The sequence below is a fragment of the Phyllostomus discolor genome, chromosome 5 (genome assembly GCF_004126475.2).
Source record: "Phyllostomus discolor isolate MPI-MPIP mPhyDis1 chromosome 5, mPhyDis1.pri.v3, whole genome shotgun sequence".
Taxonomy (NCBI): Eukaryota; Metazoa; Chordata; class Mammalia; order Chiroptera; family Phyllostomidae; genus Phyllostomus; species Phyllostomus discolor.
In genome coordinates, this window is record NC_040907.2 from 29,290,287 (window position 1) to 29,431,061 (window position 140,775).

Below are 140,775 nucleotides of genomic sequence, written 5' to 3' on the forward strand. Positions count from 1 at the left end.
TCTAAGGAGCTCTCCTTTGAAACTCTGAGCTTAGAGGCTCTGATTCCCAGGAGGACAAATCCAATGACTTCCTAATGAGCTCCCCATGCCTTTGAATCCCCTAAGATCTGAACATTAAGCCTGGACTTCAACACCTAGTACTAAAGACTGCACTCCCTGAGCATCCAGCCCAAACATCAACCACTCCCCAAACGCCCTTCTTGCTCTGGTCAGACCAATCTTCTGCTTGTCCATGTCCTCCCATGCTCCTCCACATTTCCTCTGGATTAGTGTCAGACTGCATGGGTGGGTCCCTGCTTTCACACAGGTACCAGCTATGTGACTTTGTGCAAGTTTCAGAAAGCTGTCTGGGCTTCTAGGCCTTTTGATAGTAAAATAAAACCTGCTTAATAGGGTCTTAGTGAAGATAAAATGAAGTTAATAAATATAAGGCTTTTAGGACTGTGCCTGGCTTACAGAAAGTGATCTGTGAAGTTATTAACCTCCCAATTTTGCAACTTCTATGCACTCCACTTGAAGATCATCTTCCCTCATATCTCCATGTACCCCCTAAATTTCAGGTTCACCTTCCTCAAGAAAGGAGCCATGAATACTTTGACCCCTTCTGTCCTCCTGCTACGCTCACTCTCCATCACTCTTCTCGGGATTCCTGGGTGACCTGTGAGGGATCCAAGCAGCTCATCCCTCTGCAGGTTCCAGCTGCAGTCTCCAGCCTAATGCAACTGAATGCCTTCTGTCCCTGAACATACACCAGCTCCCCCGGGCACCTCCACTTTCTGTCTTCCGGTGCACATTTCACATCTCTTCCCTGGGCCAAGTCTTCAAGAAAATTTAGAGCCAAGAGGAAAATTTTTCCTACAAATAAGTACTTACAAACCAGTGTCTTTAGGACATTCAGAGAGGTTTGCACCAGATGCAAGGGCTTGGAAAGGGTAGGTTGTAGCTAAGTTTGCCAAAAAGATTGACATTACATTAGGTCTCTAGCATTCAATCAAATATTCTGTGTGGAAAGGAATGAGAATCTTAGACTCAGGCAAACAACGTCTGGGTAATGTCAAGGTACACAGAATGTTTGGGGAGCAGAAAACACTTGGGTGCATTGATCTGAGAGTGTGCATGTGAGGTGGAATTAGGAGAGAAGCTGAGCGGGAAGCAGTGCTAGGTTAAAAACAAGAGGCTTAAACCAAGATAAGAATCTAGTACTGTACCCTGGGCAATGTGGAGTTCTTAGATCATTTACTGTAGGGAAATAAAATGCTTTGAATATTGCTTTGGTGGCTGGGATGTGGGAGGAACTGGGTAAGAGATCCTAATAATAATGATACCAGGAAAAACATAACCCCAAAGTGGGGGGATGTGGAGAAGAGGGAATACTACTGGAATCTAATGAATGGAAGCCAGACATGATGTAAAGCATCCAACAATATACAGTACTTTTCCCAATAATGAGTTCTCCAGCCCACAATGTAAAAAATACTGGGGATGATAAAGCCAGCACTGTAGGAACATGAGTTCAGATATAGCCACCTACCTACATACTGGGAAATGGGTCTGCTTTGGTTTTCTATGGCATTCTAGCATAGAAAGGGACCAGCCTGTGGGGTCGGAGTCCCGGGTTTGTATTCATTTCATCATCTGTTATTTGGAACAGGCTCACTCTACCTGAGAGGCAGCACTTGTATTTGTGAATGAATGAATAAATATTGGCTTAAAGGGGGTCCTCTTATCATCCTTACCAGAGTGGCTACTATCTGAAGATCAAAAGAACCAGATGTGGCTCCTGCTCTCCAGGGATTCATACACACCACGCAGCATGCTTAGTCACTATAGCTTAAATATAGCATTTAATGGCCATAAAATTCAAAGTGCTTAAGAAAGAACTAAAGAACTCAAAAATGATATTCAAGAATTCATTAAATACATGATGTGACGACATCAAGAAATCAGACATGAGCTGGTACAACTCTCAAAAAGAAGTGGAAGAGAAAAATAAAATGACCCAAAACTGAGACCATATTGCATATAGCCAAACATCAGCCAGATGTTGCTAAAACCACATCTAGGAGCAAGGAAGTTGGAATAAGAAAATTAAGTAATTAAAATGAAAATTAAGAATTTGAAAAGATTATAGAGAAATGGTAAATACATAACAAATAAAAACCAACATATGCAGTGTTTTAAAGACTACATTAAGTGTATGTAACAAAAATTTAAAATAAATATGTAATGCAAAAAATTTTTAAAGAAAAATAAGCTTTGAATCTACAAATTGAAAGTTGACAAATATGATATACTAGTAAAAACTGATGTAAAAGATCAATAAAGAAGCATCTACTGGTAAGCATATTATGCTTCAATGACAAATAAAATCTCCTTTAAGGTAAAAATATTAGACTGACTTGAGGCTTTTTCATAACATCACTTCATGGCAGAAGACAGGGGACAGTGGAATAATCCTTACCCAAAGCTCTCAAATGGGAATAAAATAGTGTAACCCAAGAATATTATATCTTGCCAAAATTTTTTCTCATACATAGGAAACAAAATTTTTTTTACATGTAAGCATTCAGGATCCTTTGTTGAAAAAAGTAACTGAAGCATGAACTCTGGCCAATTAGGAGAAAAATGGAGAAACTATGAATATAAGCACAGAATTGATTAAAACAAGGTTATTTAATCTGTAGTATTAACATTAAGGTATTGTAGAGATTCCCTGGAAGACCCCACTCGCATGGCTATCTTTATTTGACCTGACTTGCACTTTGCCCTGTACAAAAAGCCTTTTCTCCAGGGATATATATTAAAAACAATTAAAAGCAACTGATAAACTTTATAACTTCCTGAGGTAATGGAGAATAATTAAGACAAGCAATAATATAGTGCAAAAGCTTGAAAGAAAAAGCTGTACAATGATATATCTATTGAGACTTTGAAAAACTCTGGCATTTGTGTAGGGCTGTGTGCACGCATGCTCCGGAAAGACCTGAAAAGGTCCTAAGCACCCACCTTAGACTGACCTTGAGGTCCTGAACAACCTGGAAGTAAGAGCTAAGGCAGAGCAGTCAACTGCCTGCAGAGCTGAAGGCATGCCCCACATCTACACAGAGTCCCGCAGCAAAGACTGGGACATTTTTTTGGTTCTGAGAGTTTAAGGACCTCTGTTTAATCACCGTCTGGACACCAAGTTAACTGAGTGAGGATGCCAATAGCCAATGGCATATTACAGGAATACAGATTTTGCAGAATTAACTCAAAAAAGTAACAAAACAAACAGTAACAAACTCGTGGGAGCAACGAGGATCTAATTTTAAGAGCTGCCACATTACATTATGTCCAGTTTTCAACAAAGAAAAATGTGCCATATAAACAAAGTACAGCCCGGACATGGTGGAAATTATATCGACAGAAACTGTCCCATGAGGAGGCCTAGATCTTGAGCTTATTAAATAAGGATTTTAAATCAACTATTTTAAATATGGTCAAAGAACTAAGAGAAACTCTGTCAAAATAGTAAAGTATAAAAACAACATCACCAAATAGAAAAATGTCAATAAAGAGACAAATTGTAAAAAGAACCAAAAAAAAATTCCGAAGTTAAAAAGTACAAAAATGAAAATAAAAGCATTCACTAGAGGAGTTCAATAGCATATCTCAGCAGACAAAAGAAAAAAACCGGCCAACTCAAAGATAGGTGAATCAAGATTATATAATCTGAGGAACAGAAAGAAAAAAAAATGAAGAAAATGAACAAAGCCTCAGAAACCTATGGAACAGCACAAGTTTACCAACATTTACTTAATGAGAATCCTAGAAATATCAGAAAGAGGCAGAAATATTTGAAAAAATAATGGTCCAAAACTTCCCAAGTTTGATGTAAAGCATTATTCCATACATCTTAGAAGTTTAATGAACCCCCAGATGGATAAACTTAGAGATCTACATCTAAACTCATCATAATCAAACTGTCAAAAACCGAAGGCATAATCTTTAAAGTAGGAAGAGAGAAGTGATTCATCACATACAAAGGACACTCAGTAACAGCTGTCATCAAAACCGCAGAGGCCAGAAGCAGGGGGATGATAAATTCAAGATGCTAAGAGAAAAAGACTTTCAACCAAGACTTCTATGTCAAGTAGAACTACCCTTTGAAAGTGACGAAGAAAGTAAACTGTGTGAAGTAATAAAGAACACTGGTAGAGAGCATTACATAGCTAAATATAAAATCCAGTGTACGTATTTTTGTTAACAATTTTTCTCCTAACTGATTTAGAGACATAAAATAATAATTACAAACGTGTGTTGATGGACACACAGTGGAGATGAAATTAAAATGCACAAGAAGAGCACAGATGTGTAGGGTGGGAATGAAAGGTATAAAGGAGCAAAGTTTTCATTTACTATCAGAATCATGCTTCAGTAGATTAGATTATTATAAGTTAGGACATTAATTGTAATCCTCAGGGGAACTACTTAGAAAATAACTCAAAAACTATCATAAAATATGACAAGGTAATTATGTTGGTAAACTAGAAAATATCTGTTTAACACAAAAGAAGGCAGTAATGAAGGAATACAACAATAAATCCATAATCTATATAGAAAACAAATAGCAAAATGGCAGACATAGGTTCTACATTAAAATATTGCAAACCCTATGTCTGACAGGGGATTAATATCCAAAATTTATAAGGAATGCATACATCACAGCAGCAAAAGCAAACAAATAACCCAATCAGAAAGTGGGTAAAGGGTCTGAACAGACATTTTTTCAAAGAACACATACAGACGGCCAGCAGCTCGTTTCCCCAGCATCACTAATGACCAGGGAAATGAAAATCAAAACCATAACGAAATATCACCTCCCACCGTTTAGGATGGCTGTAATCAAAGAGACAAGAGATGACCAGCATTGACAGGCAAAAGAGGACACCTAGTACAGTTGGTGGGAATGTAAATTGACATCTTCATTAAGGAAAACAGTATGGAGGTTTCCCAAATATTTAAAAAACAGAAACACCATATGATTGAACAATTTCACTTCTGAGTATGTATCCAAAGGAAATGAAAACAGGATATTGAAAAGATACCTGTATTCTCATGTTCAATGCAGCATTATTCACAATAGCCGAAATATGGGAACACCCAAATGCCCAATGACACCTGAATGGGTAAAGAGCATGTGGTGTATATACAATGGGATATTACCCATCCGTGAGAAATACACGGGAATCCTGCCATTTGCATCAACATGGATATACCTTGAGGGCATTAAGTGAAATAAGACACATACTTATGTGTGGGATCTAAAAAACAAAAAGGAAAATTTTCAAAATTATAGAAGCAGAGAATAGAAAACTGGTTGCCAGTGTTGGGGAGCAGGGGAAGTAAGGAGAGGCTGGTCAGAGGCTACAAATTTTTAGCTAATAGATGCATAAGATCTGAGGAGCTTGTAAAACATGATAACTAGAGTTGATAAGACAATATTGTAGAATTGAAGTTTGCTAAGACATTAGAACTTAAATGTTGTTATAAAAGAGGGAAGAAAAAAAGATAAAATATGTGAGTTGATGGATGTGTTCATTAACTGGTTGGGGGAATCCTTCCACAATGTACACATGTACATTGTGTACATCGCCACGATGTCAAATCGCCACGATATACACTTTAAAGATCTTATAATTTTATATGTCAAGTATACCTCAATAAAGCGGAAAAAATTTGAAAGTACAATATATATACCTTTTGACCTAATAATAAAAAAAGTAATTTATAGTTATTATGTTAGATATTATTATATTCTTCCACCTTAGGGAAAAAAGAACAAAATTATATCTCTGTATGTTCATATGTATGCAAAGCTAAAGCATATTTGTAAAATAACTGCAAGCAGACTTAACCTCTGGTGTGGGGACTGGTCCTGAAGAGAAGATCCAAGGGGACTTTTATGTACACGTACTGTTTGAAGTTTATAATGGGTGTGTTAATGTTTACTTGATATTAGAAGAAAAGTTAGAGAAATTACAAATAGTAGCAGTGAAAGCACTGTAGGGGTTCTGATGTAACCAGGCCATCACCGTCACCTGTAAGACTGCTAATAGCTCCCATCTTTAGTCACCGACTTGCAGGTCAAGGCTAGATCAAGGCAGAAAAACACTTCTCAGGCAGTGTATGCCGCCTGGATTCAGGCCCTGCCTTGAAACTGTGTACGTGGCTTTCCGAGAGCAATCACAGGCCCCAGACTTTGAGGTACCTTGAGAATTCCCCAGAAGCTGTGCGTCAGCTTGACACTTCCCAGGAGGATAGAAGTACTATCAATTATGCAGAGAACTACACTTTCTTATCCCAATTAAACTAGATATAATATCTTGATCACTTTTCCTCCCCACTCCCCCCCGCTGTGAGTTTCCAAGTTTACTCCCCAGTTACTGGGAGCCACTCCTGGGTCCCCCTGCTCCAGAAGTCCTCCTTCCTGGCTGCGGCCCAATTAAGCCACAGTTGAGTTGCTCTGAAGTGAGAAGTCCTGGGAGGCTTGTTAATTTCAGAGCTTAAGAATATGGAAGGAGCATCATTAAGAACTTCAGCTTATTATTCAGCTGGGCCCATATCTGCAGCTAAGCAGGAAGACCAGAAGTGACTCAGTGTCCCTCAGAGGCACCTGAAAAAACTCGTTTTAACTTTTTATCTAATTTTATCCCAAGTGTGTACACTTAGCTACTAAGCACACACCCAAAGCACCTTTACTTTCACCACCACCATCACCCTGTCATTTCATCATAACCTCGTCACCACAGTGGTGTTCTCATCTGCTGGGGTCCAGCCTTGGTGGGGTCTCAGGGTCCCTGAAGGATGCACGGCTAAGGCAAAGTGACTGAGTTGAGACACCCAGTGAGGTGCTGGAGGACAGCCAGGCTTTTAGGGCCCGACTGACTCCCTGAGAAAAATCAATCTTTATTTTTATAGGGGAGGTTATACAACATTCAATGCATAGTGTGATTATTAAAACAGAAACGGTTACCACAGAAATAATTTCTAAAAACACAGAAGGTTTTACAGATCAATCATGTTAAACAAAGAAATAACCAAAAAGCACAGGAGGTCCCACAAATCAACCATATTAAACAAAGGTTATTTTGACCAGGAGGGTCATTAATCAGATAGCCAATGAAGCTATACGGGCACAAACTTTCAGGTGCCAATAGTAACTAGGTATTTATTAAGATTCTAGGAATTGGTTTAAATTAAAAGGGTGCAAGGGGTGATCCCTAAGAAACATTATCCATTGAGATTAAATTTATCTCAGTTAGGTAGCTGTTTTGTTTTGTTTTTTTAATCAATGTGCGGTTGCTGGGGGCCATGGCCTGTAACCCAGGTATGTGGCCTGACTGGGAATTGAACCTGTGACACTTGGTTCACAGCCCATGCTCAATCCACTGAGCTATGCCAGCCAGGGCTATAACTGTTTTTTTGCCTAGGTTTTTGATTATACACCTTGGAGGGGCCATGTTTGTATTCATTTCCACGTATTGAGATTATTTTCAACTAGAACTCCTTGCTTCTATACACTCCTGTCCAGGGTATGGGAGGGGTAGTGGCTCTAATAAATCTTAAGCTTTCAAGTGGTGACTCCCTAAGAAACATTCCTAGCAACAGCTTCCTTCGGCGTTCTGGCAGTTGGTCTGCCTATAGTTTAATTTTTGTCCTTAACTTCCCAGGTGGGGGAAGCAGGCAACATTAGGGTTGTTAGGGATCTATTCTGTGGTCAGCAAGTCATTTTGCGCAGAATCAGAGGCCATCATGCAGATTTTTTGTTATAACACAACAGGTATCCAAAAAATCCCACAACTATTGCTAGCAGGGACAGGCATACAGGAAGAGACAGACAGGAGATCCGGCCACAGCCGCCTCTGCTGTGCAGATGCATCTCATCCGACCTGACTGTGTCAAAGGTCAGCTGTTGGTAGGCTGATGAGTGGCCGACACTCATTATCACTGTCCATCATCACCACCCCCAAAATATTCTTCTTATTTTTTTTTAAGATTTTATTTACTTATTTTTAGGCAGAGGGGGAGGGAGGGAGAAAGAGAGGGAGAGAAACATCAATGTGTGGTTGCCTCTCATGGGTCCCCCACTAGAGACCTGGCCTGAAACCCAGGCATGTGCCCTAACTGGGAATCAAACCGGGAACCCTCTGGTTCACAGGCCAGTGCTCAATCCACCGAGCCACACCAACCACGGCTTCACCCCCAAAATCTCATTCTTCCCCTATTTTATTATCATTCGAAATATTCCCACCTCCTAAGTCATCATCTCAACAGCATTATCATCATATTATCATCATCCCCATCACCACTGCAAAGTTATTCCGCATTTCACCATGAAGTTAATATCCGCTATAGAGTTCTTGTAGATATTTCTTATCAGGCTAAGAAGTCCTTTCAGTTCCTACAAGACAGAGTTTTCTTGAGAAATGGATGTTGGAGTTGTCAATGCTTTTTTCTGAATCTATTGAGATAATCATATGGTTTTTAGTTGGTTAATACAATGAATTATGTGATTGGTTTTCTAATATCAACCCGACCTGGCCTCCCCACAGTAAATCCCACTGGGTCATGATGTATTACACTTTTATTATATTGTTGGCTTTGGTTGGTAAAATTTTGTTTCGAGTTCTTGCATCTACGTCCATAAGGAACATTGACCTGTACTTTTACTTTCTTGTAATGTCTTTGTCTGGTTTTGATATCAGGGTAGTGATGGCCTCACAGATCATGTGGGGAAATATTCTCTTCTCTTCATTATCTTCTCTTCATTGTTCTGGCAGCCTGCCAGACCCCTTGCCTTCCCAGACTCCCTTGCTCCATGTCGTCTCCCAGGCAATCAGCCTGGGGCAGGCCTTGGAAGCTGGAGACACAGGAATGGGCAGGGTGAGGAAGAGGTTCCTTTCCCTTCTCCAGCAGGGGTTACCATAGGCCCAAATCTAGAACCTAATGGAGAAGGGGGGAGCAGAAAAGGCAGGCCTGAATATTTTCTGAGGGAACATGGACTTCAGCACGCCTGAGAGATCAGATTGCCACCATCTTAAGATCTGGCAGGATAAGATGAATGAAACCAACCAGTTCCTCTGAGCACTGTGATCCACTTCTTTTGTTAGGGACAGATAGGGCTTGGAACTCCAAGTTCCTCAGGTTTCTCTGTGACACAACCAGGTTGCTGACGACCGCCAAATTCTTTCAGCAGCTTTGGGGCAGGACCTGCAGTGAGAATGACTGGTGGAAAGATTAAGCTTTGTGTACTATGCCTCTCCCCCACCCACTCCACCCACTTTCCCAGCATTTGTTCCCCCTGGGGCCAAAGCAGTCAAGAGTCTTAACATCAAGGCCTTAAGGCTATGGGTGGGAAACCTGGCCCAGCAGGGCTGTGGGGGCGCACAACAGTGAGCCCCAGGGCCATTTCTCAGGGAAATTCTGCACGGCTTACACAGCATCAGCCACTGAGGTTGCTGAAGTGTGAGCTGTTGTGGCAATTTCTCAAGTTCATGTCACGCTCTTTACCTGCAATTTGTAATTGCAAGGCTCAGAGAAAAAAGTTTTAGTTCTCAATAATTCCAAGTCAAAGGATGGGAGAAAAGTGAAACATTAGTTCCAAGAGTTATAGCCAAATATTTAAGAAAACCAGAAAAATTCAGGATCCAGTCTAGTTTATAGGTGAAAATAAAACTTTAAAGACAATTGAGTGAACTATAATCTAATATCCATAACTGTATATCATTTCTATTGAAAAACAATTTCTCCTCCTAATTTTATCAATGATAGCCAAATTAACACTAATTTATTTATTGCATAAATGTAGTTTCAATAAATTTGGCCTGATTATTTTCATAAACAAATCAAGAATAACAATTGATTATACAGACTCTCTTAAATTTGCTTTTCTGGAATCTTATGAGGAATCTCCAGACTGAACTTTAATTAGTGTCTCAAGGCCAGGAAGCCAAGCCACACAGTTGCCAGCAGGAATTGCCTGCAATACCTGTAGGTTTGGGTGAATTCCTCAGGTTCTTGAGGTCCCCAAAATGTCTTGAGGTTGTTCTTTTGCCACCTCTCAGGAGAGTAACCTTTGTTCCTTACCTCAAAAGACTACTGTGACCCCTATTAGCAAGGTACCGGGCTGTTTCTCCAAGGGGCTTTTATTGGCTTCCAAAGTCAATCTTAATTCCTTAAAGCTTTCTGGTGACATCCAAATCTATGCATATGTCTCTCTCAAACTGGGATTTCAGTCAAAGCCTTGGCTAATAAAACCAGTTTTCTATTATGTCCTGTTACAAGAAGAACATATTCATATTGAATTGATGCAAATAAAACTATTACCCTGAAATTAATAACACTTGACAGGTTATTTCTGTGTCTTTGACTGCCTTCCCCCTTGCAATCTCAAATGCGATCATTAAAACATAGGAAGCGATCAAGAAAATATTTATGGCATGTAAGTCAGCAGACAATTCATCATTCATTCATTCAAGTAAGAAACAAGAAGATGCCCCTTCCCATCCACGCTGGCCTTTCCCAGTCTCTTTTTGGGGGAAGGGGAATACCCAAAGCTTTCATTGCCAGCGCAGCTCTGGCTGTGAGGTCACCCTGGCACGTGCACCTGTGCAGCAGTTAGTGACACTGTCGGGCCACTGGAGGCTTTCTTCCCCAAATCCTTCTTTGCAGCTCCTGACAGCAGGAGTGACAAGCCTCTAACCAGCTCAAGGCTTGGGTTAAAGCTGCTTGTATCCTGAATAGAGGGATCCCTGTGCAAAAGGACTTTGGGCAGAATGGCAGCAGCTTTTTGGGCGGCGAGCTGGGAGACCAGGGGCCCTCATGCCAGGTGTGCGGTCAGGCAAGGCAGCCACACTGACTTTTTTCCTAGAGAATTTTGCTAGATCTTTGTTACTCAAGTTTTACCTGCTTTATAATTGATACCCCTTGAGGACCACTTATCTAATACTTTTACTATAATGCAGTACCAGTCCTATTTTTACCAAATGTCAAAAATCTTTGGATACTTAACTAAAAGTAAAACTTATGTACAAAAGGATTGCTTGCAAATATGCATGTAAAAAGTTCCATTAATAACCAACTAACTTTTATAATTCGTACACCTTTGTTGGCCACTACAGTTAGCTTTCGCACTTTGCTGCTTGTCTGCTCAGTCTGGATTAAAATTAGACTTTGAATATAAAATTGGAATAGTTCTGTTTTTTCTAAAGAAAAAAAAGTACAGAAAATAATAGGGGACCAAAGAGGCTTATGATTCAAAGAAAGCAGGAATGTTAAAGGGAGAGAATTCCTACACCAGACAAAGTAGAAACAGAGGGTGCGGTCACCCCTGTATCATCTGATGATACAGGGGTATCAGGCAGTAAGCAATAAAGTCTAAAACGTCAGGAGTGGCAGCCATCCCATCGGCTTAGGCCCTGTGTTTTCTTGGTAGCACTTTAGGGTCAACAAATCTAGGAACAGCAAAGACTAACCAGAAAGTACAGTGTAAAATTCTGCTCTGAAGCACCCCTACAAGATCCTGTCCAGAAATAGGAGAGGGTCAGGCTGGCTCTCAGTGATCTGTGCCACTGTCTGCTTCCTCCTCCATGCCCCCGACACTCTGACCTTCTCACCCACGGCCTTACTATGTACACTTCCCTCCCCAGCTTCAGTGTCCTCGTCAGTCATAATACAGACCTAATATTTTTTCTCTGGTGCCTCATATTCATGGAGTGATATAAATGCCGTAAATGGCCTTTTTAAACATGCAGTTAAGTTGAATAGATGGGGCATTGATTTCTCTCCACTTAGCCCATTTTTGCCTCAGACCCTTAGGTCCCAAGCCCCTAATTCTAACCCGGACCTTTGACCAGCATTGGCCAACCAAGGGGCGCAGGCGCAGGTTTTCCCAGGGAATGTGAGTAAACACAGCAGCCCCGTTTCCAACATTATTTTCCACGATCACTCCTCCACCTAGGAACTAGGGCCATTTATTTCCCTGGTTCGATGGGGCCTCATCAATTTGTCCAATGGGTGTGGGTGTACATGTCATAATGGGCATTATGTCACAAGATGAGACCAGGGCTAGTGTGTGAGACAACTGCTGGACCAGGTCAGAGCTTATGTGCAGTTACTTGACAAGATAAGTAACATTTTTGGAAAAATGAGAAGCAAGCTACCTCGCATTAGCGTATCTCAACCCAAGCCTCCAATTCCTCCTTATGTTCCTAAAAGAATTCATCTTCTAAGCAACCTTCCTAACTTGAATCCTATTCTTCTGGCCCCACTCCTGTGTGGCACTCACCTCTTTGTCTTTTCTGCCCCACCGCTCTCCCTCCTCTGAACGTGACCAACTCTTTCCACTACCCCACCCATGTTATTTACCTTCCCAGTTATTCCTGTGCTCCTTCCAGATCACCCAACTTTCTGCCCCCTATATAATAGCTCCCCTTCTAGTTATTCCTCTATCTTCGCCCCTTTTCGTCCCTCCCAGCCCCTCTTTCTGGTACATAGATTTCTGCTCCTTGTCAACGCTCAAGCCCTCTCCCCCCTTCTCCCATCTAGACCTTCTAATTCACAAATATTGCCTGGAGAGATAATTCCCCTACTAGTGGCACAGTTCTGGTGCAATGTAGAATTTCTAGAACTGTGGATTGCCAGCAGCCTGACCTGGAAGACCTGAGACATTCGAGGTGATGTCCTGTCAACATTCAGCTTGGAGGGTAAGCTCGGTTACTTACGGGACTCCTGTTTTCAGCCAGGATGTGATACTTAATCTGATTTGTATGATGTCTTCCTTCTCATCCTGTCAATCCCCTTCAGATGCCAGAGACACCTGTAACCAGTTCTCATTTCCAAAGAGTCTGTTCTTTTCCTCTCCTGCCTGACCAGGAGGCAGCCTGCAGAGGCCTCTACCTTTGTCACGGGCTTCTCCGTGGAACTGGGACTGTGCCCACAGAAAAAACAGCAAGAAGAGTGAAGAGCGGAAAGCACCTAATCTGATCTCTAGGAGGGTGAGTCCATTTGATTTACCCTGAATTAAATGGAATGTAAGAATGGGTGGCCCGAGAACTCATACACAGGGCACAAGTCCCTACTATTGATACATAAGGACACAAGGCATTTTTAGTCTGGTTCCTTTAAAATGTAATTTTTTTTGTATCCTAGAATTCTAGGACCTTGGAATTCTACACATTTCTGTCCTTGAAAAATGCCTACTGCAGGAAAGAAGGGACCCTCCACTGTGTTCTCGTCACAGCTCCGGAGGATTGGCCTCTCCCTCACCCTGCTGCCTGCCTACACCCCAGAATGGGGCAGGTCGCAGAGTCTGGAAGGAAACACCTGTTCAGATTCTGCCCAGGTGATAGCATCAGAAGAACACATGTCCTGCATTTTTTAAAGTACTCTCCTGTGTAACATTGTCAACAACTTTTAAAAAAGTAAATAAAGTACCCTCCTCAAACTCATATATAGATTCAGTGCAATCTCAATCAAACTTCTAACACGTAGTTTGGGGTGACTTCACAAGCTGATGATATGGAAAGGAAAGTTTCAGAATAACTAAGGCTCTCTCTAGGAGGAACCATTTCCTGAACAAATGTCAGAACTTACCACAAAAATTACAGGAATTAACATGATGTAGTAACGTTGCCAGCACAGACAAAAGACAAATGACACAGACTTGAGTCCAGAAACAGACTTGCACGTGTGTGGACATTTGCTTTAAGACAAAGATAACATAATGAAACAGTGGGGATACAACTGTCTTTTCGGTAAATTGGTTCTGCATCAATTGGAAATTCTCAAGAAAAAAAAAACACATTTACCTATCAAAATTCAGTTGCATGAAAACAGACCCAAATGTGAAGGGTAAAAATAATGAACTCTTCCAGAATTGCTGTGGTTGTGCCTGGCTATTGAACACTTGAGATGTGCTATTAAATGTAAACTTTTTACTGGATTTTAATCACTCAGCCCTGACTGGCATGGCTCAGTGGATCGAGTGCCAGCCTGTGAACCGGGAGGTCACTGGTTTGATACCCAGTCAGGGCACACACCTGTGTTACGGTCCAGGTCTCCAGTTTGGGGAGTGTGAGAGGCAACCAACTGATGTTTCTGTTGCTCTCTTTCTCCCTCCTTCCTTCCCCTCTCTAAAAATAAATAAATACAAAACCCTTAAACACTAAGTATATTTAAAATCTCAGTAATTTTTATATTCAATTGTTAAAATAAGAAGTTGGATATATTGAGTTAAATATTTAAACCTTAATTATCTGTTTTGTTTTGCTCTTTTACTTAGATATCAGAAAATTTTAAACTACATATGTAGTTTCTTTACATTTCTTATTAAACAGCAAAGATCTAGAAGGAATTATAAGAAAATATTTTCCCATATGAAATTAGGAAAATCATCTTAATGGCATTTAGAAAACACTAACCATAAAAGGAAAGACTAAAGCCCTGGCTGTGTAGCTCAGTGGATTGAGCCCAGGCTGGGAGCCAAAGTGTCCCAGGTTCGATTCCCAGCCAGGGTACATGCCTGGGTTGCAGGCCATAACCCCCAGCAACCGCACATTGATGTTTCTCTCTCTCTCTCTCTCTATCTCCCTCCCTTCCCTTTCTAAAAATAAATAAATAAAATCTTTTAAAAAAAGGAAAGACTAATACATTCGACCACAAATGTATTAAATGTAAATGTAAAGGTAATATAAATGTAAATTAAATGTAAAGGATACACTATTAAGTATCTTGTGGTTATGAAAATACACCATTAAGGACTAAGAGACAAGTCATACGATAGGGAGATAAATTGCAGCCATACAATATTATTATATCGAGAACTCCAACAAATTGATTAACAACATACTATCAATCCAAGAGAAAAATAAGAAAATATTTGAAAGAGGCACTTCACAAAAGAGGCTATCCAATAACCAATACACATACACACAAAAAAATCCCCACAAAACTTGGTCAACTGCACTAGTCATAGGAAAATGGAAGTTAAAATCATGAATTGTTACTACATACCTATCAGAAGGCTGTGATTAAAAAGACAATATCATGTGTTGCAAGATGTGGAAGCAACAAGAACCCTAGTAGTAGTAGAGTAGTATATCAGCTCTACCATTTTGCAAAAACAAGTTGGTATCATCAATAAAAGTGAACCATAGGCATTTCCACTATGCCTAAGGTAAAAAGTAGAGTATCATCTACTAAAAGCAGCAATTCCACTTCTAAGTTATAGCCCACCAAAATGTTTGTACATGTGCTGTAAAGAGCTATCTACAAAAATGTTCATGCAGCGTTATTGGTAATAATCCTTAATGAAACAATGCAGGGCATCTGTAGTAGCATCCATAAATTGGTGGTTTAGTCAGAAAGGGAATACTATACTATAATGAATGTGATGAAACCACAGCTCTATGCAGCAGCGCAGGTGAATTTCACAAACATAATGTTGGTGAAAAAGAACCTAAACACAAAAACATGCACACTGTATGGATCCTCTCATACAAAGTGCAAAACGTATAAACTATAAACCTATGGAATTAGGAGATAGTGGTTACATTTGAGGAGAAAGGAGAAAGCAGTGTTTGAGAAGGGGCATGAGAGAGACTTCCTGAAGGGCAGTTCCTGTTCTATTTCTGGGCTTGTGTGATGGTGGTGAACTAGGTGTACTTTGTGGTAAATCCGTGTGAACTACATTTTGAAGAAAGCACTTTCCTGTTGTATGTGTGATGTTTCACAATAAAAAGATTGTGGGTTTTTGTTGCTTTTTTGTTTAAGTGCTTCTCAAGAATCCCTGACTTGTGACTGTGAGTTGGGACAGTTGTGTCTGGAAGAAGGTGCAAAGGGATCTCCTGTGAACACCCCAGCAGTTCTTCCCCTTCTCCCTTCCCTCCTCCCCTGCCCGAATGTAGAGAGGAGGCCACATGGCTTGTCTCCTTTGTGCATTAATATGGTGACTGGCGTTCTAAACATAAACCAGCCTGGCACATCTGTCCAACCTCATTGGGTCATGATGTATTTATTGTTTTTAATATATTGCTGGATATTATTTTCTAATACATAGTTAAGGGAATTTTTCATATATGATCATGAGAAATATTTATTTTTGTTGTTTTTGTTATAATTTTTTCTGTTTTTAGTATCAATACAGTCCTGACTTCATAAAATGAGCTGGGAAATGTTCTCTCCATTTGTTTTCTGAAACATTTTCTTCATTCTATGTTTGACAGATTAACCAGAAGAGCCATCAGGGCCTAGAGATTTTATATTGTGGGAAGTTTTTCAATTAAAAAAATATTTTTGAATAGATATAAAACATTGCAAATTTTTCCACTTTTTTCAGTTCTGGAAATTTATATTTTTATGAAAGTTACCCATTTTGTCTAAATTGTCAAACTTATTGACAAAATTCTTTGTAATATATCCTTATTTTTCATTTAATGTCTGTATGATGTGTAGTGATATCCCATTTTTATTCATTAAAATGGTCCTTTGTGTCTTCTTTCTTTTTTCCTTTAGCCTAGCTATAAGTTTATCCATGTTGTTAATATTTTTAAAAAAAGTTTTTGGGTTTTTAAAAGATTTTATTGATTTATTTTTAGAGAGAGGCAAAGGGAGGAAGAGAGAGAAACATCAATGTGTGGCTGCCTCTTGCATGCCTACTAGGGACCTGGCCCACAACCCAGGCATGTGCCCTGACTGGGAATTGAACCCGCAGCCCTTTAGTTTGCAGGCTGGCACTTAATCCACTGAACGACACCAGCCAGGGCTCAAGAAATCAATTTTTTACTTTCTTGGTTTTATCTATTGCTTACCTGTTTTCCATATAATTGATTTCTACTATTGTTATTTTTCTTCTACTTAATTTTTATTAAATTTTGTTCTTTTTTTCAAGATTCCTAAGGTAGAAACCTCATCCACCAATATTGTACTTTGATTCTCTCCTAATACCAGTATCTAAAGCTATAAATTTCCTTTCCCCTTCTCCCTCTCCCCTCCACTCCCCTCCCCTCCCCCTTCTCCAGTTTACTGCTCTACAAATTTTCAGCTGCCTCACGCTCCATGAACCTCAGTCTATGTTCTCCCAACAAGGCAATATTGCCTGGCTCAGCTTGGATTCCCCTTTCCTGCTTACCTTAGGAAGTGTCTCCAGGCAAAAATTAAGGGCAATTGTGGAGATCACATCTTATTATCCAATGTCTGAAAATAGTTGTTTCATGTATTTTGTCTAGCTATTTGTAGCAGGTCAAGCTCAGTCCCAGTCCCTCTGCTGTGGCTAGAAGTAAAAGTCTTATTTTACACCTTCACCCTCTATTGTGCTTCCCTAATCTCCTCACCCCAACAGACATTAACTCTATACCATGTAGAACTGGTCTTGTACCATATAGATTGGTCTGTTTCTAGTTTTAATTAATAGTAGTACATCAGAAACCTTAGCCTCTTCTTGTTTATTGTTTTTTAAAGGTCTGTCCATATTGCTGTGGTACACCTAGTTTGTGATTCTGTCACATAGTTTTCTCACTGGCCACAATGTTTATTTCATTTATTAAGATATTTTTGTTATGAAGTTGTATTAATTTTTTTCTTCATAAAAGTTTCATGCATTCCTTGTCAGGTTAATTCCTGCATAATTCAGTTTGTCGCAAAAGTGAATGGTATCTTATTTCCTAGTTGATTTCCCTGTTATCTGGGTCTTGGCATCTGATCCTAAATGAAAGATAAGGCAGAAACTTCAGGAAAAATCTGTAATCTCAGACACTAGATAAGATAAAGGGCCAGGACAATTACATTTCTCAGCTCTTCAGTATTTCTCAGTACATAGTGTCAGAGTCTAGAAGCACACTGATGGCCTGGAATGACCCAAAGTAAACAGCAGCTAGCCACAGAGTCACTGGGATGGCCTGCCCTGGGCTGGGCTGTTCTACAAGTATGTTTAGAGTTCATATCAGGAAAACATAAGGACGTGGAGCTGAGGTGGAGAGATGAAGCTACAGCAATTCCAACCCCTCTTCATTCTGAGCCCTAGCCCTGTGTGGAGGAAGGGCTGCACCACTGAGCCCAGGCTGAAAAAATGTCAGTTTGCCTGGGGCAAACTGTCTTGCTAGTTGTCCCAAAGCTTAACAATGTGGCTCCTTAGCAGAATGAGGGGCTCATTTTACCCTCAGTCTTAGGAAGGAGGTGAAGACTTCAGGAGGCTTTTTGAGCCTCACTAGGAAAAGGGACCCAGGCATGGTTCACAATGACAAGTTAACAAAGGTGCATCTCCAACTCAGTCAGCATATGATGAAATCTGTAATGATGTAAGCCGAAGAAAATCACGGTGCCAATGGGTTGGATATCCAGTCAGCCAGCAAACATTTACCAAACATCTGCATCTGTATTGTGCCAGGCACTAATAACACAGAGATGGACCAGCTATAGTTCTTGTTTTCAAGTAACTTAGATATAAACAAATTAGTAAAGCATTCTAATAATTGTAGATTTGGGGTACATGCCACAAAGAAAAACTGGCAATAGAGTCCAATAAGGTTTTTGAAAGATGAGTGCATGTAAGCACATTATAAACACTGGGGTGTTCCCCAGATAGACAATGCGGGAAAGAACTTTCCAGGCCAAAGAGCAGAAGCTAAAGTAAGGAGTCATGAAGTCACCTGCTGGGCTCAGGAAACTGCATATATGTTCATACAACTGACATGTTCAACACTGTGTTCCCCAGACCTAAACACATCCTGGAACGCACCGTCATGAGTGAATGAGTGCGTTGAGGGAGGAAAGGAGGAAGGACACACTGGGGAAGAACACAGACTTTGGAGTCAGTGTTTAGGTCCTTACTTTTAAAACCAGAGGTGGCTCTTTTCTTTATGCTAGGCCTATTTTTGGTTCTTTTAAGATAAACTATATCATATAAGGTATCTGGAGTAGTCAAATTCATAACAGAGAAAGTAAAATGGCGGATGCCAGGAGCTGGCAGTAGGGGAAATGGGGAATTATTGTTTAATGGGTATGAAAAAGTTCTGGAGACTGGTCTCACACAATATGAATACACTTAACCCTACTGAACAGTGTACTTCAGAATGGTTCAGAAGGCAGAACTTTGTATATTTTACCACAATTAAAATTTTAAAAAATAAACTATAAAACCCCCCAGTTACTTAAATTAGGAAAGGATAGTTTTGTCTATATTATCACATGGATGATTTGGGCCAGAATGTCTTCTCAGCTATGGGACTCCTGCTGTTTTGTGAGATAGACACAGGTTTGATTCTGGGTATTGGCTTTAAAGCAAGGGAGGTTTCTTTCATACTTTTTAAATCATTTTTAATTTTAATCAAAGCATTGCTAATATCTAAGATAACTTTTTGGGAAAGAAACATCATAGAGAATTTCCCTCCAGAACAAAATATGTTCACTCCCCGCAAACAATCAAATTCAAAGTCTAACAAAACAAAAAACAAGAAAGCCCACACATTTTTAAAAAGTAAAAAAATCACCACACAGGGGTTAGGTGTACATTTAGCAGCCTTCTCCCAGCTGTCTTTCAAAACAAACAAACAAAAAAACAAATAGCACCCTAGCTCATCAAAATATACATTTTCCATTTGCTTTTCTTAAACTAATGATTAAAAAAGAAAACTTGAAGAAATTCACCATCAATTGCCTGACTCAGTTCGATGTCACGGGCAACACATGAAGGTCAAAAAGACCATTTGCAGCACACAGGATGAGGGCATGTTGATCTTCAAGGCTGAGCTTTCTTCCAAACAGTGTAAAATACCCACAACTCCATGTATGAAGGGACACAGACGACTTCCTTCGAGAATTCCACAGGGCAATAGAGGCACCCGAGCTGTTGTTCGTAGAGTGAAAGGGCTTCCGTCAAATTGACACAGTTACCCTGCGTAAAATATTTCCCATCCTGCTTCAGTACTCTCATTGAAAGGTCAAGAATCAGTCTGAGAAACTCCCATGTGGAATCTTCTTCCAGAGATGTGGAGATTGGAACAGCTGTCAAATCATTAATCACATAATCAAACTGCCTGCCTTCTTTGGCGTACCTCTTCAGTACAGGAACACAGTCTTCTATGAGAACCTGATAGCAGTCTCCGGTAAGATTGTCTAAGACGTCACCACACGTTTTTCTCATGTATTTCTTACATCCATCAATCACCATGTGGTCAATCTCTACCATCGTGGCCATCTTTGGCTTCAGTTTCACTATTTCACATAATATGCCCCCATCTCCGCCTCCCAGGATCAGTACGTCTTTGCCAGTATAATCCTCTTTGCCACTACCCATGATAGCCCGGGTATAGGCCCAATCACTCTCCGCCAAATTAACATCCCCATTCAGGATGAGCATATTTCCATACTGCTTCGAGTGTAGAATTTTAATATTCTGATAAGGCGACTCTTCATCACATACCACTTCATCTATGTCGTACTCAACCAGGCGGCCATCAGCAGTGGGCCAGTATCTGTCCACAGCCCCTCCTCGAACTATGGGTGGCAGTCGCTTCACCCGCGCAGGACTGTCCCGACTCAGTTCTTTCATTCTTTCTTCTACTTTGTTCAAAAGACTGTCAACTTCTTTGGCTTGTGCAGCGCCATCGTAACTCTGAATGTCCAGTGACACTAAGCCACGTGGGTAAATTCTCAAGTTGGCAAAGCTGCCGTTTTTGTTGAGGTAGGTCGCTAAACAGCCATGATCCTGCCAGGCGTGCAGTGACTCCGTCATCCCCTGCTCCTGGAAAACGGACCGGAGGCTTTTCAAAATGGCCTCGCAGTCAGCTTGGGCGCCGAGCCGTAAGTCCAGCGTGCAGTGCCGGGCAGCGGCCATAGTGAGGCACAGCCCTGGTCCAGGTCCGACGGAGGCGGCTGCAGGAGTCCGGGCGCCTTGCAGACACCTAGTTAGCGGCCGGCGGGGACTGCCCAAAGTAGAAGAGGTTTCTGACCCCTTCCAAAATCTTCTGCAGTAAATAACCGGCCCAGATGAAGTCCAATCATAAGCCCATTACCGCCACGGCGAGTCACAGCGCTGCCAGTCCTTTTCCGGCCGTATCCAGGGGCGGTCCTAGTAACCAGGCTACTTCCAGAGAAGCGGCGGAAGGTGAGGCCAGAGCTCCAAGGGGGCGGAGCTTGCAATAAGATTCTAGGCGGGGCCGGCCAGGGTGATTGCTGAGGGAGGAGGGTAACCTAGGACGCCGTTGCCTGGAGACAACCTGGGGCGTCTAAACCTGAAGACCGCCGGTGGCCCCGCCTTCCGCCAGAGTCGCTAAGGCATTGAGAGGAAGCTGGGTCCGTCTCAGCATGGCCAAGGCCATGGCTGGACACCAAAAGGAAAAGGAGGTGCCAGATGAGGTGCATCAGAACCAGATCTTGCGGGAATTGTACCTCAAAGAGCTACGAACCCAGAAACTCTACACGCAGTATCACGTGAATCCCCTGCGCAAGGGTGAGGGGCGCTGCGGGAAGGAGGAGCTGTGCTGGGTGCGGGTCAAGGGGAGGCGGGGTTGGAGCGGAACACAGCAGGAGGGGCCTTCTCTGAATTCACCCACACGCCTAGACTTCAGGATCTTGAGCCAACCCTGGGGGCGGGGTACGTCTCACCCCGTATTACATCAAATATATTAGAGATATTTGAATGGCCGCGGTAAAATGTTTTTGTTGTAAAGAAGTTGAAAGTCTTTTTATAATTTTGCTTTTGAAATAATTATATTGGACAGGGTTTTATGTATTTTGTTTTGCCTGTGGTTTTGGTTTGTCTTTAATGAAAAAAAAGTTTGGGGTTATTTTTCAGACTTCTAACTTGTCTTAGACCTTCGGAAAGTTCAGGGGTAGTAGACTCAGGGCCCATAGTGTCTCCCTGATAAAATGGCCTTACCTTCCACTCCTCACTTTGCACATCCCTTGGGTGGTTTCATCTGGTACCCTCACATAAACTCCCCCTGAATGCCATGGAGGCTTAAATGGAGCCCCAAACCCATATGCCCAGACACCCCCCAGGTCCTCCTTCCCCTGGACAATCCATCTGTCTCAAACTCACCAGTTCAAGAACTGGACACATCCCACCCCCGCCTCCCCACCTGCTGCTACTCCAGAATATCCTGTCTTTGCAAAAGTCACCACGGCCATTTACTCTCCCAAGTTAGAAGCCTAGGAGTCATCCTCAATCACTGTCTTTCTCACTCCACACATCTAAAGTCCTCAGGTTAACATTTCTCTCATCTGCCCTGTCCCATGTTCCTACCTCGGTAAAACACACCATTATGCACGTGGAGACATCTCCACCTCCTCACTTAATTCTGCCCTCTTAATAGTGCCTGAGTCTGCCTCTCTGTCCGTGCTCACCCCCAGGCCTCAGTAGAGCCCTCTTTACTTCTGCCTGGAATATGGTGGGCTCTTAACTGCTCTTTTCCTCCAAGTCCCACCCCACCCCTAAACCTCACTCTGGGGGCTAGAGCTATGCTAAAAGGCAAGTTTGATCCTGCCATCCTCACAGCTTCTGAGCAGATTTGTGTACCCCTGTGGGTCTGGCTGTGCCGCCCACTGAGCTTCACCTTCACTCCCCTCCCCACCCACATGTACTTCCTTTGAGACATGTTTTAGTGCTGACTCAGCACCAGCCACATGCTCCCTTCTCTCCTGCCATCTAAATAAATGGGTTTCCTGACACATCCTGTCATTCCCAACCTCTTTTGAAACATTGTTCCTTCTTCCTGAACTTGTTCCCCCAACTTCTAGACCTAATTAATTCTAGTTCACTGCGGCCCAGCTCCATAGAGAAAAATGTAATGTCATTTTTAACATACATTTATGTGTATTTAAGGTGTATTACATGACACTTTAATATACATAGTGAAATGACTACAACAGTCAAGCTAAGTAGCATAGCCACCTCCTCACACAGTTACCCATTGTGTGTTTCCGTGAGTGCATGTGAGCACAGAAGATCTAAAGTCCTCATTTTTCTAGCCCTGGCTGGCATAGCTCAGTGGATTGAGCTCGGGCTGTGAACCAAAGTGTCGCAGGTTCGATTCCCAGCCAGGGTATGTGCCTGGGTTGCAGGCCATAACCCCCAGCAACTGCATATTGATGTTTCTCTCTCTCTATCTCCCTCCCTTCCCTCTCTAAAAATAAATAAATAAAATATTTTTTTAAAATTTAAAAAAAATTAAATAAAGTCTTCACTTTTCTTATGAGTTAACCTGGTTTTCTACTGGAGTCTCCAATCACTAATTTCATGAAAACAAATTATTGTACAGTTCTGTTTAAGTTTGGCCCATCCCAACAATCTAAATAATCCCTCAGCAGCCTTCAGGCTTTCTAGGAAAAGCAATGCTCTCCCAAGTCGTACACTTGAAAACAGGATTAATATGATCCATTGCAGTACAGTGAGAAGATATTAGAACTTGTGTTTAAGTTTACTTTTATGTAGAAAAATGAAATGCTTTGTTATACTGGTAATCACATAAACAGACTGTATAAATTACCTATATTAGGGGTGCATGCTCAGGAGTTTTTACTAGGAGTTTTAGATAAGACCACTTTGGAGACCACTGGTTCCTTCTGGCCTCTGCCTATTTCCTACCACTCTCTAGCTGGCTCACTCCTCTTGAATTACCTTGGCCTTTTACATGTCTCCCAAACTCACAGGGTCACTCTCAGGTTCTTTCTATATCCTCACCCAGCACAAGCCCTCACTTTATGCAGGACTCTGCTCTCATGTATCTCCCACTCCCACTCCACCATCAATTCTCGACCCTCAGGACCTACTTTATTGTTCTGCATCTCACTTGTATTTGCCTGGAATTATGTAGCTGTATATTGTTGGTCACCACAAATGGAATGGAAGCTCAGGGAGTGTGGGAGCCTTTTCTGTTTACAGCCCTGTCTGCAGTGCACCCGTAATTACAAGCTAAGTGGGTGTCTGTGGATTCTGTACCTCTGTTATCATGTGGCTTCCTGGGTATAGATCACTGCCTGTCTAACCGTGTTTGGCTGACTGGTATGTCTGCATCCCTGAACACCAATGCTGTCCAAGAAAACATTCTGCAGTGATGAAAATGTACTATATGTGTGCTGCCCAAAATGTGCTCTTGGGCACTTGAAATGTTCCTAGTGTAACTTAGGAATTAATTTTTTATGGTATTTAAGTATTCGAGTTCAAGTAGCCACATGTGGCTGATAGTCACCAAACTGGACAGTGACATTCTAGACTGTGAGGTCCTTGAGGGTCTTTTTCCCTAGTGCCCAGGACAATACCTGACATGTGACGGACACTGAGAAAATACTAAATGGGTGACTGGCCTAAGATGGGTCTTAGAGAGGGTAAGGAATTAATGTTCTAACGTGAACCTGTGGTACTATTTTTGCTCTAGTTCACACAATCACCAGAAAGCCCATGTCTTGGCATGATAACGTGGAAGAACCTGCAGACGGTAAGTCCTGGGGCTTGAGACACCACTGAGACAGAACAAAGACAGGCAGATGGCTGCACAGCCCACAGGGTAGTCCCACCTTGGGGCAAAACACAGCTCTCTGCTTTGATCATCTGAAAACAGGTCTCATACTAACTAAGCTTGCAAGAGGCTGACATATTCTACCACACTCCCAGTCTAACTTTCGAGCCAACAGAAATGTTTCTAATGACCTGAATATTGCAGTCATTTGTTCATCTAACATTGGCTGTCATAAGGTTAAGTTTGGGAATCGTACTTAGTTCCAGTCCTGGTTCTGCCACTCATGATCTATGTGACTTGGGCAAAACTTTTATACCTCCCCGAGCTTATCTCTAAGGATTCTTGTGAAGATTAAACAAAATATTTCCTGTGCCTAGAACAGTATCTGGTACATGGTGATCAGAAAATGTAGGTTAATACAGTTATTTTCATTATTGCTTAGTGGTAGTCACTATGTGATAGTACTCTGTGATGGTGCGGGGGGTGGGGGTGGGGATCTCATACCATAGTGAAGAAGATGGACAAATAAATTAGAGACTAGGACCAGAGTGTCAACAGCATAGAAAACACATGCCTAAGTCAAGCAGTGGAGTTTTGGGAAGTCGTCTTAAAGGAGGTGGTGGAAGGACCTTCCAAGTTATATGGAAGGACACAGAAATGAGACTTCTGGCCAATATGGAGGTGTAGGTAGACACACTGTGCCTCCTCGCACAACCAAAATAAGGACAACAATAATTTAGAAACAAAAATCAACCAGTACTGACAGAAAATTGAACTGTATGGAAGTCCAACAACCAAGGAGTTAAAGTAGACACATTCATCCAGACTGGTAGGAGGGGTGGAGAGGGGTTGTGGCAAAGCAGTGACTGGTGGACCCCGGGCATGCAAGGCAGTGGCTGGCGGACCCAGTGAGGCGGCGGATTGTGGAGGGGCACAGCGCACAAGGCAGCTGGCGCACCTGGCAGTCCCACATTCACACACAGATAAGCCAAGCAAAACCGGGGAGCAAGACAGACCTCACAACCTAGGGTCCCAGTGTGGGGAAATAAAGCCTCAAAACACCAATTGAAAACACATGTGGGGATTGAGGTGCAGGGAGAGACTCCCAGCCTCACAGGAGAGTTTGTTGGAGAGACCCACAGGGGCCTAGAATGTGCACAAGCCCACCCACCTGGGAATCAGCACCAGAAGAGCCCAGTTTGCTTGGGGGAAGTGGCAGAAGTGACTGAAACCACACCTAAAACAAAAACAAAAACAACAAACTAAGCAAACAACTAGAACAGTGTTGGGAACCACCTTGCCTGGTATCAGAAGTTGTAACCCCCGCCAAGGCTAAGGCTGAGGGAATGACCTTGAACCATAAGCCACCAAGGAGACAAAAGCTTATCTCCCTGGCAGGAACACCGCTTCTGCTCCTCTTACTTCACCCTGCCTGGCCCCCAATGCTTGGTCGGTTAGCCAATGACAGGTAAGATTTCCCAAGGGGGGAACGACCTAAGACAGGCACAATCATGTGGAAGGCCCCCAAGGAAGGACTTTGGGGGGTACAGCAAAAGGGGTGATGGACTCTCACCCCTCGGCTTTGACATAGCCTGAGTCCTCATTGTCTGCGAGAAAATCTCCTAATCTCTTGGCTCCCTTACTTCCCTTGCTCCACCTAAGCCTGAAACAATGACAGAGGGTGGTGCAGCTCTGTGCTAGAAAGGGTGGTTCCCTGGGTGATCAGGCCTAAGAAAGAATATGTAAAATCCTGTGAAGCCTGCTTTGTTTAGAATGCTCTCAATTAAATGATAGGGTCCAAGGAAGAAGTAAGTTTGTTCCTTAAAGTTTTTTACAGCTCTTTAGGTATCTGACCCTGATTCAAAATGGGCCCTCAGAGTTCCTTGTTATTTGATCCTTACTTCCCGGCAATGAGTAATGAGCTTTACCTGAATTCCTGTGTAAAGGAACCCAATAAAAGCCGTTGAGGAAAAGGCTCTTGGTCCTTCTCCTGTGAGAGATCAGCCACCTTTCATCCCCAAGCAGATCACGTCTTGGTAGACTTATTCTCGTCCATGGTGGACAGCGGGCCCTGTGGGCAGAGCTCCCCCACGGAACAGGAACAGAACCACAGGAATGGAGATCACATGGAGGGTTAGCAACAGGGGAGAGGGAGGAGGAGAGGGGGAAAAGGTACAGAGAATAAGTAGCATAAATGGTAGGTAGAAAGTAGACAGGGGAAGGGTAAGAATAGTAAGGGAAAAGTAGAAGCCAAAGAACTTATAAGTATGACACATGGACATGAACTAAAGGGAGGGAATGTGGGTAGGAGAGGGTGTGCATGGTGGAGGGGAGTGAAGGGGGGGAAATGGGACAACTGTAATAGCATAATCAATAAAATATATTAAAAAATAAAAATAAAAAAAGAAATGGGAGGCACCACCATGGCCCTAGAACTTTGAGCACTTTGGCAGGGCTACAGTAATGCAACGTGGACGTCGGCCAGGTGTGGGAATGAGGAAAAAGGAATGAATATTGGATGGAAAGCCTAATCCCTCCTGGAAAGCTATTCTCCTTCCCCCCTGCTTTCTTAGAGTAGAAGACAATGGAGGAAAGATGTAGGACCTATAGGAGGATGCAGTGGGAGGTGTGAGGTGGGGTGCACCAATGATCATATATCAGAGTGGAGACAGACAAATAAATGAACTAATTGAAAGAGTGTAATAAAAAGGGGTATGGCTCTTATATGCAGTCAAGATACCAGCCTGCAGAGTAAAGGATAGGAGTTGGAGACTTGTAGCAATAAGAAAAATAACAGGCGGTGAGGTCTTGAAAGCCAGGCAGGAGTTCATTATTAGCTCCGTTATGGTAAGGATACACTCGGCCAATGCCAGGCCCTTGATTCACACTCCCTCAGTTCATTCTAAGTCACCTTGCTGAGGTGGGTATTTTCAGCCCATTTTACAGATGAGCAAAGTGAGGCCAGAGAAGTTAAACCCCTTGATAAACTAGTAATGGAAGATCCAGGAATGTCCCACTACAAACCCCAGGTTCTTCCTGATGTCAAACTGCCTCTCAGATTGAGACTTGACAAGGTGGAAATTTAAAAAGAAAATTCTTTAAGTCCTTAAGCTGTGGAGCCACTGATATACCTGGTACAGGCAGCCAGACTTATTTCAGTACAGAAGGATTTGACCTTCTCACAGCCCTCCTCTCTCTTCGGGACACAGCTGCACGGCCCAAACTCACTCATGCCTCGGGCCTTCGCTCTCACCGCCAGCAGTGGCGTGCTTTTCCTCTGCCTCCTCCTCAGGGCCGGCTCCAGCTTGGCATCCAGAGAGCCCTCCTCTCACGACAGTGTCAGATGTGGCCAGCTGACCTCTGTGTGCCACTGTGACTGCTCCCTTCTTCCCAGCTCACATCCCTGTCTGCCACCACTGGGTTTGCTTGTACGCTTGTACGTTGTGTCCCCTGTGCGCCTCCTAGACTAGGAGCTCCAGGAGAGCAGGGACCGTGTCAGTCTCACTCTGTCTCCAGAGCCCAGAACAATGCCTGGCACCGTTTGTGCTGAACATGCATTTGTTAAAAAATGAGTGGAGGAACCAGGCACCCTTGGCACGAGGCTTGAGGCCTCAGCAAGCCTCTGAGCCCAGGTGCTCTGCCCCTTTCAAGGAAGAAAGTGTGCAGACTGAAGGGGCGCAGGGCCACAGGTTGTTCCCCAAGACTGACTCTCTCTAACTCATACCCCATCCCCCAGACAAGTTTCTGAATCTTATTCACCATGCTGCCCAGGGACCCAGGAAGAAATACTCGGAGACACAGACTGAAAGCCAAGAAATTGGATGGTTCTCAGAGCCCTTGGTAAGTGTGTCTCCTTTACTTAGGAAGCAAAGAGGCAACAGAGGTGGGAGCCAAGATAGCAAAGTGTGGACCAGGTGCCTGGTTTTGAACTCTAGTTACCACTTACTGACCATGTGACATTGAATAAGTGACTGAGCTATTTTATGACTCCATTTTCTTGGTGTAATCTGGAGATATTACAGTTTATATCTCATAAGGTTAGGAATAAACGAGGTAGGATTTGTAAGGTGGAAGAACAGAGCCTGCCACATAGTAAATGCCGTGTCGGTGTTGATTAAAACAAAGGCTGCCGATGACCGACTGCCGGGATTTGCTTTACTGGTAATCCGTAGGCTGGTCTTGGCCATGTCAAGATGTTAAGACATGTTAAGACATCTCTAAGTTTTCCCCTTACCTGCAGAGTGGGAATGATAAGAACACTCCTCACCTCATTTGATTGGAGGATCCCCACTACCTACAAGGAGCCTTAGCACATCATCACCCTAAATGATACAGGCTTCTGTTACTGAGGAAAAATGTACGCTTTCACAGAGACATCTTGCAGAACTTTCTGCCACTCCTGTCTTTTAACTCTGCTTATACCTTTCATCACATAGCGGGTTTTGATTTTTAAGTAGCCAGCGTGCCAATTTTCTCCATTATGGTTTCTAGGGTTTGTGCCTTGCTCAGGATGTTTTGTAACATCCTGAGTTACAAAATAACTAACTTTTCTCCTGCATTTCCCCCTAAATGTTGTGTGTTTTTAAACACCTGGCTTTTAGTACACCCGTGTATTGTGTAGGTGATTTAATGTCGCAGGCACTGTTCCATAGCTGTGCCAGAACTTCCTTCATGGTCTCAAAGGTGCCAGGCTTACACACCCTGTGTCTCCACGCGTACTGCTCTAGACCCCCGACCAGTATTCCTTGGGGAAGTCCTACTCATCCTTCAAGACGGCTCAGGAGAAACCTCTTCCAGAAAGTCCCATTAAGGGACTTCTACCTCCCACTCCCTGGCAGGCAGAGCTGGGCACTGCACCCTGTGCTTTTATAGTACCATGTGCCTCCTGCTGTTACAACTCAATTCAGTGTTTCAATAGAACATGATGGCTCTAGAGCCAGACAGCCTGGGTTCAAATCCCAGCTCCACCACTTTCTAGCTGTAAACTGAAACTCCAAATCTCCACTTATATACCATTAAATGGGGATAAAAACATCAATACTTGAAAGTTTGTTGTGAGGATTAACCAGAGATGTATATAATTTGCTAGGGTAGTACCTAGCACGTAGTAAGTGCTCAATGAACTTGGGCTACTATGCTGTCAATGAAGAATAGAAAGGAGGGCATATGATCCCACTGAGAACCATCAGGTGCTTCCCCGGGCCCCTTGACTTGTACCCTGTCGTCTTTGTCCACTGAGTAATTATGCAGTGCACAGCCTTCCCACCAACCCCCACACCCTGCCCTTCTCTTATTTCTGCTGTGGGCACCTGGCCTTCCTACCACTTCTACATCTCAGCCTGGGGCATTGGCTCTGCCACTGGGCAACTGTGTGGACACTGAATAAGTGTCTCGTAAGTCACTTCTACCAGTGAGGGGAGAGCTCATAGTTGGGCATTTGCAACAGCCCCTTCTCAGACCCAGGGCATGGCTTTGGAGAGAGGAGGCTGCAAGAGACAGGGTGAGGGTTCCAGTGGGAGCCCCACCATGTTCCCAGGGGTCTGAGTCCAGGACAGCAAGGCCCGGTAGATGGCTGGGGAAGAGACAAATGCTCAAAGGGAAATAGGGCGGTGTGTGTGCACAGGGGGGTGGGGGTGGGGGTTCACTTACGGTGGATGAACGGAGGGTTGTGAAGAATGCAAAGGAGATTTAAAAATCACCCAAGTTAGATCATTAGGCAACTTATAAAACTATTACAGAGCACAGTCATTTAGCTCATTGTTCTGCATTTTCTTAACGATAAAAGGCCTGACTCCCATGGGTACAACGTGTGCATGTGCAAAGGCTGCATCTGTGACAAGCACGTCTCACACCAGCCTCACCATGCCATGACAGGAAGGACTAGTATGACTGCCCTGGCTGGCGCTGCTCTGCCCGACACAACCGTCCCCCCCAGGCCTCGCAGATAACTGACTGCTCGGGCCCTCACATCACTTCACCATGGAGGCCAAATGAGCTAATAAGCATGTGCATCATTATAAACTGAGGATGTTGCCACTAGGTGGCACTGTTGGCACAGTTAAGAAAGTAAACCCCAGTACCCTGACATCCAGTTGTAGTGCAAAACAGCAACTTGTGCTTGAAAGCAGAAAAGGCTCCATCAGCCCCAACTTCACTTAGGCCTCCTGGCTCCCTGACAGGACCTCAGCCTGAGCAACCCCAGTAATGGGACACTGGGGAAGCCACACTCAACAAATACTGCTCAACCTCTGGTTTCCACATGAGCTAAACCGTGTCCTTTAGGTTGACAGCACAGTGGAGCTTCTGTAAGATTTATGTGTCAGAATTCTCACATTCCTCAGTTCTCTGTGTCACTTCAACATTCATTCATTCATTTGCAAATATGTACTGAGTTCCTAGTGCCTGCTGCCTCCTGTTCTAGGTGCAAGAGTAAACAGGGACTAAAACAGACAGCACCTGTCTTCCCAGAGCTCACATTCCAGTGGGGGAAAGAGTTCAGAGGCCTTGAACTTGGTGGAAAAGGAAGGTCAGAAGCTTCGCACAAGATATTCTCATCCAGTCCTGCAGCTTTTGTGATCTCAATGTTATCATCTTCATTTTGCAAACTGGGCTTAGCCAGGAAAAGAACCAAGGATTGTGCATCTGCAGAGTGGGGCCTGACTCAAGTCCAGGTCCATCGACTTCTAACCCAGGTCTTCCCCTTCCCCACAGGCTGCTTTCTGACTTACGTTCTCCTGTCTAGGTCAACCCAGAACGTGACGACCGCAGGCTGAACCACTTCAAGGTCTACACTGACATCAGCCTGTACAAGGCCAAACTGTGGAGCTTGGGTGAAGATGACCGCCACAAGTAGTTTGCCAGCAGTGACGTCTGCCCGTGTTTAATGCCCAGAGTGTGTGCCGCCCAGATAAAGATACTTGAAAGCCTAAACTCACCTATCCAGAGTCTCATGTTTCTCCTCTCTGCCCATGCCCACTGGACCGAACCCTTCATCTTCCAGACTAGTCCAAGGCCACTTAAAGATGGCGGACTCACTGCAAACAGTGTCTCCTCTGCCTTCCCAGGCCCCAGTAAACAGGCTAAATGGGACACCTCTCAGCACAGAGCTCACGTCCCAGTCGTCGCTGGGCCCTTAGACAGAGTGGGCTGTGAAACAGGGAAATGGAAGTGGACACCAGTAGGGAGTCTGCGAGGAGGCCCGCTCCACGCACCAGCTCCCGGGCGTTAAACATCTGCCACACTGGAGGGTCATTCTTGGGTGACACGGGAAGACTCCCAGGTTCAGGGAAATTAAGCAAAGCATGGGGTAGCAATGAGGTATGAGGCTGAAAACACAATCTGGGAAGGGGAGGTTGAATCCCTAGCCCACACCTATATTGCGGTTTTACCCTGGGTTTGAAGCTGTTGGAATCCTCTCTGGGAAGATAAAACGGCTCTAAAGAGAAAACCTCCCACATAGCTCCTTTTAAAAGTCCTTTTAAAAAGAGCTGGGGTGGGGATGTATAAGGGGACTAAAAGCTCATGTAAAAAAGCACACTAAAGATTAGAGAAATTTCTATATCAAAAAACGTAAAAAGAGCCAGGGGCATGACCAGTGTGGCTCAGTTGGTTGGGTTGTTGTCTGGCAAAATGAAAGGTTGGTGGTTCAAATCCCTGTCAGGGCACATGCCTGGGTTTTGGGTTTGGTTGCCAGTTAAAGTAGGTGTGAGAAGCAGCAGATCGAAGTTTCTTTCCTTCTCTTTCTCCCTCCCTTCCCCTCTCTTATTAAAAATAAACAAGATCTTTAAAAAAAAAATAGCCAGGGAACTGCAGTCTGAGAACATTTGGAGGAGTTGGGAGATGGCACAGCAGGGAGGGCGTGGTAGCTCCAACCCCCCCCCCACACACACACACACACTGCCCTGTGCATCTCTTCCACTTGGCTGCCGAGGCACATCTGAGAGGGTGAAGCCATGTACTGCTGAGATCACTCCTGCTTTGGGAACCTGAAAGTGTCTAGTGAAAGCCTGCAAGCCTGAGTGGCCTCCCCCGGGAGACATTCTCATACAATAGATGATGGACTACACTAATTATTAATGACTGTGTGGGAATCTAGAAATGTGCCAATAATCCTTTTGCTTTAAGGCAGTGCTTTTCAACCCTCTTCATCTCACGGCGCACATCAACTAATTATATACTAAAATTCATGGCACACCAAAAACCATTTTTTTGCCAACCAGACAAAAAAAATAGATACAATTTTGATTCATTCACACTGGATGGCTATCGTTGTGTTGGCTGTTGTCATTTTTTTATTTGACAACTTAAGGGAAGAGTCAGTGTCCCTAACTAAACAGTCAGGTATTGCACGTTTTAAAAAGTCTTACACTGGTAGAAAATAGCGGCTCTGAGGGATCAAAGGCCAGGAGGTGGTGTATCAGACGAAGGGGTCTGCCTGAGTCAGGAGGCTGCCCCTCCTCCCTCGGTTCTCATCTTGCTCACAAGAGAATTCAGGCCAGAGACAAACCCATACAGTGGAAATGAGATGGCAAGTTTATTTATGAAATATTCTTCAGCACAAAGCTGCAAGCAGGCACCCGGCTAGTCTGAGTGCCCCATGTATAGCGGAAATAAAGTTGTTAGGTTTGTTCTATACACTTGAGCACGTGGCTACAAATGGGCACTCAGCTAATCTGAGTACCTCACAAGGAAGCTAGCTCCAAGTTTGTCTATACACTTGAGCAAAAAGCTGCAAGCGGGCACCCAGCTAATCTTGAGTGCCCCAACCTTTGGGGTTCAGGGGTTACATACTTTTCAGTTTCTAGGTTCCCCCTAGTCCTCCTCCCCTCTAGACCTTGGGATGAATACACAGTTCCAAAGGCTTCCTTCCCCAGCTAGTGGAGACAATCCAGACTTTCAAGGGCTCCCCTCCTCCTACACTATCATGGTTTTGCTTGTGATTCTCAGAACACCTGGCAATCTTACTGGACTGGGTTCAGGACTGCCGGGTCAACGTGTGAGACGTGGCTCCCTTTTGCTTCCAGCCTCCTGTTGTCTTAGGTTGTTCATTAGATTGCATTGGGCAGGGGCCCTGCTTTGTTTCCCCTCTGGCTGCTCATTCCTAGATGCTACCTAACGATGTCACCTGAAGATACTTGCTCTCTCTCCAGTTCCTAGTCCAGAGCCCCTAAATCCCTGGCAATTCCTACCTGGTAGTTTTTTGTTGTAATGAGGTAACTCTTGGCAGCCACTAGATAGATCCCAAATGGGGGCTGCTCACAAGACCAAGCCTTGATTAGAACCTTGGAACTTTCAGCCCCACCACCACCTCTGGGGAGAGAACAGCGGGAAAGACTGACTTTCTCATCAACGGCCATGATTTAATCAACTGTGTCTCCATGATGAAGCCTCCGCAAACGTCGCTAACTGCAGGGTCTGGAGAACTTCCAGGCAGCGTGTCCAAAGAGCGCATGGAAGCTCCATGCACCACACCCCCTCGTTTAAAAACTCTGTCGAACTGTATCAAGATCACTTTGCATAGCCACAGCAAGAGGTCATCGCGTGGTGCTACACTTCTGTGTAAACTGAAGACTATACACATACGCACCTTTTCAGATGACTTGATGTACAAAGTAACAGTGATGTTGGGAAGGAGGTGCAAGCAGGAGGAGGCGGCTGCTCTGAACAAGGGGGAGAGACCATGACCACTTTCGCAGCAGACAAGGTTGTGATGACAGACTCTGAAAGCTAATCTGTAATTCACACTAGATCATGGACTCAGCTAGTCCACTTTTCACGTCCTCTTCAAAATATATTCATGACAATGAATGAATTTTAAAACTTTTGTCAAACTAGTAAACATCTTATTGTGAAATGCATTAGAAAATGAAAAACTAACACTATTATTTATTTAGTAGACAATTTAAGCCACAACATTGAGAATCAAGTGTTTCCTATTCAAAACAAAACAAAGCAAAACAAAGCTGCCTTCTTTTTCCCATTATGCACGACACGGAGCAGGCACTGTTTCTGTGCCTCTGCAGATAATCTTGTTTTTAAATTTGAAATCACTTCTGCATTTAATCATTTTTACTTTCAATGTAACAAAGTATCTCCAAGGACCCCTTCAGCGTCGGTGTTTTTGCCAGTGCCATTATTTCTGGGATGTCTTCATCCTCTCCACCACTTCCCTCTTTATGTGCATCAAGTTCTCTGGCTGCACATCTGCTCTCTAGAATGACAGCGGGTCACCACACCCACCTTAGCTATGACTTCAACTCCATTTGTGTGCTTTTCAAATTTTGCTTCTGGCCTTATCACTTTACGTTTCTTCACTGTGCTTTCATCTTTGTTCACTGATTCTCTCAATCACCTACTTCTGTAAAATCCCATGTAGGTTCACTGCTGGGTGACAGAGGCACAGAGACAACACAATTCCCCATGATGTCGCTGTCTCGGCAGGGAACATCACCTAGACCTTGAAATCATTATGCATCTGTAACTCCTGTAGTGATCTGGGGACTGAAAGGCTAATAGAAAAGTTTCTACTTTCTGCAAGTACTCAGTTAACAATACTCTGACAATTGAAACTGGAACAGTGTTGAGAAACTGCTGTTACTTAATTGCACTTGATAACTGAAACCCATGCATACTGGAACTGAGCAAAGCAAGAACAGCCTGTCCTGGGTACTGGAAACTGCTAGGTTGCTTCCTTTCAATGCAAGAAATGGTATTTTAAAGAACAGGAAGAACAGGTCTGGCTGGTGTGGCTCAGTGGACTGGGTGCCAGCCTGCAAATGGAAAGGCTGCTGGTTCGATTCCCAGTCAGGGCACAAGCCTGGGTTGCAGGCCAGTTCCCACTTGGGGATGTGATTGATGTATCTTTTGCACACTGAGGTGCACATTCCTTCTTTCTCCCTCCCTACCTCTCTAAAAATAAATAAAATCTTAAAAAAAATAAAGAATGAACACAAGGACGAACAGTGCCCGCACCGATTCACTTTGAGGGCTGGACTGTACATAGCAGAGGGCTTCCTTTTGTTCTTACCTTTATGAAATGCAGTTAACCTGTGTCCTCCTGCCTTAAAACTCAATATATTCCAAACATAATTCAAAGTTACTAATTCTTCTGAAAATATGACCTCTTGGCTCAGAATTTTACGTGAAGCTAGTTTACAGGAACTAAATTCATTCTTTTTGTACCACAAACTCAACATGAAAAATGGAAACCCAAACACACAGAAAGGGGTGTGGGGAATCCCGAGGCAACAGGATGAAGAAAACAAAAGAAACCTCTTTTAAAAACCAAAACATAATTTATGTTGAGAGAGATGACTGGAGATTGCACCCATAGAGCAGAAGTAAAAGGATGTGAGAAAGGATCGGTTAGAAAACAAAGAACTCTTGGGTATAAAGTGAAAAATGAACGCTAAAATATTCAATAAAGTGATTAGAAAAAAGAATGAAAGAAATCTTCCCACCGAGTAGAACTTAGTATGAATACAAACCCAGATCACCAGAAGAGGTTCAACATTTCCCTAACAAAAATTGCAGAATGAGAACAAAGAAAATAGGGGGAAGCTATCCAACCTAAAATTTACCAGAACTGAGGACCTCACTTTCTTCCCAACACCCTAATCAAAGAATGAAAAGAGGCGCACACCAGGGCACGGCCTCGTGGCACTCAGACGTCAGGGACGAGGAAAGCTTCCGGAGACCAGACGAGGGTTACAACGGCACAGGTTTCTCGGCGGCAACATGGGAGGCCCCGAGACAGAGCAGCATGCCTCAGCACTCTCGGGGGGCATGCAGACCAGCCACATTAAAGGCAATTCAAGCAATACAGAGACAAGAAATTCACCCCCATGTTCCTTTTCCCAGGAAGACACTAGAAAACGGTATCGAGCAGAAGGAGGCATGGCTTAAGACACGAAAACAGGGGCTCCGGGAAACAGTGGATCCAACCTAGGTCTAGAAAAGGGACATGGTGACAGCAGTATGACAGACCTAAGTTACAGCAGGAAAACTAGTAAGATGGATAAAACAATGAAACATCCAAGAAAATATAATGACATGGAAGGAAAATCAGGCTCTCAGAAAAATGTAAGGTAACAATCCAAGGAAAAATAAAAAACTGTGCCACAGAAGAAACATCATCATATTTCATCTAGCTCTCCAGTGATGGCTATTTAAAGGATATTAATGATATAAACACTGATCATTGATTTATCTAAAGTCATGATATAACTATATGGGAGGATGAGGAACAGGAATGGGGGGGTGTTAAATCTTCATCTATTATAAAAGGAAGACAATTTGGACTCAATGTCTAAATTAATATCAATAAATAGAACTATTACTTAACATGTAAAAGTAACTTCTAAATCTTTCAGTCCTGAGTTTTCATCGAAGGGCTGCATTTTTTAATTTAATGAAAATATTTTTTCAGCATATTTTAATTTAGTGAAAATATTTTTTACAAAAAGAAACCAACATAAGGGATCCAATTGTATTGTGAAATCCCAAGTCTTCATCCTTTTTTGGGAGATGCTGCTTAGCGTGTTCTGCTCTTCATTTTCTCTCTTGTCCTTTTTCCAGGTCTTTTCTACAGAAAAAGAAATGCCACATGTGGTCACACAGCAGCGTGGCCTTCTGCCCTGCGACCGGGACGCACAGGGAAGGAAAGGGAGTGGGGGGGTGTGGTGGGGAGAGGTGGAGGATGCAGCCTCGCAGCTGGTCCCCAAGCTCACTTACATTTGACCCTTTCTTTCCAGGCCTGGCAGGGCCCTTGCCATGAGCTTTCTTGGCCCGGAAGCTGGACACATCATCATAGCTTTCCCGAGTGTTCCACTTGGAGCCTTTCTTCTTACCGCCGAAACCAAACTTCTGGTTTTTATAGCGACGTTTGGCATTGGGACTGGGGAAAAGGTGGTTTCACAGGTCACCCTCAGCCCTGCAAATCTTGATCTATCTTACGGCCCACAATACCCTCAGTATTCTGTCTGTAAGCAGACAACACTATTACCCAGAACCTCATCCTCGGCCCCACGTTCCTACTAAGCAAACTCCTCAGCAAGCTCACCCATTCACAGGCTCACCCACAGGAGCAGGAAAACAAACAAAGCGAGGACCAGGAAAGGATCCACATACATTTTGTGGCTCACTGAGTACCTTTGAAAAGCTTTCTATTTTCACTAAGTCTTGCTAAACCATCCTCAGTTGTTTCTATGCCTCTCAGGGATATAGACCCACAGTTAACATTCAAATGTAAAAAATCTTAACTCTGGTTACCCCCTTCCTGGCCTGGTTTCACCTACTGTACATACACCCTGAAGAGGTTGGTGGCGCTTCCCATCCACCCAGACACCAGACTAAAGCCCAAGGTGAGCTAAAACCTGGGTGTCGGTCTCGATTCTTCCTTCTCTCACTGCCTGCACCCAGTGCAATGACCGAGTCCTGCTAACTGACCTCTTGAATATTCCTTCCATCTGTTTTCTCTTCTCCACCCCCACGACCACATTCAGGTCATTATAAAGCTCATCTGGACTTTAATAGTCCCCTAATTAACTTCCTTGCCCCTCAAGCCTATCATTTGCACTGTAATTTTTTTTTAAAAAAACATGAATGTGGCCTGCACATTAATTACTTTGAGTAAAGCCCACCGGAGTCTCCCCGCTGCCTACTGGATAAAACCCAAGCTTCTCCACGAGGCAAACAGACACCGTCTCTGCGACTCGGCACAGGTCCTCCTCCGGTGGCGTCTCACCGCTCATGCCTCCCGCTGTTCTCCCAGGGACACCAAATGCTTGCTGTCCCCACACACGAACCTGCTGTTCTCGTCCCTAAGCTGTTGCTCATCTGTGTCCTCCCTTATTCCCCAAACCTGTGTCTCTCCTCTTCTCCAGGTTAATTCTTGTTCATCCTTCAGACTAAGCTCAGGTGGGACCCTCCTCCAGGAAGCTACCCCCAGACCAGGTGAAGTGTTTCTACGGCATGCCTCCACACGACCCCCGACACGCCTCATCAGAGCACGTACTACATCACACAGAAATGATCGCTACCCAAAGCCTGGTGGCCAGGAATGCCTAATGGTGAACAAAAAAGAATGATAATATCCAACATGATCCCTTTTGATATTTATAACACTATGAGGCACATACAATTTTCTCACATTCGTAGATGAGGGAGTCGACATTTTAAAAGGTAACGTGACTTGCTCAAAGCTACCCTCGCAGTGAGTGGCAGAGTCTGGATCTAAATCCGAGACCGTGCTCTTAACCATCGCACCGTGGGATGGGGGACCGCGTTTGCCTGAACATTCACGTGAAGGGGCCAAATCCTTAGTCCACCTCACTTTCACCGTCAAACGCGGACAGGGCTGAAGGACCTTCACACAGCCTGTAAGTCTTAGCCACAGGCAGCAGCGACACTCTCTGAACCAACCCTGAGGCCGTTCCTTCAGGTGGCCCCTGCCTTACCGTGACCCGCTGCCCAGCACACACCACAAAGCAAACCACACACTCCCTACCCCTTCCGCATCGGCTGGCCTTTAGCGCCTTCCTTCGAGCCTCGTGCAACAGGTTTTTGGTCGCCATCAAGGAAGTCCAGTTTATCCGAGAAGCCTGGGAGTGAAGCAGTATTTCAATTAGTGCCACCGCATTTTAAGAAATGCTTAAACTTCAAAAGATCATTGCTCACTGAATTGATTCTAAGAGTTACATCTTGCTCCCCACACCCTTCCCAATAGTTCCAAATCAGTCAAGGCTCCAGGGCAGTAGATGACAGAAATAGCAGGGACCCCGCTCCCTGTATCTTTAGGACAGAGATATACCGACCTTTCTGATACTTCTTAATGGCATGCATCATGTGCGCTTTCTCCTGCTGCCTCTTCTGAAGAACCTGTGTTTGCACCTGGGACACAGACATAGGACTGTTATAGCCATTCCAAGCCACCACCGAACGGCCTATGTTCTCCCAGTATCAAGGCTGCGGTAACACCACCACTGCCACAGAACATTTACTGTGCGCCAAAACTACACTAAGGCTCTAAGTGCATTCTCAGTCCAGCTTCCCAGAAATTCCTAACATCCCTAAACCTGAAGCACAGAAAGGTGAAGTAACTTGCCCCAGTCACACAGCAGGGAAGTGCAGAGCTGAGATCTGCGGGCAGGCAGTCTGCACCCCTCCCCCGTTACACAGCCCTGCCTGCAAAACTGTAGCAAACCACGTTTCAGTCCACACCCAGTCTTCCCATTAACTGGACCTGGGCCAACTAAATACCTAACCTATTGTTACTAGTCATGAAAGTACCAATGGAAAAAAGCCATGTCCCCCAAAATCAAAAAAGAAATGAAGACTTAAGGACAAAAGGAGATGCTTGAACCCTACGGCGGGTTCCTCAACCCCAGCACTGCTGACAGTCCGGACAGGGTGACTCTCCTTTCGGGGTGGGCGGCCTGTCCCGGGCACTGTAGGTGGTTAGCAGCCTCCCTGTCCGCTACCCACAGGGTTCAGCGGCACGTGCCCCACCAAAATGTGCAACAAAAAACGTCTCCGACACAGCCAAATGATCCCCAGGAAGCAAAATCACCCCAGTCCAGAAGCAGTGCCCTAAGATTTCCTCAAATTAGAAAAAGTGAGCTAACTGGCCTGACTGAATTTTTCTTTGCTTTTGATAATTTATGTTAAACCAATCGCCCCTGTTTTTGAGCTGATCTCAGCCACTGACCACCAGAGCAATCCAGTAAATCCACGGCGGCCCGTTCCCAGAGGATGGGATGTTAATCTACTTTTACTCCATGAAGGGTCTATCAGTGCAATGATTCCAAATGAGGACAGCAGCTCACACCCCAGCTCACAGTGTTTATGTCCACAATACGGACAAACTGTTAACAGCTGCGCTGAGCCTCCTCACACACATTTCTTCCTACAACCCCAACTTTAGTTCCTGTCACCCTCTTTCCTAAGGGATCATGAAATAAAGAAGAAAAACCAAAAAAACAGCCCATGGTATGCCTGCTGTGGTTTTGCATTAGAACTCAGACAGTCATAGTTCAAACTCACAGGTGACATTTTTCTCTGATTGAATGACAAGCAATATAATTCCTCCAGGACTTTAAATCACCGAAGCTAGCGATTCTCAAACCAGGGTACACAATGGAATCCCCTGAGGAGCTTTGAGGGGAAGGGAAGAAAACACACAGAGTCCCAGAGACACTAAAGCCTAGCGATCTGTTTTGAAAAATTTCCCCAGGCAATTCTGCTGCGAGTCAGGTTTGGAAACCACTGATCTGGACCCCCCAACTCTTCACTGCACAGAAGTGCAACCTGGAGCCCTGGCTGTGGTGGCTCACTGGGTTATGTATCCAACCTGCGAACCAAAAGACTGCCAGTTCGATCCCCAGTCAGGGCACTGGGTTGTGGGCCAGGTCCCCGGTTGGGGGCATGACAGAGGCAACTGATTGCTCCTACATCAGTGTTTCTCTCCCTCTCTTTCTTCTTTCCTTCCCCCCTCTCTCAAAAATAAATAAAATCTTAAAAAACATTTAAAAAAATTTTTAAGGTTTAAAAAAAGAGAAGTGCAAGCTGGAGAGGTAAAGAACTTGCCTACAGATTCCACACTACTCCTGGTAACACACTGGTGTCGAGGGAGGACTGTGCTCCTGAATACGAGTACACACCCACTATGGGACAGCAAACACACGGTCAGACACATCTGGGTCACGGAACCACATCAGACCTCAGAAACCTGGCTCGACAAACACACTGGGCCTCGTTTGAGCCCCCACCATGCTCCTTCTCACCTTCTTTCCGTATTTCCTAAGTGCTCGAAGTTGCTTAGCCTTTTCCGATTTCTCCATGGCAGCCTGTTTAGCCTGCAGCTTCTGTCGAATCTAAAACACAAAAGGTTGTCAGCTCAAATCATTTGAATCTGGCATGACCACTGCTTTGGGTGCACTACAATAGGAAACAGATATTCCTATTCTGCAAACTCTGGAGCTCAAAGGAACCTTTTAAATCATCTGTTGTTCCAAGACCCGGGTTTTACCCATGAGGGCAATGCAACCCAAAGACTGGGCACTTTGTCAAGACATATCAGCAGTGAAACTAGGAATTGAAAGCAGCCTTCCCACTCCTAGTGTGCCATTTGTTCCATTATACAAAACTGCTGCTTGCAGTTTTGCCAAGAGAAATGAATTTCTGCCCATCCCTACTGTCTGCAGACTGAGGTTAAACTTGCGCACAGCCCCAGTTCCCTTCCCCAACATACCAGATACATGCCGGAAACTCCCATGGATATCAGGCACCTAGCCTTTTCCAGCAAATACACACATTTCAGTTAAAGGAAGAGCAGCTGTCAGTGTGAATGCACAGGACAAGCTTCCCTAAGTACCACCAAGATAAGAGCTCCCTACCATCCAGCTTGAGACCCAAGGGAGCTATTTCAATATACCTGGGATGAGATTTTGGCAATTCTCTTCCTCCCAAAGTTAAATAAGGACCAAGTTCTACCTAACTCTAAATTATACTACATCTGAGCCATATATGGATCCCTCATTTTACAGACAATTGAAGCTCAGAGAAAGTGAATTGTCGGCAAGTTGTAGCATTGCCACCTGCCAACAGCTGGATGAGGTCTATGTTTTTTCTATACATCATGCCATGCTCATGCCAGCTAGGAAATGCAAAGGGTCATCTTTGCCTTAGGGACCACACTTCTTCTGCTGCTTTTCCTCCCTTTAACTGTTTAAATCAGGAAAAAGTCATCCTTATATTTACCTAATCGGTGGTCTCAAGTAAACAGAAATAATAATTGTCCTCTGAGAAACTGGTTCCCTATTATTAAGCTTAGTTTTTTTTTAAACATTATAGGTGATTAACCTATATACTTAAATATAGGTATATTTAAATATACTTAAATACATTAGCTAAATATACTTAAAAGTACAAAGGCTCAGTTGTCTAGAAAAAAAAAAACAAGAACAAAAAACAAAACCTTCCCTTCTTCTTACCTTCTGCATCTGCTGATCTGACTTAGCCATCTCTGCGAAATAATCAGTGGGCCGCTTAGTAGGGACTTTGAGCTGATGGAGACGGGGTAATACTGCAAGCACGGCAGCCTGGGCCTGGCGGTAGCTGAGGATATAGAACCAAGTGTGAAATAAGCTCCCCCAAGTGGGGGAGGCCTTACATTCCTTCTCCTGACTCTCAGGAGTTATCTATCCAAGGTCAAAAAGACCCTCAACATCTGACCATCACCAGCAAGAACACACACACACAAACAAAAACTGTAATAAATAAAACTTCATTAACTTGGTATCTGGAAGAAATTTAACTGTACACTCTTTTTAAAAGGGGGGGAGGCAGAAGTATTGCTGAAAATGAATTAGTTTAAGAGAATGGCCATTCTAAAAGTAACTATCAACTCACAAACTAATGCCAATTATGAATTCTTACGTGGTCTGTAATCACTAAAAAAGTCCACATAAGAATCTTCTATAAAAAAATTTTTGTTCTAATAATTGTGCGCAGGCACACACACACACACACACACACACACTAGCTCTTTTCGTCAAGAGAAGCCTTCCTCCTTACTTCCCAAGCTTCATATGTCTTCTGAGGAGTACAGGTTCATTATTCCACCCCTCCACCGCCACCCGCCCGCGCCGCCACAGTAGCACAGGGACCCATGACTTCCCCCACATTTGAAAACATACAAGCTCATTTCCCGCTGGAAGTCATCTTCTGGATCCACAACTTTCTGATCCTTGTTCTGAGGTGTTGACTGAGGTCCACCGATTTCTGGCACCGGACCGAGGGTGACATCAAGCCTTTCAACCCATTCCAGATCTCGCTTGAATTCTGTCAAACACTGCTTCAGGCCATTCTAGGAAATTCAGACACTGAGCTCCTAAGAAGGGAAGCCTTAATATGTCTCTCCCAAGCCCAGGGTACTAGGCCAGCCGACAAAGTGCTAACCCCCGATACCGCAACAGGTAATGGACCCTCTCGACAACGCGCGCGTTGCGTCCTTCCTTGGACGAGAACTGGGCCACCCAAGCACAACTGTTCCATGTACTCATCTCACGTCCGAGTACCCCCGACCTGGCGCCCGAGCTCACCACGTCGTTCACCGCTTTTTTCGGAGCCTCTAGCACGGCATTGAGGCCTGGCTTCAGGAGCCCTCGGGAAAACGCATCCTGCAACTGCAGGGCAGGATCGGCTGTCAGTGCCAGGGGAGTAAGGCCGCCTCCCGCGCCCAGCCCCGCCAGCTCGGCTGACACTTACCTCCCTGTCAGTGACGAAAGAATCTTCAGAATCTGAGTCCGAGCCTGAGAGCAGGGCATTGTCCATCTCGCAGCGCACACATCCAACACTAACCGAGGAAGCAGAGTAGCTGAGGCCCGCGCGGCTGGAAAAGGGCGCCTCTCACTGCTGCCGCCTGCTTCCAGCCCCTGACCCTCACCACGCAGCTCCACGTGGACCCGAACCACTCCAGCGCCACCAACCCACTGCTGTTGCTGAATTTCTTGCTCGGACTTCCGCTTCCTGCCGTAGACCCACACTTCCGGTTTTCCGTTGCTATAGGAACCGCTGCGGCGTCTGAAAGTGCCTAGCTGCTTGGGATCCGTACGAACACTCCCCCTGGATACACGTGTGGTCTGGTGACTCGAAGAGGAGAAGCCAAAGGTGAGAGGGGGTACCCTGGAGTCATCCGGAGGAGCAGGAAGCTGCGAGGGTAAAAAGGAGAGGGGAGAAGCAGGAGCCGAGCCTAGGGTGAGAGTGAGGGGCGCTGGGGAACGGGGGCGGGGTTGCGAGGGAGAAGAATCCGGGGGCGGAGTCAGGGGCGTGTCCCGGGTGGGGCGGAGTGGGGCGGAGCGGGGCGGTGCACTAAAGCTCACCTGCAGCGCTCAGGCTTTCCGAACCAACTCTTTGTCCAGGGACCATGTCGACCGTGGTTGCACTCTCGCAGCATGCTTTTGGTCTTCGATCCCACGTGAGCAACAATATCTGCTTCTTCGATGAACAGATCATTATATTTCCTTCAGGAAATTACTGTGTGAAGTACAATATAGATCAGAAGTGGCAAAAATTTATTCCAGGTAAAACCCTTTCCATCCTGACACATTAACCTTTTGTGGCAAATATAACCTCATAATTCCAACACGATTATTGAAAGGGAAGTGTTTCGGCCAACTTGAATAAACACATAGTTCTCTAAATGTAGAAGAAATGCATGGCTACTTGCATTACAGGTAAAAATGTGCAGATGGTGTTTTATTGAGTCATACACTTAATACCTGCATGGTTTTGTGAACTAATGTGACCTTGATAAATTCGGTTTAAAAATAAATATTTTTAAAAGTATTTTTTCACAGTGATTTAATGAAAAAACTGCTTTAAAGAGCCTCTCTTCATGCTTCCTCAATATCATTGTTTTTGTCATCACCAGGCCCACTTTGAGTTGTCTCACAGTTTTACACAGTACACTACCCTCATTCCAGCACCTTCTGCATGCATGTATGATGAAGATACTGGAGATTCTGTCCCAAGTCACAAATAATCATATGTGTAATGCTACATTTGTTTTTGTTCACCCTGGTCCTGTTGATGATATGCTTGATTTCCACAACTTAATCACATTCCCATTTTCCACTCTTAGTTGCAAGTAGTTTTAACATTCATGAGGTCTGTCCAGGAAGTATTCACCCATGTACTATGAAAAATAGAGACATTAATGTAAAAGATATAAGATACAAGAAACATTGTGCATAGGACAATGGCACTTCAGTCCCCTTCAGAGTAGGCACCTTGGGACCTTAACAATGACTGGACTTTTTCTGAATGAACCTCGTACCTATAAGCCCATTAAGTTTTGTTTTTGCTATTTATTAACTTTATATAAATGGAATCATAGTATATGTAGTCTATGACTTGCTTCTTTTGTTCAGTATCTTGCTTTTGAAATCATGCATCTTCATATACATTACATGCATCTTGAGTTTATTTTATTGCTACTTAGTGTTCCAAGCTATGAATCTAATGTCTCAAATGTGTCTGTCAATTCTGGTGTTAATGGACTTTTGAGACACATTTTTTTTGCTATCACAAACCATGCCAGTATAAAATTTTTGCATTCATGTATGCTTGTCCACTTGTGCAGGGATCCTCCAAGGCACACAGCCAGGGCTAAAACTACTGGGTAATATAGTGGTACCTATCTATACCCCCACCAGGGGTGCTCAGGACTTGCCATTTCCCGAAATCTCACCAACTTTTGTCCAGTTTCTTAATTTTTTACTAATCTAGTGATTGAGGAGTATATATTACTGGTTTTAGTGTGCATTTCTTTATTAATCATGAGGATGAATATTTTTTCACATGTTTATGGGCTGTTCCTATTTAGTCTTCATTGAAATGCCTTATTCATGTTATTTGCCCATTTTTCTGAGGGATTTGGGGGATAATTTTCTTACTAACTTATGAGCACCCTTTCTATATTCTGTTTACCAATACTTTGTCAAATATATGTACTACACTAATTTCTCCCAGTTTGGAGCTTGTGTTTTCTCCCTCCTTATGGTATTTGGATGGGTAGAAATTCTTAGTTTTAGTGAAGTTCACCCACCTTTTCCTTTTTCTATCTTGTTTGGGAATCGTTCCTAACCCAAGATTATTAATATATTCACCTATATTATCTCTATTATGCTTTATACTTTTGTCTTTCACCTTTGAGGCTCTGAGATAGGAGGGTGCTCAGTGTGTTTGGGGAATAGCAGGAAAGCCAGTGTGGCTGGAATGGAGTGAATGGGGGAGCAGGGAGTGAGAGGTAAGGCAAGGAAGTAATGGGAGCAATACCACATAGGGCTTCGTAGGTCATAGGCTCTCACTTTGCATGAAATGAGAAGTCAGGGGAGGATCCTAAGCACAGAGAGTAACATGATCTGACTTCTGCTTCAACAGGTTCATTTTGGAAACTGTATAGATAATAGATTTAAGGAGGGGCCAGAGAGGACACAGGAGACCAGCTGAGAAACTATTGCTGTAATCTGCAGATGCGCAAAAACGGTGTCAAAGAGCAGGTTGTAGGTGATAGAGATGGTGAGAAGAGATCAAATCCTGGATACATTCTGAACGTGGAGAGGACAAATTTTCTCAGAGGCCTGGTGTAGGGTGGAAGAGAAAAAGAAGCAGCAGGGTGTTTGGCCTGATTAGCCAGAAGGATGGTGTTGCTGTTAACTGAGACAGAGGACTTACCCACAAAGCACAGAAGACACAGAGCTTAGGGCCCTTGATATATTTGGGGACCCAAGGAAATATTTTAATTTTAACTTATTTTAAAATCAGCCCTGGCTGGTGTGGCTCAGGGAATTGAGTACCAACCTGTGAATCAAAGGGTTGCCAATTTGATTCCCAGTCAAGGCACCTGCCTGGGTTATGAGCTGGGTCCCCAGTAGGGGGTGTGCGAAAGTCAACCACACATTGATGTTTCTCTTCCTGTCTTTCTCCCTCACTTCCACTCTCTCTAAAAATAAGTAAATAAAATAAAAAAAAAATAAAATCAGGAAAAAATAATATAATAATAAATGTGTCATAATGAATGCAGCCTGGATATATTTTTTTATGCCAATGCAATCACAAAATATACTTTTAAACATTCTTTAATGGAGGAAGGGTCTCCTGAAAGCAATAGCACCCAGAGCCCACAAAAATTGTAAGGTGACCTTGATTGCATTTCCTAAATAGAGTATTTACACTTTAACCTTTGCCTCGGTTACTGCTAGGTAGAGGATCATAGCTTTCATTCTCATGCTTGTTACCTCATTGTTGTAAGATTACTGCTGTATTTCCAGGCATCACCTCTCTATTCCAGGGAAAAGAGGATAGAATGCATCTATCCCTGATTTTCAAGAAAGCAAAGGCTTTACCAGAAAGCCAGTCCAGCAAACTTCTACATCTATCTCATGGCTAGAATGTCACATAGATCACCTAACGGAAGGGAGGCTGAGGAATCCAGTAGTTAGCGTTCCAGCCTTGAAAGCAGAGGAAGAGTATTGAGTGCTGCCCACGCAGGGCATAAAGGCCTGTGTCATCTGACCCTATTCCACCCTTCTAGACCTATCTGTGGCCGCCCCTGGCTCGCATGCAATGCTGCAGCAGTATCCTACTTTCTCACACCCTCACCTTTGCTCTTCCTGCCACCTGCCCCATTCCCCTCCCTGTCCCACTTTGTCCTTCAGGAATTGGTTCCCCTCCCACCTTGGCCTCTGGGAGGTACCCATTGTAGTCATTTTCATCATACCTCAGGCATAGTTGTACCAAGGAGCTTCACGGGTTGGCAGTGACCTATTTCTGCACTTGTCCCCTGTTACATCAGCAGAACCTACCACTGTGACTCGTTCAAGTTGAACCTTGATGATCAACCCTCATTATTTCCTTTTACCTGTTTGCAGGCCACCGTGACTCATTCAAGTTAAACCTTGGTGATCAACCCTCATTATTTCCTTTTACCTGTTTGCAGGCTCAGACAAGAGTCAAGCCATGTTGGCCTTGTCCATCAGCCCTAATCGGCGATACCTCGCTATGTCCGAGATAGTGCAAGAAAAACCTACCATCACCATTTATGAACTGTCATCCATCCCTTGCCGGAAGCGCAAAATCCTTAATAATTTTGAGTTTCCAGTTCAAAAATTTACTTGCATGGCTTTTTCTCCAGACTCCAAATACCTATTGACTCAAACATCACCTCCAGAGTCCAACCTTGTCTATTGGCTGTGGGAAAAACAGAAAATAATGGCCATGATCAGAACTGACACTCAGAACAACCATGTCTATCAGGTACCTCCCAACATAACCAGTATCATGCAAATTATAAAAATAAAAGAATAAAAGAAGTCTTTTATTGAATGCTTTGTATTTAGCAGGAACAGCACTAATTTCTTAATATACATTTTTAAACTCAGTCTCACGAAAACCATGTATGGTATGCATAATTATCCCCATTATACTGATGAAGGAACGGAGGCCCCAGGAGGTTGTTACTCACCTGAAATCCCAGAGGTAGTGAATAGCAGACCGGGAGCCCCTGGCCTAGAACTGCTTTCTGGTCACAGGTCAGACCCAGAGGTGAAATGATCAAACTTGCCCTCTCTTTCTGGATCTGGCCCCTTTCTAGCAGCATTGCTAGGCAGTGGGAAGATTTCAGGGATGTAATATCAAGTGGTAGATCTTAAAAAGCTTTCAATGGAACTGCAAGTATCTGGGGAGCAGAGTTTTTACAAGTTTCCAGGAACTCAGTTCTGTTCATGTTCAGAGATCCTGGCTAGTCAGTGTCCCAGGAGTAGACTCAGTTCTTCTCCCACAAGGCCGGCGTATAAGCCAGCACGTCAGGGCCAAAGCACTCACATTGTTTATCCGACGTGTTTCTTCCCTGGTCATAGAGAACTTGGAAGGTGAAATTAGCAATCAGAAGGCTCGGTTGTCACAGAATCAGGTAGAACCGGGAGGTCATTTCCTCTAGGCCACAGTGAGGCCTGTGCAGCAGCATCCCCGTTCAGAGCTTCTCCACTCCAGTAGATTCAGTGCTCACTTGTTGGACGTCCACTAGGAACCAGCACTGGGAGTACAGAGATGAAAAAGCCACAGCCCCTCAAGTTGCTCACCATCTAGTGGGGATGGCAGGTTGACTGCCCGTTACCGCGTGTTGGATTGTGGGTGCAGGTAAAGCTCAGTGGGTAGGAGACCACATAGCAGTCCCTGACGTTGGTTCCTCCCCCCCTCCCCCGCCCCCCGACAGGGCGCATTTACCTGCCAGATCCTCATGCTTCTGTGTCTCCCCCGGAGCGTTCGTTCCGTTTTGTTGGCACAGCGTCTGGCCGTTGTCAAGACCTGCTCATTTTGGTTTTCGGCCTTTGTAAAAATGGCTTTTGTATGTTTCCTAGTTTAAAACAACTGGCCCCACAAATACAATGAGTATAGATCTGTGCTCTTATCAAATACAATATCAAAAGTATATGAGTTAATGATGTTTCAAGGATACTCTGGGCTACCTGAAATAAATATTAATTAGCAAAATGAGAAATAACTCCATCGAGATTAGTTTTATAAATCTTTGTCCTTTTATTCTTTAACATTTTATAGGTGAGCTTCAGTCCTCACGATAACACACAGGTTTGCGTCACTGGAAATGGGATGTTTAAGCTTCTCCGTTTTGCAGAGGGAACCCTGAAGCACACCAACTTTCAGAGGGGAGAGCCCCAGAACTACCTAGCCCATGCCTGGGTGTCTGATGACAAGATTATCGTCGGCACTGATACGGGCAGGCTCTTCCTCTTTGAATCTGGAGACCTACGCTGGGAGGCAAGCATCATGGTCCAGGAGTCCATTAGTGACACAAAGAATCTGGAAGTGATCCAGGAATCAGAGAGGTAATGGCAGTCCCTGGGCCGGGGCTCTTGTAAAAATATACTCATCATACTAGTAGCGTTACACCAAAACCAGCATTCTTTTAAAATGACTCCTATCCTCTCTACTTTAAAAATCAACTCTTTGTCTTCCCTCTGCCTTTCTAGTGTCCATCTGTAGTCAAGCACAAATTTGACCATCAGGACCATAGCCTAAATACAGTTCTTTTTATTTTCATACCCAACCTCATTTTATAAGCATTTTAATAATCCTCAAAAGCTACAGATTTTACTAGTCCTCAAAGCTACAGATTTCCAAAAATTTCTTTTCTAATGGCTACCTAATTTACTGAATCAATTAAATAAACATCCACCAAGCCCTTGCAATGTGCATAGCATCTTGCTAGGCACCGGGGAAGCAGATCCTCCAGGACCTTACAATTCAGTAGGAGGCCACAGACCAGCAAAGAAGGGCAAGGAAATGTCACTGGTAAACCTGACAGAAGAATGTGGGCTAAGGTGGGGGCTCAGGAGGGAACTGTCACTGTTACCTCCAACACGACCAACGGTCTCGCGCACACACAGGAGTGTCCCATTGTACGTCCCGGGCACTGCCTTAAGCACTGTATTTTCTTAAGGTTTTTAATTTTTTATTATCCACATCATAAATTAAGTGGATGAGATGCATAGAGCTAAGTGTCTTAAGAGTGTTATTTGAAAATAATCCATAGAAGTCTTTTGAAATAATAAGATTTAGAGAAATTAGTCTCCTTTTTCACAGCAGCTAGTGGACAAAAAGTTTCTTTCTGGCTGCTAGCTACATTTTTTCTTTTTAATTTTATTTTTATTATAATTGAAAATTTTCATTTTAATATTTTATTGTTTATGCTGACAGTTGTCCCACTCTTTCCCCCTTCACCTTCCTCCACCCAACCCGCCGCCTTGAGCACTTTACATGCACCCTTATTTGAGTCTTACATTGCAGAGTATGTATTATCGTCATGCCCACTTTACAGACAAGGAAGCTGAGGCTTAAAGAAGTGAACTGGCTCATCCAAGGTCACAGCACTGTCCAGTAGCAGGGTCCAGAACCGAACCCAGATCCATCTGACTCCAGAGCCTGAGCCCTCAGCCACAATGGCGTACTATAGCTCCTTCTTTCTCAGTAACTTTTGGTTCACCATTTTCACCATCCCCCATGCCAATGACATCTCCTTTTCTGTTATGATTTAGTTAAGAGCTTCCTAATGCCCTCCACTTTGCTGTGTTCACAATCCTTCAGTGGGTCCAGGGCTCCAAAAATAAAGCCCAGAGTCCTGAACTTGGCCCACACGTCCCTGCTACTCTGACCCTTCTTTACATAGAGGGCATTGGCTCTGGCCTCTACCAATAATGCGAGCCTCATGCGTGCTCTTGCCTCTGGGCTTGATTGTGTGTAGTTCCCCTGCCCTCCCCCAGCACACCCCACTTCCATAGTCACATACACAATACCTGACATAAGGTTGCTTGTTCTTCAGCTCAGCCTGTGCTCATCTCTGGTAGATGCACCTTCTCTGTAACTGTCCTAGACTATAGCCTCCTGAAGGCTGGAACTGTGTCGATCTCATTTACCATTGTCTCACAGCGTTGTTAACACAGTATAATGCCAATAAATACTGTTATGTGAGTGAATGAATGAATCAATCAATGAGGGGGCAGAGGGAGGGGAGGGAGGGAGGAAATGGACACTTTGATTCAAATCTTAGCTCTTCTACTTACTAATTATGTGATTTAAAGAAACTCAATCCCTTGAGTTACTTTTTTTCTAAACACCAAAATGAGGATAATATAATAATAATAACAACAACAACAATGATAATGTTAGTGACTACACAGGATTGTGAGACTACCAAATAAATGTGCAACCTTCCAGTCTTCCTTTGGAGTTTGGGTAGCTTTCCCAGGGCAAAGGGCAGCATTTTAGCTCTGGACAAGGGGCTTGCACTGGGTGGCTTCTCCCACACCCAGAGACAGCCCTGCTTTCTCATCCCTAGCAAAATTCATCTCCTTGGGATTGTGTCTGTAAACTTTACATGCAATTTTCTTTTTCTAGCTTGATTGAATTTCCGCCGCTCAGCTCCCCAGTCCCTTCCTACGAACAGGTCATGATAACCGCTAGCGACAGTCAGCTGGCCATGCCCCAAGTGTTTGCCATTGCAGTGTATTCAAAGGGATTTGCTTGTTCTGCTGGGCTGGGAAGAGTTCTACTGTTTGAGAAGATAGAAGACAAGGATGTTTATCATGAGACCAGGGAAATCCGGGTAAGGAGGGGAGGAAGAGGCAGAACTGGGGTCCTGCAGACACTTGCTCTTGGGCAGCAGAGCACCGACCAGGAGTTTGATGGGGAACAGAGGGGCTGTCGGGCTGAGTGGAAATGAGGATTTGGGCCATTCGTCCTGAGGGAGTTTTTAGGATGGGTTGGACGGAACTGGAGTTCAGAATTGGGAAGACCTGGATTTGAATCCTGGGAGAGACCTTTGGCAAATTCTATTTTCTCTTAGAAGCTTAGTGTTCCTGTAAAAACTGTATTATTGTATACATGTTCATATTTAACTCCTGGCATACTACCCCTCAGATCGTGAGTGTTCAGTAAATGTGTATGGAATGAGTGATGCACACTGCTTTGAGAGAGAGCATATCTAGTTGGGGAAGAACCAGGAAGGCTTCTGGGTGTTTGATGGTCATCTCTGAGGAGAGGCCTTAGAGGATGGGTAACATCTGACAGAAAGAAACAGATCGGGAATTCCAGATGGAAGGAACAAATTAAGCAAAGATGCCACTCACTGTCAGGGAGCAGGTGGTATTTGGGAATGCCCCTGTGCCCCAGTAGAGAGGAACTAAAGTCACGTGAAGGGAAAAGATGGCAGCTAAGGCAGGTGAAAGATCCCAAATGCCAGCCTGAGGAGCGTGTATGTAATTCAGCAGACAACCTGTTTGAGTGGAGACACATGCACTTAGAACAGTGCCCAGCCTATGAGAGAGAGTGGAGGCCATTCAGGGTCATTGGACATGAAGCAGTTAGAGACATACTGAATGAGTTAAACTTGACTCTACTGCTCATTGGCTGAGTGACTTAGATGACAGCCAAATCTAGCAAAACCTGTATGTCTTCAGGTTTTATGGGAGACAGCAGCTGGATGACACAGACAAGTCCCCGGTCTGCGGGCTCCCATTCTACTTTACACAGCATGATGAATGTGCAGCAGGGGGCGCTGTTGGGTGCTACGGGCTTGTTGAGGGAGTATCAGTGGCCACCCAGCCCAGGGCAGGTAGGTCAGAGACAGGTTCCCAGAGCCTCTGTTGTCCTGTGGAGACGGAGGAGTTGACTACGTGAAGAAGGCGTAAGGGGGTAAGTAGCAAGACAGAGCTCCAGGCACAGGAAAGGAAGCACGAGAGCCCAGTGTCCTGGGCCCCAGGGAGGACGTGCTGCCGTTGCTCCTGCAGGCTCTGGAAGAGTCAGGAAGATGAGGACTGAGCGGGGTGTCTGGCTTGGGTGATAAGGAAGTTTCTAATGTTCATGAGGACAGTTTCAGTACATGATGAAGTGGAAGGAAAATTCATTTGTCAAATGATAAGGAAGTAGGAGCTGAGTGTGTGATAAATAAGTGGAGATGGTTTGTGCAGGCCAGCCTTTCAAGAAGTTCGGTGGTTAATGGAAGAAAAGCAATAGCAGGGAAAAGGAGATCTAATTTTATAGTGTCTACGTGGGCACTGCAGGCCCTCTCAGAGACTGCTGGCAGGAGCTTCCCACTTCTCTGCCCTGTCACCCACCCCCTGTGGAAGAAGGGCTGTCACCTTCCCCCATGCCGCTCTGAAGTGCACACGGGTATGCTTGGGTCAGGTGGGCACCGGCAGGGGTTTCAACACATCCCAAATGAGCCCAAGACTGGGAGTGAGTGGGAGTTAGACTTGTGTGAAAGTGCTTGTTTTCAGAGAAGATCTCAACTTGACATGTATAAATTGATCATCTTCATGTAGGCCATCGTTGTCTTATTCAACCACTAATCACTTAAAGGTAAATAAAAACCCACAGAAAACAGAGGCAACTCAAGCCCTTCCTTCTCCACCTCTGAGGTGGAGCCCGGAACCATGCTGGTCCAGGAGCCCATGAGTTCAAAGTATCCGAGAGAACTCTGAAAGCCCAAGGGCCCACCGACAGTGTGGGGACATCCCTGATAGCTGTCTTGCATCTTGGGCAGATTCCTGTGGATCTGCAGAGCAACGACTCAAGCCAGTCTGACAAACAGGACATCCTCTGCTTGTGCTTCAGCCCCTCTGAGGAAATGCTCATCGCCAGCACCAGCAAGAACCAGCTCTACAGCATCACCATGTCCCTGATGGAGATCAGCAAGGTCCGTCTTCCCTGGCGGTGCTTCCTTCCTGCTTTTCTCATCTGTATTCATGGCAGAGTTGGTCTGTGGGCTTTTCCTCACTGCCTTTGTCTGCTTTTGGTATCAGGATAATACTAACTTCATAGAAGAAGGTGTAGAAATGAGGCTAAAGAGAGAGATTGGTTTGTTTTTTTAAGATAAGAGAGATCTGAGTGGATTTAAAAGCTAGCAGACTAACGTATCAAATCATTATGTCGTATATACCAGAAGAATACAATGTTATATGTCAATTATATCTCAATTTTTTAAAAAAAGATGCTATCCACTAGAGCATTTTGAAAGTATCATTCACCAAATGAGTTTATGAAAGTTCAGGGGACTAGTTTTTAAAAGTTACTATGTGACTTTGGCCAAATCTCTTCGAACTAAACCTCTCTGGGCACCCCATTCCACATATTTTCAGCAGGAGGTTGTAAGGGATGGCCTCTTTTTTTATTTTTTGAAGTAACATTACATATAAATGCCGGGTGTCTAACTTAATTATAATTCCACATCTGTATGTACTACATCGTGCTCACCCCCAAAACCCGGTTTCCACCCGTCACCGTACAGCTGACCCCTTCACCCGTTTTGCCCTCCCTCCTCCTTTCCCCCAACCACCAGTGTGTTGTCTGCCCCTATGAGATTTTTGGTTTTTGTTTGCCTGTCTGTTGTTAAATATCCCACATATTAATAAAGTCACATGGTATTTGTTTTTTCCATGAGGGCACCCACTTGCCTTATTGCACTTAGCACAATCCCCTCAAGGTCCATCCGTGTTAGAGCACATGGCAGGGCTTCGCCTTTGTAATAGCTGAGTGCTGTCCTGTTGTATAATATACACTGTATGCACCGCATCTTCTCTGTTCGTTTATCAACCAATAGATACAGGTAGTTTCCGTAAGAGGTGGCCTCTTACCTGGAGTTCAGAGGTGAGTAAAGGCGGTGAAGCTGCCCAGCTGATGCTCTCAGCTGGGCCTTTCTGTCCACCTATACTCGGGGTCTCCATGAATCCAGGGCTGCTTTAACCTGCTGATTGAGAAACTTTTTATCGTTTTATCGGGGAACTGACTCACGTAGATGCCAAAAGAACTCTTTTGATGCCCAGCTCTCCAGTTTGTTCTCTTGCCCTGTCTGGAGGGGTGAGCTGGTCACATGGAGCCTCACTCCCTCCAGCTGGGCAGGGCCTCTTAGAAGGAAGTCTGGGGCGGGGAGTGTGGGGGGCAGAGAGAACTAGGCCAGAGGAGTTGGATCTTCTGCCAAGGGGAGCATTTCCGCTGTCTCTCCTCGGCTGTAAGAGTTTTCTGCCTGTCTCCACACTTACACCCTGCTTTCCAGCCCCTGAGTTATACTCCATTTTGATGCCAAAGTGGTCTTTTCCAAACCCGTATCTGGTCATTGCAAGACACGCATCCCCTACTACCACGGCCACCACAGCTGTGATCCTTCAGTGTCTGCCTGTGCTCTGAGAAGGACTGAACTTGGGTGCACAGGCTGCCCATGGTCTGGCCCTGCTGCCCTCCCCAGCCTCATCCTGTCATTCCACCTGACAGGGCAGACTTTTCCCATCACCACAAATCTGTGCGTTCCTTCTTGTCAAAAGGCTTGTGCAAACCCTGGCCCCTCTGTCTGGACACTCTTCTCTCCCCTCTTACCCATATTGGTTCTTGCTCATCCTTCAGAGAACAAAACAATCTAATAGGAATATGCCTGCAGAGGCAGGGAGTTTGAAGGCATTGGAGAAAGAAGGGACAACAGATGGAGGAGAATGTCCGTATTCCGCGCTTGCCCCCCACCCAGCCCAGTGCCTGCTTCTCTGATATAGTGGGAAATGATGGAGTGATACAGATAAGTTTGTAAGTGGGGGAGGGCCAGAATTTGAGGGAATTCACACCTTAGCCTTTGCCTTGTCTTGTGGACAGACCCGAAATATGTACCCCTCATTCAATTTCCCAAACATCACTCCTCATTCAGGTGCCCTAGGGACAAGGCCTCTGATGACAGGCATCTGCAACCTACACAGGCAGTGTGATAGGACACATTTTAATTTGCACCATTCACCCAAGCCCCATTGCTGCCGGAGGCAGAGTAGTATGACCTCCCTGGGGAGAAATTTGGCAGTACCTATCAGGGTCCTGAAAACCGTCCACACCATGTTTCCTGGTATTCCAGTCTAGAAATGTATCTGCTGCGCCAGCCCCAGCCCTCAATAGTCATGCTGTAGGCTAGGAAAGCCCAAGGCCCTGGCCCAGGCCTACACGTTTCCCTCACGGGGCCAGCATTGTGGCGGGACCAGCCATTCTGGTCCTTATCACAATTGCAGGTGTGCCTCAGCGAAAAGCATCAGGAACTTGGAAAAACAAGATTTATGACTTGCAGGTGCTGGTGGGTACACGGCATGCGTGCCCAGGGGCTGCAGGGAGAGGTCACAGGTAGAGAGACAGCACTGACCTGGGGCTCTGCCTTTATTAGGGTCCAGGGGTGGGGTGTGTAGGGTTTGGGGGGTTATTCTTTAATACATAGTTTACAGCATAAGAGTGGGAACGAGGGCGCAGGAAGAAGGAAGTGGGGTCGCTGGCGCCATAAGGTATCTAGTTATCCAGGCTTTTCTGAAAGAAGAGGGCAGCCTAATTCTTTACCCTGCTGTTTTGCTATGTCACATAGCTGGCAATGTTTATTCAAGATTAATATCTTCAAATGGATGTCCTGACAATCAAACGCTGACCATCAGGCACTTGTATCACAGTAAAAGAGCAGTATCTAAAGATACTGATGGTACTTTAGTACCAGAGAGGTACACCAACTTATGTGCAAGGAAATTTAGTCTAGTTACTCCTAAATAACAAAAATTGGAGACCACTTAAATGTTCTCACGTAAAGGAATGGCTAAATTAAATTCTGGTATATTCATGGAATAAAATATTTTATTGCCATTGAAATAATGTTTTAAAATAATCGTGGCTCAGGAAAATATGCCTACTATTCACACAGTTTGTGCACAGCCTGATCTCGGTGCAGCCAGGCTGATTCGCGTTCATGGGCGGTGATGAGGGCGGAAGCGCGCCGCCAGCTTTCTGCTTGCTGTCCAGGGTCTCATTCTGTGTGGTTTCTCCAGGGGGAGCCCGCCCACTTTGATTATCTGATGTACCCACTGCACTCATCGTCCATCACTGGCCTAGATACTTGCATCCGCAAACCCCTTATTGCCACCTGTTCTCTGGATCGGTCCGTTCGCATCTGGAATTATGAGTCGAAGTAAGGAATAAAAGGCTTTGCTACTGTAATATGGAGGATTTGGGTGGTTACATTTTTCGTGTGAATTGTAGAGGGTTTTAGATTTTAATTACTTAGAAGCTTTCAGTTGGAAAAGTTTATTTTTTAAAAATAAACCATTCTTTTTATTTTTTTTTAGAATTTTATTTATTTATTTTCAGAGAGGGAAAGGGAAGGAGAAAGAGAGGGAGAGAAGCATCAATGTGTGGTTGCCTCTTGCGCACCCCCCTGCTGGGTTCCTGGCCCACAACCCAGGCATGTGCCCTGACTGGAATCAAATGGGTGACCCTTTGGATCACAGGCTGGCACTCAATCCACTGAGCCATACCAGCCAGGGCAGAAATTTTTTTTTAAATCAAGTGGGTCAGCCTGCCTTCTCTTTTCACTCTTGCATAGGCTGGAAGATTACTTTGGGCTTTAGTAAATGCTTGCTCCTTGTCAGACACTGTGCTGGACTCTGGGGACACAGACATAACACTCCAGTACCTCACCTTCCTTCCTGACCTCCTGTGTCCTTCCAGCTTTCCTAACCCCTCTCTCCCACGAGATCTGCTTTTGACCTCATAGAGCTTGCCAGATGATTATCTTTTTTCTCCTCATCACTGCCCACAACCCCCCTCAGCTCCCTAGTAATTTTTTTTCCTCCTGGCATAGCTTCCCTGAGACTCTCTGACCTAGACTGGCCCCACACTACAATTTCTTTGTTATTATATACAGCTGCTGGGGCTGTCCTTCTGATGCGGGGACTCCAAACGGAGCTGCACACTCAACATCACTAGACAACCCCTTGATCAGTCCCCTGACTCAGCATTCTCATTGCTGGACACTGTCCTCCAGCCACCAAAATCTAGAAAAGAGAAGAAGTAGTCATTGCAAACAATAAAGTAGCTTAAGTGCTATGATAAAACCACACACCAGATACAGGGTGGGAGGGGGGACTTGAGGGATTTAGGAGGCTAGACTTACAATTCAATCATTGATCCTTTTCACAGCAGCCTGGAACTCTACAAGGAATACCAAGAAGAGGCATATGCCGTCAGCCTCCACCCATCTGGTCACTTCATCGTAGTAGGGTTTGCTGACAAACTGTGCCTCATGAATCTACTCATTGACGACATACGTCCTTTCAAAGAATACTCTGTCAGAGGATGCAGAGAGGTGAGAACTGCTGGAGATAAAGACCCACTTTCTTGGAAATCCAGGGTTGAAACATCAACTAACACATTCTAGGGAGGAGGGACCAAAGTATGTCTTAGAAAACTTCAGTGGCTTTAAAAAAGAAAATGTAGAAAGGAAAATCCAATTCTTCTCCCACCCAACTTATTGAGTATATGACTCCATCGCATTTTTCTTATTCTCTCCAAAATGTTTCATTGAGCCCAAAGCCTTACAAGAGCCCACCTGTGATCAGTCTTGTCTGTGGTTGTGGAGTAACACAAAAGCACTGAGAAAGAGAAGTTACACCCTGACCAGTGTAGCTTAGTTGCTTGGGCTTCATCCTGCACAGCGAAAGGTCACCGGTTTGATTCACAGTCAGGGCACGTGCCTGGGATGCAGGTTTGGTCCCGGTCAGGGCGCATGAGAGAAGCAACTGGTGGATGTATCTCTTTCACATCGTTGTTTCTCTCCCTCCCTCTCTTTTTTTCTTCCTTCCCCTCTAAAAGCAAATAAATAAAATCTTTTAAAAAGAAAATGTTAACACAGAGTCAGAGGCACAACTGGGAAGGTGAGGTTGGAGACCAGGAGGAGTCAGGGAAAATAAGCAGACAGGCAGTAAGCGGTCCATCAGCTTTCCCCGAGAAGACTTGCAGAAACAAGACGGCAATTCCAGGAATTGCTTGTCCACTCTGAAACCCCTTGTACAGACAAAATGAGTGTTCCACCCTGTGGTCCAAGCAGCTTCAGAGCACCTGGCAGTGTCAGCCCCTTGGCCGGCATGAGCTACAGGACCAGCGAAGGGGTCTGCAAACGTCGGGCAGTTCTCAGTGTCTCCGTGCCTTCCCCAGTCCCCACCCCCACACATGGCTTCAGCCTGCACTCTTTGAGGAAAGGAACCCCGACCGTGACCCCCGGGGAGACTGCTCATTTCTCCCATGCCTGCCCTCTGGCTGTATTCCCTCGTAGTGTGCCTTTAGCAACGGAGGTCACCTGTTTGCTGCGGTCAACGGAAACGTGATTCATGTGTTCACCACCACCAGCCTGGAGAACATCTCAAACCTGAAGGGACACACAGGGAAGGTGAGTGAGTGACACATGTGGGGGCACAGAGCCAAGCACTGTGGCGGTCAGTGGGACGCAGGTGAACGAGAGAGATGCCTTTTCTCCTGGGGGTCCTTGTCTACGTGGGGGAGGAGACAATAAAACAGATGCACAGACAAACTTTGTTACTAATTGCAGTATATTCAATGAAAGAAAAACAGGAGGCTTTATGAGAGGAAATATGAAGGAATTGGCATAACAAAGGAGACTGGGGTGTTCACAAAGGCTTGGTCCTAAGAGAATGGGCAGGAATGAACCAGACAGGCTGGAGGGGGCAATTGTTGCAGACAGGGCCCCGAGGACCCTGGGGTGGGAGGCTGCGTGGGTTGTCAGAGGAACTGAGATGTCTGTGGGGCTGGAACATACGTATCAGAATAAAACTTGAGGTGAGCTGAGATTGGAGAGGTTAGCTGAGGCCCAGGTACACGGAACCTTGTAGGCTTTTAAGGATTTTTAAAGTTTATCCTTGTTCCTCGAAATCAGTGAAGACTTTCAGGGCAGAGAATGATATGACTAGATTTGCATTTTAAAAGATTACTTTGGCTACAGAGTAAAAAGTGTACTGAAAGAAAGAAGGAGGCCATCGGGAATGTCTGCACAATAGAAGATAGTGTTTTGGACCAGGATGGAGCTGGTGCAGACAGGGAGAGGTGAATGAACTCAAAAGATGCTTAGGAAGTAAAACCAATGGTTCCTAAAGACAGAGCGGATATGAAACATGGAAAGAAGGGAGGGGTCAAAGACCGAAAGGGTTAAGAAGATGTCAGCAGACACATTTGGAGAGAAAAAAAACAATTGAGAAAGAAAGCTGTTCTAGGCAGGACATGTTCCGGGTGACGGAATGGGTGCATAAAATAGGATGGCGGTTGGTGGTTTATCTGGCTGGCACGTTGGGCACACATGAGGGATGACAGAGGAAAGGGCTGGAGGAATTGGCAGTATCATCGTGTTGTATGCCGGCCAAGGAGTTGGACGTCGGTCTGTAGGTGATGAGAAGCAATGGAAGGATTTAAGAAAGGATGTAAAGGATGGCAAGGTAATTCTTCAAATGGTATTGAGGCTGGATTAGAGGGGAGGGAAGTTGGAATGATGCAGACCAGCTAGGAAGTGGGGGCGGAAGATGAGTGAGGGACTAGACCACGGCTTTAGGTGCAGGGACAGGGAGAAGAGGGATGGTCAGTTGCATTCGGACTTGTTATGTTTGACATGTCCGGGGAGTGTGATATGTGAGCGTGGAGGTCAGGAAAGAAGTCAAGGCTGAAAATTAAGCTTCAGGGGGTTAGGTTGTAGTGGGAGTTGGAGGCAAAGGTTAGATCACCAGGGGCCTATGTGGAATCTGAGAAGAATATTGGGTGGAAGACAGGTGACCAACATTTAAAGGCTTGTAAAAGAGAGAGAGAGAGAGGCTTCAAATGAAGGTACAAAGAGAACCTGGAATCAGAGACTTGTATCAGAGAGGCCAGGGAACTAGATCCCAAAAGGACAAAGCAGTCACTGGTACTCCATGTCTGCAAGAGGGCCTGTGAATACTAAAAACTGACCGTTGACTTTAGCAGTGAACAGGTCACAGGTGAGAGCGTTGTGTGGACACCAGCATTATCAAGAGCTGTGTCACAGTTGGGCTGGTCTCCCGGTGACTTTGGAGACCCAGATGAAAGCACACCTCACTCTGCTTCAGATAAGTCGGTCCCCTCCAGCAGAGCTGTAGAGCTCTTGTTCTACGGCCTGCCTGTCCCCTGGGCAGCCTCCCTGCTCCATTTTCCAGGAGTGACATCCCCACTCTGAGTGGCACTTGCAGAGGGGACGGGGCGGGAGCCCTGGACTTTTGGTCTCTCCCCTCACGGCATGGAATCAATACTCTGGGGACACCAATGTTCCTGGCCTCTGCACTTGGAGCAGAGCTTCCACCACCAGTGGGGACCGGCTGGGGGAAGGGAGACCAGGTCCTCCTGGCCCTGCGTGCCTGGAGTAGACCTTCGGGGTGGGGACAAAAACACCAGCAGTCCGCCCTTCCTGAGAGCTGGAGGGAGAGGAGCCCCATCCTGGGGCCACACCTGCGCACAGTGCGCAGGAGTGAAATCCTCGGAGCAGAGGAGGGTGAAGGAGCGGGCCGTAGCTTGTGCCACAGACTCTGTCTCACTGAGACCGAGTAGATTTTCTTGAGTGGATGTTTCCACATTTGCTATATGCCCTTAGGACAATTTCCAGAGACTTTAAACAATTGCTGGTATCATTTTCAACAGTTAACTTGTTTTGTTGGGGAAAAGGTCAGCTAAGATCCTTACTCTGCCATTCCAAAAGTCCCCTGTCTCTCTACTTCCTGTGGATATATTATTTTTTGCCACTTCCTGTGGATATATGATTATTTTCCCCAAAAAAGCTTTTTTTAAAAAGACGTAGCAATAATTGGTTTTAGCATTACAGGGACTGTTACAACTCAGTCTTCCCAGCTCAGGTAAAAAGGAAATGGGAGTGTTTCACCTTTTATATTTTGCAAGCATCTCGGAAAACAGAATGTTGATGTTCCCAAGAAGCTAGGTTTCGTGCTTACTGGAGGGTACGTACCAGGAGTTGCCGCCTCAGTCTAGTGGAACGTGTGAAGAATTCGTCCACCTTTTCCACGGGAGGCTGTGTGTGTGCATGTGCACTCTTCCCTGGGTGTGTCTCCCCCTCCACCCCACCCCGGCAGATCCGCTCCGTCGTGTGGAACGCAGACGACAGCAGACTGATTTCCTGCGGCACCGACGGCGCCGTGTACGAGTGGAGCCTGTCCTCGGGGAAGAGGGAGACGGAGTGCGTGCTCAAGTCCTGCAGCTACAACTGCGTGACCATCTCCCCTGATGCCAAAATCATCTTTGCTGTTGGATCTGACCACACCCTCAAGGAGATTGCAGATTCCTCCGTGAGTCTGCCCCCACCCGCCTCTGGGCTGCCTCACCGATCTGCAGGGACAGTCCTGCATTCGCAGCGGACAGTGGGGTGCGAAGAAGGCCTGAGAGAACAGGGTTCCTTCTTCACAGGGGAACCCCTGCCCCCCATTCCTCTTCAGTCACCTCAGTGATTGTTACTTCTGGAATTTCCTGCCCAGGGCCCTGCCCGACTGAGCTAAATTGTGGGGCTCCTTTCACTTCTGTTTTGCATGCTGTCTAGAACTTCCCTCTACCCCCCAGGCCCAGAGCTCAGCAGTGTCTCCAAACTGCACTCATACCCTTGACCTGCACTTACTTTCCTGGTAGAAACAGAACCATAGTTATTGCCATCACCTAGGCTTGCCATCATATTTGTTTGAGACCCTCACACTCTGAAATTGTAGAATTATGACACTGAGCTTTAAATATAGTCATACCTCGGTACTCATCAGACCCTGTACTCATCACATTTTGATGAGAAAAAGGTGTTGCACTCAGCGCTTGCTCGGTACTCCTCGGTTTCAGCACACATCACAGGCTCCGGAAGGAACTAACATGAGTACTGAGGCACCACCGTAGTTGGGGGAGGAGGGGAGAGCTCTGCAGGGACGTGTCGTGGCTGTGTGCTTCTCCCTCAGCCCAGCGGCATCTGGTCTTCATCAGCTTCTCTCGCTTTTCTTTGGCGCTCGGCACTCTCTTGGTGCTGGTGCCTGGAGAAATGCAGAGATACCACGGCACCAGGCCGGCCTAGGGCAGGTTTCCCCATAACTGGAACACAGCTCAGAGTAGGGTGTCTTACTACTGTGCCCCCAAGTAGCTTCACCCTGGCTCTGGCTTCCACGGTGCTGCGCCAGAGCAAAGCTTCTGTAGGGCAGGGCCACAGTTCTCCCTCTTGGCGTTCCCATCCGCTAGCACCCCCTGCATGGCCCGAGGCACACACTCAGTCAGGACACATGGGCAGGCAGGCGGGTGGGTGGGTGAATTAATACATGAAGGAATGAGTCCCCCGAAAGTATAGTTTCATTTATATAATGGATGTTAATTCATGTTTGCTGAATAAATTTGTGATCCACACCCCATTCTGGGTTTGAGAAGCATGGTCGTATCACAGCCAAGAGCAAGTGCTCTGGAGTCGGACCACCACTCACCACATGGGGCAGCCGAGGCAGGTAACCTGTCATCTCTGGGAGCCTCTTTCAGGGGTACCGGTAACTCCCTCAAAGGGGGTTGCGAGGATTCAGAGTTACAACATATGTGCGTAAAAGCCATAGCCTGGTGCTTGGCTCTTAGTCTGCGTGCTGTTTGAAGGTTCCCCTTTGTTGGTGTTATTCCTAACTCGCAGAACTGTTTACTCTCAGTCAAGCAGCCGAGAAACATTTAGCTTGTGCTTTTGACATGCTAAGCATGGTGACAGATGCCGTCAGGAAGAGGAAACATTTTTTAAGCACAGAACTTTCTTTCCCATGGCTGACGGAGGAGAGGAAGAGAATGACCCGGGAACCTGGGGACAGGGCTCACCCCTCACGCTGAACAGAGCTGTCCTCTCTCCAGATCCTTCGAGAGATACCGGCATTTGATGTCATCTACACGGCCATCGTCATCTCCCACTCGGGGCGCATGCTCTTTGTGGGGACCTCAGTGGGAACCATTCGTGCGATGAAGTACCCTCTGTCTATGCAGAAAGAATTCAATGACTACCAGGCCCACGCTGGTCCTGTCACCAAGGTGAGAGGGGCCCCTCTCTCCAGGGGCCCAGTCCCAGGACTGGCGGTGGGAGGATCCGTTTGGTCCGGCCCACCTCGTCCCTTCTTCACCCCATCGACCTCCCAGTGCCTTTCCTGTCTCCTTTTTCAGTCCAGCCATCCATTCAATGGACATTTACAGGCTGTTAACATTCTTCGTTTAAACTATTCCAGGAATTAGCCCTAGGAAATAAGCAGACTTGTACCTAAGGATTTCTGTACAAGGTTACAGAAGGCCCTCCTGGAGGCAATACCATGAGCACGTGTTTGTATTAATAAATGGTCCCTCCGTTCTCCCTTCTAAAATAACAGCATTTCTGTTACATGGAGCTCTGAAGAACAGGCGCTGGGAGGTGTGTGTCTCCTCCCCCACCCCTCTCTCATTCCAGACCAAACGCCACCAACACCCGAGGCTTTTTATCACTCCCCAGACTCTGTTAGCTCACCTGCAGACATGGTGCCTATTAAGAAAGTCTTTTTCATTATAAACTGGAACACCCCTGTACTGAGCCTGGTCCTTGGGGCCAAAGTAAATTACTATAACATAGTCCCTCCCACCTTCCCTTCAGATCTACTGAGTTCTGTGGATAAGATGTCTATTGTTCTGACTATAAAAGCGATGCATGTTTATTTGAGAAATAAAAACCCTCATTATAATATCACCATTCATATTTTGGTACATTTTAAACTTCTGCTCTTTTAAATATATATATAGCGTGTGTTTCAAATAAATTGAGGTTATGCTATATATACACCCTTTTGTAGCCTTTTTTAAAACTGGATGCTGGTATAAGCACTTTGCCATATGCAATAATTAAATAGTCCTCAAAAGCATGATTTCGGTAGCTATGCAGATATTCCATCATGTAATGGACCATAACTTATTTAGCTCTTCTCTTATAACCAGGCATTGAAATTACCTTATAAACTCTAATAAATGTCCTGGTCAACAAATTTCCAAGGGCATCTCTGATTATTCCCAAAGGCTAAATTCCCAGAGAGAGAGAGAATTTCTGAGGGAAAGAGCATTGCCATCTTCAAGGTTTTTAATACATACGACTGGTTGTGGGAAGACATTTCCATAGTTGGCTCTTTGTTTATTGTGTTTTGTTTTGAAATAAGAATAGATTCACAGGAAATTTTAAAGATAGCATGGTGGTCCTGTGTACCCTTCACCCCGGTCCCCCCAGAAATCATATCCAGTGCAAGTATAGTAGGACACCAAGCCAGAAAGCCGGCATTGGCACAGTGCGTGTGTGTGCGAGTCCCTACCATTTTGTCTCACGCATGGATTTGTGTGACCACCGCTGCGATCCAGGTGGAGAACTACGCCCTCATTGCCGAGAGCCCCGCCTGCCGCCCTTTCACAGTCCCGCCCGGCCGCCTCACCACCCCCACCCCGGTCCCTGGCAACCACCTGTTTGTTTTCCGTTTCTAAGATGCCGTCATCTTGAGAATGTTATATTAGTGGAATCATTCAGGATGGGACCTTTTGAGAGAGGCTTTTTCCACTCAGCATAATGTCCTTGCGATCCATCTAAGTTATTTTATGTATCAATAGTTCATTCCTTTTTATGGCCAAGTAGCATTCCATGGTGAGGCTGTACCATAGTTTTTTTAACCATCTCCCTGTTGTAGGATATTTTTATTTTCTCCCAGTTTTTGGCTATAACAAGTAAAACTGCTAAAACAATCATGGACAAGCTTCTGTGTGGACCTAATTTTTTATTTCTCTGGGATAAAATGCCCAGGAGTACAACTGCTGGATCATATTGTAAGTGTATATTTCATTTTTTAAGAGCCTGTCAAGCTATTTTCCATTACTATCAGCAATGCATGAGAGAGCCTGTTTCTGTACATCATTGCCAGCATTTGGTATTGTCACTATTTTTATTTTAGCTGTTTTAATAGATGTATAGTGATAGCTCATCATGGTCTTTTTTTAAAAAAGATTTTATTTATTATTTGTTTTTACAGAGAGGGGAAGAGAGGGAGAGAGAAAGAAAGAAAGAAAGAAAGAAAGAAAGAAAGAAAGAAAGAAAGGGGGAGGGGAACATCAGTGTGTGGTTGCCTCTTGCACACCCTCTACTGGGGACCTGGCGTGCAACTCAGGCAATGAGCCCTGACTGGGAATTGAACCAGAATCAGCGAACCTTTGGTGCATAGGCCAGCACTCAACCCTCTGAGCCACACCAGCCAGGGCTCATCATGGTCTTAATTTGCAGTTCCCTAATGGCTAATAAAGTTGAACATCTTTTCATGGCCTTATTTGCCATCTGTACACTCTCTTCTGTGAAATGTTCCCATACTTTGCCCACTTTCTAGTTGGATTGTTTGGGCTTTTTTTGTTGTTTTTGGGTTTTAAAAGTTTTCTGTATAGTCTAGACAATAACTGACTCTTAAGATTCCAAATCCACAGAGAACGTAGATGTAATCTTGCTTCTCTCACTCATTGTCGGAAGCCCGTGAGGGCTACTGTCTCGTTCTTACCCGGGACTTAGTCTCCCTCCCCGGGAAGCAGGCCCAGGCTCGCACGGAGGGAGCCTGGCACAATAGCCAGCCTGGTCCTCCGGGGCCTCGGAAAGCCTCCCGTCCACGGTCTTTTTCTCAGATGTCACTCACCTTCGATGACCAGTTCCTGCTGACAGTCTCCGAGGATGGCTGCCTGTTCACCTGGAGGGTCTTTGATAAGGATGGTCGGGGAATCAAGCGAGAGAGGGAAGTGGGCTTTGCCGAAGAGGTGCTTGTCACCAAGACAGACATGGAAGAGAAGGTAAGAGCTGGATCTGACGAGGAGGGATGTGGAAAGTCCTTGCAGGCACCCAGACGCCGGCGGGCCCTGGAAGCCCTCTGCAGCCCGGCTGCGGCCGGTGCCCCGCTCTCCCTGCAAGTTCTCAGCCCGCACCCCCCTGCCGCCCCCTCACTGCCGCCTAGCCTGCTCCCACTGCACCCACCTGTCATTCTGCCCCGTGGGCATCTTGTGCTGTGCGCTGTTCTTCACCCATGAACTAGCTTTTCTCTTCCTACTTTCTGATGGCGGGCACCACGGAAGTTTCTAGCCCATGGAAGACAATCAATAAAGATTGATAAAACTGAATTGACAAACTGAGTATCCTAATTGTATCTGTGAAACTTAATAACTGCTAGTATATAGAGCCTTCTTTTTTAAAAAAGAGGTATTTATAAAACATCCCCAAAACTCATTCCTCTTAATAATAAAATAATAAAAGTAATAATCAATAACCAACTCTTTTTTAGGTTTGCCACGTACCAGGCACTGTGCTAATTACAAGCATTTTCTCATTTAAATCTCATATAGTTTCTTTTTTTTTTTAATTAACCTTGGTTTCAAACTTTATGCCCAGGCTTCTTTAGCTTAATTAGCTGCAAAACGTGACGTGTGGAGAAGCAAAAACTGGAAAGAGCTGTGGTGTCCAAGGGGCTGGGGCTTAAAGACATTAGTGGTGTAGGTTTTATCAGATCCATAAACGAAATTTGAAAAAGCAGTCATAATATAAGATAGTAGCCACCAGTGACTTCTTCAAGTTCATCTTCTTCGGAATTTGACTCAGTTCAGTTTGCTTCCTTCTTGGAAGCCTCATCTAAATTCTTCCCAAGATCTGGAACTTCGTCATCATCATCTTCTGTAGCAGGCGATGCTTTTCCAATCCACGGAGTGTTTGGGCAGGGCCTCAGCCAGTCTCCTTAGACTAGTCCGACTGTGTGCGGGAAGCTGATTTAAGATGCTGGGCAGCATTTCTGTCAGCTGCATCGGCTCAGCGTGGCCTGCACTGCTGAAAGTGCTCACTGCCAGAGATGCCTGAACTTTAAGGTTGTTAAAGTGTGTCACTGTTCCTTGGTTTGTGAACAAACTTACCTCTTTGATACCAGAGATGTTATTTACCCCTAACTCCTTTAAGGAGAACTGAAGTTTTTTATCATCTGCTGTAGCTGTTCCGTGAACCATCTACTTTCTATGAGCAGTGCGTTTCCCACCGACGCACACTTGTGCCTGCAGTGTGGCGAGTTTCTCTCGGTTCATGCTAGTTTCTTTCATCTCACTGGAGAGAAAATGGGGCCGCACAGGGGGGGCTGGGGTTGGCGCTCAGGGGGCCTTTGGCAGGCTGGCTGAGAATAACCACGCACATGTGGGGACACGAGGTGGCAGCTAGGCTCACATGGTTTCTGTGAAGAAGATACTGGTATTCTCCCATGTTTCCAAAAATGGTTTCAGAGAGGTTGAGTGGCGTGTCCAAAGTCACTGAGCTGTAGGTAGCAGGACTGGGGTTCCGATCCAGTTTACTCCAGAGCCCACTCCTCCCCAAGGGCCTTCCCTCCTGTTCCTGTAGTCAGCATTCCGCCCAGCTGTGTTTTGAGGGCTTTGAGGGCACAGCCCTGTGCCCCACACCCTACAGGAGAAGCTGCATGGATGATAAACTCTAGAGGCTTACAGCAGGTGACAAAACTATGTGCTCAGTGCCACTCGTCCAGAATCCAAAGTGCATTTATCCGGTACCTCCTGTTTACCAGGCGCTGGGGATGCTTATGTGGAACAGGCCTGGGTCCTGTGGTCAGGAAATCAGTCATGAGGGACGGAGACAAGTAAAACCATCAGACCAGCAATGCCAGAGTGGCCCCAAGGCAGGAAGATAGGCCCCTGGCATTTCCCGGGGGTCCCTCCTAGAGCTGCCTGGAGCTTTCTGCAGGAAGGGCGTAGTGGGAGGAGAGGACGAGGGGAGCCTTTGAGAGTCGGGGCCTGGCATCCTGCAGGCAGCAAATGTTTCCTCTTCCTCCTCCTTGTTTTCTTCTCTCTTCTTCTCACGGGGTGGAGGAAGAGACCAAATAGGAGGCACCAGTGTGTACCAAAAGCCTGAGGTGTCTTGGCTGCCCCCTGCCCCCTGCCCCGCCTGACAGAACCACTGCCAAGCTGGAAATGATGAGTATGTGCAGTCTCCCAGCATCCCCTGGGCCACGTTTTTACTATTCCCTGTGAGCCTCTCCGCTCCTCGCCACCCGGCTCCTCCTCCACCAGTCAGTCCTTTAAAAGTCACATTCCCCAGAATTCCCAGTTCCTTTCTTTCTTTATATTCTATGACATTCTCTGTCTCTCTCTCAGGCCACGATTTACTCACTCATTCAGCCATTCACTTACTCATTCATCCAGCTGGTATTCACAGAGGGGTCTGCTGTGTACTGGACACTGACTAAGGTCTGGGATCACAGAAACGAAGGACATAGAGGGTCCTTCGGCGTATCGCCTGGGAGGAAGATTAGGTGAAATTTAAAATGGGAATTAAGGGCATGATGGGTGTTGGGAAGGAACAATGCTGGGAAGGGGACCGTGACCCAGGCCAGGTGGGGCCAGAGGAAGGGAGCCTTGGATGGAGCCTTCCAGAACAAATGAGAAAGGATCTTAACACTGAGGAATAAGTGTGTGCAGAGGGATGATGGAGGGTTGCTCTGGGGAAGATGCTCCTGGCCAGGTGGGGCAGGAGAGGAGAGGGCGTGCGGGAGGGAGGCAGGGGTTGGAATGCTGTACAGAGGTCTTGCGGGGCCTTTTACACCATGTTTAGACTTTGGAAATTGTTCCCTTGGATCCACCGACAGACTTAGGTTAGGGAGCAATGTGGTAGATTTGTGTCTTGGAGACACTACTTTGCAGCAGCTTAGAGAGGGATTAAGGAAGGACAATGAGCAAATACATCAAACACAACTTGTCAAACACCAGATCACCCCCACAATAAATGTATTCCACTCGTCCAAGGCATCATTTATTCATTTGATAAATATTTATCTAAGGCTGGCAATGCTGCTGATCCTACACCAGGCTCCCAGGATAAAACCTTGAAGCAAGACAGGCCAAGTGCACCCCCAGGGAGCCACCTAGCTGGAGAAACAGTCTTCATCCCCCTTCCTCTCACCTTCACCTTGCACCCCACCCCACACCCAGTCAGGCTCCCACTCCCTAAAATCTCTTTCTCAAATCTTTCCATTACTCTCTGCTCCCCCTACTCTGCATCCAGTCATGCCCCAACCACCTCCCCCCTGGCCTGTGCAGCACCCCTGCCTCAGTCCTCTCATCTGGCCCGTGCTGCACTCCACCATCAGAGGTCTTTTTAAGGCCAAGGTCAGCTTCATCGGGTTAGACAAGGGCCTTCCAAGGGCCTTCCGAGGCCCTCTGGGGTAAACTCCAAATTTCTTAGCATGGCCTACAGGGCCCTTATGGTCTGACCCAGTCTCAGCCGCCTCTCTTGCCCTCTGCCTCCCTCCTGCGCCCGACCACAGGCAGTGCCCTGACCAGGCACCTTCGCTTTCCACTTCCTCACTTCGCATGTGCGACTTGTGTTCACCTGTCACCTGAGGACTTCCTGTGGGCCAGACTCATACTAGTCTGCTGGCCAGGAATGCAGAGACATGCACAACTGTTCCTTGTTCTCTAGTCATCCGCAGCGACAGGGGAGACGGGCCAGAAAAGACGAATGGGGGTGCACAGAGTGTACTCATAAGTGAGCAAGAAGAAAGCGTCTGTGTTCTCACCTCCTCTGTCCTCAACTTTGACTTTTTGTTAAATGAGGGGTATGTGTATTACAGTATTTTCGTAAAACTGTAGCAATGGTGAGTACAATGGATAGGAGGAAGAAGACACTAGACCTAGGAACCAGGAAAGTGGAAAGACTTAGGACCTAAATTAAAGTGGTAACAGTGAGGCCAGACGAGGCCCCGCAGACACCGAGGGGGCAAATGAACAGTCCTGGCTTCGGGCACTTAATGCAGGTTGTAACGTTCTGTTCATCTGGCCGCCTCGCTCTGCAAGTTCTCTGACTGCAAGTTCTGTGGGAGCAGGAATCGTAGTTCGACAAATATGTTTCAAGCACCTACTGAGTGTTGAGCCCTCTTCTAGGTACTTGGGATACATCAATGTCCAAACTCAACATAGATCTCAGCTTCTTGGGGCTTAAATCCTTCCTAGTAGGGGAAGAAGACAAAGACAACCAATAAAATAGTAACTTATTATTAGAAAGTGCCAAGATCTAAGGAACTAATTAAAAGCAGGACAGAGCGGCCCTGGCTAGTGTGGCCCAGTGGATGGAGTGCTGGCCTGTGAACTGAAAGGTCACTGGTTCAATTCCCAGTCAGGGCACATGCCCGAGTTGCAGGCCAGGGCCCTGGTTGTGGGTGTGCGAGAGGTAATCAACTGATGTATCTCTCACACATCGATGTTTCTCTCTCTTTCTCCCTTCCTTCCCCCCTCTCTAAAGATAAATAAATAAAAGCTTTTTAAAAAATAAAATAAAGTGTGCTCTCCCTACTGAAGCTACCTTTTAAAAAAAAAAGAAAAGTAGGACAGAGTTGGGGAGGGGTGGTCGTGAGTGCTGGGAGTGAGAAGGGGAGAGTAGCAGGAATAAAGAGTGCGGTCCACATAGAGCTCACCGAGCAGGTGGCACTGGCGCGTGTTTGCAGGAGATGAGAGAATTAGTATAGTGTCAGGCACACAGTAGGATGCACTGAATATATGATGTGAGGGTAGAGGAAGAAGCTCGTATGTCTCCTAGTCTTCAGTCTGTGTGTCTTTCGGGGGAAAGATGACGAGTTCTAGCTGAGACGCATGAGCTGGAGGGTAACCAGAGCTGCAGGTCTCAGAGCGCTCAAGGCTGCAGGTGTCAATAGTCTGAGTGACCCCCACAGCCAACGTTCCTCATTCTGTGTCTTTCTCCCAAAGGCTCAGGTCATGCTGGAGCTGAAGACTCGCGTGGAAGAATTAAAAATGGAGAATGAGTATCAGTTGCGACTAAAGGATATGAACTATTCTGAGAAGATTAAGGAGCTCGCTGACAAGTTCATGCAGGAAATGGAGTCCTTGAAAACGAAAAACCAGGTCTGTTTGAGAGATAAAACCAACAACCACAAGTAACAAGAAATTTCCTGTTTACTCCTATGTATTCTAGATGGAACTGGCATATATTCACACAATAAGATATATGACAAAGTGTGATTTGAAAGCATAGTTGATAACTTTAGAAATGATTACAACTGCTCTGGCCAGTGTGGCTCAGTTGGTAGGAGAATAGCCCTGTAACCTAAGGGTAGCAGGTTTGATTCCCACTCACGGGGCACATGCCTAGGTCACTGGTCTGATCCCCTGATCCAGGTGTGTACAGGAGGCAACCAATTGCTGTTTCTCTCTCACAACCAATTGCTGTCTCTCTCTCCCTTCCTCTCTCTCTAAAAAAGCAATGGGAAAAAAAAAACATCCTCAGGTGAGGATTTAAAAAAAAAAGAAATGGTTACAAGGAAGTGCTAAGTGAAAAAAAAGCAGAATATAAAACACTACACTAAATAGTGTTTGTAAAATAAATATGCATGAAACCATTTAAAGAAAATAGCTAACAGTATAATTGTCTCTGAAGTTGGGATTGGAGATAGTTTAAATTTTGTTCTTTATACTTTTTAATAATTTCCAAATTCTCTACAAGGAGAATATATTACATTTATGATCAAGAGAAATTTATTGAAAAATACAATGAAAAGGTCACAAGAAAAACTAAGTATAGAAGGAAAAGCTAGCAGAATATTGATCTCTGGATTGCCAGTGGATTAAATAAAATTAGTCTAAATGGTCTTCCTGTAGTTAGATTTGGTCCAGGACTCCCTCAGAATAACTTTTTAATTTGCACTAATCTGCCTGGCCCTCCATCCAAAACTCCCTATTTTCTGCTCAAGGAATATTTGTTATTTTTATGTTATCTCCATGGGTCAGAGAGTTTGGGGGGTAGGGGAAACCCTGGCTGTTGATTTTATTATTTCATTCAGTTAGTCAGTGAGCTTTGATTTGGGGCCCTCCACCAGCTGAACACAAACTTAGTCCTGGACCTGGCTCCGCCCCCACCTGCAGGGAGCTTCCAGGCCCCCTTAGAGGAAACACTTCCTTTGAAGCTGACACATGAACATCTCCAAGGATTCAGTTAACAAAAACATGCTGACAACAGAGGATTCCACTGAATCCTTACTTTTTTTCACCCAAAAAGTGCATTTGCTACATGTCCAAAACTGAGGTCATTATTAAGACCACTTAGTAGAAGCACATATATATAGTGAAAGTTTATTTACAAAAAAACCCAGAATTATCTTCTGGAGGGTGAGCCCTTGTAGTCCAGGCTTCCCCCGCTAGGTGAGTGTTCCAGGAACCCGCCTGTATCAGTGCAGCGGCTGGTGCTGTTGTGAGTGAGAAGCTGTGTTCAGCTTCAGTGAATTTTTTTTTAAGATTCTTTAAATGCATTTGCCCATTTCATGATGGGTGAGTTATGACCTCACCTGCCCACATGGCACTGACTGTTCAGCAGTTTCTGGCCAAAAGCCGCATGACCCCCGTGCCGCACCCTCCCTGTTCACCGGATCTCTCCTCAAGTGACTTTCTGTTATTTCCCCGGATGAAAGAAGTCCTCAAAGGCAAACGTTTTGCTGAGGTGGAAGAGGTGAAACAAAAAACAGCAGAAGCACTAAAAGGCATCAAAATCGATGAGTTAGTTCAAAAACTGTTTTGAGCAGTGGGAAAAAAAACATCTTGATAGGTGTATTGCATCAAATAGAGAGTACTTTGAAGGTGACTGAAGTTTAAACATGTAGGAACAAATTCACGATTTTTAATAAATAAATTCCAGGGCTTTTTTAGTGCCCCCCTCATAGAACTGTCAGGGCAGAATGTAAAGTAAATGAAAAGCAACAGCTTGATTGCTCACAGAACAGTGCTCAGTGTGGAACAGGAGCTTGAGAAATGCTCACGAGCAAAGGAGGCTGTCGCTGTAAAATGTGCTCTTGCCCTGGGAGGGCTTTCAGCAGGTGTGTAGAAGAAGAACGTTTGACCCTGTGTTTTAGGTTTTAAAAACAGAAAAAGAAAAGCAGGATATAAGTCACCGTGAACGCATGGATGAACTCCTAGATAAACAAAGCCGGGAGCTGCAGGACATGGGTGAGTCCACAGTGGAGGCCACGTGGGCACAGGGTTGTTGGTTAGGGGCAGAAGTCTAGGAGTCTCCCAGACCCAGCGGAAGTCCCAGGCGATGTGAACAGGCTGCATTTATCTCCTGGAACGCACCGTGGCTCTTATTCCCATGTATTTTACTCACTGTTAAACACAAGCCAGTAGGTGATATGGGAAAGTGCAGGTTTGGGACCTAATGGACTGTCCCAGACTCACCAGGTGCTTGCTAGGAGCTCTAGGGAGTCACCTGACCTCACCAGGCCTCAGTTTACTGTTCTGTAAAATGAGGATACTACTACCTATTTTGCACACTTAGGACATTCTTCATGGCCCCAAGCCCCCAAACACCCCATCTGTACTTTCCGGGAAACCTTTCTGCCCAGACAGCAAAGCGGTGGGGGGAGTTTGGCTACCTGATGAGATGATGGCGTTGTGGGCGGGTGAGGGAAACAGGCAGGCATTTGAATCTCAGCTTCTAGTGGGTGCTGGAAGGGGGTGGGGAAGCACCCAAGGCTGCTAGGTGTCCCTGAGGTTGGTGCTAATGTCCCACCTTAAATACCTTTCTTGCTTCTCTTAAGAATGTTGCAACAACCAAAAGTTGCTTCTGGAATATGAGAAGTACCAGGAATTGCAGCTGAAGTCCCAAAGGATGCAGGAGGAGTACGAAAAACAGCTTCGGGACAACGATGAGACCAAGAGCCAGGCCCTGGAGGAGCTGACCGAGTTTTACGAGGCCAAACTGCAGGAGAAAACCAACCTTCTAGAAGAGGTACTAACCTAAAGCCAAGCTGCGCCTCCCTTGCCCAGCGCCCAGCCGCAGCCTGCAGGCCCTGCCTGTGAGCAGCCCGAAGAGCTGTGGGAAGCCTGCTTGACCTCCTTCCCCAGCTTTCCTGTGTGCCCTTCGACCTTTGTTTCACACATTTGTTTCTCTGTGAACCACATGACCCTCTGAGCTTGGAGGTGCTCAGTTTTTGAGTCTGAAATTCCTTGGGCGAACTAGGTTGATACCTTTTATTCTCTCTTAAATGTACCCTCAAGCCTTAAGACCTGGGGAGACTTTTCTAGAAGAAGCTTACATAGAACCTGGAGAGGAACAGGGGCTCTGAACAATGGAGAAGGGGGTTACCTGAACCCTCTTAGGAACTTCTTTTGTCTTAGAAGATGAAGTCATTGCTTTGCTGACTCAGCAAACACGTCTTGTTGGTTCACCAGCCTGAGTGCTGCGTGACCAAGGGACACAAAGCGTGGGGCCTGGTTCTCCGCTGGGCGAGCGAGGCAGCCACACACATCAGCGCTCGGCAAGGCGAGCACGGGACGGTAGGGGAACGCAGACAAAGGCACTCTCCCCTGCACGGTCAGGGCAGGGCTGCGGGAGCTGATGCAGTCCAGGAGGAGTGTAAGTTAGAATGCGCAGGAGACGGGGAAATGTGGGAGGGAAGGGCATCCAGGCAGAGCAGTGGGGTAGGGTGTTCAAGCAGTTGGGGTTGCCAAAATACCGAGTTTCCCAAGATGAAGAGAAAACTGAGCGAGGCCTCCTTTCTGGAATGAACTGGTGGCGGATGGCGTGCTGAGAGTGAGAGGGCAGGAGAGTCACGAAGGGGCGGGGTGATTTTTTTGAAGGAAATGGTGAAGGAAGTGGCCAAGAAGAGGGCTGGCAGGTATGTGGTTGAGAGCCCGGCTCAGGTGTGGGACGTGAATTCTGGCAACGTTAGTCCTCCAGTCTGAGCGCATTTCCACAGCGTGGCAGGTGTGCGAGTGAGGGAGACACAGCAGCCTGGGGTCATAGCTGGGGTTTTACTGGCATGGTACCCCAAAAAATAAAGGTCAGCCAAAGAGGGGTCAGACAAGGAGACATTATAGGATTTTCTACAACCAGTCCCAGTTATGGCAAAAAAGACCCAATCAGCATCTGGAAGTCTGGAGTGCACTGGGAAGGGGACCAGACAGCAGGAGATCAAAGTGAGGAGAAGCAGGGTGGAGGCCTCCGGGTGGCAGGGGCCTCAGAGCAGCAGGCTGAGCGTTGACACCGCCCCTAGCCCCACTAGGTTCATCCTGGTTCCCTGATGTGAGGGTGCTGCTCAGCACTGCTTGCAGGAGCCTCTCTGACTCGGATCTGCCCACCCTCCCACCCCCACTTCCAGCCAGCCAGCCCTGTCCAGCTCCCAACCGTCTAACAATACGGAGCGGCCGGAGTTTTCCACACAACCTCTGAGCCTCAGCTCAGGACCCCTTCCCCTTCTTCTCCTGGCCACCTCTGCCCACCTTGCAGACTCAGGACAAGAGCCAACTCCTTGAGGATTTCTTCCTGAACCTCTCTCCCCTCCCACAGGGCTGAGCAGGCTTCCTCTACATTTGCCTACCCCTGCGTGGCTTACACAGTGACATCCCGCATTCAGAGCTCTGCCTTTAGGAATATTGAGTCCATTGGGGGGAGAGAGCCTGGCCTCCCTCTGGAGCCTCCCACAGTGATCACAATGCATTTCTCCTCCTGAGTCAACGAGATGTAACTGGAAGCTCCCACCCAGCATGCCTTCTTAACTGACCTGGCTGGGCTGCTTTTACTTGTTAGCAGCATCTACGGGGGGGAAAAAAGGAGCAGACGTTTGGGGGCCATGTCAGGCTTCAGACAGAGCTACAGAGCTGACCTTGCTGGGCTTCTCTCTAGCCGGGGTGTGGTGATGTGGGACGGGCAGAGAGAAGCCTTTCTCAGGAGGCCAACGAGCCCAACTTTAAAACAACCATCTCATCTCTCTTAACCCTCAAAACTCGCAGTCCAGGCACGGTGCACACAGTCCAGCCTGGGAGAGTGCCAGGGCGGGTATGAGAGGAAAGAATTGATTCTGAAGGAATCTAAAATGTCCACCCCCTGGTGGTGGTAAGCAAAGAGGAGTCCGGCCCTATTCACTCGCCAGACTCCGCCCCTCCACCCCCCCCCTCCAAGGCAGGGTGAGTTCTCCAGCATCTGGGCTCTCCAGGCTTTCACTCACTCAGCACCAAGTACCACCCGGTGCTGTTCGTGCTACTCACAGTGGGGAACAGAGAGGTGGTCCTGCCATCAAGGAGCTTTCGTTCCAGTGGACAAACCTGTCACACAGGCAGCTACAGTATAACAAAGTGACGGGGAGCAGCAGGACCTGATAGCTGAGCCAAGAGCTGAAGGAAGAACTGGAGACAGTCACAGGCAGAGGCTGAAAACAGGGGCAGCGTGGGCCGCGCCCAGCAGCTGAGGAACATGCACGGTTGGGGAACCGAAGTTAGGTTACTCTGGCGAGAGCTTGGGGTGGGAGCGATGGCTGAGGCTGAGAGGCAGCCGCTGCTGACTCACGCACAGCCTTGTGGACCCAGCTCAGCGGACTGGGCTGCATCCCGGGGACAAGGGTGAGCCGCAGAGGGCTTTCACACTGCGGGGGCCACGATCAGGTGTATGATTTAGAAAGCTCCCCGTGACCAGAGGGTTGGGAACAGACTGGAGGGAGCCATGACTGGACATGGGAGCCTGGTTAGGAGGTGGAGACCGTGGTCCAGGCGACAGATGGCGGTGGTGTGGGCAGTGGTGGAGGCATAACGAGAAGTGGATGGACTCAAGAACGCTCACCCAAGTGGGAGGTGAAAGATCAGATCGACTGGATTAGGGATCCGGAGCACAGAATTAAAGACTCGCTCATTCGTTCAGGTGTTCACCGCGCGCCTGCTGTGCGCCGGTTTGTGTTGTGCCCTGGGAGCCCCCTGGGGGCACGGTAGGGTTTCTAGCCTCAAGGAACTTCCATCTACTGGGAGAGGCAATTGAGTCTTTTCATAAATACATATAAAATTGCCAGTGTCACAAGTTCAGTGGAGAAAAGGTAGAGGGAGCCCGGGTGCCAGTGCGAAGACGAGAGCTAGAGCAGGGTTGGGGGGTGTTGGTAAGGCAGTGTCGGAGCGATGGAGCCGGAGGCCTGATCTGGCAGGGAGGGAAGGGGAGCTAGAAGGACGGAGAGGAAGAATGTGGCAGCAGCGAGGGACCTGTGGCCTTGGCTTCCATTTCCGTAGCAACGCTCAGTCTCCCATCCCCATGACAGGCCCCATTGGCTCACCTGGTCCCAGGCCCTCTTAGCACGAAGGGGGCGTGCGCCCCTCCTCCCCGGAGCACACACTGTCCCTCTCTCCGAGCAGGCCCAGGAAGATGTCAGGCAGCAGCTGCGAGAGTTTGAGGAGACCAAGAAACAGATTGAAGAAGATGAAGACCGAGAAATCCAAGACATCAAAACCAAATATGAGAAAAAGCTTCGGGAAGAAAAGGAGTCAAACCTTCGGCTCAAAGGAGAAACAGGCATCATGAGGAAGAAGGTACGGGCTGGTCCCTGAGAGGCCTGGCGTGGGAAGGGCAGCATTGCGGAGAAACCGTCGGGGCAAGGTGTGGGCAGGGGGCAGGTGGAGGGCAGCAGAGGCCCCTGCCACCGCAAGTGTCCTCACCTCCAGCAAGTGGGTTAGGAATGGAGCACCACCTGGTGTGAGGGTTCTCTCTGCACTGTCAGGCTGGTGGATCCTCACCACCTCCCCTAAAGGGGTCACAATGGGGGCTTCCCCTTTTCTTTCTGGGGATAGTGAGGTTCACTGTAACACTGATGGACATTCCCTGGGCTTTCATTTATTGGCAAGTAGGAGTCAGTCAAAGTTTTCAGAGCTACATCCCCAATAGAAATGGAAACGAGGTCTTGTGGAGGTGAGGCAGTTTCCACTGGAGGTGTCCTCAGGCTCTCGGTGCAGGGAGTCCTGGGTGGCTCCTGCCCAGGCTCTGTGGGTGGGAGCAGCGTGGGGCTGTAGGATGCTTAATTTACTGGACGGGACAGATGTGTTTAGTCACTGGTGGTTGGTGTGAGGAGGGATTCAACTTAGAGATCCTTTTAGAATTGCCAGTTTCCCCAAAATGTTTAGTGATAGAGAAGCCAAGTTCAAAGCAAGCTTGTAGTCCTTCCTGCTAGAAATCACACTACTAGCCCACCCAGGGGACAGTCACGTCTTTCCTTCTTGGACATAGCGAGGAATACTCATCAGTTAGGGCTCCATATCTGTGACCTTGATGGGAGATGGATTCCAACCTTTCAAGGCCGGCGTGGTCCTGGAAACTCTGGGTCCACTCAGGGAGCTGGTCTCCGGGGCCCCTTGCTGCAGACAGTCCGTCCCCACCTGAGGGAGTGGGCCTGGGTCTTACCAGACAGAATACTACAGGCATCGTCCATGTGGCCTGGGAAACTCCTGGCTGTCCCAGACTCTGATGGGGAGCTCTTTACATTTACAGACAGTTGGGAGGAGCAGAGGGAGTTCAAAGACTTTGTTGTTGCCATCTGTACCTTTAGTTCAGCAGCCTGCAGAAGGAGATTGAAGAGCGAGCCAATGACATTGAGGTCCTGAAGGGAGAGCAGGTGAAGCTGCAAGGAGTCATTAAGTCCCTGGAGAAGGACATCCTGAGCCTCAAGCGGGAGATCCAGGAAAGGGACGAGACGATTCAAGATAAGGTGACGGCGCATCTCCCATGCTCCCTCCGCTGCAGCCTGGGTGGGCCCGGGCAGTGCAGGCAAAGTCCAGGAGAGAGGGCCCCTGGCTTCTCAGAGCATGTTTATTTAACTTGATGGGGGGTGAGTGGTCCGTGAAGTGCTTTGCAGTGGGCTAGTTGCTGTCAACACATCACATTCAATTCTCCCAGCAACCCCAGGGGCCAGGAGCAGCCCAGTTGTAAAGCTCAGGAAACTCAAGGTTAAGTATCTTGCCCAAGGTCACACGATTTACAGGTGACTCCTTGGGATAAGAACCTGGGTCAGCTGACTGCAAGGGCCCTGCTGTCCACTGCTCCGGGTATCCCTGGGTGACCTTCCCGTGGACTGGGGGCAGCTCACCCACCCATTGGCCACACGTTAACCTTCTGGCCAGAGAGGAACTCCCCCACGTTGGCCCCACAGCTGCCGGGCTCCCCAGAAGGCTGGTATCACTTTTCAGGGTGCCTGTTCTCACAAAACACTGAGAAGATGGACACATCACACTTTGTGGGACACACCACCTCAATATCCGAAATCCTGTATCATCCTCCTGAGCAAATCCAGGCTCTCCTGTTACCGCCTCGGGCCAAATTCTCCCTCAGAGAGAACAGTGGGCCGTGGCCCAGTTAGCCGGTTTCCACACAGGTGCTTCCCTTCAGCTGCCGAGGGCTCTCAGGCAGCTTCCCCACGCCTTTGTTTTCTCGCCTGTGCAACTGGCCCCTCAGGGCATCTCATGAGGATGAAATGATGTCGTACCCACATGCAGTTTCTACATGCGAGTGTCCATGTGTTTGTCCAGGCATTCTTTAAGGGAGGGTCCAAAGCTCTGTTCAGATTCTCAAAGCAAGGAAGAGGAGCGACAAGATAGAGGTGAAGACCTTCTGACCTAGGAAATTGCAACAGCCTCCTAACCGGTCCACAGGCCTCTCTTCCTACCCCCGGCCCCCAGCTCCTTGCCACCATCCTCTGTAATTATGTCAGTCTCCCACGTACACTTCCATCCTAGCTCCCCATTGCCTACTGCAGGGGTTGGCAAACTTTCTTCTCTGCGAACAGCTAGGTAGTAAACACCTCACTCTTTGCAGGCAGGATGATCTCTGGCACAACTGTTCCACTCTGCCATCATAGCGTGAAACCAGCCACAGACAACACGGAAAGGAACAGGCATGGCTACATTCCAATAAAGCCTCATGAAAACAGGCAACACGCCAGATTTGATCTGAGGGTTGTAGTTGGACCAACTCCTGGCCTCCTGGGTACATTCAGAGGCTTTTGTCCAACACACAAGGCCCTTGCCTCCATCGCCTGCTCCCCTCCAGCCCCCAGTGTCCCTGTGGACCACCCGCCGCTTGGTTTCAGCGCCCTCAGTGCACACTATCCCGTCCACGCCCTCCTCCTCCGCACTGCCCGTCACAGTGTGGGCGGGTGGGCACGTTTGTGGATGCTCCCACTTCCCCAGCTAGTGTTTTCCTTTAGGGGCAGCATCTGTGTCATTTTTTTTTTTTTTTTTTGGTATCTCAGACTGTGCTGAAAGATCTTTAGTAAACATTTGATGGATGGATGGACCTACATTTTAATTACTATTGCCTTGCAACAAATTACCCCAAAACTTAGTGGTGAAAGACAGCAAGTCTTTTATTATGCCCACAGATTCTGTGGGGCTGGAATTTAGACAGGGTGCCACAGGTTGGGTTGTCTTTGTCCCCAGTGTCTGGGACCAAGCTGGGCCTCAGTCAGGGGCACTCGGGCAGCTGGGGGCTGGAAGGCCAGCATATAAGGTGGATTTGTCATTCATGTGCTCAGCCCCTTGGCAGGGACGACAGGGAGGCTGGGATCAGCCAGGACCGCCCACCAGAGCACCTAATGTGTTCTCCAGCCCGGAGGTGTCAGTGTAGTGACACTGTTTACGTAGCAGGTGGCCTACCCAGAGAACCAGGTGGCAGCTGCTTGGCCTTTCCTGAGCCAGCCTGCAGAGCCACACAGCACCATGTGAGCTGGAAGTCCAGCCAGATGCAAGGGGAGGCAATCAGGTCCTACCACCTAATGGAGAAGCATAAGGTCAGACTGTTCAAGAGCACATGGGCGGAGAAAGGTTGGGGAGGCCAGCTCTGGAAAACACATGGCCACAGCCTGTGCGTGAACGAGTGAGTGAATGCACGAAGCGCTGGCGCAGGAGCCAAGGAGCAGTGCCGCCGCCCCGTGGGGAGCCCGCCCTTGTGTGCCCAGCAAGGAGAGCTGGCTGTGGCCTCTTTGATCAGGAGGGCACAGGACGTGTGGTCTTTGCCTAAAGGGATCCCATCTGCCCAGACCTCTGGACACCTCACTTCTCTCTCACCTGCAGGAGAAGAGAATTTATGATCTGAAAAAGAAAAATCAGGAACTAGAGAAATTCAAGTTTGTCCTTGACTACAAAATAAAGGAGCTAAAGAAGCAAATAGAACCTCGAGAGAAGGAGATCAAGGTGATGAAGGAGCAGATCCAAGAGGTGAGAAGCCTTCTGCCACTCCCTGCCCTCTCCAGCCCCCTGCCCCCTCCCCTGCTACTCCTGGCTGGCCTGTGGGGGATGAAAGGAAGCTCCCCTCACAATTCTTCCCTGTTCCCAAGGTGTGTGCAGCTTCCACTCTGTGGAGGGTGCCACAGAGAAGGCCCAACCAAGTGTTCAGCTGAGCAAAAGCAAAATGCTTTGGGATCTTTCTTGCTGAGTGGTCCTCAGAGTGGTCTCTGGCCCTACCAGCACCTCAAGGTGCATGCCCTCAAAGGGAAACCGCGGATGTTGGGCCTTCAGCCACCAGGGGGCAATGTGCACTCAGCCATGAGCCTTGGGCACCAGAAAGTACAAGCCTCCAGTTCAACACTCTTTTCTCAGACTGGAAATGTTGGTTGGGGCCCTCTGCAAGGCTGTGTTTGAACTTCATCTGATAAGGAATGGGAAGTCATCAAAGGCCCTTGAGCAGGAGAGTGGCAAAATTAAGTGTATGTTTTAGGAAGCAAACAGGATGAAGGCAGCAAGATGAGAAGCAAGAGCAACTGGAGGAGGGCTTCTGAGAGTCCAGTGAGGTACAAGTGCCCTCGCTTGGCCCCTCTGCCCCTTGCATTTCAAATTTCCTTACAACACGTGTCCACCTCTCAGCCTCCCCTCCCTGGGCAGAGAGCAGCTGACGGATCAAAAACCAAACTCCTGACTTCCCCTTCCTCGATTCCCATTGCTTCAGTACAGGGCACCGCAGGCCACCCATGTGCTTCATGTAGGCATATAGACATCTCCTCGATTCTCCCTTTCCCTGAACTCCTGTATCCACCACATCATCGCCAGTGCCCGTCTGATCGATTTCCAAAAGACATCTCCAATCCAATCCTCCTTCCTTCCTATGGCCATCACCCTGGCCCAAGCCTCTGTCACCTCTGGTCTGGACTTGCCTCCACCCTCCAGTCTACTCTCCTCCACACAGAGGCCACAGCGAGCCCCCATGGTGTCACATCCCACCTAGAATAAAAGCCAGACTCCCTGTGGAGGCCCAGGAGGCACAACCCAGCCTCTACCTCCTCTCCAGCCTCATCTCCAGGCTCCCTCCCCTTCTCCAGCCCACGGGCTTTCTGGCAGCTCTGAGGACAAGCCGAGCGCTTCCCAGCTCAGGACCTTTGCATTGCAGCTTCCTCTGCCCAGAAGGCTCCAGATCTTCACACAGCTGGTTCTGCGTCTTTCGGAGTTTCAGCTCATACACGAGTCACCTCTTCAAGGAGGCCTTCCCTGACCTCCCTATCCAAAATAACCTCCAGCTCCCCCTCCATTTTCTCTGTGCTGAGCAGGGATAACAAGGAAAAAGGTGTCAGCATTGGTGACTCAACTAGGATTGGATCCACAAGCGCTACGGTGGAAACAATCAAAGCCTTTTCTGTAGGAGGCCCAGGGAAGAAGCCGGGTGTAGGATCTCCAGGGCCAGGGCAGTCCAGAGGAGGTGTGTCCCTGTGTCAGTGACTCCCCCTGGCCTCTGGGATAAGGAAGGATGCCCCCACCTGACCACAGAGCTGCTCCCTCCAGGCCTGCTGCCACTCTTGAGTGACTTCAGGGCCCAAAAATGGTAGCCAGAGAATAGGAAAGAGAGAGTAGAGGTCCCACCTGCCTGGGAGTCAGTGTGCCACAGGCCCTGGAAACCACTGCCCATTTCTCCCTCCTCATTTGACATATTTGTCAACCAGGTTTAAGATTGGTCAGTCACTTTCCACCCCAACATACTTGAGAGCTTATTCATTTCCCTTCAGGAGCTGGGCCAACCATGGCATTGATTCTCAGCAGGGGACATGTCCCAACCTTGGGAATAAGCAAACAGGGCGCCTCCTACTCCACCCTGGTACCAGTTGCTCCCAGGGCTGACCGCTGGGCCCGACTCCTTCCTCAGAGGGCTCTGATCTTGGGGCTCAGAGACACATTTGGGCTTCTCTGTCCGTACCAAGTGCTTTCAGTAATGAGGAGAAGGTTCTTCTAAAGTCTGCCCTTTGGTGTTCAGAACACGAATGTGGCTCATTAGGACCTCCTGGTGTCCCCAGAAGGTGGCCAGGAGCCTTGAAATCTGAGCAGAGGGCCTGAAACAGATTAGAGGGGCTACTCCGTCCAGCTCTGCACAAAACCAGTCAACTGTCCCATGTCCCCAAAATGGCAAACCTCTCTACTAGCAGGAGCGCCAGGGTCCACCAGATTCAGTGTGTAAATAAATCAGCATCTCTCCTCCCCTTTGGGAGGAATTAGACCAACTAAGAGCTCCCCCACAGCTGGTCTCGTGCTCATCAGAAGCTCCAGATGTCAGTCACATCTTCGGTTAATAAAAAGGCAACAAGGAAAATCTTTCGGAAGTTCCTTATGGTTTCTGTTTTCTCTTTTTTCAATCAAAGATATTTATTTATTTATTTATTTATTTATTTTTAGAAAGAGGAAGGGAAGGAGAAAGAGAGGGAGAGAAACATCAATGTGTGATTGCCTCTCATGCACCCCCTACTGGGGACCTGGCCTGCAACCCAGTGTGAGCCCTGACTGGGAATCGAACCCAGTGACCCTTTGGTTTACAGTCCAGCACTCAATCCACTGAGCCACCCCAGGAAGGGCTGCTTTTTGTTCTGAAGATGGGACACTCCCCACATTTGTACTTGTTAAGACCCTTTCAACAGAGTGATTAGGCAGAGCCTCCTCCTCAGCTTCCTCTTCCCTGTCTTATGCCTTTGGCTGGGGACGCCTACGCGCCAGTCCCTCCAAACTTTCTGCTTTAGAATCGACACTGATGTGTTATGGGCCCAGAGGGTCGAGATTCACTCACACAACGTCACAAAGAAGCCAAGGAAGGTGCTTCTCTGCAGGACCCTGCCTTAGGTTAGAGTTGAAGTTCCAGCACTTGAGAGTTATCAATTTATAAGGAGCGCAAGAGAAGGCAATGAACTCAGTTAAAGGAACAAGGCACCTACGAGTGGAAAATTCATAGTCTGGCTATAGAAATCTATGGTTGGGTTAACATGCCAGCCAAGGTGGTGGGGGCTTTGGGGATGGCAAGGAGTAAAAAGAAAGGGTCTGTTCCAGAGGACATGTGGGAACTAGAAAAGACATATCCTGTAATAAGGGAGACATTCCTACTAAAAGATTTCAACTCAGCCCTGGCTGGCGTAGCTCAGTGGATTGAGCGCGGGCTGCGAACCCAAGTGTCGCAGGTTCGATTCCCAGTCAAGGGTACATGCCTGGGTTGCAGGCCATGACTACCAGCAACCGCACACTGATGTTTCTCTCTCTCTCTCTCTCTCTACCTCCCTCCCTTCCCTCTCTAAAAAAATAAGTAAATAAAATCTAAAAAAAAAAGATTTCAACTGAAACCTAATTTTCATTCTCTCATTTTCTTATTCTTGACTCTGTCCCGTGTTTTCTACAGATGGAAGCTGAACTGGAGCGTTTCCATAAGCAGAACTCCCAGCTGGAGCTGAACATCACGGAACTGTGGCAGAAATTAAGAGCCACCGATCAGGAGATGCGCAGAGAGAGGCAGAAGGTGCGAGGATTCTCAGCGTCTGGAGCTCTTGGATTCAGGATCTGGCACCTGTCTGCCGCAGGCAGCTGGCTTCTAAGAGACAGACCCAGCCCACTGTTAAGATACATTCCCGTTTTAACTGGCGTCCTTGCTCACAGCCCTGCCGGATTTCAGGCCCGTGTAAACTTACATGACTGAATCCATCTGGGACTAGAGGGTGCCTTTGGGTAAAGTGACCAATGGGTGGGAGACCATTTTCATGGGAATGCTCACAGCCTTGGCTTGTTTGTCCTCAGAAGGAGCATGCTCAGAGAGGCCATTTGTAGTCAGTAGTTAAAGACCTTGGCTACCAAATCAATGCTGAGTCCAGGAGGATCTCAGAGATCACCAACTCTGGTGTCTTTGTGTAAGAAATAAGGAAAGCAGGTCCAGAAGGACCAGGAAGTTAAGAAACTTCAACTGGTATCCATCGTTAGTAGGTACAGAGCCAGTACCAGGAACCTGGCGTTCCGGCCCTGGGCCCAGCCTTGGCTGCACCCTCACCTGCTGGCAAGGGCACCTGTAATGTTGGTTGGGTCAGATTGAATGTTTCCATTCCCCACATTAAGCACTGGCTCTGTACTAGGTAATACTAGAAGCTGCTACAGAGCTGCAAACGTGAACCGACACAGATCCTGCCCTTCACAAACTGAAACAGTTGGCAGGTGATTTGTGGCAGGTGTGTCATAATTGTAATGCACGGTGGAAAATCATGGAATATGAATACAGGGCCATGGGAGCCAGGAGTGGGGAGAGACCGGCTATGTCAAGGCTAAGGGGACATGGGTACCAGAGAAAGCATGATGGAAAAGGGAGGATCTAGCCCAATTTTGTCTTTTTCTTCTCCCTACCCATCATAGCAGCCTTTGGGAAGGATAAGCCCTGGGTGAGCTAGAAGGGGGCATGGAAGCCCCGGCCCAGGGGCCTGCAGGAACGAAGTGATGCTCCATCTTGGCTCAGAAAGGAGTAAGGGCAACTGCTGTGCTCCCTTTCCGCTCTGAAGGCCTGTGCTCCTGAAAGGAACCAGAGCCAGTAGAGGAATCACTCTGTGTCCCCTTAAAGATGATGCTGTTCAGGCCAGGTGCACAAGAGTTTTAGTGCCTGCACCCCCAGCACCTCCAGGCTGTGTGCCCATCCAGGTCTCTGTGCCCAAGTCCCAGATGCAGTGTCTCCTGTCCCTCTCTGCAGCCATTGGCCTGCAGCCCCTGCCCCTGGAGAATCCCTTGTGTGCCAGAAGTAAGCACCTCTGGTTGCAGGAGCGGGACCTGGAGGCGCTGGTCAAACGGTTTAAGACAGACCTGCACAACTGCGTAGCGTACATCCAGGAGCCCCGGCAGCTGAAGGAGAAGGTCCGAGGTCTCTTTGAGAAGTACGTGCAGCGGGCAGACATGGTGAGCTCTGCATCCCTGCCCGCCCTCCCCTTCTCCCTGGTCTCCCCTCGCTCACTGAGAACCTTCTGCCCCATCAGGTGGAGATCGCAGGGCTGAACACAGACCTGCAGCAGGAGTACGCCCGCCAGCGGGAGCACCTGGAGAGGAACCTGGCCACTCTCAAGAAGAAGGTGGTGAAGGAGAGCGAGCTGCACCGCACCGATTACGTCCGTATCATGCAGGTACCTGCACGCTCCCTGCCGGCTCTCTCGGAGGCCAAGCCCTCCAGATGAGAGAGCCTGTGAGGGCCTGTGAGACCTCCCAATGCTCAGGGGACCCGCTGGCTGTCCCTAGAACCTTCTCTTCGACTCCTCCCCTCCGATCTCCCAGAGCTCCTCCCAGCTGTGCCCAGGGCCCAAAGCCCCGCCCCGGAGGTCTCCAGGTACATCTGTGCCCAGGCCCGCCCCACCGCTGTCCTCGAGTTTCTCCCCACTCGCTTCACCCATTTCTCTCCTCTGCCTCATCCCTACCCAGGGCACTCCTGTGTCCTGCCTCTCTCCTCTCGCTGACCCCTGTCCCTTCTGGACCTGCATCCGCGTGATTTTAGCTCCCTAAGTCCCACTCTCCTTTCCCTTTCCTTCATTTCCAGCTCTTATTGCACCTTACTTTGTTCTGCTGCTTTTTATTCTGTTACGGGTATCACATGGTCCCTGCCGGCCAAGTTCTCTCCTCTGAACGCGCCTGTCTCCGCCCACCTCATCTGACTTTTCTGGTGCCTCAGGTTCCTACCCTTATCTCTGGGGTGCAGAGCTGACCACACCCACCCGGAGAGCCTCGCTCTGATTTAATGAGCCCTCCACACCCACCTCCCAGGATCCTCCATAGGGCTGTGCAGAGAACCTGACCCCATTAAGGCCACCTCCACTTAAGCACATTATCAGGACTGCCAGTCAGGCCTCTTCTGCCAGATTTCTGTTTGGGTATCAGTGTTGTCTGAGGCAATTAATGTGGATTAATCAGAACCGCATTAATAAGGCACATTCCTTTTTATGCTTATATTTCATTCATGCCATAATTAAAATACTGGAATGGGGATGGGCCGCAGTTGGATCGAGACAAGCCAGTGTCCAGCTTGGCCAGTCCGTCCACTGCTGGGCAGAGCACCCTGCAGTTCAGGCCAGGCCCAGACCTGCTGGGTCCCATGCCACCTTACAAGTAGCCCTTGCTTAAAGGCAGCCCACACCGTCGATAACCACTGCCCCACTCCATGGCCAGGAGAGGAGTCAGAGGCCCAGGGGCATGGGTGGCTGCAGTTGGTGAGGCCCTGAGGCACGAGCAGCTGATGCACAGAGCCATTACTCAGGGTCTCAAGGGCCTCCAAGCACGAGGAACCTGCCCGGGAGTGCAACGTGTGGGCAATGGGACCAGTGGGGCCGCAGGAGCAGTCGTCAGCGGGTGACAGTGCTGAGCTCCTGTCCGTGTCTTGCTATGGCCTGAAGGGTCTGCCAGGGGCCGTGCCTCTCTCTGTGCTGAGCAGACTCCCAAGCAAATGTCAGTCCTAGCAGAAGAAGGCTAAGGAAAGAAAGCGGAGACTGCAGGCTAGCCAGAAAGTGCAAGCATCAGCATGAGGCCACTCGGGGGCCCCCTTTTGCTCCTCAGTTCCCCCAGAGGCCGTGTGCCCACTCCTGCTGGGCCAGGGTGCAAGTCGGTAGAGGGAGCAGCAGAGGCCCGGCAGGGCGCCTGGCCAGCCCTGTCACTCACTCCACGATGGCAGCAGAGGGAAATCCCTGGAGGAGTGTTTTCTTGGACAGCATTGTAAGCCCATGTGCTGAGGGGCCCCTAGAAGTGCCCCAGACAACTGCAGGGAGCAAGAGGTGGGCTGGGGGCTGGGGGCAGGGTCCACAGCCCTTGGCCAGGGAGACAACTTGCTTTTTACCACAGGCTCTGTTCAACACTTTATTTGGAAAAGTTTTTATATATATATATATATATATATATATATATATATATATATATATTTTATTGATTATGCTATTACAGTTGTCCCATTACCCCCCTTCTCTCCCCTCCACCCTGTACCCCCCTCCCACCCACATTTCCCCCCTTTAGTTCATGTCCATGTGTCATACTTATGAGTTCTTTAGTTTCTACATTTCCTGTACTATTCTTGCCCTCCCCCTATCTATTTTCAACCTACATTCTATGCTACTTATTCTCTATACCTTTTCCCCCTCTCTCCTCCTCCCACCCCCCTGCTGCTAACCCTCCATGTGCCCTCCATTTCTGTGGTTCTGTTCCTGTTCTAGTTGTTTACTTAGTTTCTTTTGGTTTTGCTTTAGGTGTGGTTGTTAATAATTGTGAGTTTGCTGTCCTTTTACTATACATGTCTTTTCTTTATCTTCTTTTCTTAGATAAGTCCCTTTAGCATTTCATAAAATAAGGGCTTGGTGATGATGAACTCCTTTAACTTGACCTTATCTGAGAAGCACTTTATCTGCCCTTCCATTCTAAACAAGAGCTTTGCCAGATAGAGCAATCTGGGATGTAGGTCCTTGTCTTTCATGACTTGGAATATTTCTTTCCAGCCCCTTCTTGCCTGTAAGGTCTCTTTGGAGAAATCAGCTGACAGTCTGATGGGAACTCCTTTGTAGGCTACTGTTCCCTTACCTCTTGCTGCTTCTAGGATTCTCTCCTTCGTTTTGACCTTGGCTAATGTAATTATGATGTGCCTTGGTGTGTTTCTTCTTGGGTCCAACTTCTTTGGGGCTCTCTGAGCTTCTTGGATTTCTTGGAAGACTGTTCCCTTTGCCAGGTTGGGGAAGTTCTCCTTTATTATTTGTTCAAATACGTGCTCAATCTGTTGCTTTTCCCCTTCCGATTCTGGTACCCCTATAATTCGGATATTGGAACGTTTAAAGGTGTCTTGGATGCTCTTAATCTTTTCCTCAATTTTTTGAATTCTTATTTCATCATGCTTTCCTGCTTGGTTGATTCTATCTTCCTTCTGGTCCACTGTATTGTTTTGAGACTCATATTCCTTCCTTTCACTATTGGCTCTCCTCCGCGTGTCTTCCTGCATCTGTTTTATGGTAATCTGCATTCTTTCATCTAAATTTCATCCAAAATCAACCAGTTCCGTGAGCTTTCTGATCACCAGTGTTTTGAACTGTGCATCTGATAGATCGGCTAATTCTTGGTCGCTCAAAAGGATGAGTCCTGGGGGACTGATCTGCTCTGTTGAAAACATATTTTTTTCCCCCTGTCTCTCCTTTTTTTTTTCGGTCTGGTTGCTCTTGTTACGGTAGGGGGCGGAGCCTTAGGTGCTCCCCGGGGCTGGGCACCCCGGTCGCTAGATTGTGACGTTATATGTGGGGGCGGGGCGGGAGCGGGATGGGGGCGGGAGAAAACAATGGCAGTAGTTCTGTTCCCCTGGACTCAGACCCTTGTCTGGGCTTCTGGGCCGTGAGTTCTGCCCTGGTCCACAATCGCTGCCCCTCTGGGTCTGCCAGCCGCAGCTTGCGTACTCAGGGATCACCGCTGCCTTCTTGCGCGCCGGATGGCTTTTGCGCTGAGTTCGCACCAAACCTTCCCCCGACCTCCGTGCGCCGCCGACCCGACCCAGCCCCACGCCCGCCCGGCTCATCTTCTCCTACCAGTCCGGATGAACGCGTCTACTTCAGCTTCTTGGCTGCCCGACTTCCATTCAGATAAATCCTCTGCCGGATCTGGGTGTTATTCTGATAGTAAATTATTGCTGTAAATTATTGGTTTTCTAATCTTGGTTGTACGAGGAAGTACGGTGCGTCCACCTATTCCTCCATCTTGCTGGAAGTCGGAAAAGTTTTTTAAAGGAAACTTTTCAAAATCACTGGTCTGGCCCTGGCTGGTGTGGCTTAGTTGGTTGGAGCATAGTCCCATAAACCAAAAGGTTACAGGTTCGATCCCTGGTCAGGGCATGTGCCTGGGTTGTGGGTTCGGCCCCCCAGCCTGGGTGCCTACCGATCAATGTTTCTCACTCGCACAGATGTTTCTCTCCCTCTCTCCCTCCTCCCTCTCTAAAAATCATGAAGCCTGTACTCGGATGAGGATAAAAACAAAAAAACAAAGAGACCACTGGTCCGGGTTTTAAAAATCATTTCTTTCTTTGATCTTGAGTTGATGGCGAGGGCCAGGCCAGGGTGGCCGGGTGTTGGGCAGGCGCTGACGCTGTGCAGACCCCGTTTACCTGCCTCGGCCACTGAGAACACTCCTTAACATCTTCGGGGGCCACCTTCCCTGTCTGCAGAATGGGGGAGAGAACACCACCTTCAACGAGTTAATGCAAAGTTTGGACGCAATAACTAATACAAAGCACTCAGCACTGGCCAGGTACGCAACAGGTGCTCAAAAATTATTTCCCTTCCTATCTACCAAGCGAAAGGCCCGTTGAAGAACCAAGTTGGAAATCCAGTGGGAGAGCCTGGGAGGCCACCACAACACGGACCGGGGGTACCTGTGGGCTGGGGGTACCTAAGAGGGGGCCACTCAACGGATCCCAGGCCCCCCCAGCTGGGGCCCCAGGCACCAGATGCCTTGGTATGCAGGGATAAGGGGCTGTGTCTGCAGATTCCAAGGCCCTCACACTTCAGTCCAAAAAGGATAAGAGAGGCCAGAGTGGACACGGCATCTGAGAGAAACTCATTAGGAAACAGAAAATGAGGTCACTGTCTCATTTGAATGTTCAGACAGGAGCACGGAGCCTCCAGCATGCTTGCAGACATGTTAGCGAGTTGCTGTGGACTGCAAATATGTAGGACACATACTTTGCTCACTTGGTATGTGTGTTCTCGGGGCTTCTTACCCGGACAGTTCCGTGCCATCCGTGCAGGACTCCAAGGTGGGCGTGGCAGCAGGCCTTCCCGCAGGGAGCTCGTCGGAGGGGGCTGGAGTGAGACACAGGGAAGCACTGCTCGTTCAGCGTCTTTAGGGCTGTGAGCTCCTCGGAGAGGTGGGCTGCAGTCAGGGGAAGCGGCCTTTGAGCCGGGCCATGAAGGGTGAGCAGAGGGTGAAGCAAGTCGGGGAAGAGCCTTTAAGTCAGAGGGCACAACCTGAGAACAGGCAGAGAAGAGCAAGGCTGTGGGGTGTTCAGGGCACCAGGGAGTCCACAGACCTTACTCTAGTGCCCGGCACGGGGACAGGGAGGAGGGCCCACCACAACAGCAGGCAGCTTCGGGCCACACTGGAAGGGCTTTCCCTGCCGTGCCAAGAAGCATAAAGTTCACCTGATAAGCAGGTGCCACCTAAGGTTTCTTATGCAGGAGGGGTGTTGTCTGTTCCAAAAAGGTTAAGTCAGTTGGCCGGTGGAAAGGCCAGTGGGGAAAGGCAAGTGGCAGGAAAAGCCACGTTAAAGGAAGGTGAGAAGGGCTTGGAAGGGGGACATGTCAAAAGACATTTCAGAGTCGAAATGATTAGTAGCAGCATCAGGTTAGACGTGAGAAGGAGTTTGAAAGAAGAGCAGAGAAATGGCTCATTTGTGCAATTTGGCAGACGACGAGCCCACCCACTGTGGGTTCCAGAAAAATGCCACCAATGCAGGGCTTCCAAGTTCACAGAATAAATCAGTTAGTTGTCTGCTCTTTCTACATGGCGGTCTTCTTAAAGATACTGACTCAGGAGAAGCCAGTAGGGGGTGCTATAGGCATTCTTTCCCTTCCCTGCCAACTGCTAGTGTTAGATGTGCCATCCAGTTCCCACCTGTGGCTCTCCAGCTGCACACTCTGCCAACAGCAATCCTGGACAGCTTGGTAGAGCCCCTTTACGTAGAAGGCTTTTCATGTCAACAGACCTCAGCATCCCCAGCCAGCCTCTCACACATACCCACTACCTGGGCATTCGGTGAACCCTGGGCCAGGGAGGGGCTGAGCCGGGGTGAGGGGTCTGGAGTATATCGGAGGGGTTTCTGTAGGCCTGCCTGACCTGACCAAGGAGGAATCAGGAACAGAAGGTGCAGCAAACCTGTCTCATTCACAGTTCCAGTGCGCAAAGCCGTCAAAGCACATGCAGGCGCGCCGTGTTCAGTGGAGCCTCACAGAGGCCGTGTTTTCACAGAGTGAGGTGTGTTGGAGGCATCGAGCAAAGCTATCAGTTTTCCAGTAGCTCAGATCATAGTTAGCACTTTTTTCGTAATGAAGTATTTTGAACTAAGATGCATACATCGTTTTTAGATATAATGTTATTGCACTTTAATAGACTACAGTGTTATATAAAAATAGCTTTTATATGCACCAGGAAACCAAACAATTCATGTGACTTGTGTTGCATTATTTGCTTTGTTGTGGCGGCCTGGAACCAGACCTGCAATGTTGCCCCGAGGCTCGCCTGCCTGGGCTGTTGCCTTCGGTGTGACCTTGGGATCCTGGGGACACGAACCGCCCCAGAAAGTACTCTTTAGGGAGGGGAGCCAAATCAACCCTTGAAGTTATGATTACTTTTATTATCATCACTGAGTATTTAGTGTCTCAATTCCTGCTTGCTCCCTCTGGACTCTGGGCCTGAAACGCTCTTCCCTGTCCCCCTCCCCCCTCACCACGGAGCCTTCCACACTCGGGCTGAGGGCCCCTCTTCAAACTGTCATGGCGTCTCTTGGCATTGGATCTAAGCTGGACCTCCTGTGTCTGGCACGAGGACCAGTGTAAAGCAGGCCTTTCGGAGCTGGTTCTTAAGTAATTTTTAGGACTGAATGAATGAACAAACGAAAGACCAAGCAGAGCAGGGGAATCCGGCTGCATTGGGTCAAGGGTCTCCATCACACCCTGATAAGAACCGAGCCGTGTCCTGGAGGGCCCTTCAGTGGCCAGCACCGTGGAGGTGTCCAAGGCTGACGGCTGGGTCTGAAATGGGCATTCACACCAAAAAGTCCCAGAGCCAGAAGTGCCAGTCATGTGACAGGGTTGTGGGGGGGTGAGTGGGGAAGAAACCTAAGGCGGGGTTCACTTGGGGCCATGATGGGAGCAGAGGGAAAAGATGCTGAGAGCTGGTGACGGACTACAGCAGGAAGGGAGGACACGAGGTTCAGCTCCGACACAAAATTCACAGGATCCAGTGAGAAAATGGATGGAGATGACCAAGAAGAAGTAACTGAAGATGCTAAGAAAGCTGATCGGTGCTCATTACTGTGCTGAAGGAGGCAGGAGAGTGAGCCTGAGCAACAGCAGTGAGGAGGGGAGCGGGGAGAGCTCCTGTGTGTGCTCGAGTTGCCCGCGAGCTTCCTGCGGCTCTTCTGAGAGGCCTGTCTCCACGGTCCCCCCTGACCTTTACCCCCGGCTTGTGATTTCCTCATTACTGAGAATCTCGTCTTATTCAGCCTTGTGTGCACTGCACTAGTTATTCATCTGCTGACCCAGTCCACAAATATTTATGGAGCACCTCTTACAGGCAAGACAGAGTCCAAGGTCCTAGAACCCAATAAATACACATTCAATTAATCGTGTCATGACTGGAAGTCGGCAAGGAGGAGTTCTGGGGCAGGGCACAGAGCATGACCAGGGAGCATCTGGACAGGGAAGGTGGGAGACTCGCCACCCAGGCCTGGAGGGGGTGAAGGGGGTGAAGGAGCAGGTGGAGAAAAGCTGCCGACTTCACGCAGAAACAGACACAGAGCCTCGCCTGAGAACGAGGGATTGGCAAAAGGGAGGGATGGGGAACGCTAAACTGAAGTGATGCCCTGAAAATCTGAAGGCGTGTGTGACTTTAGATGAAGAGGCCCTGGAGGGAAAGACTATGGCGGGGGGGGGGGGGGGGGGGTGTCCCGAGGTCAGCCCCTGCTCCCTCTCGGGCCCCACAGGCTGGTCCCTGTGACTGAGAAGGGTGAGGACTCAGTGGGTGAGCAGAGCTTCCAACCCTCCTGTTCTCGGGGCTCTGACTCCGCCCTCACCACTCCCACACTCTGTCCCACATGGAAGCAGAGCTGGTTCCTGGCACAAGTCCGTTTTACGTGGGTTCAGCCTGCGTTTGCTGTTTTCGGTGCTCTCACCCTCCAGGCCTTGCTACCCACCAGTGGTCTGGCTCACAGACCAGCGGCAGCATCTCTTGGGAGCTGGGTAGAAACACAGACTCTCAGGACCAGCTGCAGAGTCAGAAGCCGCCTTTGACAGCATCCTCAGGTCATTCTTGCACACAGTCATGTGAGAGACTCCGAGTGCTGTGGCTGTGGGCTCTGAGAGCCAAGTGGCCAGTGTCTCCCTGGGCCTGTGGTAAAGGGGGCACCTCCACAGAGCCACCCTTGGTGCCCTTGTGCTGAGTGTGAACAGGAAGGTGTGAGAAGGGAACAGTGTTTGTTCCCAGGTTGCACAGCCCTTGCCGCCCGGTGTCCCACGGGCTCCTCATCCTCACTCCTCCCCACTCCCCCTCTCTCACTTGGCATTCCACTGCCGCAAGTGCCCCCCACACCAGCTCTCCTCCTGCTGTGCCAGTCATCTGGGAAACCCCTTACCTTCTCGATGGCAACTTTTTTAAGCCTCAGCCCAAGAATCAATTCCTAGGAATCCCCCTGGTCATTCAGGCGGAGCTGAGGGCTTTTCTTTTGTGCGCCGCTCCAGCAAAGCAGCCCTCACGCTGAACTGAGCCCGGATCCCCACTGCACCCAAACTCCCCAGGCAGGGGCCAGGTCTCACAGGGGCAGCATGGTGCCTGGCACATAATTACTGTACTTGGTACATGTTGGATGGGTGATGCATGGGTGGGTGGGTGGGTGGAAACTGTCAAACACAAGAGGAGTGAACGTCCCGTGGATGTTGCAAATGTTAATGACCCATTTGCTTTTCTGTGTTTGTCACTAAACAGTGTGCTCTTGGGACCTAACATGGTTATGTCTGTTTTTTGTCTGCATCTCAGGGACATGACAGACACCTTATGAATGCGGGTTCAACAATGAATGAATGGGGGAAATGAGTAATGTATAGGACCGTACTTAAGAGCTCGGAGCTCTGGAACCAGACTGCCAGGGTAGAACCCTGGCTCTGTCACTCAGTGTCTGTGTAATGCAGGCTGGCTCTGTAGCCTCTCTTTGCCTCAGTTTTCTCTTTTGTAGGATTGTGATTATAATAGAATCTACTTATAGGGGTATTATGCTACTTCAATGCATTAAGTTCATATGAAGTTCTTAGAAAAGTGCTGCTGTTGCTGTTGATGTTGGAAAGAGGCTGGATGGACGGACGGGAAAGGCGCACTGTCTGTATCTTTTGAGTCCACCGGAAGCTGAGTTAGCTGGGACCTCGAGAGGCTGAGCCATAAGTGAGGAGAAAGGCTCAGGCCCCACTAGAGGAACCAGAGAACTAGTCTGGGTCCGGGACCAACCCCACCCATGCCCCACACCCTCGGATCGGGCCAGGGCAGGCCCTGTGCCCACTGCTCACTCAGCCATCCACACTCACTCTCTTTTCCTTCTTTTCTGCAGGAAAATGTCTCCCTCATCAAGGAGATTAATGAGCTTCGCCGGGAGCTGAAGTTAACCCGCTCCCAAGTCTATGACCTTAAAGCAGTCCTGAAGGTGATGAAAAAAGGCCAACCACAAGAGAGTTCAGAGACAGGTAATGTCGCCAGTGGCTAAAGAAGATGGGCATTGGGACAGAGGGACCAATGGCAGCTGTGAGCAGGTCTCCCTTTGGTTTCCAAAGCTTTCTCTCTCAAGTGTCTGCTTATACCAGGTCACATGCACCCCATGGCCTTCTGGGAGCCTCTGCAGCCACACACCGTTTCTCTAAAGGATCTGTGAGGACCCTACCACATTCGAATATATGTGGGTCCAGAATCCTTGGGGTTAGCTGCGGTGTCAGAATTTAGAATCTTTCGGATCTTAGAGCAGCAATTTTTGACCTTTTTCTTCTCTTGGTACTTACAAACTAATTACTAAAATTCAGAAGCACACCAACAAATTTATAATATTTTTTGCCAATCTGACAAAAAATAGGTATAATTTTGATTCATTCACAGCAGGCAGCTATTGTGGTGTTGGCTACCGTCATATTTTATTTGACAATCTAAGGGGAAAAGAGGTCAGTGCCCTTTACTAAATAGTCAGGTAGTGCGTGTTTTAAAAACTCTTGTGGCACACGGTTGAAAATCGCTGTCTTGGAACATGCTGTGTACCGCATATCCTGGGGCAGCGCTCCAGCCTGGGGCAGCGCTCCGAACTCAGACACAGTAGTGTTTCTGTTGTGACACGGATGGGCACTCACACTAAACTTCCTAATTGAAAAGGTTTTTTTACTTTTAGAGCTTCTTGGCTTTTAGAACCGTGGGTAAGGGGTTGCAGACCTGCACAATGAAAGACCAAAAAATCAGGAGGAAATTAGAAGGAGGAAATGACATTATGAGTTATTACTGTAATTATATCCTTAAGTTCCTCTGAATTTTTGACAGCCAAGGCAAAAGAGGAAACAAAGAAATACGGGTATTTACACAGTTATCGTTTATGGAAAAAGGAAGTGTCTTTTTCTGGAGAAACAAATCTTTCCCTGGCACTAAACTGCATGAAAAACTTAGCACATGGATGCTTATGAAAGGGATGTTGAATCACATAACTGACAGCATCTAACTATAGGTTTTCAGACCATTAAAAACATTTTTCAGATGCCCATTTCTTATCTGGACAGTCAGTAAACACCAGGTGTGTAAGGCATTTCTATGGAAAATTAAGCCAACATCATTCAAGTATATTGTTTTCTGGGGGGTTACATGCAGGAATGAAGCTCAGAAACTTCAGTGAACTGAACCAGCCCAGGGCTGTGGACCAGGCCTCCCAAGGGCCAGCTGTCTCGTGGACTGGGGTTAAAACAGACACGGCCCCTGTGGGAAGGTGGCAGGAGGAAGCTAAGGCGCTCTCTGTATTATTTTCATCACTTCTCGTGAATCTAGAACTTTATATATATACACGTACAATGTTGTTGTCTCCTGTGCCCTTTGTACTAGAGTTGAAGAGAACTTGACACAACAGCAAACCCTCTGAGTAGTGCCTGAAGTGGCAACATTAGAGCGACGGAAGAGCACAGTGTGTTACGAAGGCCGAGATGCTTGGCCTCCTGGAGGTGAAGCCGCCTTTGGTGGGAGGTGCAGCGTAGCTGTGCCCGTAAACAACTGCAGAACTCCTCTTTCAAAAACCCTGGACTGTGCCCAGGCATCCCAGCAAACAATCAAACTGAGACCTCCTCGGGTTGATGTATGATATGTCCAGGTTTTTCTTACTACGATCATGGAAATTTTCAAACACTTTCAGAACTCGAGAGAAAAGTCTAATGAATCCATCCCCCAGCCTCAACAAGTATCAATCCCTGTCACTGCTGCTTCGTCAGTATCCCCACCCCCAGTCGTTTCCCCCCACACCCACCAGGGAGTGTTTTTAAACAAACCAAACGTCACATCACCGCGTGACTGCGTGATACAGTTTTCTCATGGGAGATACTGTCCCTAACGGCTGAAGGCCTGTATCACCAGCCATCTGCCTTGAGTGTGAAAAACCTCAGCTTGACCTTGGAGTTTGAACATGGGTCCACCAAGACATGTTAGCTCAGAGTATACATCCTCCAGTTGTCTAAGGAACTGACCAATTCTGTTGGGTTTTAAGAATTCTTCATCCAAACAGGAGAGGTTGCCACCCCCAAACCACCATCTTCATTTTAGCTGCATTTATTATGAAGTTTCCATTCATACAATTAATGAACAGTTCTGACAGTCGTACCTGCTAGTTCTTCATTATTCAAACCATGTCATTAGAACTTCTAATTAAAAACAGCTCATTGAAAACCGATTAAAATGGCATACATAAACCATAAGATCAAAGAAAACCCAGAAGGAAACAAGAGATGCAAAATTCTGAAAGCTGGAAAGCTGACACCTGAGTGGTGACGCAGACCCACCTCACAGGCACAGGAAGCCTGGCCCCTGCCTGCAGCAGGACTGCGGGGACCGGAGGGGCCTGGGGCATGTGGTGGGGGCCCTCGGAAGGCTCCGGAGTCGGCAGCAGCAGACCTCACCGGAAGTGGGAATACAGGTGGGGCTGAAAACCAAAGGGAAATTTTAAGAAGCTATTTGATCCACCTTGTGTCTAATACAATGGTTAAAAATAGACCGTCGGCAGAGCCATCATCGTGAAATTTAGAACACCAGAGTACAAAGACAAAAATCCTCCAAATTTCCAAAGAGGATAAAGGGGGAATTTCATGTAGAGGTTCAAAAATTCCTATTGCAAAATACAAAATCAACCCACCAAAACCAGTTGCATTTCTATATACTAACAAGAACATTCCAAAACGGAAATTAAGAAAATAATTCCATTTACAATAGCATCAGCATCAAAAAGAATGAAATAGGAATACACTTAACCAAGGAGGCAAAAGACATTTACACTGAAGACGACCAAACATTGCTGAGAGACGTTAAAGGAGACACCAATAAATAGAAAACGTCTCACAATCATGAATCAGAAGACAATCTCGTTAAGATGCCAGTACCACCCAAAGCAACGTATTGACTCAATGCAATACCTGTCAAAAGCTCAGGAATGTTTTTTGATAGAAATAGAAAATCCAGCCCTGGCTGGTGTGGCTCAGTTGGTTGGAGCATCGTCCCATAAACCAAAAGTTTGTGGGTTTGATTCCTGGTCAGGGCACTTTCCTAGGTTGCAGGTTCAGTCCCCGATTGGGCCACGTAAGAGAGGCAGCTGATCGATGTTTCTCCCTCACACCGATGTTTCTCTTCCTCTCTCCTTCCCTTCCCCTCTTTCTAAAATCAATAAGCATGTCCTTGGGTGAGAATTAAAAAAAAAACTCCTAAAATTCATATGGAATCCCAAGTTATTTCAAATAGCCAAACAATCTGAAAAAAAAAAGAACGAAGTTAGAGGTCTCATACATTGATTTTCAAAATTTACTGCAAAGCTATGGTAGTCAAAACAGTGTGACACTGGCACGAAAACAAACATACAGATCAATGGATTAAATGGGGAGCCCAGAAATAAATCCTCACATATATGATCAAATGACTTTCGACATGGATGCTAAGATTATTCAACGGGGAAAAGACAATCTTTTCAACAAGTGGTGCTGGGAAAAGGAATGAATGTCCATGTGCAAAAGAATGAAGCTGGACCCTTACTTTGTATCATATACAAAAATTAACTCAAAATGAACCACACACCTAAATAGAAGAGCTGAAACTATAAAACTTGTATAAGAAAATATAGGGGAAAAGCTTTATTACATTGTATTATTTGGCAATGATTTATTAGGTATGACATCAGAAACATGGGATGATTTATTACATATGACATCAGAAACACCTCTGGCTGGTGTGGCTCAGTGGACGGACTCCCGGCTTGCGAACTGAAAGGTCACTGGTTCGATTCCCACTCATGGCACATGCCTGGGTTCCAGGCCAGGCCCCCAGTTGGGAGCGTGCAAAAGGCAACAAATCTTTCTTGCACATCAGTGTTTCTTTCCCTCCCTTCCCCCCTCTCTAAAAATGAATAAAGTTGTTTAAAAAAAAAAAAAAACACAGGCAGCAAAAGGAAAAATAGATAAGTGGACTATATCAAAATTTAAAACTTTTGTGCATTGAAGAACAAGAGTAAAAAGATAGACTACAAAATAGGAGAAAAATATTTACAAGCCACGTATATGATAAAGGATTGATACCCAGAATATATACAGTACTTCTACACCTCAACCACAACCAAAAAAAAAAAAAAAAAGAAGAAGAAGAAAAAGGGAGAGAGAGAGAAAGAGATTAAAATATGGGCAAAGGACTTGAACAGACATTTCTGCAAAGCTGATACAAACAAATGGCCCACAGGCACGTGAGAACATGCTCCCCACTACTAATGACAAGGGAAATGCAAACCAAAAATACCAGATACCACCTCACACCCACTGGGATGGCTACCATCAAAATAAACCAAACAGAAACAAAACTAAAAAAGAAAAGAAGAGAAGAGAAGAGAAAAATAACAGGTGTTGGCAGGAATCTGGAGAAACTGGAAACCTCGTGTGCTGTGTTAAAATGGCACAGCCACTATGGAAAACAGTATGGCAGTTCCTCAAACATTAAAAATAGAGTTGCCATTTGAATCAGAACTTGTACTTCTTTTTTTTTTTAAAAAAAGGTTTTATTTATTTATTTTTAGAGAGAGGGGAAGGGAGGGAGAAAGGGAGAGAAACACCATTGTGTGGTTGCCTCTCTTGCGCCCCTGCTGGGGACCTGGCCCGCAACCCAGGCATGCGCCCTGACTGGGAGTCAAACTGGCGACCCTTTGGTTCACAGGCCAGTGCTCAATCCACTGAGCCACACCAGCCAGGGCAGAAATTTCGCCTCTGAGTATATACCCCGAAAAGTTAAAAGCAGGGTATCAAAGAGATATTTGTACATCCATGTTCACAGCAGCATTATTCACAGTAACCAAAGGTGGAAGCAGCCAAAGTGCCCCTCATAGATGAAGGGATAAACAAAATGTGGTATGCACATACAATAGAATATTGTTCAGTCTTTGAAAGGAAGGAAATTTAGACATATGATACAACATAGATGAACCTTGAGGACACCGTACTAAATGAAATAAGCCAGTTGCAAAAAGACAAACACCTACAGTCCCACTTACCCAAGGTCCCTCTGGAGCAGGCATAGCGTAGTCAACCACAGCGATAGGAAGTAGAACCAGAGCTGCCAAGGGCGGTGGGTGGGAGAGAGCAGGGAGCTGTCGTCCACTGAGTATGGAGTTTCAGGTTTGCAAGATGAGAAGAATTCTGGGCATTGGTTGAGGGACAGTGTAAATGTCCTTAACACTGCTAAACTGTACACTTAAAATGGTTTACAAGGCAAGCTTTATGTTATATATATTTTACCACAATTGTTTAAAGGGAGTGGGGGAGGGGAGCCCAAGACTGACCTTTGGAAGTGCTGCCCTGGAGGACGAGAGTTTGCAGACTGCAGACACAAAGAACTTGAATCTCACACGTCACTTTCTTGGCAGCGTGCATCAGGCCAGTGTGAAAGTGGGGACACTGGGTGGTTGGATCATCTCAGGTCTGGGCTGTGCAGGGCACATGGGGCCGAAGGAAAAGGCCTAGACCAGCAAGGGCGCTGCAAGAAAAGGTGCAAGAAACTCACTGTGGGTCTAACTGGACAGAAAAGGGAGTGAATCTGAAAGGATCCCACTTGGTAGGTAAAAAATGGGGTTGTCCAGGAAGAAGAGGTCCAGACTCAGCCAAAGGCCAGCTGTCTCGATCATAAGACCAGAAGGGAGGCCCCGATGGGAGAATGCAGGCTCGCGTGTGACGAGGGAGGGGAGGCCACACGGACGCCAAGGACATTGATGCTGAGGGTCCAGCCTTGTGAGGCAAGGTCGTGGATGAGCCCTGGACCCTCGTGGACACAGGTGTTGCCCAGGATGATGGCAGCACCTGAGGGTGACTGAGAGTCTGGGGAAAGGCCTCGAGGAACGTGAATGAGTGGCCGCAGCAGGAGGGGAGAGAGGAGTCTGTCTCCAGTGGTGGGGGTTTACCTGGGGAGGAGGACTGGTGGTCTGGTAGCAACCAGTCAACAGGAGAGGCCCCCGGCTTGGGGGTGGGGAATGGGAGAAGGAGCAGCCTGCCCTGGAGGGGGCCTCAGGGCAGGCGGTCTGGGGGCTCAGGAGAGGGCAGGGCCAAGGTCGTGCTTAGCATTGGTCTGTCATTCTAAAGTGTGTCTCTTCATTTCTCCATCTCTGCGAGACAGTGAAGTGGCTCATCTCTGTATCCCTAGCATCTGGGATTGAGTGTCTGCCCCATAGCAGGTGCTCAATAAAGGTTTGGGGAGGAAGGAAGGGAGCGAGGGAGGATATGCTGGTTTCAAAAAGGCTTTGCTGCCATTCAGTGACTGGACCACATTAGTCCTGCTCCATCCCTTACAGGGGTGTCCACTACAAACGTGCTCGGCATCACTCCCACCATGAGACTGAATGACCAAGAAGAAACTGGGAGAATTATTGAAATGCAACGCCTGGAAATCCAGCGCCTCAGAGACCAGATCCAAGAACAGGAGCAGGTCCCAGGGTTCCACCCCATCACTGGGATTCGGCTTCCTTCCCTCGGGTCAGAAGAGGACTTTGAGGTGCAGATCAAGTGACCCCCTCCACTGGGTGGGCCGTCTCCAGCCACACTAGAAGAAGCACCGTGCTCCTGTCCCCAGGCCAGCTCTGGGCCGCAGTCGCTGCAGCACTGACTGCACCGAGGGCACCAGCTTCTTTCTCCTGCTCCAAGGAATGTGATGTTTGGTCAGAGTAAAGGTGTTTGCCCACAACTGTGTCCTACTCTCTGCTTAGCCAAGGGATGGGGAAGGAGGAAGGGAAAGAGGGACCCTGAGGACTGGTGGGAGGGGCTCCTCCTCCTCCAAAGTCACTGCTGCCTGTCCCTGTGGAAACCACACCCCCTTTCCTCTCTGGGCCTCACGGATGGGTAGCCTGCTCCCAATTCTGACCTGGTTTCCTTCCCTGCCAGCCACGATGAGACCAGACAAAGCCTCCTGCATTTTCTTCTCCTCTGTGAAACCTAATGAGGTGTTCTGAGGATGCTTACATTTGTGTAAACACGAGAGTAAAATAATGAACATGGCGAAGTTCCCCTGGGTCTTCCTTATCTGCTGGCTCTGTTGTTAGAACTATAAGCAGAGCTCCGCCCTTACTTCTCTCACCTCCATGCCACTCTAGACTTGTCATCCTTGTTCCTCAGGGCCCTGCCCCACTCCTCCATTTCTAGGGGGCACACCTCTTCCTCGGGGACCCTGCCTGAATGTGTGACCCAGTCACACATACCAGAAAAGGTAGTTGTTATGCACTAAAGAGCAAAGCAGTCTACCCAAATGGTCCTGTGTTCTCCCGCCTGCAGAGGCCAGGCACCCTCCTAAGACCCAACTAACAAATATTTAAGTCCCCAGTCCCTGCAGGTCCCTGCTGGCTGGTTTAAACCTGGTGTCCCCAAGGCATCTCCCCAAGTTCCCCTGTGTGCTCTTGGGCACTGCTTTGGGTGAGTTTCCCCAACTAGAGCTGAGACACAGATATCACACTCGGCAGATCTCTCCCCAGGGCTGGGAGTAGCTGAAGGCAGGCTCTGGGCAGAGGGCACAAAGCAAAATGTACATGGGATTCTCTCCCTAGCAATGCCCACCCCGCCCCCAGCCCACACCCAGTCTCAGTGGCCAGCTTATCTCCTCCAGACCAGCATGCACCCCAGCACGTCCTCTGCCCACTGGGAGGCCAGGTCTGGGTTCAGGGAAGCATCCAGGCACCCCTGAGAGACTCTTCCACTGAGATAACAGCCATGCGGGGTAAACAGGCTCTTTGGGAGTCAGGCTTCCCCATTCCAAACCAGCATCTGGGCTTTAACTCTGCAGGAGAAACTAACTCCTCAAGATAAGGTCAGCAGGGTCAGACGGTGCCGGGTCTTGAAGACGCACTGCAGAGCCCAGGGCCGAGCCACTGAGACTCTCTTCCCACGGCGTCCCAAGCTCTTGACACACTGGCCTCCTCTCGATTCCTCCAAAAGGCCAAGTTCTTCCCTGCCTCCAGGTCTTTCCACAGGCTGGTGTGTCCGTCTGAAATGCTCTTGCCCTCACACCTCAGTCAGTGAACTTCTACTCATCCTTCAGAGGATAATGGGAATGTCACTTCTTCAGGAAGACAGTCCCTGCCTCCTCCCGCCCCTATCTCAAAGACATCTGCCAGTTTCCTCTCATGACCCTCACTGTAACATGTCTGTTCAGTTGTCTGAGGCTGCCTCTCCTTGCAGGCTCTCAGTTCCATGGAGGCAAGGCTGGGTCTGATTTAAAAGTCCACTCAGGGCCCTGGCTGGTGTGGCTCAGTGGACTGAGTGCCAGCCTGAGAACCAAAGCGTCACAGGTTCAATTCCCAGTCAGGGCACATGCCTGGGTTGTGGGCCAGGTCCCCAGTAGGGGCACATGAGAGGCAACCACACATTGATGTTTCTCCCTCTCTTTCTCCCTCCCTTCCCCCCTCTAAAAATAAATAAAATCTTTTTTTAAAACAAAATAAAGTCCACTCAGGTATCTGAGTGGATCATTGATTGAGCGGCCCAAGAGTGGAGGCGGGGGAACCAGTTAGGAGGACACTGTGGACCACATGTGTGAGGAAGCTGCTGGAACCAACTTGGAGGCAGCGGAGAAGCAGAGAAGTGAGTCCTTCTGACTCTAGGACTGGGGGGGAGTTATCTAAGCAACAAGGGAGGGAGAAAGACCGGGTAAGAAGGAACATGCGGAGGAAACTGGGGCTCTTCTCAGGGCCCTAGGAATTTAATTCGTTGTGGCTGGGATATAGCAACACTCAAAGGATGGACGCTGGCCTGGCCGGGGCCCAGCTGCAGAGGAGAAAGCCCAGGCCAAGGAGGGCCCCACCCAGCGGAGCCTGGCCCCGTGGCCAGCAGGTCAGCAGCATGTTTTCTCAGCTGCACAAGAGTGAGCACAGCTTCTTGCAAGCAAATCTGGGGTCAGAGGTCCAATCTTGTTTACCTCTCCTTGTTCTGTCTTGTGCGTCCCTGCGTCAGCCCACTGAGTGACACTGATTGGGTGGCTGCTGCACCTCAGACCTCCTTCCGCTGCCGAAGCTGACCCCATGGGGCGGGTCTCACCTCATGGGCACCACCTCCTCCTTCACCAGGTCCCTCCCTCCGGTCCAGTCCTCACTAGTGGAGTGGGCCTGGCAGTCTCCTCCTCCTGCTGCAGCCTCAGGAACCTTGCTGGTCACGCCGCAAGTGGCCAGGCATTGGCACACGGCCTCCACTCTTGCCCTTCTGGTTGCAGTCAGTCCATCACTGAGCTCTGGGAACGTGGTCAGTTCCGCTGTGACAGCTGACACCTGTGCAGGCTGCCCTCTCCCTGGGCCTCAGATTCCCACGGGCTCCCCTGCCCTCTTCTAGGGTCCGCATCAGCTGTGGCCAGACAGTGTGAGCTCCTGCTGAGCCTCCTCTGCTGTCCTGTTCTCCCAGCGCTGAAGACCCTACCCCATAAGATGTTCTGACACAGGCATCTACCTTTCCCCATATAGATCATGACCAGTCGTTACCAACCAGTGGCTCCCAAGTAGTACCTGAGGGATCCTGGGGGACCTGGGAATACCCGTGTGTCCAGGTAGGGCCCACCCCCTGCACTCATTGCCCTGGATTTGGAGTGAGAGGTGAGAGAGAGGCCGGTCAGGACCAGGAGTGAAGAAGAGAAGGGAAAATATCGTGAGTTCCCTGCCCCAGCTCATTCTGCCCGGGACTGGCCCCTCCTGGGGGCCAGGAGGGTAAATAAGTGTCAGACATGTGCAAGAGGAATACACAGCCCAAAAGCCTGCCAGGCACCCCTCTCCCTACTCCTCCCAGGGAAGGGGACACCTTTATAAAGCCGTAAATGGGGCTTTTCGAAGTGGCAAACCCTCGTGTTCCGCCTGAGGCCCAGCCTGGCCCACAGCAGTCAGCCGACCCTGACTCCTCCTTGAGGGAAGGAACAACCCAGTGCTCCCCCATCCAGGAAGGGAGCCGAGGGCCACAGTGGCGACTGCACAATCGCAACGTGGCTAGTCTAACTAGGTAGAAGGCACACAACTTATTTTCAAGAATTCAGTCTCAATGAAAGGCCAAAATAGCTCATTTAATCATTTGTATGTTAAAATGAAAATATTTAGAGATGAAACAAAATGTTCATGTATGAGTATCTCTTTCTTTTCACTTTTTTTTTTATCACAGCTACTGGAGACCTGAAATTACGTATGTGGCTAATGTTATATTCCTACTGGACAGCCCCACCCCAGAGCCGGGGTGGGCCCGCAAGCACCCCCACTGCACAGCGCAAAGAGAAGTGTGAACAGGGCGAGTGCAATCCTGTGGTGAGCTGCTGGTGGAAAGATAACTTTGATTTGGTTTTTCTTGTCTCTTGCAGACACATCAGGAGGAGAGAGCAACAGGCACTCATCACAAGGGGCCCAATCCAGGAGGTGGGGACAGCCTAACCCCTTCCCACAGCACTGCCCCTGCCCAGCCCACCGGGAGCGTGTGTGGTGTGTGGTGCCAGATGCACCTGTGAGCAGCAGAGCCCTGACTGTGCCCAGTTAGTTACACTCCAGGACCCACCACAGGCACCTCCAATGACAGCCAGGGCCTCACCGTGGCGTTCAAGGCGCAATGCAGCCTGAGCCAAACTTGTCTTTCCAGCTTCATCTCACATGCTCCCTGCTCAAGATCCGCACACCTCGTGCAACAAATATTTACCGATTACCTCCCATGTGCCAGGCGCCGTGCTGGCTGAGGTCACCATGGTTTGCAAAATAGCCACAAACCTGTATGCCTTCAAGATCACACATCTAGTGGAGGGTGACAGATAAGTAAATAAGGAAAATCACATCACATGCTGTCTGAGCAGTTGTGGGGAAAACACAGGGGCCATGGGTGCACCCAAGTGGCACCTAAACCAGACTGGAGGTCAGGGAGGGCTTCCTGGAGGAAGTAACATCTCAGTTAAAGAATTCGAATTCGTGTTGGCCAGACCAAAGCTGGGGTGGTCAATATCCCAAGCAGATGGGACTCTGTGTTCAGAAACCAACCAGAAATGCAGATCGGAGGGCAGAACATGCTGAACCAGAATGACCTGCATTCTGGCTGGAGTGCAGGGACCAGTGGCAGTTGGCTGACCTGCTTGCTATGTGTGGCCGGGGCTTGTGAGCCCTGTGAAGGAGTGTGGCAGTTATCTGGGAGTTTATTCTGCAAGTGTTTTCAGCAAGGGAGCTCCTATTTCCCACAGGAAGTGCCTTTACCTCTCCTCCCTGTGTGCTTGAATCCTGCCTCCCCCAGCAGGAGCCAGCCAGTGGGACTCAGTCAGGCACTGGAGCTCAGAAGGAAAATGAGTCAGGGACTTGGGGGGTTTCCGCCAGGGGAAAGTGCCAAGGAATGGAGGGACAGGGGCTGGGGCCGGGGGTCAGCTGTGGAACTTGAGGCCGAGGCATGGTCTGAGTTTGGATTTAGGATCTGGGGGCTGGCTTCTGGCACAGGAGGCAAGGTTGGGACTGAGGATGAGAGGAGGGTTCCAGAATTTGGAATGGGGGTTCAGTGAAGAATTTGCTCTGACGTTTCAAGCCAGATTTGGGGTTAAGATTTGGAGCTGGGTTTGGACATGAGGCTGGGGGTTGAGACTGAGATTTGAGATTCAGGGTTGAGGCTAAGATGTGGGGTGAGGGCTGGGGTTGGAGCTAGGAGTCCTAGTTCGGGTGTGAAACTGCAGCTGGGGCAGGGGGGTGGGGGTAGGTTTGGAACTGGGGCTAAAGCCCAGATGGGGCTGGAGCTTGGGGGATGGGTTAGGGCCCGGGCACTGGGGTGGACAGACAACATTTCTCCTGCAGCCCAGGTCTGGGAATTCTGTTCGAGCCCTAACTGCAGCTGACAGAAGCCCCTCCCTTCCCTGGAATGCATCTGTCCGCCGAAGGAGCAGTGCCACGTCAGCCAATCGGCTCAAGCCCAGCCTAGGAAACACCTGTTGATCTCCCTCCCCACCGCTGGTCTCACCGGGGTGCAGGTTAGGCAGGTGAAGCACCTCCCCGGAAACGGAGCTGGAGCGCCCCACCTGCCCCGCTCGGGTTGGATCCAGCAATTCCAGGCTTCTCGTGAGTTCCCCTTAGCCCCCCTACCCCTCTCCCGCCCCCACCTTCTCCCACTGCCTCCACCTCACCCCAGCCGGTGAAAGCACTTTCAGATCCGTGAAACCACCGCCCTGGGGAATGTGGCGCTGACTCCAGGGCCCCTCCCACAGCCCCTTCCCCACCTCCCTCGGGGGCATTTGCACCTGCCCCTCCTACTCAGCTGCCCGGCTGCCCCTGCTGAGGGGTTGTGGAGGACAGAGACCTCATCAGGGGTGTAACCCACGTACAACCACACAGTCACATTCCTGGAATGATCCAGGATTTGCATCCCACGTATTAGCAGGAGTCCCATACTGCATTGGAGGGGATGACCAACATTGTGTCCTTTAATTCAAAAAGCTTGTTTGGGGCATCTATACAGGCCCCAGAATTCCCACCGAATTCTGAAATGGAGCTATCAAATGACTAGCCCCCACCCCTCAAGATAAATGTTGTCCTCGATTTTAAGATAAGGGGACTGGGACTCTAAGAGGTGAACTCAAAGGACCTCTCTGACCGTCCCCCCAAATCCCTCTTCCAACTAATCCACACCCAGCCTTTATCACATGAACCACAAACCTACCTGCTGTAACTGGGGTGTCTTGAGGGCCGGAACCCTGGCTGCTTTATTTTGCCCAGTCCTTCTGGCTGGTTTCTCAGGGACATGTTAAATGGGTGACCACAATGGGGCCCCTCGCCCCGGTCCGCATGGGTGGTGAGGACTGCAGCTGGGGTTCAGACCCAGAGCCCTCCTTTCCTTTTGCACAACTTTGGGAAAACCTCAGAGGAGGGTGCCGTGGGGGTGGCGAGAGAACAGAGAGCTGGGAGACAGAAAGACCCTGAGGAGGTGGGGTTGAGAGGGGGCGGAGTCAGGAAGCTATGGGGATGAGGGTAGGGGCTGGGATGAGAAATGTTCAGAGGTGGCTCCCTGGGACGTGCGTGTGTGAGGAGCAGAAGAGGAGGAGCAGGTTGGGGTAAGATGAGGAGCTGGGGTTGGACCTGTTGCATCAGAGGTGAGAGTGAGTCTGTGGGAAACCGAGATGGCAACTGGCTCTGGGTCTGGAGCTCAGGAGGGAGATCTGGGTTTGAGGGGCATGGGGTGGATTTGGGCACCAGCAGCCCTGGCTGAGAAACTGGACCGGATGTTAGGGGAAGGAGGGCATTAGGGGTTAGACCCTAACCTGCAGAGACACAGCCCTACATGAGAAGATCCAGGGTCAAGCTGCTGGTTGCAGAAGGGTTAAGTCACAGCCCCCTCCCTCCCTCCCCCCAGGAGCCAGCGGTGACAGCTGAAGCCATGTGAGTGGATCCTGAATGAGGCTTTATCTCTGGCTCTCGTCATCGTCCACTGTCCATCGTGGCACCAGCTCCCTCGGCCAGCCAGGATGGGACAGGCAGCTGAGAGAGCCAGAGAGGTCAGGGGCTGGGCAAGGGGGGCTCCTTGGAGGGGTGGGGTGCTTTATGTGGGGAATCTCTCCTGGGGTCATTGCCCAAGGGGCAGTGCTAGGGAGGGGGCTTTCCTGGGGGACACTTCAGGGGATGTGGGAGGATTCCCGGGGTGTATCACTACAGGCCCCAGGAGAGGCCATGCATGGGTGGGGGCAGGCGAGCTGCAGAGGTAACAACTGTGACTCTCCCCCACAGATGATGGTGACTTTACCCTGGACTGTGAAAGGAATAGGACTCTGGGCTGCCAGCTGCCAAGCAGGTGGTGGGGGCTCCTGGCCCTGATCCACACCCTTTAGTCCCTCCCTGGTGCTGTTCTCTGCCCTGACTTGTCCCAGACCCGGCCATGCCGGGGGGAGAGGCTCGAGCCCCGCCAGGCAGGGGGCTGCCCCCAGATGTGCTGGCAGAGCAGGTGGAGTTATGGTGGTCCCAGCAGCCGCGGCGCTCAGCGGTCTGCTTCGGCATGGCCGTGGGCCTCGTGGCTGGCTGTGGGGCGGGCGGTGTGGCACTGCTCGCCTCCACCAGCAGTCGCTCGGGTGAGTGGCGGCTGGCAGTGGGCACCGTGCTCTGCCTGCTGGCCCTGCTGGTTCTGGTTAAGCAGCTGATGAGTTCAGCCGTGCAGGACATGAACTGCATACGCCAGCCCCAACACGTGGCCCTGCTGCGTAGCGGTGGCGGTGCCGATGCCCTCGTGGTGCTGTTCAGTGGCCTGGTTCTGCTGGTCACTGGCCTGACGCTGGCCGGGCTGGCCGCCGCCCCTGCCCGGCCACTGACCTCCATGCTGTCCGTGGGCATCGCCCTGGCTGTCTCCGGCTCACTCTTGCTACTGGGCTTGCTGCTGTATCAGGCGTGCATGAGTGGACACTGCCCTCCCATCCGTGCAGCCGCCCCCTCCGCCCATAGTGACCACGGCAGCAATGGCAGCATCTTCAGCATCTCAGGACGACTGTCTGCTGGTCAGCGTCAGGAGACCACATCCAGCATCGCCAGCCTCATCTGACCAAGCCAGAGCCCTGCCCACAGCCTGCCCACAGATCCGAGCCAGGGCGTGAGTGAGTGCATGTGCGTGTGTGTGTGCACGTGTCTCCGGGACTGTCCAGCCCTTCTGTGGGGCTGTGTGATGTGCACTGGGGCCCTGGGTGTGTCTGCTCTTCCACACCATGGCGAGGTGTGCGTGTGTCTTCCTGGAACTGGGGGCCGGGGCCATGGAACTATCAGAGGCCATCTGTTTGTATCTGGGGACCCCGGGCAGAGATGTGTCTGGGATCCCTGGAGATTCTTGGCTCCTATTCCCCACACCCCTCCCAGCTGACCCTGCCCTCCAACCCCCGTCAGGGATTTCCCCAGGAGGGACAGCTGTCCACCCCAGAGAGTGCACTGGCAGGTCTCCATCAAGGAGAATCGCTGGTGACAAAGTGGAGAGAACACGGGCTCCAGAATGGGACAGGCCTGGATTGGACTCCCCCTTCTGCCACTTCCCAGCTGGGGAACTTGGGCCAGTGGCTTAACCTCTCTGAGCCTCGGTTTCTTGAGAGCCGTGGCTGTGGTCATGGTAGTCAGTTCTGAGGGTCAGATGACATGTATGGAAGGACTAGGTATATTACAGATGTGCAATAAAAGTGGTGGCTGCTCTTATTGCTACTGTCTTCACCCCCATCCCACCTAGAGACACCTCCTTCCCCCCCTTCCCCTTCCCCACACTCACCCCTTCCAACGTGAGCGCTCCAGCCTATCCATCTTGGGCTGATGGACGGAACCTTGAAGGTGTGTCCTCAGTAACACCTGTGCTTTCTCCTCTTAGATACCCTGAAGCTGGAAGAGAGGTGGGGAGTAGGGGGTGCTCAGCTTCGGGACGGTGATGGGTTTCTGGTCCCAGAGAGGGAAGTGGTTGCGGGTCCTTGGTATTTGCTCACGTGCTGGCTCAGGATGAAGCCTTAAGTATTGGGGTTTTGTCAGCTGGTTTCTCAGGAGGCTGAAGTCCCTACCCCACCTCTGAAACCAGAGCATCCTGATCCATGTCGTCGCTGCACTGGCTGGCCTGCCTCTGGGTTCCTGGGCATGGGAGGGGTGTTTGAAATGCCCTTGGGTGGTAAGAGTCACTTCCTGCTTGGCGTGCACCCTGGAAGGGCTCTCCCCTTCTGTGGTGTAGGAACACTCCCCGGGCGGCCAGGGTAAAGCGCCACCTGAAGAGGGCTCAGCATTCTGTCATCGCTTGCTGCTTCCCACGGTGCAGGTTACAGGAGTCCCTCGGAGGACAGGAAGGAAGGGACCAGACGTGTCCCCTAAGAGGGTTCGATGTAGAGCCACACAGGCTCCAACAAGAGAACATTGCTTTCAGCTGCCAAGAGCAAGGCAGCGTCCTGGAGAGAACTCGGAGGGATGGATGAGAAGGGTGCTGCCAACCCAGGGAGGGAGCCGCGTGAGCAGAAGGGATAGGGCATGTCCAGCAGCCCCAGGTCTGCCAGAGGCACCTCAGGCCCCTCCACATATTCAGACTGGAACCCCTCTCCTCTCTCGAGCCAGCTCCTCCATCTCACCATCCACCCGGCATCCGGGTCAGAACCCTGAGCGCGGTCCCAGATGGCACCCTTGCTCTCTCCCTCCTCACCCTGTGCCCCACGCACACGTCAGCCCCTGCGGACGTCCTTTGTGGACAGATGGCCACGCGGTAATCACACTCCGCACTCACCACCCAGACAGATCCGCTGCGCCCGTTGTGCCATGCACGCCCTCTCTGCCGTTCTCCCTACTTTCTCTCTTCTCTCCTTAAGTCCACCTCCCCGCCCCAACCCCAGCACCCACACGTGGAGCCCCAGTGACTGTGCTCAAACAAAGTGCAAATTTACCCTAAGATCCTTCCACCACTTGCAGGGTAATGTGCAGACGTCAACATGATCTGGCCTCCCCGCCCCTCCAGTCACCCCGTGAGCCAGACACGCTGACCTACTGCTGGGCCCCACCTCCTTCTCTCACTCCTCCCAGCCTCCCTGCGTTCTTTCCTGGCCTCCCCAGCATCCTTCAAGACTCAGCTCTCTAGGGAGCCACATTCTCTGGGAGTCTTCCTGGACCTGCTTCCCCTAAACTAGCGAGTTGCCCCTTTTCCAGCCTCAAACCCTCAGTTGTAGACACCAGTCTGCAATTTTTTTCTGTGTACCTGTCTCCTTAATCAGGTGGTGAGCTCCTTCTGGCAGAGTTTGGGTCTTCTCACCTGTGCATCCTAGTTCCCAGCATGGACCCAACACAGAGTAGGTGCTTTGTCAGATGGACGAAGGGCTCCAGGTTGTTTGGGTGGCAACATGTGTGTAAATAAATATCAGGGAGAGATGTACCCGTAGTTGGGAAGGGTAGGGAAGGCAGGTCACTGTCCACCATGGGCCCTGACTCTACTGAGGCCCCACACCACAGGCCCCAGAAAATCCCACCTTCCTGGGTCCCCAAGAGGGAGCTATCTTGCCACCAACCCCTGGGCCATTCCAGGACCACAAAACGCCTCTCCATCCTGTAATATGGGGAGGAACCATGTTTCTTTCTGGCTGAGGCAGGGTTAGACTCTTCCATAGTATTTCCTTTAAGAACGTAAAGGAAAACAGAAAACAGAGGCCTAGAAGATGGAGAGGGGGGCGGTTACTTGACTCAGTGTCTGGACGAGCAGCTGCTCTAGGCACGGCCCGTGTCAGGCTCCCTGGGAAAAGCTGAGGGTGGAGAATGAGGATCCTGCCCCAGGGGACCCAGTTCAAGGGGCAGTGGAGGCAGATGTCTGCACACCCGCCTAGCCCATGAGTTGGCGGGGTAAGAGATGGCTCGAGGCACAGGCAGGGCACCAATGCTACTGCTTCCTCAAGCAGTGAAGCCTGCCCCGCAACCTCCCTCCTCCAGCTTGTGGCTCAAAGCATCTCACAAACCCCCGTCTTGGTCCACGTTGCAGCCAGCTGTCCACAGGGCCCTCCAATATCTCCCTAAAGCTGCCCCCTCCTCTCTTACCTACCCCTCCCGCCTTCACCTCCCTCTGGTTAATATTCTACAACCCATCATCCCACCCACTCCTTGACAGAGTCCTCATCTCCTTAGCCGCCTGCCTCTGTGGTCCCACTCTCCCAGGAAAGCCCCTCCACGGGCGAATCCACACATCTGCCTTCACTGCGCCTGCTGTCTCGCACTGAGTGGTTATTAGAGGAACCGGCACCACCAGGCAGCCAGGCATCAGCAGGAATTCCTCACCACCAGTTCACCTCAACCTGGTCTGCAATGCAGCTCAGCAGTTACACTGTTTCCTTGTCCGCTGCTCCCACTGTGACCCACAGCTTCCCTCCGCTCCCTTCACATCCCCCATCTCCACCAACACCACTCCCTGCAGGAGGCCCGAGCCTTCCAGCTCATGAGAAATTGAGAGTCCTATGGAGGGAAGCCTCCACGTTGCTTCCACCAAATCCATCCCCCTTAGTCCTGTCTGTGTGATGACCCTGGCAGCGCCGCTGAGGGGCATCGAGAAACACAGGGAGAGTTTAATCAGATGAGTGAGGACTCTGACCAGAGCAGGCTTTGGGACTCACTGGCTGCAAGGTGGAGCCAGGGTCAGCTTTCCAAGAAAAACAATAAGAAGAAATGGCCCAATGGCCCCAGAAGAAGTGATGTCTCCATGGGCCCTGAGGGATGAGAAGCCGCTGGCCAAGCTGGGAGGCTGGCAAGAGTGCCCAGAAAGAAGGAGGAGCAGAAGGGTCCAGGGAGAAGAAAACTTGGCTCCTTCAAGCAACCACGAAGGTGTGTGTGGCTGAAACACGGCACAGTAGCGGGAAGAGGCCGGCCGGGCCTCAGAGGCTCCCTGCATGAGGCAGAATTTCTCAGGGCCGAGAGGAAGCCAGTAAAGGGCTGTAGGCAGAGGAATGAGTGGCCTGGTCAGAATCGTGTTTAGGACAATCATTCTGCCTGCAGCCCAGAGAATTCACTGGAAGGGGCCAAAACAGAGGCAGGGAACTCAGTTGGTTGATGAAAGCATCGTCCAGGTGCAAGATGATAGAGGCTCAGACCACGGGGTGGCTGTTGGGACAGCAGAACAGAATGGCCTCCATGGATGTTTGGAAGCTGGGACCCGCAGGTCTTCATGACGGACTTTTTAAGATGGGAGAATGAGATGGGTTTGCGTCCACAGAAAGAGGTTTACAATACAAGGTAGAGAAGTAGCTGGTCTTCAAGTCCCTGTGCAGCAGGCGGGAAGGTTGGTCCAGGACACACAGTGGAGGTACTGGGCTTGTAAAGCCATTTGGGTGAGAGAGAAGGAAGAATGGACACAGGTTAACTTCGTGGGTTTTGTAGCAGAAAATTGAGGGAGGCCCTGAGCAACAACTATCTGTCATCTGTCTGTAAGGAAGAGGCCATTTTATTTTTATTTTTTAAAGATTTTATGTATTTATTTTTATAGAGAAGGGAAAGGAGGGAGAAAGAGGAGAGAAACATCAATGTGCAAGAGATACATCGATTGATTACCTTTTGCACACCCCCCACTGGGGACCTGGCCTGCAACCCAGACATGGACCCCAAATGGGAATCGAACCAGCGACCCTTTGGTTCACAGGCTTGTGCCCAATCCCTGAGCTACACCAGCCAGGGCAGAAAAGGCCATTTTAAAGAGCTGCTATGGAGAATGAGAAAGGGATATGACCAAGGAAACAGCCAGTTTGCTGGAAGCTTTGAGAGCCCACGGGAGGCTGCAGGCCAGGCATTAACAGATTCACCAGCCTGGGCGACAGTGGGGGTTTCTCAGCAGCACTTGGAGGTCAGGCACCAGGTCCCAGGCCAAGTTCACCCGGAGTGTGCAATGCTGAGACAAGGGGGCATGCAGCTGAGGGTATTGGCGAGACAGGTTGACATAATAGACCCTGAAATCTAAACCAGTGTTGGGTAAAGAGAAAAGACCAGAAGGGGCTGATGGAGACAGACTACAGCGATGTGAAGCTAGAGGCTCCCATCAGGCGGCGGGCAAGTTGGAGAGAGAGAGAGAGGGGCCCCTGTATGTGCCTCCTGGGCTCAAGAGTCAAAATCCGGGTTCTCAGCCATGTCATCTGGATGCCTGGATCCTGGAAGAGCATTTCCCAGAAATTTTCCGATCTTTTCCAGTCCAGGTGGCATTTATATCATATCCAAGCACACAAGACCTTGGGCCTCCTGGGGACCCTCGGGCCTCCCTAAAGGAGCTTCTTCCAGGAGGTAGGGAACCAACATAGGCCCCTCATGCTCAGCTCTCTCTCTACACAGGGCAGGGGTACCTCCCCACCTTAGGACCTGTGAGACCCCTGTGGGCATAGGCATGGAAGTCAGCTCCCCGGATGGGACATACCACGTCCACCCTCACAGCCTGCTCCCCCAAACTGGAGTTTGCGCTCAGAGACTTCTCAGCCCCCATTCACTCGGGGAGTGGCAGGGCGACCGGCCTGGCAGGACCAATGCAAGTGCCACAAGCAGGAGGTTCCTTCTCAGGGCCTGTTTACTTATTTGTTTTTTATTATTATTTTTAATCCTCACCTGAGGCTTTGTTTATTGATTTTAGCGGGGGCGGGGAGGGGGGGAGAGATCAATGTGAGACAGAAACAAGGATTGGTGGCCTTCCGTGGGCACCCTGACTGGCTGGGGATCGACCCTTCGGTGCACAGGCTGACCTCCCAGCCGCCTGAGCCACCGGCCAGGGCATTCTGCGACTGTTTAGTCTGTAAGCTGGGGCGAGATAAGGCATTGTTGCTGAATGAAGAAGCAGTTTACATGAACTTGTTTGAGCATCTGCTTCTGAGACTATAAAAGGGGGGTCTGCCCCGCAGGGCTGCTGGAAGAAGTGCCGGAACATCAGTGCTATTACTGTTGTTATTTCCACAGCACCGGAGACTCTAATTCACGTCCTTCCTGAGCTGAGTTCCGGGAAACAGAGAACTTCAAATCCCCAGCCCAGAGTGAAGGAGGAGGGAGGAGTCTTGACAAGCTTCTTCCTAAGGGTTGAGCCTGGTCCCCTGCTGTGGGGAGGCCCCACAGTGGGGAGTGGGGAGCGACTGTCCAGGGGGTGCCCACAGGCAAACGGCTAACGCCTGCAGATGCTGGCTCTGTTCCACTCTGTTCCTCCCACTCGTACAACTCATTTAATCCTTCTAACCACCATGCGAGGCAAGTACTATTATGAGAAGAAATTAGACCACTGAGGGCATAAGTAACTTGCCCAAGGTTGCACAGCCCATAATGGCAGAGCTGGGATTTGAATCCAGGGATTCTCAGCTCTCAACTCACCTTGCTGCTCTGCTGGGGCTTCTTACACTTCCTGTCTGTGGCTTGTGTGACCCCTGTCTTTGGCCTCCAAATATGGACAAGAAATCTGGCTCTGCTTTGGGGACAGCAGGACAAGGCAGCCAGGAGCTGAGTTGTCCTCAGCAGTCAGGTCAGGGTTGGGGTTCCCAGGACAGAGTAGGTGGTGGCAGCTGCTGCAGGGACAGGACAGGGTGCAAGGCTGGGGCAGAGGCAGGCTGGGGCAGAGGCAGGCTGGGGCCGGGGCCTAAGCCTATAGGACAGAGCTGGGTCCGGCTGAGCCCCAAGCCTCCCAGCAGGCTCAGCATCCCTGGGCCCATGAACCTGTGGACCCAGGTCACGTGCCCGCTTTGTGCACAGGGCCAGGCATGTGGAGCACCTCAGTGATGGTTCCTCAGAGGAATCCAGCAAGGACTCTGAGGACAAGGTCCAGGGAACTCATGACCTTAGGGTCCTGCTCGGCCAGGCTTGCTGCCCACAGCAGGTTCTGAGACGAAGCCCTCCCCAGCTGACTGGCTCTGGGGGCTGGGCTCAGGAAAAGCACCTTCTGGTCTGGGATCAGGCCCATCCTTCTCCCGGGCCCCTCAGACATTCTGACCCAGGTCCCAAGGAACATGGGAACCGGGGGCAGCTGAGCTGCTTTCTGGCCTGGGACAGCCCCTCCGGGTGGGCCTCGGGGGCAGCTGGAGGGCAGGGGACAGGTGCACTGCGTTTGCAGCCACTCTGCTCTCAGATGCCAGGTCGGGCTGGGGCAACCTCTGCTGCTGTCCCAGACACAGGGACTTCCCAGGTCTGCAAGGGTCCGACTATCTTGAGCTCAGGAAAAAGTGCCGGAGTTGGTGCTGTTCACTGGGCTCCCCTCCGCCCTGGCTGCCTCTCCACTGCTGACAAGCCCGTAGATGCCAGTGTTTCCCGACTCCATTCCCAGTGCCTCCTCAACTCCACTTCTGTGACCTAATCACTCCCAGGGCCTCAGGGACCCTATCAGAGCTGACCATACCCTATCCCCTATCGGCACACAGGACTTCTCCCCTGTGAATCCCAACTGCCCCTGGGCGTCTTTCCCTGGAAATCCCACATCCAGCACTGAATCCTCATTCCCCAGAAACCGGCTCCTCCATAGCATACCCAGCCACCAAGCCAGAAACCAGGGCGGCTTCATGGACTCCCTCCCTCCCCCCACATCCGGCAGCCGAGAGGTGCTGCCAACCCTGCCTCCTCCAAGTCTCTGCACTGTTCCTGTGCCTAAGGGAACAGACATTAGTCACATCTTCCTCCCCTCTCTCTCTCTGCCCTCCAGCCCATCACTACACAGCATCCAGAACGACTTTTCTGTCATGATTTCATCACTCTCTTGCCCAAAAAGTTTACAGATGAGCCTAGGTTGCTCTCAGGCTAAGTGCAAGCTATCTTGGCAAAGGCTGTAGCTGGTCTGGCCCATTCTTCAGCTCCGTCACTGCCCTGGGCACCCCTCAGACTGTGCTCCGGCTCCAGCCCCATTGGCCTCCTGCCTTTTCCCCAAGCACCTCCCTGCATCCCGTTATTCCTCACTTCCCTTCTCTGCTCTTTTCTCAAAGGCTAACACAGTGTCTGGGTGGACACAAGGTGGGTGGTTGCCTGGCTTGTGACCTCCCCTTGCCTGAGAATGACCTGGAACAAACAGGTGAGCTCCCCAAATCACACATGTGCTCCCATAGGTCACAGCCGGTTGGATCTGTGGGGGATCCTGGACCCAAATGGGGCCAATCAGATTCTCCCACCTGAGTACCTGAAAATCAGAACTGAGAGTTTAGGAGTTCCAGACCTGGAGTCTCATTGATGCCCATAGATGAGAATGCTAAAGGTATTCTGACCTCCGACTGCTGGAACCATCTGCTTCCTGCCCTCCTCAGTCAGCTGTCCCCTTCTTTTTTTTTTTAATAAGATTTTTATTTATTTATTCATTCATTTATTTATTTATTTTCAGAGAGGGGAAAGGAGAAGAGAAATATGAATTGGTTGCCTCTTGTTCCCCCGCCCCAGCTGGGGACCTGGCCCACAACCCAGGCATGTGCTCCAACTGGGAACCGAACCAGTAACCTCCTGGTTCACAGGTGGGCGCTCAATCCACTGAGCCACACCGGCCAGGGCTGTCGGTCAGCTGTCTCTTTAACACTGTGCAGAAGCCAGGATTCCTTTCCAGGGCTCGTGAAAGAAGCGTGACCAACTCCCTGGCCCCGGTATCCCCACCAGCAGCTGTGACCCTATTCTTCTCCTGTCAACTTCTTGATCGGGTCTTCCACAGTCCATGGCACTCCCGTACCTTTCACCTTACTCTTGAGCTCAAGGTAACTGAACAAACTTTACAAATATTTATTTAGCACCTGCCTTGTGCAAGAGTCTGAGGACACAAGTAAGACAGAGCCTGTGGCCTCAGGGAGCTCCCGGTCCAGCTGTAAGGACAGGCACAGCAAGGAGGAAGTGCAAACTGCAATCAAGGTCAAGGTAGAATGTGGCAAGGGTGATGATGGCAGAGAAGAGGCTCATGGGGTTTTGTGAGAGGGAGGGGCTCCCTGGAGCAGCGCCTTCCAGCCACAAGGCAAGGAACATTTTCATGCGCAAGGTCCAGTTCAGGAAAATAAAAATGAGCAGCTTTTCATTTTTATTTCACATGAAAACAGATTTAGTAATACCTGCGAAAAAGAGAATATATTATAGCCACTTGGATTATCCACTTTATTGGCAGGGAAAAATTTTCAGTAGGAAACTTGGCACACTGATTTTCATCTGCTAACTGTTATCATCTGGTGTGTAATAAGAATTACTTAAGTAGGGAGGATAATAGACAAAGGCAAGAAAGGAAGCCAAGAGGCTGGCAGACGCCTTATTTCCATAGTTAGGCTCCTGGTCGGCTTTATCCTGAGAAGAGCAGGGAGCCATTGAGGGTCACGGAGCAAGAGAGGATCATTATCACTTTGGTGGCCGGTGTCAAAGGAGAAGAATTGTTCAATGCCTGGTTAGCCCTTAAACCCTAGCCACCTCTGTCCCTGAGGTTCCACAGCCCCCACATAGTACTTGCCATCCTTAAACTGTCAGGCACAAGGGGTGGGGGGTGGGGGGCTTCCAAAGATAGGGGCTCAGAGGGAGAAGTGGTTCCTGCTACCCTGCATCCCCAGCCCACCCGTCCCAGGCTGAATGTAATTGTCCTCAATGAAGCCATCATCATCTTCATCTTCACCCATCTCTGGGCAGATGCCCTTTCTTGTCTCTGGCAGCCGGCGGTGCTGGTAGCTGGTGAGGTATTTGTGGCAGAGGTGGCATTTGGCAGCAAGTGCAATGAGGACAGAAAGGACCACAGCTCCGAGCACAACCCCCAGCAGCACAGGCCAGGTCCGGGCTGCGATGCCTGGTCCAGGGGACATGGCTGATACTGTGGGGAGCTCCGAGGGCCCCACAAGGGCTGCAGAGAAAGGGACAGCATTATGAATGGGGCCTCAGAAGAGCCCCCTGGTGAAACGGAGAGGAATGGGGGCAGGGTCCTTGCCCCAGCCCCAGCCTCAGCCTCAGCCTCAACCCAGCCCCACTTCAGTTCCCGCCCACTGCCGCTTACTTTGGTTGGTCTCACTCATGGAGTGGCTGGAAGACACCGGTGAGCCTTAGCCTTGACCAGACGGGCCCTGGCTCCAAGGAGATCCCCAGGTGCCAGGCAGCCCTGGGGCACAGATCCTGGAACATAAGCACACGTGTGGCTGTTGGGGTGGGGGCCACAGGGCACACATTTGGGCCACACGCACAGCCACGTCAGGATGCTGCACAGACTCTGGAGACCAGACAACTCACCATAGCCAGCTGTTCACAGGAGAGAAACAAGCTGAGAAATTGGCTATTTGTAAAAGACTACTGTAGGGGCCAGCTCTGGAAGGGGCTGGAAAAAGCAAATCATTGCTGGATCTTACACTGAACACACCTTTCGATTCAGGCACCCAGCATCCGGCCCACAGAAATCTGTGGTGTGGGGTGTAAACATTACCCCCTGCCTATATAGATGAGGACGCTGAGGCCCAGAAGGGGAAACTAACTCAGCCTAAGTTCCAGGACTTGAACCCAGGTCTCTGATACCAGGGCCCAGGGCCCAGTTTGCTACACTGCGTGGTAAGCTGAGGATGGGAGGTGGGGGCGGAGGCAGTCCTGGCTCCTGGAGGTTGGGCAATAGCAATTGCTTAGAACTAACAAGCCAAAGTGGAAACCACACATGGAAGACAGTGCCAGTCCCCACCTAGGGCAGACCTGGCCCCTCTGCTCCTGAGTCAGGAGCCCCTGTCAACCCACCTCTGCCCTCAGCCCTTCAGCTACACTGCCGTCCATTCACCTGTGCCCTCGGAGGGAGGCTACATTCAGGCAGCAGCCAAATATAGACCACCTGAACCAGGAAATCATCTGGATGAGAATCACTAGGGCTGGAGAAGATCTAGAGGAGCACCTGAATTAAGGGAGTATCTGGAGGAAGATCATCTAGGCTCAGGAATACCTGGAGGAGGAGCACCCGAATCAGAGGAGTGGGCGTGGGGAGCAACACCTGAATCTGGGGAGTATCGAGAGGAAGAGTCCCTAGGTTAAGGAAGTACCTGTTGGAGGAGGACCAGCTAGGGCCGAAAATCAGGTACTTGCAGGTCGAGTGCCTGGGGAGGAGTATACAGGGTAAGAAAAAATCTAGGAGAGAAGCACCTAGTTTAAGGGAGTACTCCGCCATAGTCTCTTACACTGATACCTTAACGAGACCTCCCCTCCTGACCACCGACTTGTCGCCAAGTCCATCAGTTCTTCCTCTAAACATCTCTGGAATGACTATTCCCCTCCTCTGCACCCCACTGCCACTGCCCCAGTCCAAGTCACCTTCACCTTGTACCTCAGCTCCTGCAATAACCTCCCACCTGGTCTCTCCCTGTCTCTAGTCCATTCCCCAGAGTGATGGGCCTAAAGCCCAAACCTGACTCCATCATGTCCCTGTTTCAAAATCCTTCACAAGCTCCCCATACCCAGCACTGCATGCAAATTCCTCAGCCTCACAATCCAGCACAGGGCCCTCAGGCCACACTCTTCTTCCTCTTCTCCACAGCTCCCTCCCCTGCATCCCCCCCTCCACACACACACACACACACACACACACACACACGGACACCTCCCACTTCACCCATCCGGCTTCCCAGCCACCAGCTTTTGGAGTCCACTGTCCCTCAAGGCCAAATCAGACCATGCCAGCCTGTGAGGTTGGCGCAGGACCCCCTGGGTGACCCCCTTCACTGGCCTCTGGTGAACTATAACAGTCAGAACTGGCCAGTTTACTAGATGGGCAGCTCCCTGGGGGCAAAGACTAGGCTGACTAACCTGTTCCCTGGGACTGCCAGAGAGAGCTGGGCACTGGCTGCGCAGTGCGGGCCTGGAAGCTGAGGGAAGGAAGGAGCTGAGGGTGAATCCGGGGCTGGGGGTGGGGCAGGGGATGTTAGAAAGGAGAGGTGAGTTATCTAGCCATTCATTAGCAAACATTCAGTAGGTGCCTACCGGGGGCCCCACAATGTGCACTGAGTCCCCCCAAAATAAGATTCTGTTAAATTGAAATGAACTGAATTCATTTTGACCTTTCTGTTTCTCCTACTCCGTTCCGACCTGCCGGTCCCCGGGAATTCTTCCCAAGGACACAGACCCACACCCACATGCTGTCGCCCCACCCGCTCAGGTCACATTTCTTCCACCAACAAACACACAGCCCCTCTGATTTCAGACATACACCCGCACTCTAATCTGTAGCTCCTTTCCAGCTCCCCGGAGCCCTCAGGCGTTTGTGGGTCCCCCCTCCCAGCCCCCCAGTTCTTCCCCTCTGCTCCCCACCTGTAAGAATTGTGTACAAGCCAGCGGAGGAAGCTTCCGGCTGGAGCAGGCAGTGGGCGGGCCAGAACTGCCGCTCAGACTCACCTGAGGACGCAGGCACGGCAGGTGGGGCTGAAGCTGCAGGGGGGAGGCCGGAGGGCTGGGCAGCTGGCAAGCCCCCAACTAACTACGTCTTCCCAAGCTTTCTCGGAGAGCCTATCGGCGGCAGGCCTCACTCCCACCCCCAGAATGGGGGGGGGGGGGCGGGGGGGTGGAGAATGGGCTAGTGCAATTGCGATCCTGAGAGGGAGGGGCTGGTCCAATGCGTCGTAGAAGAGGCGGACACCACAGCAGGCTGCTCAGGCTGGCAGCCCAGATTAGCAGTGAATTTCCGGTGACAGGTGCAAAGTCCAGAGTTGAAGAGGGAGTGGTGCGGGCCTGGGAGGCGGTGGGCCGTAACCAGGAGGCTGGGTGTTTGGCATTCTTCCCAGGCAAAGCCAGAGGGACCAAGGACACTCAACATTGCCTGGAAATATGTATGTGTGTGTGTGTTTGTGTGTAGGGAGGATGTGGAGGTCAGTGCGGAGTGTGAGTTCAGAGACACTTTCGGGAGTGTATATGTGCCTTTGGGGAGTGATGGTGTGTATGTGTGTTTACCTGTGTAGAGGGTGCAAGTCTTCATCTGGATCTCAAGGATCCTGTGACCCCACAAAGCTGGGTTCTGCATCTCCCTTTTGTGCTACTCCTTGTCCTTGAAGACCCAGTTCTGTCTACCCTGGCCAGCCCCGCCTCCTCCGCGCCCTGCCCACGCTTTATCTCAGCGCTTCTCTATTTATCTCGTAATGATTTCTTCCTGTGCTGCCTCCCCCACCAGCCCAGGAGCTCTCCCAGTGTGGAGCCAAGTTCTGACAGTCTCTGGTTGGCCAGCACTTGGCACACGGCAGGCTCTCCGTGAATATCTACGGGAGGAAGGATTGCGTGAGCTAAGCCGTGCAGGCGCAGGAATTCACAGGGACCCTCAGGCCACAACCGAGCAAGGATGGTGCCTGGGGGTGCACGCGGGTAAGCCGGAACTGCGCTGCGAAGTGGAGGGCCTTGTAGGACGCTGGATATCTCAGCGTGGAATCTGAACTCTTACTACCAGTGGTTCCTTTCTACCTCTCCCCCCTCCTCTGGCGCCTACCTTTCACACTGTCTCCTCTGGTCTCACCAGCCCATTCTCCACTCCTGGAACCCACCACCTTCTCATCTCCCAGGACCTACATGCCCTGTTCCGGAAACCCCTGATTTCCCCCAACCCTCACCTCCAGCTCCTCCCCCCCCTTGTCTATCACCCCCCACCTGGCTGGTTTTCCTCCCAGGCCTGCTCATCACTCAGACTCTGGTTTAGGTGCCTCTTTCTACAGGTGGCTGTCCCTAACCAGCTCTTCCTGGCCTGGGTCCCCCCTCCCATCCTCTGTGCCCGGAGGACCCTGGCACTTCTCCCCCTTCCCCCTGACTACACGGTACAGCAATTTTCTCTTTATTTTACAGGGCTTCTTATAAGCCTGGAAACTCTGGGGGTAGGGTCTGTGTCTGTCTGGTTCCCCTTCAAGCCCCCAATATCTAAAATGGCAATAGTAAATACTTATGAAATAAATGAATGGGAGGAAAGTGAATACTACCCGGGATGGGACAACGAGGAGTCAGGAAGTTTTGGAGTTTTGTTTTGCTTTTAAAGTACGGAAACCACAGGATTCAAAAGATCTGAACCCTGCTGAGCACCTCCTGTCCTAGGTACTGTGCTGTTTTTTGGGGGGTTTTTTCAAATTGAGGTATTCATATAACATAACCTAATTCACATCATGACAAATTCACCATTTTAGCCATTTTTAGTGCATAATTTGGTGGCATTTAGTACATTCAAAAAGTTTTACAACCATCACCAAAATATTTTCATCACACCTGAAGGATATCCCCTGCCCATTAACCAGTCACTCCTCATTGCCTCCTCCCCCCAGGCTCTAGCAACCACAGAGTTGATTTCTGCCTCTATAGACTTAGCTATTCTGGATATTTCATACAAATGAAATCATATCTGTGCCAGCTTTTGAATGAACTGTTTCACTTAACCTTCATAACTACACTATTAGATAGTAATTCACCCCTTAACAGATGAAGGAAATAAGGCCATAAGAAGGGAATTTGCATGAAGTCCCCAGAAGAAAATAAATACACCTGGCTGGTGTAGCTCAGTGGATTGAGCGCAGGCCTGCAAACCAAGGAACTGCTAGTTCAATTCCCAGTCAGGGCACATGCCTGGGTTGCATGCCAGGTCCCCAGTAGGAGGCACGCGGGAGGCAACCACACACTGATGTTTCTCTCCCTCTCTTTCTCCTTCCCTTCCCCTCTCTCTAAAAATAAATAAATAAAATCTTAAAAAAGAAAATAAATACATGTCTGCACATCTATCAGTCAGTCCTTTATTCAATGACCATTCACTGACCACCCATCACAGAGCCACAGTCACCCATGGGCATGCGTGGCAAAACAGCAGAGGACAACCTGTTGGGAGCATTGGGTGTCCCCACGGCATGGAGAGCAGGGAGCACCCACTGACCCCACAGCCTGGGGTTTGGTGCTCTGAACAGCCTCTACAACCTTTCGTGGCAGCCCTGGCAACCGTGTGGCTGGCACGGTGCTTGCCAGCTGCTGGGGATGGAGTTCAGCCACCATACGACTTTCATTCTGGTGGGGAAGACAATACACACATAAAGAAATAAATAAGATTACTTGCAATAATATGGAGTGCTATGAAGAAAATGGCTTCATGTGATAGGGAGTTGTGGAGGGAGCTGCTACTTTACCTGAGTTGGAAAAAGAGGGGTCTCCCTGAAGAGGGCATGTGGGAGCTGAGACCTGAGCGAGAGTGAGACAGCAACCGTGCTCTTCTGGGGGAAGAGCCTTCCAGAAAGAGGAAACAGCCAGGACAAAGACTGAGAGGAGCATGGTTGGGGTGTTCAAGCAGCATCAGGAGGCTCGCTGGACAGAGCACAGTCAGTGGGGGACAAGGGCGGAGCTGCGTCGGGGACCCGGCAGCTCCCGCGGGGCCTCACCAGGTCCTTCCCTCCCTGAGGTGGGAAGCCACTGATGATCTAAAGAAGCAGAGGATGCAGGGACTGTCCTCCAGCTTCTGCATGAAGAATGGATGAGAGGAGGCCAGAGTCAAAGCAGGGGGCCAGTTAAGACGCTGCTGCTGCCCTCCAGGAGAGAGGGAGGGTGGCCTCGGGATGCCCGGGCGGAAGTGGGGAGAAGTGCTCAGACTCTAGGCATATTTTGAAGATGACTACATGATTTGCTGACTCAGTGTGGAGTTTGAGAAAAAGAAAAGAACCAAGAATAACTCCACAGAGTTTTGACTCTTTTAGAAGCTACTAAGATAAAGTTGTCATTTACTTGAGTGTCAGGGTGTGGGGAGGAGGAGGAGCAGAGGGAGACTGAGGCGTGGCCAGTGGCACAGTGGGAGGCAGGCAGTGAGAGAAGAGACCTGGAGGTGGGGGGCGGGGGGCGGGGGGAGGAAGTACAGGGGGCAGAAGTAACACCTGCTTGAGTGAGGTTGCTAGGGCAATAATATGGGTGTAGTAATTTATAGTTTTAATTTGAACATTTCACCCAAAATGCCATATGGTGTGCTTGAGTGTGATATTGTTATGTTACAGAATTCCATGCTTATGATTTTGTAATAAACCAGGGGCGTTATTTGTGCTGGACCCTGTATTTCAAGGGCAGGGGCTCAGTCAGCTATGCCAAATGCTGATGATATAGGTCAAATGAGATACAGATTGATAACCGACTTTGAGATGGGCCATGTAGAGGTCACTGGTGACTTTGGCAAGAGCAGTCTCACTGGTGTTGGGGACGAATGCCTGACTGGAGCAGTAGTCCAGAGTGGGGGACTACTGGGTGGGGGGAGCAGAGGAAGTGGTGACCACCTCTTCAAGGACTGTTGCTACAACAGGAGCAAGAAGTGGTGCAGACACTGGAGGCGGGGGTGCCATCATGGGGGACTTTATTTTTAAGGCTAGGAGCTGTTACACCAAGTGTCTACACTGGACAGAATAATCCAGGAGGGAGGGGACATTGGTGATGCAGAAGGAAGAGAGGAGGGACAATAGGGATGTGAAGTCCTGAAGGCATCGAGGGGAGGGGGGGTCAAGTGCATACGTAGGTGGAGGGTTGACCTAGGGCAGGAGCAGAGAGAGTCCCTCTAAGGAGAGTGGAGCACACAGGTGAAATGCTGGGGGCCTTAGGGAGTTTTCTTCCCATGGCTTCTGTTGTCCGGAGAAGTAGGAGGCAGTGTCATCAGCTGAGAGTGGAGTGGGGGGTGGGTTCCGGGGTTGGAGGAGAGAAGAGAAGGTGCGAATTGGTCATCAGTGCCTGTCAGCATGTGATAAGCTCGCAAAGTAGCAGGAATCTGAGGTCCTTTGGGGTGGGAAATCTGGGCCCAGTAAACGGGGAAGTGAGGACGGAGTGGGAGGTGTGAGGAGCCCTGAAAGAGATGGTGGATTTTAGGAGCAATTGCTGGTGGACTGGAGAGGGGGAGTTGAAAAAAATCTGTGTTGGGCAGACGGCAATCTACGGAAATGGAGGTTACCGGGGGATGCGATTCTGGATAAAGACAAGCCCAAGGATGCTGACCATGGATTGGTCCTGAGTGGGGCCCACGGGCCAGCGAGGGGTTTACTGTTATCTGAAGCATGTAAGTAACTCAACCTTCTGCATCAGAGGTCTAATGATAACATGCTAATAGCTCAACTAGTAAATGGCAGAGTCAGGATTCAAACCCAGGTCTTCTGACTCTAGGTCCAGCACCTTTCCAGGATCTCCCGACTATGTCACTCTGTTAAACTATAAAATGTTAACTCCCACAGCTGAAACTCTTTTTGTAAGTAAGGTTTTCCTGAGCCAAAACTGCAGCCCAAAGACCAGTCTTGGGGCATGGAGTCTAAACCACCAGCAGCTTGGCTGCAGAGGAAAGACAGCATGCCCTGTTCCAGTTTTGCAAGCCTCTTGTACACCAAGCAGGGGGAAGGGAGCTATAGGCAAAGGGGCGGCGGAAGGAAAAGAGGGCATGCTCTGGGATAGCTGAGTCCACAAAAAGGAACGTCCTGCAGATTGGCCAGGGGCAGCTGTTAGGAATGTCCTCTTGTAAACAAGGGGTTGGGGGTGGAGGGGCAGGGGGAGGGGCGGACCTCCTGGAGTTAGATGTGCCTGGCTAAAATAATCTGCGGAAATAGCCACCTGGAAATTAATCTGAAATTCAAACAGACCAAGCAGGAACATGAGAGTTCTTTTGTTAGCTAGTCCGCAGCCATTAACAGGCTAACAGTTCCTTCTCTTTCTCTCACATTCTGGCCGCTGTGAATTAATTTAGAGCATCTCAGAATTTTTTCTTACCAGCTCCTGTAAGTAAAATTTGCCATCAAAGTATTCGGTTCCACATAATCATTTGGAGGGACAGATAGCAATCACTGCCTTTCGCAGGTTTGATTATAGTTCCCAAAGGACATGAAAGCTGGGCCAGCAAAGGAGGTATCTGGGTCCCCACCTGGCACCCACCCCTTTCTCCATCTGACTTGGCCCTTCCCTGGGGCAGAACGGGGGTCTTAGCCTTGGGGATGTTATGGTCCCTTTTTGAGAAGCCGGTGAAAACAGGGAAATGCATGTGTACACCCAGTCACAAATAGGCTCACGGCATGCAGCAGGTGGCCAATAAAGACTTCTCAGATGAACGGTTAGATTTCCAGGGGGCTCACTTGCTCCCTCCAGGTTAAGAGCTGGTGCTAATAACCCTTTGCACTCTGAGTGCAGGAACCTCTCTTCTGTTGTAAACAGACACCCCTTTGAATAGGGAGAGGACCCCCCCTCTCCACAAGCCTCTGGAGGGAGGCTGCACGTTTCCTGTGTCCACTTACTTCCAGCCTCCTGGTCACAGAGCCAGTACCTCCCTAGGACCACCCTGCATTCCTCCCCCTTTATTCAGCCCCCACTTTCCCCACTCCCGATCTGCCGTTGAGGATCCTGGGTACACCCCAGCAGTCAGAGCCTCCTGGCAGTAGTCCCGGAGGGGTCAGGGCTGGTGAAAACAAGCCCTCCGACACTGTCACCACTGAGAAGTCACCATTCACTAAGGTAAGCTCACAGGATATATCCCCAGAGGAGCTTCCCAGACGTGGTCCTGAGACTGAGGAAATGCTTGGAGATTGCAGCTTCTGTGGTTTCCCCACTTCCTCGAGGTGGACGAGTCTGACAGGTATTCCATGAAGCCCTGAGGGAGAGCTGGCCAAGCCTGGTACATCCTCAAACTCACCACCCTTGAAACTCCAGTAGAATTACCTCATCTGGTTACCACATCAGATCCCGCATCCAGGTTCACGGGGCAACTGTCCCAAGCCACCAGCTCCATCTCGTCACGTCGGATGTACTATTAGACATCACGCATACCCATGTAATGAGGTATCATTCTGTGACCTCGCTCCCATTCTCAGTTATCTCGGGGGTAACTGCGTGTAGGAGAACCCAGCTCAGCAGACCTCTCCTGAGGGATGTCATGCCAGGCAAGTGGCAAGAGGTGGCAGGCAGGCCAGCTGGATAGAGCAGCCCCATTGTGGGGCTCCCAGTCCTGCCTCCCTGGGCCCCACACAATAAATAGGAAGAGTCATCTCTCCTGCACTCTTGCTTTCTCATGGTTATCAGAAAAGTCATTGCCCACCTGAGACCCCCAGAGTTTGGGGACAGTTCCTCTGATGGAAGGCACCACTTAAGCCTGGAAGGAGGTGTCTCTCTCTCTGTGGGTTCAGAAAGCCCAATCCTGTGTCTTATCCCACCAGCATCCCTTCCTCAGGGCAGAGGCAAGAATGGAGATGGCAAAGCCCCAAATAAACCTTCCAGTGAAAAGCATTAAGAAAAGGGAGGAGCAGGGGGCCCTGCCTTCAAAAGTCTCCCCATCATCCCTGCGTCACACGAATGAATCACGAGTTTCGCTGTGCTATTGCTACCATCAAACAGCATTTAACGTGAATTTGAACATGATCAAGCAGGGAGCAATCCCTGTGGCTCACCCAGGCTGGGGATCCTGCAGGAACATGTGGCTGTGGCCTGCGGTGGCAGCTTTCCCTCCTCAAATGTGCTTTGTATTCTAAGTAGGCTGGCTGTTGTTTAAAGTAGAACAACGAGTCATTTGTGTCGCGTGTTATTGGTTCTAGGATTTCCAAGTGACCTGGGGTGAAGCAAGGACCTGGTGTACCTTAAAGGGGAGACACCCCAAAAAGGGGTGCCTGCTGGTCTGTGCTGGCTCACCTCTGCCTTTTCAAGGGGCCCCCCTCGACCACAATGCAGCACAGAGTTGAGCTTATTATTTTTCCTGAATAAAATCTCTAATGCTTTCTAAGTTCATAAGGATCAGCTTTCTTAAATCATTTTTAAGGGTTTGGGGTGACATTCATAACAGCCCTCCTGTAAAGGCCAGCAGAGATTTTCACCTGCTGGCCGCCTAGGCAGGACCACCCCGTGGGCCTGGTTATGGATCAGATCGTCTGGGGGTCAGGGTTGAGCTCCAGCACTTAACTGACCTGAGAAAGCATCCATCTTCCCATCTGTGAAATGAGGACAATAGTAATGGCGCCTACCTCAAAAGGCGCAGAGTCCGGGAAGTGGCATCGTCACCTTTTCCTGGCACCTGTCGGAGCTCGGTGACTGTTATTCATGGCAGTTCAGGTGTTCCAGGGATCTTCATAGGACCTCTGCTTGCGTTGTCAGGTAAATTTCACTCTGACCAAGGTCAGTAAAAGTCTGTTATGTTTTAAGTAGGTCCTGAGTCTTGAACTGTCTGAACCCTCTGTGGGGTGTTGATTCCAGCTTCTGGCCTCAGCGGGTTCCTTGGGGCCAAACGGTCTTTGTCAAGCAGTTTGCATGAAAGGGAATTCATTCAAAGCTTTGTTGGAGTAACTGGGGCTTCCTTTAAATAAGGGCCTGTTTTCAGAAGCTCTCTTTTTCCAACTCGGAAAAAGAACACAGTGGGTTCCAAATAACCTGCCGTCCTCCTCACAGCGCATTGGGAGCACCTGGCAGGCCTTCCCAGCCCAGACGGAGGATGCTCGCGCTCCCTCGCAGGCCAGCGTCAGGGACACAGCTTCAGCCTGACGCCCCAAAAGCATCTGCTGACAACTTGCTCTCACTGTTGGAAGTATTTCCCGGAAGAACAGCAAAAACTGTTTTTGAATTGACACGTGGCTTTAGTTGCCAACTGAAGTGAAAATACTATTGTTACAAAGTATTAATCTAGAAAAAAAGGAAAAGGAAATGTATTACTTTTTCTTTTATTTTCCTTTGCTGATCAACATGAACAATGAAATATTGGTCAAGTCGACTGCAGACAAAGACAGGACTTAGGAACTGGGTTAACGTGTTGCTTATTCCAACGAAAAGAAATCTCCATCCTGTTGTTTGGGCAGCATTGTACTTGGTTCTTCGAAAAGCAATTGTGACCAGCAGCAGAGAGAGTCAAGGCACTTATGAAATATATAAAGATACCCGCATTCAGGGTTGCACATAACAAAGAAATATCTTAAATACTTTTCAAAATATTCTAGGAGCCGAGACACAAGGGCATGCTTTCGGAGAACACAGGAATGTCATGGGGGAGGCGGGACGTATTGGAACTACCCATGTCCTTTAAAATCACCGAGGAAAACAAAGCAGCATTCAACTTCACCCACTGGCTTTGCACAATTTCTATATAATAGCTTGACTTACATCCCAAAAGCAAAGATGGAACTCTCGCTCTGTTTATTCTGAGAGACAGATGCATGGGCATCCGGTAGCCCACCCTCCTCTGGCGGGCTTTCTTGGGAGGAGTCTCTGTTGCTTAGAAGAGGGCCCACTTGACACGTATGTCCGTGGGGCCTTGATGTTGACTTTGAGGGGCACCTTGGAGGGTTTAATTGTCTTCCCCTTTGTCACCCTAGTCTCAAATGTTGACAGTGTTTTTCTCTTTTTTGTGTGTGTATAATTTGCACAACAATTTCACCCAAATGGGTCTGAATTCCACCATTTCTGCAAGACTGTTAAAAGGTCATTTGTATTTACTTTTCTATAAACTTTCATAATCACAAAATTGTGTGTTAACATATTATCTTTTTCATAATCTTTGCCAATTTTTCTATTGGCTTTGTTTTTATGATTCCTAATCTGTAATATGTTATAAATATTTTTTTAAAGATTGTATTTATTTTTAGAGACAGGGGAAGGGAGGGAGAGAGGGAAACATCAATGTGTGGTTGCCTCTCGCACACCCCAACTGAGGACCTAGCCCGCAACCCAGGCATGTGCCCTCTAGGAAATCGAATTGGTGGCCCTTTGGTTCACAGACCAGCACTCAATCCAGTAAGCCACACAAGCCAGGGCATGTTATACATATTTTTGACATATGTCCCCTATTTTTGCCTTTTGGGGTTTTTATGTATGTAGTAATTTGATTAATGTTTGCTTTTAAAGTCTGTGGATTTGGAGGCTTAGTTATAGAGGTTTCCTGTTCCAAAGTTACAAGGTAATCACCCATGTCTTCTTGTAGTTCTTTTGTGGGTTTGATTTTTTCTTTTTTATGTTTAAATCTTAGACCCCTTTGGAGTTTATCTTAATATACATGATGTAAACTATAGATCCAACTTTATTTTTTATAGACAGGTGCCAATTGTTGCAACATCATTTATTAAAGAGACCAACGTTTCCTGCGATTTGAAATGCCATTTTTTAAACGTATGCTCAATTCCTATGTGTATTTGGGTCCATTCCTGATTTTTCTCTTCTATTGCTGTATTTTGGTGCTAGTACCACATTGTTTTAATTATTGAGACTTTATATACATGTTTTATGTTTTGGCAAATATTTCTGTGAAATGAATCACCCCAAAGCTTAGTCATGTAAATCAATAATTGTTTTATTACATTTCACAGTCTCTTTACATCTGGGATTCAGAAAGTCTGGGCGGGAAGGGAGAACCTCTCGCTCCTCTTGTGGCTTCAGCGTGTCTCTCTGTGGTCCCTCTGCATGAGCTCATCCGGGCTCCCCCCAGCACGGTGGGTGGTCTCCATGGCAGCTCAGAGGTGCAGTGCAAGTGTTTCCAAGAAGCTCAGAGCCACCTCACCTTTGCGACCCACACAGCCTCACATCATCCGCATTCACCCGATGATGAGGGAGTCAGTGCCATCCCAATCCAAGGAGAGCGGACGTGACCCCTCCTCTCAGAGGGACAAACAGCAAAGTCACACTGTGAGAAAAACATGTGGAACAGAAGAGACTGTTGTGGCCGACTCGGGAAAATACAATTTCACTTTCTGATCAGGCTGGCACATCCTTTGTTGATCTGTTTCAGAGTTTTTTCTGGCTATTCTTACCAGGAGAACACTTCTCTTTCAAGTAGCCTTTTTATAAATCTGACACTTGTGGTGAATTCACTGATAAACATATGTTAACCTTTTTCACTTTCTTTTTTTTTTTTGGCAGTTAAAAAAATAATCTTTTTTTTTCATTTCCAAAAAGTACATTTAGGTCTAAATATGGATAAGCTCTCATTATCAGATGTGATTCATTTCTGAAAATATGCTTTAAAAAAACCACACAATAGGAATGAATGTCGTGTTTGGTGGGGACAGGATGGTCCTAGATAAAAATCTCTGCCCCTGACCCCAGTGGAGTTGGAGTCATCCTTATGAACTCATGTTTGGCTCAATATACATTGTTGAGAAATAACTATTTATAGACATGTGTATATGCATGCACTGGTATACACACATGTATTTCCTGGCTCTGTCAGCTGACCGGCCTAAAAGGAATGACACCCCAGTAGCAGTGAGCACACCCGGCACCCTGCTTTGGTTTCGAGTGTCATTCTCAAAGGACCTGGAGCTCCTCCGAGCGAGGGCTGCTTCTAGGATGGGGGCAGGAAATACCCAAGATGAGCCTGGAAGTAAGAAGTGCTGAGGAACGAACAAACAAGACAAGGAACCCACGCTGGTGAGCAGGAGAACTAAGGAGATGTGACAACCAAGTGTGACATGGTATTGTAGATAAGATGCTGGAACAGAAAAAGGAGTAGGGAAAAGCCAAGGAAATCTAAATAAAGCACAGACTTCAATTAATAACGATGTGTCAATGGTGGCCCATTCCTTGTGACAAATACATCACACTGTACTCATGAGAGGTGTTAGTGATGGGAGGCTGGGCGTGGGGTATGTGGGGACTCTCTGTACTATCTTCTTAATTTTTCTATAAATCTAAAACTGTTGTAAAAAATAAAATCTATTTAAAAAATTAGAAAGACCTGTCCCCTCCTGCCCAGGAGAACAAGATGCACAGGAGCCCGTCAGCAGTGGCCGTGGGGACTGCCAGCCGTCACCCCAGGGCCTGCCCCGGTCCAAGGAAGCCCCGCCAGGCACCGCCAGCCCTCTCCCTGACTTCTCCACAGGGCCAGGTGAAAGGTCAGGCAGTTCCTTAATTAAACCTAGGATGAGGAGAACGGACATTTCCCCCAAGACCACCGCCATCTAAAGCACAAACTAGGTGCAGCCTAGACCAGCCAGCCCTCATCCCTAAGAGTGAGCTCCCACCCAGCCTCCCACCCACTCCCAGCATGATCAGCTGCTCCCTGTGTTCCCCATGTCCACCCCTTCCCCCTCCCCCAAGTCCATTCACAGAAAAGAAGGGTAGAGGCCAGACAGAAGATGGGGGATGGTCCCAGACAGAGAAACGCAGTCCTCAGCCCCAAATAGGCAAATACAGCAGGTCTCCATGGTCTGGGGGCCGCTGAGCACCCCTGAGTCGGGTAGGACACGCATTGATCATATCCGGCAAAGGAGGCCAGAGGAGCTCTGTGATTCCTATCACCACCCCAGAAGAGCTTAGAGTCCCTCTGAAGGAAAGACAGAATTCCATTTTCAGATAATTTAAGGGTCTTGATGCGTGAACATGCAAATGGTACACGAGTCAGGGAGGAAGGCCTGTGTTGGAAAGGCCAGTGCAGAGTCTCCATGTGCCTGCACCTGTGTGGAGACCCAGTGTGTCCTGAATGCAGGGAGGGGGAAGGAGCACATCCTAGAGACAGTCCTTCCAACCACCGCAGTGCCTTTCCATCTGCTGTGGCCTTCCTCCTTGCCATTCCCACAGCTGTGGACTCTGCCATAACCCGGAGATGCTGTAACTCTCAAGCAAATTCTGACCTTGGTCTGACTTCAGCCACTATCTCTCCAACCTCCTCTGTCTGTTACCGGATTAGACTAGCCCTACTCGAAATGTGGTGGGTAGCCCAGCACCAGCCTGAGAACTGTTACAAAGAGATAAGCAAACACTGCGGGTAAGCATTCAGAAAATTTTGTAGCAATTTGATGTTGCTGCGACATCCAAGTGCATGAACCGTGGGCTTGCGTAGACCAGACCAGGTGGTGAAGAGTTTAAACAAGCAGTGGCAAGTGGCAAGCACTGCCCTGGCGGCGGGCACAGCAGGGCCACATATGGGCCATGTGACTTGAGAAGCTGCATTAGACTGCTCCTCCACCTCTCCTCCCTTCAACCTGAAGCAGGTATTTCTTGTTCCTCCTGTAACCCCTTCCCGGAGAAGAAGCTCTTTTCCAAGAGAAACACTTCGAAGTCCAGGCGTTCACTCCTCCCCTGTGGTTTCACTTCTTTCCCCACCCAACCTGGGTCCTCAAAAAGACGCCCACGAACATTCACACCATCAGAGCATCTGCCCAAACCGTCTCCACCAGGAATGAATCCACTTCTGATTCAGGCTGCCAGCCAGCGCTGGGCTCCTGTGGGGGGACTGCCTTTCCTGGGGGGATGAGAACTGAAAATTCCTTTCAGGGAAGATCCAGCCCCTGCCCGTGCCTTTCCCTGTGATATTCCACACAGCAAACACATGGTTATTTTTTTGCCAACTGTTTTTTGAGGTCCAAATATGGCCCAGGTAGTGCCAGGAAGTTGAAGGTTATGTCACAGAGGGGCACGGGAGGCGGTGACAGAGTGTGACGGCCACTGAAGAGGCTCACGCATGTCGTCGTTGGGCAGTAGGTGGGCGCTGTGTGCATGTGCAGTGGGGTGGTTGAGGGGGTTAGTTATGTATCCCCCTTCAAAGCGGAAAAGAGCTCCTGTTTTATCATTTTATTACATGAAATACTAGCCCGTGCAGGGAAGAAAGGAAGGCGACCAGGGTTATGCGTTGTTACAAACCAGTCAGGTCTTCCTCGTACTTCCCTGTGCTCCTGCAGCTGCTCTCCCGGGACCTGGGCTTCCCAGAGGAAGGAACCTCAGCGCGGGTCCGACTTCACCACGCGTGTCACTTAGTCGTAGGCTGAGTCCCTAGGAGGAACTCCAGTAAAACATAGGTCTTGCCCCCCAAAGTACATTGGTTCCCATGCTCTGAACAAATGCTCTGAAGCTTGATGTCTTCAAGTTTCTGCCGTGAAAGGATCTCCACTTTTAGTCTCAACACCCCTCCCGAGCCCGACCTCTGCCCTTCTCGCACCCGTGGCCTCAGCACACGGCACAAAGCCTGGTACACGGGAGGAGCTCAGGGAACACGTGCAGGCCGGTGTGGGTCCCCACTAAGCTGCGGGCCCGCCCCCACCTTGCTCTCACTGACCTGCTCCTAGAGAAGGGCAGTGCTACGGCCTGAACGTTCGTGTCTCCCTCTCCAAACCCATTTGTCGAGCTTATAGTGCCCAACACGATGGTATTAGGAAGCTGGGCCTCTGGGAGGTGAGTCGGTCACATGACTGAGATGAGTGTCTTTATAAAAGAGACCTGAGAGCGCTCCTTTGCCCCTTCCACCCTGTAAGGATCTTCAGCCTGGAAAAGGGCCCCCACCTGACCATGCTGGCACCCCGATCATGGACTTCGGGCAAATCATAAACTTCTGGCCTCCAGAACTGAGAAAAATTAGTGTTTGTTGTAGTAAGGCACTCAGTCTGGTTGTTTGTTAGGTGGTGGTCCCTCAGCCGAAAGGGACCAAGACAGACTACATCCCCAGAAGAAGCAGCCCCAAATCGACAGAGTAGCAGTGGGAGAGACACAATAATACCGCACCAAACAGTTGACACCGCTGGGCAAACACAGACCTATCTAGCCGCACAGCCCACCGTGGAGCAAGAGGCTGTCCCCACCGGCCTCAGACAGTCGCAAAAACACGCGTCCTTTGTTCAGTTGCCATGGGCAAATGATAACTCCTTTCATTATCCTTTTTTAGATCCAACTACAGGCTTCTTACTAGTAACATTATTTTTTTTTTTTTCAATTTACTTCTTAGAGAGAGGGGGAGGGAGGGAGAGAAAGAGAGAGAGAGATCAATGTGTGAGAGATACATCAATTGGTTGCCTTTCAAATGCCCCCAAATAGGGAACCTGGCCCGCAACCCAGGGATGTGCCCTAACTGTGAATTGAACCCACGACCTTTAAGTTTACAGGCCGACATTCAATCCACTGAGCCACACCAGCCAGGGCTAGTAACATTCTAACTGGAGGTCACTAAAATTGGTATGTACTGTTCACTGAAATCTCTCCCATGTGCCACTAAGGAGCCTGGCTGCCTTGAAACAGCTGGCAACCTGACAAAACTCCAGTAGGTTCCCACGTGTCGACAGCTGGGACTCCACTGTGTGCAGGAAGGCAGCTTTCTCAGCGGTGAATTCTGTCCCGTGTGGAGCTGGGCGTGCTGTTATTTTTGCTTTCAAAAAATCTATCTTTAATTTGGCTCTATCAGTTAAGTTTGTGTTGAGTTTGAGGGCTGACCTCACAGCGGGCAGAGCTGTGTACCTGCGTTAACATTATTTTGAACTTGTAGTTTCCCAGTGACTGAAACTTCAGGATATGCATTATGGCTTGTTTTTGTTTGTTTGTTTGTTTGTGTGGTATGTCATGTTGATTTGCAGATATTGTGCCAACCCTGCATCTCAGGAGTGAATCCCACTTGATTGTGGTATATGATTTCATGTGTTGATGGGTCTGATTTGCTAATATTTTGTTGAGGATTTTGGAACCTATGTTCATCAGGGATGTTGGCCTATAATTTTCTTTCTTTGTAGTGTCCTTATCTGGTTTTGGAATTAGGACAATACTGGCCTCATAAAATGAGCTTGGGAATCTTCCTTCCTCTTGGAATTTTTGGAATACTTTAAGAGAGAGAGGTGTTCAGTTCTTTGAATGTTTGATAAAATGTTCCTGTGAAACTATCCAGTTCAGGGCTTTTGTCTGTTGGGAGATGTTTTTTAATTACTGCTTCAATTTCATTAGTTGTAATTTGTTTATTCTGATTTTCTCACTCCTCCTGATTCAGTTTTGAAGATTGTATGTTTCTAGGAATTTATCCATTTTGTCCAGATTGTCCAACTTGTTGGCATAGAGTTGTTTTGTTATATTTTCTTACAATCCTTTGTGTTTCTGTGGAGTCAGTTGTTACTTCTCCTCTTTCATTTCTGATTTTATTTATTTGGGTCCTCTCTCTTTTTTTCCTGATGAGTCTGGTTAAAAGTTTGTCGATCTTGTTTATCTTTTTAAAGAACCAGCTCCTGGTTTCATTAATCTTTTGTATTGTATTTCTGCTCTGACCTTTATTATTTCCTTCCTTCTACTCACTTTGGGCTTTGTTTGTTGTGTTTGGTGTATGTGTGTGTGTGTGTGTGTGTGTGTTAGTTCCTTTAAGTATAAAGGTAGATTGTTTATTTGAGACTTGTTTCTTGAGGCAGGGCTGTAATACTAAGAATGTCCCCCTTCAGACTGCTTTCACTGTGTCTCAGAGATTTTGGGTTGTTGTGTTCTTATTGTCATTTGTTTCAAGGTATCTTTTGATTTCTTCCTTGATCGCATTGTTAATCCATTCATTGTTTAGTAGCATGTTATTTCGCTTCCATGTAATTGTATTTTTTTTTTCTTGTGGTCAATTTCCAGTTTCACTCCATTATAGTCAGAGAAGATGCATAATATGATTTTAATCTTCTTAAATTTATTGAGACTTGTTTTGTGTCCCATCATATGGTCTATCCTAGAAAATGTTCCACATGCACTTGAAAAGTATGTGTATTCTGCTGCTTTGGGGCGAAAGACTCTGAAGATATTGATTAAACCCACCTGATCTAGTGTGTCATTTAAGGTCTCTGCTTCCCTGTTTATTTTCTGTCTGGAAGATCTATCTATTGATGATAATGTTAATTGGTGTTAAAATCCTCAACTATGTCTGCATCACTGTCCATCTCTCCCTATCTGTCCATCAAGATTTGCTTTATATATTTAGGTGCTCCTACATTGGGTACATTGTGGGTTTAAGTATTGCAACTTTAAGTATTCCTATTGCAACAGTGGATGTACACACAGCTCACTCAAAATTTGTGATATTTCATTTGTGACATGCTGTTTGTAAACAGGCTCTGTTTAAATCACTTGCAACATAATCCAAAATATATAAAAATATACTTTTATACTGATACAACATTGTTGTATACTATAAATCCTTGTATACAAACTCTACAAGAGTTGCACTATACTAGGGGGGGACCCAAAAAAACAGAATTTATTTGTAAAAAGTTGTGTATTTATTCTTACATGTTTAAACTTCAGTTGCCTACAAAGTACTTGAAGCAATACTCCTATCGAGACTGTTTTTCCACTGCTCAAAACAGTGTTTGAACTTGTCAATTTTGATGCTTTTTAGTGCTTCTGCTGTTTTTTGTTTCAGCTCTTCCACATCAGCAAAATATTTCCCCTTGAGGACTTTTTTTCATTAGAGGAAACATCAGAAAATCACTCGGGGCCAGATTACACGAACAGGGAGGGTGGGGCACAGGGGTCATTCTGTTTTGGGTCAGAAACTGCTGAACAGTGTGGTGTGGGAGGGTCCTCTCATAAATCACCCATCATGAAACAGGCAAGCACATTGAAAGGGTCTTCCAAAAAAAAAAACTTCACTGAGGCTGAACACAGCCTCTCACAACAACACCAGCTGGTGGGTGCACTGATACAGATGGGTTCCTGGAACACTCACCTGAGGGGGAAGCCTGTGCTACAAGGGGCCTGCCCTCTAGAAGATAATTTTGGTTGTATGGGGTCCCCCCTCTTATTTATCTACAGATCATTACTATGGAGTTTTGT

At 48.4% G+C, this 140,775-nt stretch overlaps 6 protein-coding genes and 1 pseudogene across 12 annotated transcripts; 3 read left to right on the forward strand and 4 right to left on the reverse strand.

Annotated features, from left to right (window-relative positions):
• Positions 1-19,347: 19,347 nt before the first annotated feature.
• LOC114496528 (spermine synthase-like) lies at positions 19,348-21,087 on the reverse strand. Its single transcript, XM_028512069.2, has one exon. It carries the CDS (start codon positions 20,870-20,872, stop codon positions 19,775-19,777), a length of 1,098 nt encoding a protein of 365 aa, XP_028367870.1. The 5' UTR covers positions 20,873-21,087; the 3' UTR covers positions 19,348-19,774.
• Positions 21,088-21,254: 167 nt separating this feature from the next.
• On the forward strand, positions 21,255-31,418 carry FAM183A (family with sequence similarity 183 member A). The gene is made up of 4 exons (XM_028513950.2): positions 21,255-21,487; positions 24,414-24,473; positions 28,231-28,334; positions 31,237-31,418. The coding sequence occupies exons 1-4, from the start codon at positions 21,343-21,345 to the stop codon at positions 31,345-31,347; spliced, it is 420 nt and encodes a 139-aa protein (XP_028369751.1). The 5' UTR covers positions 21,255-21,342; the 3' UTR covers positions 31,348-31,418.
• A 5,497-nt stretch (positions 31,419-36,915) lies between these two features.
• On the reverse strand, positions 36,916-44,013 carry EBNA1BP2 (EBNA1 binding protein 2). 2 transcript variants are annotated; one of them, XM_036025887.1, is made up of 10 exons: positions 43,939-44,013; positions 43,761-43,848; positions 43,595-43,678; positions 43,190-43,359; positions 42,485-42,608; positions 41,276-41,365; positions 39,308-39,383; positions 39,001-39,094; positions 37,227-37,389; positions 36,916-37,077 (listed from the first exon to the last, which is right to left on the reverse strand). In XM_036025887.1, exons 2-10 carry the CDS (start codon positions 43,824-43,826, stop codon positions 37,027-37,029), a joined length of 918 nt encoding a protein of 305 aa, XP_035881780.1. In that variant the 5' UTR covers positions 43,827-43,848; positions 43,939-44,013; the 3' UTR covers positions 36,916-37,026. The 2 variants fall into 2 exon arrangements, with proteins under 2 accessions (XP_035881780.1, XP_028369173.1); XM_028513372.2 differs by having other exon boundaries at positions 43,761-44,009.
• Positions 44,014-44,050: 37 nt separating this feature from the next.
• Positions 44,051-103,747, forward strand: CFAP57 (cilia and flagella associated protein 57). Of its 5 annotated transcripts, none has more exons than XM_036025883.1 (23): positions 44,056-44,162; positions 44,414-44,575; positions 47,995-48,311; positions 49,614-49,900; positions 51,969-52,176; positions 54,115-54,267; positions 57,401-57,540; positions 58,551-58,716; positions 59,683-59,796; positions 62,507-62,719; positions 64,278-64,451; positions 67,080-67,241; positions 72,189-72,344; positions 74,342-74,435; positions 75,026-75,216; positions 78,600-78,773; positions 79,784-79,942; positions 82,302-82,445; positions 85,867-85,983; positions 87,258-87,392; positions 87,470-87,613; positions 96,805-96,937; positions 103,291-103,746. In XM_036025883.1, exons 2-23 carry the CDS (start codon positions 44,419-44,421, stop codon positions 103,500-103,502), a joined length of 3,750 nt encoding a protein of 1,249 aa, XP_035881776.1. In that variant the 5' UTR covers positions 44,056-44,162; positions 44,414-44,418; the 3' UTR covers positions 103,503-103,746. The 5 variants fall into 5 exon arrangements, 4 of the variants coding, with proteins under 4 accessions (XP_035881776.1, XP_035881777.1, XP_035881778.1 ...); XM_036025884.1 differs by having other exon boundaries at positions 44,065-44,162; positions 58,554-58,716; positions 103,291-103,747; XM_036025885.1 differs by having other exon boundaries at positions 44,066-44,162; positions 48,190-48,311.
• Positions 67,804-69,171, reverse strand: LOC118500590 (annotated as a pseudogene).
• Positions 103,748-108,704: 4,957 nt separating the features above from the next.
• TMEM125 (transmembrane protein 125) lies at positions 108,705-112,116 on the forward strand. Its single transcript, XM_028512880.2, has 3 exons — positions 108,705-109,020; positions 110,309-110,450; positions 110,680-112,116. Exon 3 carries the CDS (start codon positions 110,828-110,830, stop codon positions 111,479-111,481), a length of 654 nt encoding a protein of 217 aa, XP_028368681.1. The 5' UTR covers positions 108,705-109,020; positions 110,309-110,450; positions 110,680-110,827; the 3' UTR covers positions 111,482-112,116.
• Positions 112,117-120,383: 8,267 nt separating this feature from the next.
• On the reverse strand, positions 120,384-123,856 carry C5H1orf210 (chromosome 5 C1orf210 homolog). 2 transcript variants are annotated; one of them, XM_036025888.1, is made up of 3 exons: positions 123,709-123,856; positions 121,349-121,464; positions 120,384-121,198 (listed from the first exon to the last, which is right to left on the reverse strand). In XM_036025888.1, the coding sequence occupies exons 2-3, from the start codon at positions 121,365-121,367 to the stop codon at positions 120,876-120,878; spliced, it is 342 nt and encodes a 113-aa protein (XP_035881781.1). In that variant the 5' UTR covers positions 121,368-121,464; positions 123,709-123,856; the 3' UTR covers positions 120,384-120,875. The 2 variants fall into 2 exon arrangements, with proteins under 2 accessions (XP_035881781.1, XP_028369292.1); XM_028513491.2 differs by having other exon boundaries at positions 123,625-123,855.
• Positions 123,857-140,775: the final 16,919 nt, after the last annotated feature.

Excerpts from the sequence above, each read along its gene's own strand:
- LOC114496528 (XM_028512069.2), bottom strand. The coding sequence starts at position 20,872 with ATGGCCGCTGCCCGGCACTGCACGCTGGACTTACGGCTCGGCGCCCAA.
- FAM183A (XM_028513950.2), top strand. The coding sequence starts at position 21,343 with ATGGCCAAGGCCATGGCTGGACACCAAAAGGAAAAGGAGGTGCCAGAT. Across the intron at positions 21,488-24,413 it reads CGTGAATCCCCTGCGCAAGG|TTCACACAATCACCAGAAAG; the intron begins GTGAGGGGCGCT and ends TTTTTGCTCTAG. Across the intron at positions 24,474-28,230 it reads CGTGGAAGAACCTGCAGACG|ACAAGTTTCTGAATCTTATT; the intron begins GTAAGTCCTGGG and ends CCCATCCCCCAG.
- EBNA1BP2 (XM_036025887.1), bottom strand. The coding sequence starts at position 43,826 with ATGGACAATGCCCTGCTCTCAGGCTCGGACTCAGATTCTGAAGATTCT. Across the intron at positions 43,360-43,594 it reads AAAAAGCGGTGAACGACGTG|AATGGCCTGAAGCAGTGTTT; the intron begins GTGAGCTCGGGC and ends TGAATTTCCTAG. Across the intron at positions 41,366-42,484 it reads CAGATCAGCAGATGCAGAAG|ATTCGACAGAAGCTGCAGGC; the intron begins GTAAGAAGAAGG and ends TTTGTGTTTTAG.
- CFAP57 (XM_036025883.1), top strand. The coding sequence starts at position 44,419 with ATGTCGACCGTGGTTGCACTCTCGCAGCATGCTTTTGGTCTTCGATCC. Across the intron at positions 44,576-47,994 it reads GTGGCAAAAATTTATTCCAG|GCTCAGACAAGAGTCAAGCC; the intron begins GTAAAACCCTTT and ends ACCTGTTTGCAG. Across the intron at positions 75,217-78,599 it reads AAACCAACCTTCTAGAAGAG|GCCCAGGAAGATGTCAGGCA; the intron begins GTACTAACCTAA and ends CTCTCCGAGCAG.
- TMEM125 (XM_028512880.2), top strand. The coding sequence starts at position 110,828 with ATGCCGGGGGGAGAGGCTCGAGCCCCGCCAGGCAGGGGGCTGCCCCCA.